This window comes from Glandiceps talaboti, chromosome 1, assembly GCF_964340395.1.
Source record: "Glandiceps talaboti chromosome 1, keGlaTala1.1, whole genome shotgun sequence".
In the NCBI taxonomy this organism is placed as follows: Eukaryota; Metazoa; Hemichordata; class Enteropneusta; family Spengelidae; genus Glandiceps; species Glandiceps talaboti.
In genome coordinates this window covers 25,057,197-25,201,375 of record NC_135549.1, presented here as the reverse complement: position 1 = coordinate 25,201,375, position 144,179 = coordinate 25,057,197, and the positions used below count along the sequence as shown (strand labels likewise).

The following is a 144,179-nucleotide window of genomic DNA, read 5'->3' as shown; positions in this document are numbered from 1 at the left end:
TAATCATTTAGACCCTCCCGAAAGCCTCACGCAAGTTCCGGAGCCTACCTTCAATCCTTACTTGTACTTGGGTATTGCGATATCCAAACTAACCCCAACACATGGGAATATTCATAGCTAATATTGCAACATTCACAGTGTTATTAGTTTGAAGTGTTTCAAATTCAATTTTGCATGTGAAAGAAATGCTCGAAATTAAAGGTTTGACGTAAATGTTGTAAGTTTTTGTATTGAATATTTAACTAATTGTGTTACAAATTTATGTTTTATCTTGTCACTTATCGGCCACCGTATATTATGAATATTTACAGCTCAAAGCATTCGGTTCTCGTCACTATGACATGTCAGAGTCTGACGCCAGTGGATTTTACGACGCCATTGAACGAGTTGAGACAAATATCGCCTGGATGAACAGAAACAAAGACAGTATGAAGGAATGGCTCCTTGATGTCACGGCTACCATGACAACCAGTGCCAAAGAGACCAAGGCTGATATTCCAAGACCAGACGTCAGTTCACCTCGTCGCTTTGACAACGGAGCTCTCATTCAAGATGGGAAATTTGGAGGGGAGAAGGTATCGAGAACATCTGAAGCCATTTATCAGTTGATAGGCCACTATCATGGATAGTTTGTCACTGATAATGTTGAACCATAGAGATGAAGATGTTGTAACCCCTCAACTTTTTTTATTTCTTTTTACCTTACCAAATACTGCACAAGTGTTATGATTTTTTTACATTGCAATGTAAAACCGCAAAGAATAAATGAATTGGTTGACAGTAAAGCTTTCAATAAATAAAATTAAAATTTGTTTTCCCCTTATGTCTAAGAGTGTGTATAACTGTAAATATAAAATTATTCACATAACAATAAGTTGTGGAGGACATGATGGTTCGAAATTTGATTTTAATTTTGGGTCAGAACAATTATTTCATGCAAATATCAAGAGACGATATGTCTTGAAAAAAAATCTTTTCGATATATTCATGGCTGCTATGGAATTTTGACTTAATTTCTTGGCAATATATATTTATTTACTCCCCCGTTTTTACCCTAATATTCCAAATTGAAGACCTACTTTACATATCAAATGTGTGACCATGTCTTGAATACTTCTTCATTTCGACATCCCTGGAAACATTTCCACTAATTTCCAGACCACTTTGAGCAGCAGATATTGAGTTTATGTTCCTGCCTAAAAATCACATCTGTGTAGACATAATTTGCATATCAACATAATCTTAGTAGCCACCCCCAGACACATCCTCATCAAATTTTAGACCAATGAATAAGTAATTATTCAGTTAAAGTTTTTAATCAATATTTTTCAGACTCAATTTGCATAATACTTATCTGATCATTCTTCCTTGAACAATCAGACACTAATAGTTATCAATTCCCCACCTACTGTCAGGGTACATGGACCAGTAGTTTTTTTATTTTAGGTAGTTTACACACACACACACACACACACACACACTACAGACAGCACAGACACAAGTAGGGCTAACACTTTATCATGCACACAGCACTACTGAACCTTAGTTAAAGTTCGCTTGTGCAAAAATTGTTACTGAGAATCTAGAGAAGATGGTGAAATACAAAATCATCCATATTTTCAGAAACAAAAATACAAATACTGTCTTTTTATATTTTATTTCCATGAATGAAAGAATCTCAATATTTCCATCACAATATTCCTCTAGCTTCATGCAATAAATCTTTTAATCCATAAAATAATAAAATAATACCAAATCATTAATATAAGTCTCCTCATAATGATTTCCATGAAGTCATTAATTTACAAATATTCTACACAAATTTCCTTAATACGACATCGTTGTTTTTCCCCTGTGCCAACTCATTTCACAAATTAAACCATCTCCCACACAATTATTTTAAAATGGTTAAACAATGATAGTTTTCTATCTGCAAAATAAATCAAGCCATGCATAGGAATTGGCTTTTTTAAAGTATGTATCTTCATTGCCGTTACACTTGCTAGTTCTGACTGCTTGACCTTTGACCCACACTTGCCCGTTCTGACTTTTCGACCTTTGACCTCAGTGCCTTGTTACTTGTCACCTGACATACTGTTCATATCATTATCATGCATGATAGGTAAAATCCCACTACCAAATAAGAACCAGTCACTACCAGCTGATGTAAATATATATCTCCAAATATTGTACTTGAAGAATTGTAATACATCACTTCAATGTAAGTCTTGCTGTCTGGTTAGCCATTCCTTATTGATGTTTAGAAGTCTCTCCCTGTCCAGCCAGCATTTTAGCATGACAATCTCACTACACTTGATTGTAATCCTCCAAATCTAGACATTGTTAACTGCATTTCTTCCCAAACAGCAACAATTCCTGTCTAGTCAGGCATTATTTCAATGGCTGTATATACACGTATCTCTATATCAGTCCTTCGCAATGATATTTCAGTACCATTTCCTAAATATCCAGTCACAACCACTATGTGTTCCCCTTTTGTTTCAAGTCAGTATGGTAAAATGACTTATTGTTCTAAAGTTTGAAGTCCTTGTTGAAGTAACTGCAGCATAATGGGATATATGTTGGCAAACTCTTTGCCTTGTCTTGCCCTCACTGATTGCACATATGCTTCCAGAGTACCCCTAAAAAATATGTAAATATATGTTTATGGTAAGAATAGATAAACTGAGAAATAATGAAATTATCTCAAAGTGAGTGAAAACATAGCAACTGCCTGGAGTACCCATAGTCTTGTTACCCAGCCTCTTGATGTTGAGGGCATAACTCCCCAGCAGAGTCTGGGAAAATACAATGTCGCCTATTGTAAGGAGCAAAATGGTCACTGACGAGATCTGGGAGAGTCACTGACTGGACAAAAATGATTCTGTTTTTTTCATCAACTCTGTATATATTTTACAGAAATCATGGTATAAACATTTTGAAACCCATCTTTGTCAAGAGCTAAATCAAAATACTCTTGGCAAGAGTTGCGACCATATGTTATGGGTCAGCTCACGTGTGGCCGGCCATCTTGTTACAATCATCGACATTGTATTATCCGAGACTCTGCTGGGGGGTTATGCCCTAAACGACTGGGTAACCGAGACTAGAGTACCCCATGCACATGTCTTGGGGTACCATTATTAGACTATTTATTCGAAAAACTCCAAAATACTAACAAACATATAACTATCCATTAATGGAACAATAATGCTCATTGTAAACAGGTATGTGATAATATTGTTAGCACTTCACTGTGATGTAAATGCAAATCACTGGTACATATATGTATGTATGTAATAATTACAGTTATTAAATTCTCTTTTATAGACATTATGTAAATATGTCCTATTCAAATTCACGGAAATAACATTTCAAGCATAACTTTTCAAGGCATATTTTCAGAAACATTATTTTCCTTAATAAGCACTTCACATCACCATTTTGATTGGATTTCTATGGCCAAAGCTATATTCACCATTAGTGTCGATATCTACCAACCCTGACCTGAGCAAAAACACTGTATGCAGATACTTTACCATATGTAGTAAAAAGCTTTACATTCTAATTAGTTTTTGGAAAAAACATCTCTTCACAATTTGAAAAGTTTGATTTCAGTTCTGAATGTTACTCACCTTATCAATGTAAGTCTTTCCTTTTCCGATGTGTGATCATCTAACCATTGTGAGTATCTACTGGCTGACCAATCAGCAACCTGCAAGATTATAATCAATTGGTAAATGGCAGCCTACTGAGCACAACAGAAAAATATTGAAACACAAAAATCATTTTTGATAATATTTTGGCAGACCAAAAATATCTTTCAGTCAAAAATCATAAAAATACATGTACTTAATATTAAATCCTCACAAAGAATAGTTGACTAACATGACCTTCGTGTGATCCTGAAGTACTATGTCATGTGTCTTTTTTTGCATAAATTTACATCAAATTGTAAACATGTCACCCAAAAGAATACCTCTTCAATACCTCTTCCAAGAACAAAGATTATATATATATATATATTGGTTTTTGAAGCATGTTAAGAGAATGGAGAGATTTGAAATTCTTGTTTGGATTCAATGCATTCCTGTTTGCATGCCTCAAGGAATGTCTAGATGTGTGTCATGCCATAGTTAGTGGAGGGTCTATGGTCACACAGATGTCATGAAAGTGATGAATTAGTCTACTTTATAGTGGACATAACTTCATAAGTAATCAAATGCTACTAGTGACAGGGATGTTTGTAGAGTTGCATGAATAAAATGTATTGAACACATAGAGCAATTCTTGGTACCTGTAATAGAATTTAACCATCTAGATGTGTCATAAACATAATGACTATTTGATTTTTAGGTCGACACTAAAACTTCCACTCCATGCACTACACATAAATTACAATAGGGGTGCGTGACAAGAAATCAACCTTCTTGTTCTAATTTGACCCTCTAGCATAAGGTAAAATGCTATTGCAGGTACTGAGAATTGTACATCACTAGCAAATGTTGGTGCTCCCACAAATTGCAAGGATCATAATTTGTACATTGTATGAGTAATCAGAATATATGTATGCCCACTGTCTCTATGTACTTGTAAACAGAACACAAGTAATTTCTAATATGAAAGAAATATAAAAAATTGAAATCTCTTGAAAAAAAATATACTAAAGTTTGGGTCATTTTTGTACTCAAATCTAAACTATGAGCCTTGAACTGAATCCTACCTGATGAGGTGATTTGAACTCTGGAGGTGCCTTTGCAAATAGGAAATGTAATACAGTACTGTATGGTATGATTTCACCAAGGGCTGAACTGCTTACTATGTGCTCTGCTGTTTGGAATAGTAAAGGTCTGAAAGATCTCAATAGTTTGTAATGACGTCCTAAGTCTGTGATTCTCCTACAGAAAGGAGCTACTGCTAACTCCATCTGAAAGTAGAAACAAAATTTACTGATTAGAAAGTGATACCAGTTATAAGCATTATGTGTGATGACAAATGAAAATTTCTACTCACACTCATAGAGTCAAAAAGACTTGGAAACTAGTCTCATTTTTTTGGTGACGTCTTCTTTTGCCATTAACATTTATTAACATAATTGAATTTCCAAAGTAGAATATATTTTATACCTTGTGGTCTAGAATTTTGAACAATTTACATTGTACAAAGTGGAATGTAATAATTTGATATAAAAAATAATATTTTTTGTATGACTAACAGACAGGAAAATGTCTGTAAGTTGAAATTTTTAAACAACTCAGTCTGTTAATTTGAAGCTTGACTCACCTGTGCAAAGTCAGCAGCTAACTTCATCTTACCTCCTTCACCTAATGGTCTCAGTAGACTTGCATGCCGTACAAACAATTCAACAGTACGACAGGCTAAAGGCAGAACACTATTATGAAAAGATGAAATCAATATGTCAAAAAACTTCCCTTTGTACATTTGGTCATTGCTTATATGATGATGCAGCTGAAAAGGAGTTGGTTATGATCTGCACATGTGTCAGTGTATGTGTGTGTCAGAGTGTGCGTGTGTATGTGTGTTTGTATGCGTGCATGTGTGCATGTGTGATTGTGTATGTATGGGTGCGTGCATGCAGGCGTGTGTATGTGTGTGCATGTGCGTGTGTGTGTGCATGTGAGTGTGTGTATGTATGTGTGTGCACGTGCATGTGTGTGTGTGTGTGTGTGTGTGAGGTATGAGGGGTCTATAGAAACAACATATTTTACCTGTCCATGGTGAACTCTCGACATTTGAACTGTGTTAAATAATCTGACTGTACTCTGGCTATAAAACCCTGCAATTCTTTCATATAAAGTGAACATGGTGATTCAGGTGATTGTTCCCCTGCTTCCTTTGGCGGCCTGTCAAGTACAAAAAAATAATAAAAACAGTTATAAACATGAAAACACCCCCCCCCCCCCCAACATCATAACATATAATTGTGAAAAGGGCATGCCAAATAAAATGATTGATGATATATATGCCAAATAATATTGTCTCCAGGATAGTAGATACTTAAATTGTTATTCCCAATACTTCTCTTCATTCAGCCAAGGATTACATGAGTGACTTAAGAGGGCTCTGTCACTACGAGTTGTGATAGCTGATTTGAAAAATTTCCCAGAGAACCTTCACCATGCATTGTATGTGAGTATAATAGCTTCAATGGAGTCAGACTTACCCAGAGAAATCTTCACCATGCATTGTAAGTATAATAGCTTCAATGGAGTCAGCAACCGATGACAGAAGTGGTTTGATAGCATTGGTCATTAACTGAACTACGCACTGCAAAATATACAATGTTTAATATGTACTGAACTACGCACTGTAAAATATACAATGTTCATAATGTACTGAACTACGCACTGCAAAATATACAATGTTCATAATGTACTGAACTACGCACTGCAAAATATACAATGTTCATAATGTACTGAACTACGCACTGCAAAATATACATTTATTTTTATCATTACGATTAAACATCCCTGATACTACTGAATGTAAGCTCAATAAAACTATTCTTGTTTATAACCGAAAGTGTGATTTTACTATGTACATATAGGTATGTCATGAAAATCACAGTTATCACCTGGGTCAGATATAAAAAATAATGCTGCCTAGTTTACTAATATAAATACAATACCACCTAGGTTTGTCATATATATATCATATTGCCACCCAGGTCAGGCATTAAATTCACATTACAATTTTCCACCTGGTTCACTCATAAAAATCATAATTATGTCATCTGGATCATTCATAAACGTCAGAATACAAACCCTAATGGATTACTGTAGCATTTGTGTGTGTTTGTGTGTATTTCTCTGCATAACAGAAAATCGCTGGGAGCAATTCCCAGCACAACAAAAATTTTTTTTAAAAAGTCAGTACAACCTAAGTTTCTCATAAAAATTACAATGCCACCTAAGACACTCACAAATCCACCTAGGCTACTAATAAAAAATCACAGTAAAATGTAATTTCACAAAGGTATATCACTATTCAAAATTTCACTCTATCAGTAGACAGTCACAACAGTAGTGGATATGTTAGGAGGACAAGCAGCTCACCTGTAATGAATTCTGAATAGCCTCTACAGCTTGGTCTGGGAAAGTGCTAAGTCCAGTGGTGACTTTAGTGACGGCACCATGTACATAGTACAAACTATTTACAACAGCAGCATTCTTTGTTTGTCCATTGGTAGGTGGTCCTATCACCTGACTTGCTTCACCATTAGTTGACAACAACTGTTCACACTTGACAGTGTAGAGTTGTACAGTCTTGGCAACATTCTTGGCGATGGTTATACTTAGGCCTGTATCCACACTAGATACATTCAGTTCACTGTAACACAGGACGGTAGCAATCAAGTTATGTTACAAGTTGAAAATTCAATATTCAATCATTTGTTCGTTCGTTCACCGTCACCTTGGTTCTTCACCAACTGGACTTTTTGCCAGATCAGCGTTTCAATTCCAGATTCTCATATTAGTATTATCTTATCAGTGGACAAATATATCATATATAGAGTCATTCTTTTGTTCTGAACAAACTTTTATAGCTCTGCCAGAGAACTTTTTTTTTTGCATCAAAATATTAAAACTAATCTTGGGGGCCTAAGTTTGATAACCTTACTAAAAGGGTAATTCTGGTAGAACTTACACACCATCTTGGATGTGGGATATTGGGGAAAATGACTTGCAAATTCAACTTTTATCTGATCAACATAATACCATCCCTAACACAAACAAAAGATAGTTATGTCTGTTATCTATAACACAGGAGAGAAACTGACATTCCTTTGACTCACCTGGCAATAGTTTTCACTATGTTGTCAATTTCTTCATCTGAGGGAGGATTTGAAGCTCCAGAAAAGACCAGATTTATAGGATCAAACAACCTTGACAATGACCTTGATAGGTAGGCATTCTCAAATGCTGATAATGACTCTTTCAATGCCTGCTCTGGACTAAAATAGAAATGAGGCATATTAAGTATTAGGAGAGTTGGTCTTACAAGTAAAATATAAGTGAATAAGTATGGCATGCTATAGGTATTTGTTCCTTTGGATTGGGATGTTATCCATGTGATTCATATGCATAAATATGTATCACATTGTGATGGCTGTACTCAGTGTTTTTAAGGTTGGGGAACCCCGGTAACAGAAATTAGGGAATATGGTAAAACAGGTACAGTTTCCAATACATTGTACCATAATGATAATTTTGGTGGGGGTATCCCGATAAAATGACAGGGGAAGTCAGGTAGATTTTATGTGCTTACTACCCTTAACAAAAACACTGGTAGGGAACCCTGGTAAAATGACAGAGGAGGTCAGGTAGATTTTACCTGCTTACCCCCCTTAACAAAAACACTGGTAGGGAACCCCGATAAAATGACAGGGGAAGTCAGGTAGATTTTATGTGCTTACTACCCTTAACAAAAACACTGGTACTCCTTGTGTCTTGTTTAATATCATTTGATCTTCCTGTTTTATTTCTGTGTGAGTTAATGTGGCTGTATTGTCCCTTACTGACTGGTATATTGTACTGTCCCATTCCTTACACTACTGGACTGTTGTGTTGCCCTGGTGTGTCTACTGTACCTTTACTGTGACATGTTGTATCACCCTGACTGACAAAACTTAAAATTGAATTTTACCATTTACATTTACATTTGCTCATACATTAATGTATGATTGTGTGCATGTGGGTGGATAGAGTGATGGACACCAAAAATATCTTACTTGGTGCCTTTGACTTGTTTTTCAGTATTTGTAAATAGATCCCCTTCAGTCAAAGATGTGTTAGGTACGGGTGACTCTGCCATTCCCTGTGACTTCATATCTGTACTGTACTGCTGAAGTCGTCTCCATAAATCATTGTACAACCTTAGTAACTTGGGATATTCTCCTTCAAAAGCTTGCTTCACAAAAGTAGACGCTGTGTCACAGACATAAATAAACATAAAACTTGTTGAATGTCCCAAGTACATGTATATATACCAATATCTGATATCTAAAATCTCTTACATCAAATGAGAGGAATTGTGAAAATTTAAACACCCCCCCCCCTCTCATTGCAGAAGTCTGAAAACCTGTGTGAAAATACTACCTGTAAACCATCTTACATTTTAGAGAATAAAAATCTCTTTATGATGGTATTCTCTTCCCATTATTCTGAATTGAGAAGTGAATTGTGCTTCTCACTGTGTCCTCTAATGATAGCCAAATTTTGGTGTCAGTCAAAATGAGAAAAACTGGGAGTCATAGTAAGAGATAGAGAACACCAAATTTTGGTACGTCACTGGAAATTGTGTGCATCAGTGGTCATCAAATTGGCTTAGAGGGCACACTGGTGCTTCTTGAATTTTCAAACTGACTGCATATCAAAACAAGTACTGCAGGACAGTTAAAACCAAGCAGCTTATTCACTATTTATTGCATCTTTCTTTTGAAGTTTAAAAGTTTTGTGAATACCAACATTCAACATTGCCCAGATTGTTAGTTGTCATTTTCTATTCATAATGCCACCCCCTTTTTTTTAAAGATTAAAACAAGTCCCAGTGTTCACATTAAGCTTGTCAATGAATTTCCTGTTTAATGAACAGCTTCACTATCTATGACAATATTGATATTTCTTACAACAGTAGAATTTCACTGAACATACAAGTATTGTGTTAGTAATATATGGACATTCTACTCACAGTTTGCTGCTATTGTGAATTCCTTAGTTAGAATGTGTGTCACAGAATCCCAAAATGTCTGCATTATGCCTGGATGTCCTTCCTGTGGGAAGAAAAGATAAATACTCATATTAATCTATTTCGAAAATATACCAATATCACATTGATAATGAGTGTGAGTATTCAGTGCCCATGGAAGTAAATAACAATAATCAAGGAAAAATGACTCTCAGTTAGGGGGGTGGGGGGGGGGATATCAATTTCCTAGCAATCAAATACATTTGGTGTTATTTTGGATCTTAGATGCAGTAATAGAACACAAATGAAATGAAGTACTCTGTTGTTGACATTCAAAAAAATTGTATTTCCATCAATGATACACTCAAATGCCACAATGTGTACCACTCTCACCTTGATTAAAGCATCAATGAAACAGATATGTGTGACAGGATCTCTTTTCTTGGCTAGGACTTTTTGCAGATGTTGTACCTAGTGAAGAAGTGATAAAGGTTACATGTATTATATATGTTATTGTGTGCGAGACAATTTTTAATACCCAATTCATAGGATTTCCATTTTGTTGGTTATATAATATACCATCACTGGGTAATGTTCTCAATAAGTATACTTTCTTGCGTACAGTTGACATCTTATGTCTTATTACAAAAGTATAACATAATAAATATATTTTAGGATCTAACCGACAAACAACACTAATATTAATATTTTATATATTTATTTTATTATTATTTATTTCATATTGTTTTAATATTTTATTTTATATTAATATTTTAGGATCTAATTTCACCAGACTTCATGCTCCAGTACTTTTTGTTTTAAAAATCTCTTTGTATTTTTTATTTATTAAAGTGTGTAGAATTGCCTAGTGATAAAATCAAATCAGCACCCCGGCCAATGAACAAATGGTACATACTACTGTACTGTTACACCTGTGTACTCTCAGATATTCAGGCACTAAACAAGTATACACAGTACCACTTTTTTAATGTATTCGAGAAAAATAACAATAAAATCGTGAAAATCATGAAGTCTTGCAAGAAATAGTGGGTGCGGAAACTGACATCAACTTAAAAAGACAATATAAAACTATTCTTCCAATCTGTAATGGCTGTACATCTGATAGGAAGAAATAAACAACACACAGACCATTTAGACAACACAGACCATTTGGAAAACAATGGAAAACGGGAACTAGACACCCACACATGAAAAAAAATACAATAAAATAAATAAAAAATTTACCTACCCCACCTATTTTAAAATTGAATGTAATTGGAGCCACACAATTTTTTTTTCCGCCTTAGACAACATAACTACTGTACAATCGCTATTTTACATACCTGCCCACAAGCTGAATAGATTTCATCCATCAGTTTTTCCATATTGGTCCACAGAGTAGCTCTAAATGCTGCAGTGTTACCAACAGCAGGTATGGCAGCTCTGCCAGGACCACCTTTATTTTGACCCTGATTTTGTGAAATGATTCTTACATCTAAGGACTCAATTACATTCAGTTCCAATGTCCTCTTAATGTTGTCTACCACTCTTCGGACGACCTCGGTCAAGCATCCCAGGTTATGGAAAACTTGTAACGATGTAGCAACCTGTGTTTGGTTCTGTAATGAATGGGTTGTCATGCAGATATGATTAACATCAAAGCATTGATCAAAACTGCTATACATGCTTCAATCACCCTTACAAGGTGATTGGAGGTATACATACGATGCCACAAAGTAAAAAAAAAAATCACTATTTCTCCAACAAATCAATGTGAAATGGAAATGTTATTAATCTGTAGGCTGATGCATTCAGCCATGACATCAGATATGATTTTCGTAATTACCAACTTTTTCAACAGCTCTGTCAGACAACTGTATTTATCAGTTAAAATTTTAAAACATAATCCAACATATGTCTTAACATTTCCCTTACCTGAGTTTCCATTCCTTGTTCCAGCATCTTCTCTGCCTGGCCTTCCACATCTTTCCTGGCTTTCTCAATAAATTTGGAATCTTGTTCAATAGCTTCAATACCTTTCAAATCAACACCTTGGTACAGGTAATCTGAGTAGCATTGAAAGTCAAAGACATTTTATACCGTTCAAGTTTTTGTAATGAAATACATACATACATACATACATACATACATACATACATACATACATACATACATACATACATACATACATACATACATACATGTATTAACATAGAAAAGAAATTAATACTTGACTCCATTTTTATATAGTAGTAATAGTAAACGTACTTTATTGGAATCAAGATTTTCAAGCAACTACATAGCTTTCATCCAAATTACTCAGACGTCATCAGTGTAATGATGTTATGCCATTTGGTCATGTGACCTCCTAGTGGAATCACCAAACAGTTGACTATTATAAATAGGTGGGAGATGGTATCCACAGTCACGGCTGAGGGATGGCTAGTGTTCTCTAATTTCAATGTATTTTCCTATTTTCCTAACCAAGCAGCATAACATCATACATTATGCTGATGATTATAAGTGATTCGGGCGAAAGTTGTTTAGTCATTTCAAAAACTATATTCCAATAAGGTAACTTCGCTATTACTAATGTATCAACATGATACCTAGTTTCACATACGAAACATTAGTTGATATGAGCTTTGTAACTTACGCATGGTGTTAATACTCAGAAAACAGTTGTATAACTATATTAACATTCACAATTAACTTGAGAGAATTAGAACACTGACCTAATTCATTCAAACTCTGAGCAGCCTTTGTGATTTCCCTTGCACCACCTTGAAGCTGTACATCAAGTCTTTTACTCAGATACAATATACGAATGATACGTCTCAGTAAGTCACAGGCTTCCTGTAACAATACATTAAGACATATATGAGAACAAAATCTGTACTGCAAAACATCAGTCAATCTGTATTGTGTGCATTCTATACCCATTATGGTACTTGAAATGTTTTCAAAAGGATAGTTAATACTAGTGTAGCTGGTTCCCCCCTACTTTGACTTTGTAATGTTAAAAGTAATTCCTAGAATGTGTAGCTTCATTGGAAAAGATGAAATACAGCTTCATGTCACGTGATATTATTTATTATAAATATACATTGTAGTTGAATAGTACTGTACAATCACAATTATACTTGTCAAACTTAATCACAATTATACTTGTCAAACTAGCTTTCATATAAAGCTAACTTCAAACTGACTACTATGTAAGGACTAAAATTACACTAAATGTAACAATGTCATATATTTATAGTATGCAGACCACTTATTATATACATTGTGATTATGAATGAAGTGTTCTTTCAACATAAAACTTAGTGTTTATAATGGAGCACAGAAGTCAGTGAATCAAAAAGAGTGACTGGATAAACTCTGTAACATAGTGTTTATAATGGAGCATAGACAGTCAGTGGATAGAGGACTAGTGACAAGATAAACTCTGTACCTACCTGTAGCCTTCGTAACTGAGCTGTTCTTGCAACTATCTTATTGTATGGCTCCAAAACTTTTCCTTTTATCCTAGAAACATTGACAAAAATACAGACAGAGGTTGCTCAGTTACTCACATAGTTCAAGTGAGGCAATTGATGAGGTTTCATACATTTTGTATGTGCAACAAAATTTAGTTAAAGGTTTATTATATAAAATATTTGGCACATTTAGAAATTGTGTGCTAATTACACTGATCATTTGAATCACTTGTTGAAACTGTTTAAATATTATAAATTAATAGATTATGTCCTTGAACTAGAATTTATTAAAAGTTTCGTGGCATCACTAGAATTTTTTTTCTCGATTGAATTCTTTTCACTTTTTTTTTTCTTATACATGCATGAATTTGATAAAGAGTACAATAAGACTGATCTAGATACCTTTCTACAGCACCTTGAAGGGATTGTATTCTAGTTTGCATCATTTGTAACACTCCTTCCAAAGTCTCAATACCAGTGGCTTGTGATAAGAGATCTTCATGTCTTGCTACTACCTACAATATCAAAGAAATCACGACTCATGTGTTTACTATGTATGTACATTTGAACATTGTTTTCCCTTCAGGTATTCTATTTTACTGCCCTCACAGTCACTGGTTCAAATTGTATCTCAATGTATACCTCTCTCCAATGCAACAAATGAGAAAGTGCATTTACATGCACCAACTTTTCAATTCAAACATCTGATGTTCAAGTTCATTTGAAAACTTTTTTGACACAGTTTAGGAATGGAAATTCACAAATGTATATAAACAACCATCACTGAAAGATAGTTTTTTTTCCACATCTGCCTCAGCTGATGTTCAGGAAATTCTACCTTTATTTAGTTACTTATGACCTAAAAGTACAAAATTTACATTTCACATTTTGTAAAAAAGTTAAAATATGTGACTAACCTGGGAATGTAGTTCTTGATCCAAAAGTGTAATACCTTCTACAAGTTTGGACAATTGTTGAGATATAGCCATGCTCTGCATGACTTGGTTGGTGTGTTCATCAACATCAAAGTCATTTTGAAGGAATTCATCAAACACTTCTGTAAAAACAGTCAAAATCACATAACTCTTTACCGCTATACTACACTTTGGTATTATTAGGTTCATCAGTGTGTTTTGTAAAATGAAAGACAAGAAATTCATGTTTTGTCAGTATTTTAATTTCAGGCATTTTTAGCTGCCGACAAATGACAGGCGCCGATAGAGAGTGGCTTGGGGAAATAGCCAATCATAGGATGCGATGCACAGATCTTACTCTTCCCCATAGGACAGTGGCTTTTAGCATGTGTGATGTTCTTCTAAGCTAAAGCCAGTACATGAATATTTAACACGGAAGTAGATTTCAAAGTATGATCTCATAGCTCAAATTGAAGTGGCTAAATGGGCCGACATTCCCATTCTAAACATAACATTTTCAATACAATTTTTGGAATTTTTGTGTTACAACTGAGGTGAAAAGTAAAATAAAGGTAGGAATGCAGACATTGAAGACCAGTTTTCAACGTGGCCCTGTGGTTGCATTTGTCAGATTTATTGGGCCTTTTATTGAAAATGTGCGCTAATCCCAGGATCTAGAATGAACACTGAATTCATCATTACCTATTACTGATTCTACTGATAAGCTTGTCACTAGCCACTAATACTTCAAAATGGCTAGTCATAAGTACTTAATGTTTGATATCAGTCAATTCTATATGATAATGTCAATGATAAGTGTCAAGTGGCACTTTTACTAGCAGCATTGGCTAGCAGTATTTGTACCAGTTTTTATATTACTGATAGCCTCTACATTTTATTTTTTCGCATCCCTCCATGACTAAAAAAAAGAGAGGAAAAATGCAAAAATACATTGTAAAAAATGATGAAAATTATTGTGAAAAAATTACAGGTAAAATTATTGCAGCTACAATTTTAACAAATCAATTTTCTCTATTGTATTTTTTATTTCATTTTAACTAAGAAATTTGAACTATACTTCATCGCAGCCCCTCAATAGGGACCATGGTTTCATCAAACTGTTAAAAAATAAAATACTTTTGCCATTATGATTTAGTATCAGTAAATTTGAATGGATAAATAATTACAAATATAAAATGGAAATTAATAGGTATTCACCAGAAGACACTGTTTATCAATTTTTATATATTTCATATCTTTAAAAAATACAACATTTTATTATTAAATTATTGCATCACTTTCGGAGTGGTGTCTGTACTTCAATAAATGAATATGTATGTGTGTATTTGTTAGTAAGTTAGTGCATGGAGGTAGAAACACATGCCCTTCCTACCTCCATTGCTTGTGCCAACATAACGGAGAAAAAGCTATCTAGGATGGACAAATTAATACTTGTCCATGAATATGTAAGGTGATAGTCCTGCTTACAGACGGTGTACGAGTCTATATTACTGACTTGACTAACAAATGTCAGAATCGAGTCCCGGATTACTCCGTATGCAAGCAGGACTAGGAAGGTGATTGAGTGAACAACGCGACGATGAGGCATAAGGGCCACGTATGCATGTCATCTCTCAATCGTTGTCAGTAAATATTTGATTGGCAAAATGGTTTTATGACTCTATTTACAAACAGAAAAGTACTCATAGATAAAACTTTACATACAAACTCTGAAGACCTTGAATATTTCATTACTTACCATCTTCCTGCAGTCGTTTCAGCAACTTAGGGTCCATGTTGGCAATTTATATATCCCGTAATACACAGACCGTGGGTTCGCACAAACTTGTGTTTAGCATATTATTTATAATTCAATTCATTTATAAAATTTATGCAACTTAATTTCATATTTATTCTAAAGTAAAGATATTACTGCTTTATAATATTTCTTTAGTTACATATTGATATAGTTATCTGTAATTGAATGACGGTTTGAAAATGAAAACCTATTTTGTTTGTTGGTTCGTTTATTTATCTACACTGTCCTCACCTCAGGACCAGGACAACCCTCAGCGTGTACGCATGATGAGGCTGTATGTTATGTTTTCTATCGAAATTTCCACGTTCTTTAGTACCCAAACGCCACATTCATAAGTGGATATGTCGACGCTTTAACATTTTGTGTATCAGATCAAATATTAAGGTGCTTTTTAAAATTTGACATCGATCCATCCACATGATTGAGCAACGACAGGACAGCGATGTTACTGATCAGTCTGATGATCAAGAACCCGACGAGAACACGGTGACTTCATCACCGTTGAACACTTGCTGTGATGGAGATCTCTCGCAACGTCCTAGAGTGTCGATTCAAGAACTATTTAAGCAAAAGAAGCCCTTGAAAATATGTGCTCCAATGGTTCGATATTCAAAGTGAGTCGCTTTCTTCCCCATTCATACTATAGCTAGCTGCATATCACGTGCACTGTGCAGTTTGTCTAAGAATGTTTTCAACACAAATAAACGCTGTGTAATCACTGGTAAAGCTCTTTGTCGGTTGGTGGAATATATTTTGTGGATAACATTGTTTGTCTTTGTCTAGTCCGGCTGTCAGATGGAGTGAGTCTGACCATGGATGTACATGTATTAGTTAGACTAATACATCCATGGTCTGACAAATGCTAATATTAAGAGAATGTAGGGACATTGCACTCAGAATCAAGTTCCGCAATCACTCTGTCTGTACACAGGACTAGGTGAAACCCTGAAAATAATGAACACCCCAAGTGGTTTTCAAAGTGTCCATGGTATCAATGTGATAGGCCTGTAGCCTGTATTGGCCAAAACTTTTCCTATAATTGAAATCATTACTGCTTTCTTTTTCAGGTTAGCATTCAGAACATTAGTCAGAAAGTAAGTACATAGTATTTTCTTGTTTCATTTTTAACCAAGTAATTTTTACTTAGGTAAGATGAAAGCAAAATTATTAAGTGAAATGTACTTCAGTTTAAAGTTATTCTAAAATTCCTAATCAGTTTTATAATAAATTCTATCTTTGATAAAAAAAATTCCTGAGAAATAAACTTACACCAAGAATGTAATTATTTGTTTTGCAAGTAATATACATGTACTACCATTTTACTGTGTTTTGTGTGTGCTTACAACCTAGCATTCATATTTGATTGGTGTCAAAATGGAAATTTAATGTTGCATGATGTGTAATTGGTAACAATAACTTTTCTGGGTTTCTTAGGCATAAAGCATAAACCCTCCACCTCCACTGGGTGGAGGGTCTATGCATAAAGAAAATTCAGCAAAGATATCTTTTTTGTTCCCCTTTAAAATGAAATGGATATGAGGTACATGAGTGTGAATATTGTAATATTGCAGGTATGGTTGTGATATTGCCTGTACTCCTATGATTATGTCAGACTCATTTGTTAAATCAGTGAAAGCCAGAGATAATGAATTTACATCACACTCAGGTAAGTCAAAAGTTATCCTGTCTTACATTTTAGGAGAAAGATACAGAATTAACTCTGTTGATAGAGATCATGACACCTAAAACTAAGAATGAAGTGTACCAGTAAATCTTCTTTTTTTTAGTTTCCAACAAAGAACATCATGTATATTATTACAGTGTAGGAAGTTGTCGGTAATTTGCAGGTGATAAATAGTTAGTCCAATGCAGGTGAACTTGGTAAATACCTGCATTCAGTAGGTGACATTTTAAATCTACTGGCATTTGAAAGGTGAAAATTCAAATTTACCTGCATTTGACAGACAAATTTTGAAGCCCCACTGACATATTGATTATTTTCATGATAGTGGGGAGTCATTTTATTATAACATTGTCATTCAACAACATTTATTGATGATTATTTTTATTCCACAGATAAACATGGCATTTGTCAAAATGGATGTTGATAAAAAGTAAAAGTTTGATATTATTTTGATTTGCTCCCAAGTTTTACATTTTAGGAGCATTTTGCTCCCAAAATTTAAAATTTGGGACCAAATTGATGCTAAAAAATCTTATTCAAAGAATTATCTTCTTAGGCTGTATCAGTGAAATTTCTTTGACTTCTTTGAAACAAGAAATCCTAATTGTCTTTCATGATATATTATCAAAATATGTCATGTCATCATATCATATCACATCCTTGCAAATACCAATTTATACAAACTTCTCCTTTCTAATAATCCAGCAGTATTGTTTGTGCCCAAATCATATATCTACATATATTTACATACATCTGCACATATTTACATATATTTGCATACATTTATTTTCTAATCCTCATGAGAGTCTAACTTAAAGACTATTCATTACTAATTATATTCATGCTATGATAATTTTATCTTTTCTGTTTTGTCATTTTAGGGGATAGTCCATTAATTGTCCAATTTGCTGCCCACAATGCCAAGGATTTAGCAGATGCCACTGAACTTATTGCTCCGTAAGTACAATCCTTCTCCAGTTCTCACTGCTGAAATATATCAAAACCTTTTTTTCAGTGTATTAATGTGAACAAAGAAGACTGTCCAATATGTATGTTGATAGTATAGGACAAAGTTGTTTGTACATGATGTGAATCGGTTGATGGTAAACTCATGCAAACCAGGAAAACTGAATAGAGTTAGTTAAAAAAAATCTTTTGTTGCGTGCATTTCCTCATGTTATGTCCATTATTTTACAGATATGCAGATGGTATAGATTTGAATTGTGGATGTCCACAACGGTAAAGTACATTTAAAATTGACTTTAGCCTTGAACTTGCATCATCGTAAACTACACCCTCTTTTATGGCACCATCCAAGACACACCATTATTTATTCACAGTGTTGCAGAAGAAATAACAGCTCTGCTAGTATGCGAGAATGTAAACTTGTAAAAGTATAAAATCAACTTTTTTCCCCATGTTTTTAGTGTGTAAAGATAACCTGGAACCAGGAACCCACTTTGTCTTGTTCTACTGCCTACTATCGGGTTCTGAATGCCAATAGTTGCACTGAATCAATCCTTCCTGTTCTGTTCTGTGTTAGAATTCACAAAATGAAATGCCCAAGGAATCAATTCGAGCTCTAAGCAAACTAGTCTGTGTAAGGTATTCTATCATGTCAGTGCGCCCTCACGCATTGGTCAGCCCTTTTCATGGTTATCGCAGTTCACAGTTCAGATTAACACGATGTACCAGTATCTTAGTCTGTACGTTGTCAATAGAATTGCTGAATTATTACTGAAGTATATTAAATAGTTTTCAAAGTAAGGAATGATATACTGAATCAATTCTTGTTATCATTATGTTGAAAAGATACCCAGTGTGAACATTACATAGCAAAGCCAAATTTGCAAAAATCGAGGATAGATGAAAATATTATTGAATTGAACAAGTAACAAATTAGACTGTAAGATACGTCATGTCAAGTTCCGCCCTCACTGGCCTCCTGTCCGATGTGTGAGGGCGCCCCGTCACGGCATAATTTAGTTACAGACTAGTACAGTAACATCAATTATCATTTGTACATTTATTCCATAGGTGGGCCATGGCTGAGGGCTATGGAGCTCATCTAATCAAACATCCTGAACTAGTCAAAGATATGATACAACAAACAAGGAGCAGGGTACAGGATGAAGACTTTTCAGTCTCAATTAAAATCAGACTTAGGTACAATCTCAGGTAAGTTTTAATCAGGTGCTCAAGTAGATTGTATGATTTATCATAGTGGACATGCTGTAAATCACTCAATAGACGTTTATTAGTTTATTTACTCAAACTGAGACCTCCATAAGGCTGTGCTTCATACAGCAATTTGAATTTGAAGTTTGAATATCTCATATCTGCCTATAGACTAACAATTGGCCATTGCAGACTGCAAACAGGAAATTGAGAATACAGCGTCCTCGCTCTAATTGGGGGTATTGTCACCTCATAATACCGTTTACTTGGTATTCTGTAGCAGTGTAAATCAGGGATGTTTTTCGTATTGTTCAGACATCGAAAGCAGCAGAGCTCTATGATTAACTGAGTAACCTATACCATGTATACCCCTAAGGTACACACCGACAGGAAGTAGAGCACCACCATGGCAAATTTTGGAAAGACCTATTGCACCCTTTATACCCCGAGTATACCCTGGTTATGTGTTGGTGATTTAAGAAAGTTCATGTTATGTTGATGTTACCAGTTAAAAACCTTTATTGTAAAATGTATGTATCACAAGAATTACACCATTTAAGTATCTTTGATAAAGACTATTGACATTTACAGTACTGAGTTTGGAGTGTAGTAGCTATCAGGTTAAGATGGCACAAGCTGTGTTTCTGAGCTTTCTTGCACACATGAGAATACTTACATAAAACTTCTCTGTTCTATCATAGGGATACGGTAGATCTTTGTCAGCAAGCTGAACATGCTGGTGTATCTTGGATAACAGTTCATGGTAGAACAACTGATCAGAGAACAGAACCGGCAAACTATGATGATATCAAAGTAATCAAAGAGAGTCTCTCCATTCCAGTCATTGCTAATGGTGATATCAAATCACTTCAAGATGTTGACAAGGTGTGTGAGATGACTGGAGTCAATGGTAAGTGTCAACATAACACCATTGTTTTTAAAATGTGACGTGAAGCTTCTTTTTATAGTATATTTGTAGGAGTCTTTTAGTTTTGTGTTGTCTGTGATTTTACTTTATCTTAACATATGATTGTTTTTCAGCTTTGGTATAATTGTAGAATGTTTGTATGAGAGATACTATTGATAAAAATTGTCACTCTAATGATAAAATACTTCCATCATAACTTCAACTTCAAATTGGTATTGGAGCTCGAGCAACTCTTACCATTAGCAATTTCATTGCACCTAAGTGCCATGTTGAATTCAAAGCTAATCAGAATAACTTTATAACACAGTCGTTTAATTAATATATTTTGATATTGATAGTGCAGTTGTAGGCTGTCAGTGTTATCATTAGCTGATGTCACATGTGAAACTTCAGTTATCGTCCTCTGTGTCATGTTTTCAAGTTTTAGATATTTAGTGTCACAGCACATGACCAAGTGTTGTACAAATTTTTATGGTAAATTATATACTGGTCAAATCGTCAGCATATAGTTATCTCTCTGTTTGGTTACCATATTGACCATTTTCACAATTCTCATCTCTTAAGGTGTAATGGCTGCTAGGGCACTTCTCAAAAATCCTGCAATGTATGCTGGGTATGAAAAGACACCAATGGAATGTGTTCAAGATTGGGTAAGAATATGTTATGGCATGCTCCTCCAAAAAACAACAGCAAGAACAACAACAACAACAACAATAACAACCTTACTTACTTCTAGAGTTTCAATTTACATAACAGTTGTTTTGTGTAGCATGCAGCAGGCAAACACTATAGTTACCGTATCTATGAAATTATTATGTGTTCAAAGTTATTTAGCCAGTCAGTAATGTCATAAGATGTAGAACAGTCTCTCAGCAGCAGTGCATGTGTATATGCGCCAGATAAGTTCCATACTTTGACAGAGGCATGGTGTAAGATATAACTATATTTCAGACATCTGCACTTAGTTCAAACCAAAGGTAGTAATCAGGAATAAACATGTTTTTCTATGTTGTTTACAGGTGGACATAGCAATGCAGTTAGAAACTCCAACTGTATGTTTCCATCGTCACCTTATACAAATGAGAGACCACATATCAAGTAAAGCAAACAAACGTATCTTTAATAACCTGACAACTACAACAGCCATTCTAGACTATCTCCAGGAGAACAACGGCATAATGTACAATCCATCTCGATATCAGCTGACCAGTCACTGTGGCAGCTGGGATAAAAACTAGCCTCACAACCAGTGTACCCACTAATGATAGCCAATTTTTGTTATCGTGGGTCAGTATGATAAAAACTGGCATTTCTTGTGAGTCACCACATGGTAAGAGATAGGGGAACACCAAAGTTTGGTGCATCACTACAAATTGTGTGTACATCAGTGTCACATCAATTTGACTTAGAGGGCACACTTCATCACAACTATGAAATGATTGACAGCTGGAATACTTTTAACAGAAATGGGGGAGGGGCCTGTCTGATGTATGCCAACATAATATGCAAACTCTTAGTAGTTTGCTGAACTTGCTTCTCAATTTGGAATGAACAATACTTCGCAGTCAATGTCTACTTTGACAGGACTGATTGAACAGGCTGTTTAAAAAAAACCAGATTATCTATCACGCACAAGATCATGCACCACTCAGCCGCAATAATTTGTGACTTGTTCTGACGATGAAATCTCTGATGAAGTTTTGATAATCGATTCTGAATATACTTATCATGAAATTTTGGTATGCGTATGCCATGGAAAGCTGTTTTAAATTTCTTTAAATTGTGTAATGTCATCCAAACTGCACAAAATTACAATGTGATTTAGAATTCATCGTGACAGTATGTTGTACTTTTATGTACTGTAAATTGTACATGATGTCAATCAAATTTTGATTGTTTTTTATAATGTCATGCAGATTATTCAGAATGTAATGCATCTTCAATGCATGTGATGTCACAAAAAGTTGCAAGGCACATGGTATGATTTTAACCACTTTTTGTATGTTTTATATGGATGTATGTGAACACTGAATCCCATCCTTCCAGGCATTAATTGTCTTTCTATCAATGAGTATTTGTATTTGCACACACACAAAAATACTACAAGTTGGGCTACCATCCTAACCATTGTTAGTCTTCTTCATTGCACCCACGTTCATGAACTGAACAGCAAAACAACACATGCATTCAGCCCTATGCACTTCATTCTTGTTGTACAGAGAGCATAGCAACTGAGATTTCCATTGTCAGAATGAATATCAGCACTATGGAATGTATAAATTGTCAGTATACTTGCACAAATTCTTTTTAAAATGATGTATACTCATTACTTTACCTACTGTCCATGAAGAGAGTAGCGATCTACATGGCTAACCATTATCAAGTTTCTACCTCAATTTAATACCCAACTTGCATGAAATGTTTTCGTCTTGTATGTTAGTTTCAATGTGAACAGCGCCCTCTATCAGGGCAGTGTCAAAGACATGCATAACACTAGTAACAGATCATTGGGTATGTTGAGAAATCCCAGGGAAATTCAACAGCATCTCAGTGTAGAAGGTACCATTGATTTTAAAACAGAACCTCTAAACTATTTTAATCTGACGACACTCTTTAAGGTGATACTATTTAGTCATTCAATAAAAATCTGTAAATTGACACCAAGAAATATGAGCTTTCACAAGTTTTAGATTAGGAATCTTTCTACCTCTATTTCGAAGTAATTTAAATGTATACCAAAGGGAACATTTTAATGTTTGTTGGCCAAGATGATGGTCTACTTCAGGCTAATGCTTTCTGATGTCTGTATTTATGTTATTTTATAGCAAGTCAAATTGTCACAAGCAATTCAAGATCACTTCAGATTCAGATTCAGAAGATGAAAACCAAGATGTCAGTCGGTCTGTTCAACAAAACCTTTTAAGGTTTTCTTTTATTATAATAAAAGATATAAAATAACATTTCATTATGTTTCATCTCACTTTCTATCCAACCAGACAAAAGAGAAACAGAAATAAAACACAGGATTTGTTTTGCCTACACTGATCTCAGAGTTTTCATATGAATTGAAAATCCTAAATAACAGATGGGGAATTTTTTATGTATATTGCTTGCAGCCAGAGGGCTGGCCTAACTGAAGTATACTGTCTTAGGCAAACTTTACCTAATTCCAAAAGTTTCCAGGTAATGAGAACAGGGAAGTGTATGCTATACATACACAAGTGTTACTGGTATAACAGTACAAATACTACTGTCATTGTGTTCAACAGTTGGTCATTTGGTCTTAGGATAATTATAAATGCCCATGATTTGCATAACAATTGTACTATGAAAGAAAATATTTTGCCACTTTTGAAGTTCCAGAAAACATATTTCATCAGATACCTCCTTCAAATAATTTGAGATTTAAAAACAAACCAAAAAGGGTCCTACTGTTAGTATAGTACTAAATATAAATGCACAAACTTTGGTTGAAAATAAATAGGACCAATCACACACAAAAAAAATTTAAACATGTTTTATGGTAACTAGTACACAAAAAGAACTTACTAAAAGTATAACATTTGCAAAGAACATTAATGATTATCCGAGTTGTACACCATGATTATGGTGTACACCAGTGTTCTCCAAGGATGTATTCACAAAGAGTGTTCAGAGACCGTTAACATTTGCAGCTCACAAGTCGGCAGCAAGGAAGGTAGAATCTTGGGTCGTGTGGCAGTTTTCATACTAATTTTACACACAGTGAAGATGCCTAAGAGTGTGATTTTCATTATACTCTGTTCAGAGAGAACACTACACATGTACATCAAGTAGAATGAATGTAAACAAGAAAAGGATTGGTCTGAAAGTTGGACTATACATATATTCTAGGCAGTTTCAAAATGTTTATCACAGTCTTCAATGATAAGCGTTACATAGCAGCTCCTCTAAGTGGGGGTGATACAAGAATGACTCCATCTCCTCTTACAAATAACATAGGAATGTTTCGTTTGGTTGACTGTGAAGGAAACAGAAGTATATGTTATTTGCCAAATACTGTTCCATATCTTGCTGCGAGAGGTAATTTTTTCTGGTATAACGGAGAGCCGGAGGCGAGCCGTTATACCAGAAAAATTACCTCGAGCAGCAAGATGTGGAACAGTATTTGGCAAATAACATACTTATACGTCACCTGCGACTATGAATTCATTTTTGAATGTCTAAAAATGCTGTTTCATGTTAAAATAAAATCACTTCCGCGTTATACTGTTGAGCGTAGTATCATGCACCTCTCTGATAACTGCAATGCGGTTGTTTACATGTCAGCCTTAACTTTATCGTCCAATCAGAGTGCGCGTTTGCTCAGTAGTATGGCGTAATGTTTACTATTTGCATATCACTCAGCGATATATTGAAACTTATAACCATCAGCTGAAAAATGAGTGCGTCTTTGTTTTGCGTACTGTATTCCATTAAATGTACATAAATGTTCGTGATATGTTTTGTTGTTCTAGTTAAGCAAAAATTACACCCTCTGTGGTGGTAATTTTCATATCCTTCATAAATTTAGGAATTCATGTTTACGATCGCGTGACGACCGTGCGTTCGCCGTCACTGGACTTCACGGTTGTGTGTGGAATTTTTGACTATTTCCCTGTGACATGAAAAGTACAGTTCAAAGACTTGTTACAATGTATACAACGGTGATATTTTGTTCGATTGACAACAAATTTGGCATTGGAAATGCTGGTTATAGCTCGATCTCTAGTTGTCTGCTAGATTTGTTTACAAGGGGACGTGCAGTGATCACGTGATACAACAAGCAAAAATATGGCTGTTGGTGAAAAATACGCCTGTGTATCTGCAGGGCTCTCGACCAATCAGAATGCGAGATTGGTGACAGGTGACGTATAAGTACATATATGACATGCAAATAAGTGCAACTACAGTCTTCACATGTTATATATTTTGGGTACTTTACTACTAGTACAGTTGGTTTGCAAAGGGACATTAAACTTTGTGAAGGAAAAGCAGTATGTTTACATTATTTCCCTTATTTTATTCCATGATTTTGGTAAAAAAAATCCTAGGTATAATGATAGGGGATTCACATAAGTTTTTACATGTAATTATCACCCTGGCCGAAAATAACTTGGGAGCATCTCTTAAACAAGTTTTATGCAATATATTGTTACAACAGGATGTCTTTCAAGTTACTTGTGAACACAAAAAGGAAAGTTGTTCAAATCATTCATATTTACTCTGACTGTCTGATTGGACGAAGTGTATATCTTTGGGTTCACATAGCTAGTCTTGCTGTATGTGTAAGTATACACAAAATTAAGAAAATTTTCATACCCTGTATATTTCTTCATATGTTTCTTCATCAATTTCTACCGTTGTTACTGTTTCTTCAACATCACCAAGAATCATGTTCAAATGTTGATCATACGCCTGTCAAGAGCAAGAATAGTAGTTTCCAATAATGAGCTGTGACAGCGCCCTCTAGTGGGCAAGGGCTCAGTGCTTTTGTTTTAACACTTTTTTTTTTTTTACAATATTGCTCATATATATCAGCAAAGGAAATATAACCAGCTGATAATACTGGATAAAAGCTATTTACACTAATGATTCCTCAGTAAAACAATATTGTTTTTGTATATGATTTACTTACATGAAGTTTTCCCCTAAGTTCCCTGTCATTTCTCATTTTTACATAAATTCTTTCATCTAAACTCAGCCTGACCAAGTCCAATGGTTCTTCTACAGCATTGGAGGGGACCTGTGAGAACAGTAAAAGAATATTTATTATTTTCAACATAAAAGACATGACAAACGTTAAGAAAAAGACACACACTGATTCTGGTTGTGACTTGCGATATCTCATCACAAAGACAGACAAACCCATCACAATGTTCTTCATTATTTTAACTTTGGTGTCTTAAAATTCATAATTTTTGTACCACCTCTTAAAGGAAATTTCAATTGAATGTAGTCTTCCTTTTGGAGGTGTAACCCTATTTTAAATCTTAGTCTTGCTGCTAGACCCCTTGGGCTATGGTGCTCACTGTGAAGGTGACCAATGGTCCCTAATGAGGGCAATAGCCTGAATGGTTGCCCTCGATCTCGATTGCACCTTTCAGTCTAGCATCTAGACCACCCTTTTTATACCTTGATGGCCAATAGTTTTCCCATTGATGGTCAAAGTAAAAGTTACACCATATGGTCATTTGTGAGCCAAGAGTCAATTCATTGATTTCTTAGCTCAAAATAATTGTTGAATAAATCATTCTCAAAGCATTGTCCAGGACTGCTTAGATACTCCTTCCCTTTGCAGTTACTTACAGTGGATGTTTTATGAATGTTCTACAACAGTTAACTGCCAAGTTATTTTGAACCAAAATATCTATGCATTGACTCTCTAGCTAACAAGTGGTTGCAATTACAACCCATTCAATAAACTGTCCAAAATGATTCCCTCCTCACAATATTGACATTTCATGTTTTTAAACTTGTATCTGGGACATATAATATATGTCATTATAAAATATAATCTCACATTGTATGGACAAAATATATAATATCGTGACGGTGTTTTGTTGAAACAGATATCATAAACACATTAACTAATTAGTTTTGAATAATAATTATAAATGCACCACCCCTTTATGATTTAGCACCCTACACAGTATGATTGTATCATTTGTTGCAAACTTCATCCTTTTACCAGTCCACGCACATGTGACAATGTTGACGGTGTTTTGTCTGTCATGAATTTCAAATGATGGTCAATAAAATATATGCTACACATTAGATAATAACAGGGTTGTTTTTAACTTGTTGAATTGCTAGCTACTACTAGTATCCGGAATATCGCAGCGTTAGCGTAACTAAATGAAACAACACACATGACTCAAGTACATTTTTATACGTACCTGTTCCGAATCATCCGCCATTTTGAATTAAATCTCGTTTGGAAAACCACTCTGTCGCGAGACTACACGAGATTTACGTAAGCATGTAAACATGCGCACATGTAACACAGCTGATGACTGCTGAAGTTATGTAAGGCAGGCAAGAAGTGTGACAGAAGTGGTATGAAAGCTGAGCTGTGTATGAATATGGCAAAACGTAAAGCTAGCAAGTCTTCGACAGAGACAACTCCTGCACCAAAAAAGACGAAGAGAGAACGAGACTCCACATCACGATCTGCCAAGCAAGGTAAGTAACTAGTGTAGTATTAGTAAGAGAGGTCACGGGGTGGGTTATACTTCCATGCTTATACGCGTACCCCTGGGCTGCAGGCTGGGCTAGGTCCTGCTTGTAAATGGTGTACCGAACGCGGGGTAGGACCAACTCGGCCCATTGCCAACTCGTCCCATCGCCAACTCGGCCCACGTTATTGCCAACTCGGCCCATTCACATGCCAACTCGGCCCATTTACATGCCAACTCGGCCCATTCACATGCCAACTCGGCCCATTTACATGCCAACTCGGCCCACGCACGTCATGACGAAAATGTTTGTGTCATTTAAAGCCAAGGTCTTGAGTCGATGACGTGATAATATCAAATACTAGTAATATTCATATAATCAGAGAAAAAATCCTTTGCTCCAGGCACCGACATCGGTATACTACTACTACTTGTAAAGACACTATGGATTGACATACTAGTACATATACAATGTAGATCGCATGAATTTACTGAAGGGGTTGAGGAACACAGGACTTATATCGATCAAATGAAACAGGAAAACATTAATTCTGTGTTCACTATACACGATGCATGCCATTTCCTAGTCGCGCTTGCATACAGTTTGTCGTCCCTTCGGTGTTGAGGGTACAGTAACGTAGACCCATTCACCGTCGGCAGGACGACCACTGATATTAACGCGATTTGACTCGCCCCTTTTTTCAACTCTCCCTAATCATGGATGTATTATCTTACTAATACATCCATGCTCACCCGAACATCACTATGAGAGATCGAAATTTACATGATTTTTCGCTGGTGGTGCTCCTGAGATATGTGACTGATCACAACTGCTTACGGGTTTGGAGGCGTGGTTCCGGGGTAGTCTAGTTCCATGCCCCCTTTCTGCCGGGGATAGGCGTGTCGCGCTGTTTACAGGATGTGGTACATGTGTGTCATGAAATCTTTTATGAATTGACTGTAAGATACCATTGACCTTCCGAAATGTACTACACCGTGAGAAATGAATGTGAAGCAAAATTTGTACACGAGTTTTCCTGAATGGGACCACTTTCTCCTGATGCCAGAATTTGTGTGCTTTAAAAAATAGTGAGATTAAATTTTAGAATACGGCTTGTGTATCTGTGGTTTTTCCTCATCAGATGCAGTCAGAAACAAATTTGAAAGACGGGATTGGCATTAAATATGTATAATAAAAGACTTTGATGAATTTACCTTTGGTACATCTCCTATGTTGCCATCGCTGACACACATCGCATTCGAAGGCCTGTTGCTGTTGGGTGACTTCTTGATAACATTTGATGCAGGGGTACTCCGGAGTGATGACACGTCTTTTGCTTCTGTTTCTCGTATTCATGGTTTCTGATCTGGTTGTTCTCTTGTCGAAATATTCGATACAAGTGTACGAAGAGTGTAGTTTGCGGTGATTATTTATATGTTTTCTACTGTCACGTGTCACTTTCGTTTAATTTGATTGGGGAATAAATTATTATTGTTTGCTTACAACAAATTAGATGAACTATAAAGAAGCTTCAAAGTTTTATACGGACACACATTGGTGACAAACTAGCGGCACGTATGATGTATTACCGCACTCAAATAGTTTAATTGTTGTGTAAATCACGTCGGTCATATACCATTACCCGACAACTTCACAGACTACAAGACAATGGTATTGTGGTAAACAAAGTAACAAATACTTTGTAAATGAGGTGTCTCTACAAGACACTAGTGATAAGAAATCCGACACTCACCAGTTATGGACAACCGAGGCTGGTTCGATCCAATCATCGTCATTTCATTTTTCCTTTCAAACTCCCATCATAACTTTTATTACATAATTTATTCACATCGATAGTATTATAGTTCATAGTGTACAATGTGGGGCTACCTGGGATTATGCTTTTTTAATTTTTTTTTGAACATAGCTGTATGCAGTGAATTATACTTCCATGATCAATGTATCCGAAGATGCGTAACTACTTTTTAATGTGATGATAGTGGAAGCATGGAAAGTATCACAATACAACTGAACATGTAAATATATAATACAATACATGTAAATGAATTATGTAGGTTTCGGCCTTAGAATTGCAGCAATTTTGAATTTGTCTTCAACAATAAAAAGGTAAATAAATTATCGGGATAACTTTACATTCTGACTTATACACCCTATATTCTAGAGCAATGTTATGGCAACAAGTTCGTTTTGCTTCAAGGCTATTTAGATTATCATTTTTTTCAGTTACATATGAAACATCGCAAGCAATGTCGGTATCAACGTAACTCTATCAAAGCATACGATAGTGTGCAATAATTACTAGTATACACTGCTCGGTTTGCGTTTGATGGTTTCGTTGATCGCCAGTTATCACAAAGTGGTCGCGGTATATTTGATAGTGATGGTTATATTGTTTCAAAGGACCCCCTTACGTGTTACACTTTCACACATCGTAGAGAACCTAGCTGTAACAATGTAGTCATTAACGCCCTCGTCGCAAATAATCGCCGATGTGTCTGTCGTATATGCCACACATGGAAGCAAGGTCACTTAACAGTGACCGTGATAGAAGGTTGAAGTTGAAGATTTGCAGTACTAGTGCATTCCTATCTCAGGCTTACCATTCTCCCTCCAGAATAATTGCCTTTACTTAGTCTTACGGTTTGTCCTCATGCATACAGATGACTCGACCGAAGCCTGTCAATCATCCGTAGATTAGTCGGCACACCGGACAGTTCGTTTGCCTTTTGACACCATTTGCAAATGGTCAAAGTTATTCACTTGACACTTTAAAGAAAAAATAAATTAACTTTACCACCAATGTTATATGAATAGTTATAAACCTTTATTTATTTTCTACGAGATAAAAGCATATTGAAATGTCTCCATCAAACAAACCGAAACAACATAATTCCAAAATAATCTGACACACTACGCTTGATCGTTTCTCATTCAACATGTAGCTACCCGATACGGGGGTCTGCTATAACAGCCTACGCGTGTCGATCGTTGCTAACTTTTAATAGTTCCAACAAACCATGGAAGTAAAAGCGCCTTGTACTTCCATGGACAGGCCAAGTTTCACGAAATACTTTAATTTCAACAGTCGTCTTCCCAACGATTAAATAAAAAAAGATCAACCCATTTTAGAGTGCATGTCGTGTCGAAGTGGGCGATACGTTAGTAATAAACGCAATCGTTTATTTCAAAGTGTTTCGGTTTTGAAGTTACAATCACGTCGAGTTGTACATCTTGACTACTTAGTATTTACGAATTGACGAATAGGGGACAAAATATCTATAGTCAAGTTGGCAGAGAGTGGGCCGAGTTGGCAGAGAGTGGGCCGAGTTGGTGGGCCGAGTTGACAGAGAGTGGGCCGAGTTGGTGGGCCGAGTTGGCAGACGGTGGGCCGAGTTGGTGGGCCGAGTTGGTAGACGGTGGGCCGAGTTGGTGGGCCGAGTTGGAAATGGGCCGAGTTGGACGTGCACCCCGAACGCGATACTGATATTCCCTCACGGGACAAAGTCAGAATCGAGTCACGACTAACTCCGTCTGCAAGCAGGACTAGGGTGAGACCTGGCCATAGTGACTATGAAATCTGTATTTGTGAAATTGTGCAGTGGTACAACATAACACGAACATTTTTGGACAGATCGAGTCAAATTAGAATGTAACAAATGCGAAAGATAGTGACGTGCATAAACCACGCAAGTACGTGTACTTGCATCTCGCCCCTCTGGAGAAATAGTGAATAAAACATTCTCTATGAATCATAACGAAGTAATGACAATTGATCTATATCCTACTAGACTTGCTGTTGTTTTGAATGGCAACAGTTTCACGTCCGGACACTTCTTCAGACTGACTGGTGATCTATGGTATGGATGTATTTATTAGTGATTGATACATATACATCCTCAATAAATACATGTACAGCCACTGTAAGTGTAAGCAATATATTTAATGTACATGTATATACCTTCACTGGACTCTTCTTTAATACATTGTATATTATAAACACAGTCATACATAATATTTTACCCCATTTTCTTTCTTATATACAAAGAGGCAAATAGAAAAATTGGGAAACAAGTCATAAATGGTAAAGAAAAAACGAAGACAGCGAAAGAGGTGAGAAAAACTACAGCAAAGAAAAACACAAGGACAAGGTTAAAAAAGGAATCTGACAAGGAGGGTGAGTCAGAAATTAAAGATATTGTCGCTAGTCAGAAGAAATTATGTGGAAGTGGTGATGCTAGCAAAGATGACATTGACGGAAAATGTGATTTTGCTGAGCTTCCATTTACACCAAGGTCTCCACTTTCTCAAAAAACAAAAAGGAAGGCGAGAAGGATTAAAGGTCAATGTGAAAATAAGAAAGGTGACACAACTTTGCAAAACACCAAAGCTAAAGCAAGGAAAGTCAAAGACAATTCAGTAGATGAGAGTACAGTTGAGCAGAAAAATATACACTGCAGTAGTCGAAGGAAAACATCCCGTAAGAAAGTAAAAGAAGAAGAACAGGGAGATCAAGAAGGGAGTTCCCATGATGCAACTGAAAATACAAAGGGAAAGGCAAATTCTTATCATCCTGAAGTACATGTGGATAAGATTGCTAAGGTGGACAATATCTCCATGACAACAGTGAAAAGCGAGCTCTCTGAAGATGATTCTTCTGACAGTGAGTCTGAATGGGAGGAAGTTGAAGGTTAGTAACAGACTGCTGTGTGTAAAGATGTCTTCACATGAATTAAGAACAGTATAACTATTAACTTTCTGAGTGTCTGATGGCTTAGAAGAAATAGTAGAAATCTAACCTACAGAATGAGTAATTGCATGAAAAGTAGAAGATCCTGTTATGTCCAACTCTTTAGATCACAATGATATAATTGAGATATATAAACATAACACACTTTTATATGATTTTCTTAGAATTGCTCACCACACAAGATAGTCCTATGAAATCTCAGGTTCCAAAAGAAGCCGTGGAGATCACAGTGGATTTGCCAGGAGTCTTGAGAATGAAACGAAAAAGGTATCAATTTAGTTATATAATCGTAAAATTATGATGATAATGGAAACCAAAGAATGCAAAATTATATGGCATTTCGATATTTAGCATGACTGAACCTGTGCTCAGTCTGAACACAGACAAGGAAGACATTATTTCTTACTTGTCTGTAGTCGGAATGAAATATGTGTTTGTGTGGCTCACAGAAACAACTTAAAAAAAGTCACGTCTTAGTATTTGGTTGGGACACTACTTTGGGTGATTCTGACTGGGATCAGTCACAATTATTACACTGATGAGACAAATTATTTCAACAAGTATTATAATCAATCTGTTTATTTTACTCAAATGATATGGAATCAGATATAATCAGTATTTTGAAATAAAAAAACTTTAAAATTCAAGGCCAAAAATGTTATTTGTTTGTATTCTCTTTTTTTTTTCATTTTATGCATGATAAATATATTATAACAAACTTTTACCAGAAACCTGATTTTTTTTTACCATTATCTACCCTACGATCACAAATGTTTTCAGGAGTTGGTAAAGCCTCCAGTGAGTGATTTATTATAATTTCCCATTTTGTACTTCTAGAAAGAAGCAGGAGTTTGATATGATAGCATACTTCCAACGTCAGCTTAATAGATATAATAAAGAACAGAGAATTGAGATGCACAAGGTAAGATATTATAGATATTTTTCAAATTTCTTCATTTATTCACCAAAAGTTAAGTTGATTGACAGATATGCATGTTTTAATTCTCATTACCTGAAATTTCATTTTTTTATTGAGGTGCATGACAGAAATAATGCTCTTTTGATTTCTCAGTCAACTCCATGACTTCCTCTACATTCACTTCACATGCACTTCACATGTATCACACATACATCATTATAAGAGTGTGTGGGAATAGGTCAATCTTCTTGTTTGCTATTGACACTCTAGCATGAGGTAAAATACTATTCCAGGTACCTGGAATTGATTGCTGTAGTAACTATAGTATCATATTCATTTTTTCTGACCACAGTCCCTCTATCACATGATAGAGAGACTGTGCTCTGATATATTCCTCTATTTACTGCACATTTACTACAAACACAGACCCTAGAACACACCATGGCACATAAGAGTAGAACTTATAAAAATGTATTTTCTATAAATCACAATTTTTCCTTTGCAGGCTCATCTTGTGTGTCTTCTTGCTAGTGGTTTCCATAGCAACAGTCTTTGTAATAATGCTACTCTCCAAGCACTGGCATTGTCAATTATTCCAACTGAATATCTGAAGAAAACTTTAAGACAGTATGATGCAGCTTTACTTCTTAGAATAGTGAAATGGTAAGAATTTGGGAAAATCTACCACATTTTGGTGTGTCCACAGCTTGTTTTGAAACTTATGTATGGATTGGAGTTGAATGACACAGACCACATATATTTGCACACATATGAATTAATAGACTCATCATACTGGACATGCATGCAGAGTTTGACAAACCTTTGCCCAAACATATCAAAAAGTGTTCAGAGATTCGGTTCTAAATTACTGGGACACTTAATTTTTCTTCTCATTATATGGTCATTAATGGTGGGAGAATTTAGTATAGACAAAAAAAAAAGGTTTTTAATTCAGCCTCATTGAGAGCAAGTTCTTTTCCTTTTATACCAAACTCGTTTTATATCTCCTTAAGTTCTGGCCTTTGCAGAAAGTGTGCATGCTCTGTACTGATGTCCATTTATACAATAAACTCATGAGAAGTTACCATAAATAATACAAACATTCTTGTTTGGCAGTTGGATACAAGCAGTGGTACATGTATACATCTTTTGATTAATGCTCTCTTGGAGATATGATACGGTATTATAGATTTCTATTTGGTGTGTTAATACAGGTTTAAGTCAGTCTTTGACATTGATGGAGAAGTTCAAGAGGAAAAGAATGCCAAATTGGATGACACTTTAGTGAAAAGATTTGATGAGAGAAAAGTTGCCTCTGAAAAAGAGCTAGTGTATGTAAGTATACATCTATGGAAATTTACCAAATTTGCAGCCTTTTTGTAAAAAGGATCAGATTGGTTTGAGTTCTGGTAAATCTTTGGTTGGCAGATCTATTCAAGTAACATTGCGATGTAATGATTCATTGCCAGCATAATGTATCTGTAAAATTTGATTTATGTCACAGTTTCTAACTGGTAATGGTGAAGTCCAGTGTAATTTCTATATCATAATATCTTATTAGTCATACTAAGCATCTAATTTCCAAAGTTAGTATAGATGGTTTTTTATAAGAACTTGTATGGTTTCTTAAAATAATTAAGCCTTATTCTGCGATAGGTCAGATCAGATATGTAATTGGTCTATTATAACAAATAGACTTGGGCAATGTACAAAGAATATAACATGAATTGTATGATTGTTTAGATATCCTAAATTAGATTTCTATGATGTGCAAAAACAAAACTGAAAAAAAGTACTGCTTTTATTTTTTACAGATTTTTGTGATTTTACTACGAGTTCTACAACTTGATTGCAGACTTGTTATCTCACTTCAACCTATGCCGTACAAGACTACTGTGACACAGGTGAAAAAAAAATTATATCTAACTCTTATGTGAGAATTATATTGGCCTCTTGGTTCTGACCAGAGGAACTATGTATTAAAGATATTTCAAATCATAAAATGGATACACATACGTCTTGCATGTCTTTTTGAGGCAAGGATATCACTTGGAACCATAGGAAAATGCATGTAGAATCACTATAAGTTATCAACTTTTGAAGCGATTATTATCTCTTAAGCAAGTGGTGAAAACATTAAGCTTAGTTATGTCAGTATATGATTATTTCCATATTATGTTCTATAGTAATTATTTTAACTGTCAGTAACTGATAACATTATCAGTTAATCGTTTTGTTACATTGATATGTGACTTAAAAGTGGTAAAAAGTGACATTTTATGTTTTGATGTTACAGGGTAAAGGACCAGCTAAAAGACAAATGTCTAAAAAGAAGAAGACTGTAGACAGTGGAGGTGAGATATCTCCAACATCTAAACCTAAGAAAACCAATAACAAGAAGAATGTTAGCAAGGACAAAGCTAGTACAACAAAGAAGAAGGCAGAAGATGAGCCATGCACTAGCAAACAATCACAGATGGCAGCTGAAAATGAAACTCCTGTGATGAAAAGAACTTTGAGAGCCAAGAATGACAGAAAACGAACATGTGCATTAAAAGCTACTCCAATTATTGATGTTGATAGTGAGGATGAGTTTCTGTCTGATGAAGATGAATATATTGCTAGTTCACCTACTAGCAGTGATGTGTCTGAAGATGAAGAAAGTATCCAGACGAGAACTCCTAAACAAAAGACTCCTAAGCAAAAAGTGTTGACTACTAAAAGGTCAAAGAGTAAAGGTCAAAGTTCACAGGCAAGAAAGAAACAATCACTAAACATTGATGAAGTGGAAGTTCTGTCTGATAGCGATTTCGAAGACGATGTCATTGTGATGGCAACAGGTCCTAGAAAAAGTGCAGAGAAGAAATCAAAGAAGCATTCAAAGAAAATGATTTCTTCAGATTCTGATCAAAGTGTTGAGATATTGAAGACAAAGAATGTTAAAGAATTTAAGAAAGGTAGGTATCATAAAGACCATAGAAGACCACTCACTAAACCAACTTTTTTGGAATATTGAAATGATTATCAGTGGGCTCTTGATGATTGATATGTATAGGGTTCAAGATGCCATGTTACATTGTAATTCTGTAAAGAGTTTGGCTCCTTTAGGTATTAGAGTAAGAAGTACCACTATTCACTTTTGAAGGGATAGCACTGATGACATCACTTATATTTCCACTTAAAATTTCAATCTCCGATTCTCGCATTAGTGTAATCTAATCAGTGGTGCTATAAGGATTTCCTGGGATCATTCTTTTGTTCAAGACCAGCTTGAACCTGTTCTATAGTACAGCCAGACAACTTTGCCTGTGACTTTTTCAACAGTTTTTTAAGATATCTCTCCTTGTCTTTTATCCTGTTTTACTCATTTCTGTTTTTCACTCCCAGATTCTAATCCTAATCCTAAGTGAGCCTCTAATCAATTAATCTAAATCATGTTATTTTCATTCCCACACATCAGGTTGTGATTACTGGGTGGAAGTGTACCTGGCCACTGATGAGAAGTGGGTGTGTGTAGACTGTGTTAGATCATCTGTCAATCATCCTGAACTTTGTGAGAAAATGGCAACCCAGCCTGTCAGCTATGTACTAGCATTCAGTAATGGTAAGGGTACATATACATACATATTCAATAAAATCTACAAGTCAAATGAGGTCATAAGGTAAAAAGTGATGCTGTTAAAAAACTATATTGTTTTGCTTTGTCAGTTGTGAGGTTCATTGTGATGCATTGTCAGTACACAACATGATGAACAAGGGTCATTTCACAGTCTCTCTATCACCATGGTCATTTCTAGAAAACCTACAAGCTGTTGACAGTTATATTGATATGTTGTTAGATGTTTATTGAGTTCCGCTTGTCATTTTACTTCTCTTGGCTGAAATAATTGCTACATAACAGCCCTTGTGGTAATACTAATTATCCATCTAGTTTCGTCGTAGCCAGACAATGAGTGTATATTAGTGCATTTATTATATTAGGTAATATCATGTTACAACTCATGGTAATATTTTAGTCCAATATAAATTTGTTGATACATGTCAATCCCATAGAAATTGATCAATTGTGGAACACAACAAAGACTGGTACACAATATTGTATGATGTGCGTTATGCATATGAGCAATCATTTCTCCAGAAAGTTGTATTTAAGCAGAGAGAGTTTGATATATTTTCTCCAGTACATTAAATGCAGATATTGTATACTTATTACTTTATCATATGTTAACTGTGTATAGACAACTGTGTTAAAGACGTAACATGTCGGTATGCATCGAAGTGGATGTCACACACCAGAAAACAACGTGTGGACCAAGAATGGTGGGAAGAGACGTTATCACCATATCAACCAAGAGATACAGAGAAAAATGAGAATGAGGATCTGGCTTTACAAGGTAGGGTAGTTGGTACAGGGCAGTCTTCTATCCACAACCATAGATTTCTAATGCATAGAATAATGTAAATTTTGTAGATTAATTTCCAATAGGTTATAAACCCAAGAGGGCTGAGAGGGTAGCCCTGTTGGACACAGAGGATTACCCTACAAGGCCAAAAGGGCTTTCCCCAAGTAGATTACCCTATAGGGCCAAGAGGGTTGTCCTATGGGACACCAAGAGGATTACCATATAGACTTAAGAGGGCTGTTGCCCTGTTTAACACCAAGAGGGTTGCCCTATTGGACACAGAGAGGATTACTCTACAGGGACAAGAGGGTTGTCGTATTGGATTCCAATAGGTTTATCCTGTAGAATCGATACGGTTGACTTATTGGTTTCCAGTAGGGTTAATGTTGTCCTATTGGGAAATTGTCAAAAGTGTCTTATATAGGGTCACCCTTTATATCTGCCCTATAAGATTATTCTAAGGTTTGATGATGATTTTTTTTGTAACTGGATTATCTACTTTAACATTGCACACATTGACATACAACTTATACACTGTTACCTTTTAAAGAAAACTATTTCAATAATGAAAAAAATCAAGTTGATATAATAATAAATCATTTACTAATTGTATATTTTTTGTCTTTCAGCAAAACTACAGCAACAGCCTTTACCAACCAGTATTGGTGAATTCAAGAACCATCCTTTGTAAGTAAACAATATTTAATGAAAGTTTTCTAATTAATTTTTTTTAATGTCACACCAACAAGTAGTCATGCAGTATTGTCAAATAGCATGTTGTATAACTTGTAAGGTATGCTGTAACTAGAAGCCATTAGGATTGGCCATCCCATTTCAAAGTCGATGAGGTTGGAGCAAGACGACATATCTATAGGTCTGTATTGACAAAATTCCTAACAGTTAACAGCAGTGTGTAAGGTAAGCCTTGACAGAACGCCCTCACACATCGGTTAACCTCTTTCATAGAACAGGCTGGTGAGGATGGAGCAACACAACAGTCTAAGATGACAGCAGTTACATTTCTATTGATGTTCATTATTTTTATCACATTTATTTGTTGTTCTATAAAGAATAATCATTTGTACAACTCAGTAAAAGAAAGGGGCAAAAGTACCAAGTTATGAAACCATGCAAACGAAAACACTGCCATAACAGACACAAACATCTAGAAACTATTTATATCAAAGATGGAGCTCCTGATGGCAGGTGTTACAAAGGTCTTGTACAAAAAAAACATTGTGTCAGACACACAGCCATATATACAGTTTCATCCATATGGTTAATATTATTATGAAGAAGTCTCTTATTTCTGAAAATCACATGGTTGATGATACAGTTTCTAATATTGGGGTAAAATCTGTTATTTTTCCATCAGATATGCCTTGACCAGACATTTATTGAAGTTTGAGGCATTCTATCCAGAAAAGTCAGCCATATTGGGTTATTGCAGAGGTGAACCAGTGTTTTCCAGGCAGTGTGTGCACACGGTAAGTGAACTAAAATAAGAAAATATTCCAATAAAAAGATAAGAATATGTTTATATCTAAGTGTTTCTGGTCATATAAATATTCAAAACGAACTGTTTAGTGTATATAGTGTGTAAGATGTGTCCTGTTGTTCAGCACTATCTAGTGAGTACTTGCTGATGGCGTGGCATGAATGTCGTATCTTACAGACTTTGACAAAAACATGGACACATTTATCTTTGTCAACAGGGAAATCATGTTCTGTATATCAAAACAGATAACATTGTATTGTATAGCACATAGTACAACAAATATCAAAGTTTGTGATCAAATTATAAAAATAATTGAAATACGTAATATTTGAAAGAAACAATGATGACAAGTGCAAAAATAACAGTTGGGCATAATAATAATTTGTAGCCATTTGTTTCGGGAATTTTTAGTTGATTTGATATTGTTTCCGTAAATCAAACATCAGTGCTTCATGATAACTTGAATTGGCGACTAATTAAATGTCTCATGAAATTTCTCTTAAGTTTGGATAAAATTCTTACAAAGTGACATTAAGTTAAAATTGTCTAGTTCACATAATGTGATCTCTTAGTTTGAGTTAATGTCATTGATGTGTATTCTCTCCTTAGCTGCATACTAGAGAAACTTGGCTGAAAGAGGGTCGAGTTGTAAGAATTGGTGAGGAGCCATATAAAATGGTGAAAGCAAGGCCCAAACCAAATAGGGTAGGTTTTCAATTTGAAATTATACAGCCAGTCATTTTGTGCAGTAAAATTGAGGGTGGTTTTGTTTCAAACTGTGATTAATAAGTTACAAATGAAGAACCTGGTCCAATATTTGTAAGCATGTTGTAATGTTTCTATGTACCAAGTAATGCAAGATGGTAATATTTCATACGGCTTAACTGTCACTTGGTATATTTGATAATGCTAGTTCAAGTTCACGGTCTGATTTTATTTTATGATAGTTTTTCCAGAGGACTGATGCAAATAATAATTTTACATGTTGCATAGTGGTAGATAGATATGTTACCATCCAACTGTGGATTTTCTCAAAAAAGCATTGATTGTCTTGGTATGAAATGAGATTCATCATTTCTAACCAACCAACACATTGTGAAGAGTTTTTGTGATAAGAAACAAAAATGAAAAAAATGGCCTTATCAGCAGTCCAAATATGGTCAACAGATTTATCAGCAGTCCAAATATGGTCAACAGACTCCTCAGCAGTCCAAATATGGTCAACAGCTTTATCAGCAGTCCAAATATGGTCAACAGATTTATCACAAGAAATACAAATGATCTGTAGCCATGAGTTTGGACTGTAAGATACATCGTGTTGCTCCGCCCTCATCGGCCTCCTGTGGTTGACAAATGTGTGAGGGCCCCTGCCACGGCATACCTTACAGCCTAGCATGAGCTTTTACCTAATATAAAATCATAACATGTGGAAGTACTAGTATTCTTGTAATGCTTCATTGTTGCCACTTTGACTAAAAACATGTCAAATCAAAGAGAAAACTCACAATCTAATTATAATAGTAATTTTATTCAAATTTAGAATTACAAGGACATGGAAAGCAAAGCGGAACCTAAAGTAGCAGTGTATGGTAGATGGCAGACAGAAGAATACATTCCACCACCAGCTGTTGATGGCAAGGTGCCGAGAAATGAACATGGCAATGTAGAATTATTTTTACCCACAATGCTACCTAAGGGAACCGTACATCTACAAAGTAAGTTTTCATGCTTTTAGAGTAATTTGTCAAGCTGTAAAGTAAAACACACAACACACATACACACACACAACAGCCAGCTTGCCATGCTGTATGACCCCGGGTACATGATTCTGCATCAACCGTGTGTATGTAGTTAAAAGATTCCCCATGAATTGTGTTTAGTTTATACTGTCTGCTGTGATGTATAAAAGTCATCTTGTTCTCTTGAACTCTGTTTAGAGTCGTCATGGAGAAGTAACAGAGAGAAAGTAACAGACAGCTTTCATACTAAGTGCATACTAAACTGAATGCTCAGTTTTCTTTTGTCTGTATTTTAGATTTTAATGTCCTCAACTCACTAGTCAGCAAAATGAAATACTGTAACATAAAGGGTACCTTGTCATTCAGATTAAAGACCCTGATAACACTAGTCTAAGAGTATTCAATGATTGTATAATCAAAATGCATTGCTGGTTAAATTCATAAAATATTAACAAGAATGTCTACTAATGTAGTATATATTTCCAGCTCAGATGAAAAAGACAATGTTGTAATGATATTTAACACCCAGTGTGATTTCACTGTATTGTGCAAGATGTTGTCATGTACATTATCGTTTTGAACACATCATAGTTTAAACATCACTACTTCACTTACAGTTCCTGGACTGAACCGAGTCGCCAGGAAATTGGACATAGATTGCGCTCCAGCAATGGTTGGTTGGGACTTCCATGGTGGATTCTCACATCCTTTGTAAGTCCTGAAGTAGTTATACTTCCTTTAGATCATCTGCCTTTACAACCATGGCTGATATTATTTACCCTGACTTGAATGATAGGTTTTAGGGAAATTGTCCAAATGTAATTACATAGACCATGAAAGGTAATGCCAAGGTCTAGATATGACCATTTACTAGACTAGTTCCGCTTAACTATTTCAATGTTTCACATCAGATAACAATTGTGTGTTTCTTTTGTATTCATTTTATATATTTTTATCATGTTTCTTCGAATTTTTAGCTTATTTTTTTTGTTATCTGGTGAAATAAATTTCATTCATTCCGATTCTTTCAAATGAAATGTATACATTTTCTTAAAATGAAAAAAAGAATGTATATGTATGTCTTTTAAAATATATGTATTTCAATGTGTTGGATTATATTTTTTGAAAATACAGATACGATGGTTTTGTAGTTTGTGAAGAATTTCAAGAAACTCTAGTTGATGCCTGGCAACAAGATCAACAAGAAATGGAGAGGAAAGCCAGAGAGGTATGTTGAGATGTCAATTGTTTGATTGTAGAGGACAACTATGTTGAAGTACAGCTAGCAATGAATTTGTAACTCATACAATATGTTAACCTTTTGCCATGATTGTAAGCACTTCTTTTCCATACATTTCGATGTAACTTTTGTTCACAAGCAAAAACAAATTTGCAGATTATGTTTTATTTTGTACTCAGAAAATTATGTTTATTGGCAACAAAAGTGCATTTTTCATCAGATGTTATTGTTATTATGGTTATTCTAAGAGTTCGCTTTTCCTTTTAAAGAAATTTGATGATTTAATTAAGTTAGGATTATGCTTGTTTTTAGAGCAAAAGTCACTACAGATATTACTTGAACATTTCCATTATCATTCCCTTCCAGAAACGAGAAAAGAGGGTGTACAAAAATTGGAAACTGTTGATAAAAGGACTTCTTATCAAAGAAAGACTGAAGAAACGATTTGCTACAGAGGACAGCAGCCCAACAACAGTAAACACAGACTCAGGGGATGTATCTATGGATATGAAAATGTCCTGGCCAACAAACAAACAGACTAAAAAAAGAAAGAGGAAAGAAGCCACTTCATCAAAAGATTTATTCCCTTTTGAGAAGTTGTGATTGGTAAAATGGTATTACTAAAAAGGATAGCAATAGTGGAACTTGTAACATGATAACAATTCTCGGTACCCCAAATAGAATATTACTGCTTAGGCGCATCATATAAATAATGAACATTCGATTCCTTGGTTGACACCATAACTTTGGCTCCACGCACCTCACATGCATTACTATAGGCACATGTGAGACTTCGTCAGTTGACCTTGTTCTTTTTGACCCTCTAGCATGAGATAAAATGCTATTGCAGGTACCGAGAATTGTTGACACTAACACTTTGTTTCAGTAAACATCTTTTGTGTACAGCCAGACTACCTCTACAAGCAGATAGCCAATATGATAATAATTGTCTGCGCCATCTCGTTTCCAATCCTTGTGTAGCCAAAAGATTAAACTGACGAGTTCTGTACAGTGTTGTTGATTCACCACCAGGATGTCTTCTACAACTAAACACTGTGTTGATACAGTGTATACTATAGGTGTCCTTTGAAGACCTGAGACTTGGCTGTACAAGAGGAAATACATGCATTTGTGATCCTGTCGACTCGTAATAGTCTAACTTGTAGACCCTCAGACAATTCTGCTAACTTTAAAAGTGACTACACTTCATGTATCACCAAAGGTGCTGTCAAGGGCTGGCTACCAGAGGTACGTCGGTATTGTCATCATTGGCTTTTGTCCAGCGACCTTTTGAGTGCAGATCCAAGGTCTTACCCACAAGACTAATCAGGTTAATGTGATAAAATATTGTATTATAAGCATTATACAAAGCAATGAATTTCTCAACATGTGATATTTCCAATGGCCATATGCTACACTCACAAATACTTACCTGTATATTTTTTTAAAAAGATAGTAGACAAGATTAAAAAGTCACTGCCAGTGAATAACTAACGATAAAGAAGACACTGCCATATATATATATATATATATATATATATATATATATATATATATATATATATATATATATATATATATATATATATATATACTATAGATACTTACAATGAATGAATGATGGAATGTTTTAGTAAGGTTTGTACTAATTAAAGTGGTAAAACAAATAGTTGCATTATTGAGTGGTTGATTGAAGTAAGTGGAAATAACGCAAACTATGAGTTTGGAAATTACTAGACCATACAGGAGGTGTGTACTGACCACATCGCACACACCATACTATTATTGATGCACTACATTCAAAATATTGAGGAATGGAGAACCTATATCATGGAATAAGTACTGTACACAGGTTCATCAACCCCACGTTTGTCAGGGATTTATCCAAATCATGAAAAAATTAATATCAATTGATATTCATTTCGAGAAATTAATGCCGGGTATCTAAATACTTGATCGAATCATTCCCACATTCAAAAAGCAACCATCATATACCCTATAGATGATGTAAGGTATATATGCCATCCATCAATAAGTCACTTGGAAGCTCCATCGAGTCTTAAGGCCTACACAATCACCCTTTTCGGCGAAGCACGTCGTTGATTTCCTAAGCAACTGATTACCATACCGTATATGCTTGGAAGTGTTACGGTATGCATAACTTCAATGTTGAGGGCATAGCATTTATGCAGATACTAGTAAATGTGAAGTTGCGTTTACGGTTTTTTTCAATGGAGTGATGTCGAAAGTCGAATTCACATTGCAAACACATAAGAAAAACGAAATGCATGGCCTTCATTACTCGGCAGACAAAGTATAGTTTAAATGGTCACTGTTGGTTGGTAGAGTCATGTAATACTTCCATGGTACAAACATGAAATAGAAACCCATCCCCAAGCAAAAACGGCAAACTTAACTATAATGTGATTTGAATAGTATTAGTAAGATTAATTTCAATCGATATCTGAGCTGGGAAAAATACTAAGTCTGTCCGTGTGGGTTAATAAAATTACATGACTGTCACACATTTTTCGTTTAATATACTTATTATTACTATTGCCAGGGACAAATCGAAATATTTCTTTCTGGTTGATCGCACTGATGTGTTGAAGTTAACGCTTGGATATACCTCAGACCCCTTCTTTAGTGGTCTGCGGCTATACATACAATAATGGTATCATCCATAGACAATCAAATCCATCCTCCACTGTCTATGATCAATCGTACAATTTCGGCATGTACAGGAGTACTGATGTATATTGACAGTCTGTTGAAATTAATGGCACCAAAGCAGCCTGGTATTTATCAGCTCTAGGTATATAGGTACTTTGATCAGCTTGACTTCAGCTCAGACCATTACGCTAGTGGCCTGAGACTTCAGACAACCATTATGTGCTTATCCGAGGCTTGATCAACTGTCAACGGTTTCGATTCGCGCCTAAACTAGACTTGTATGTCTCAACATATTATACATGCTATCCTAAAAAAAGTATTTGGATTTTAACCCAAACGATAGCTATTGGAAAATGCTAACTAATCCAAAGCCGTTTTATTTCTGATAAACTTGAATATATTATTAGAATGATTTTGGAACATATACATATAGTTGTAGAACACATACACACACACACACACATATATATATTTATATATATATAAATGTGTGTGTGTGTGTGTGTGTGTATATATATATATATATATATATATATATATATATATATATATATATATATATATATATATATATATATATATATATTATTGTTAATGTAAACCGATACTTCACACAGTTTATACTGTACTTTATTCTGCAATGTAAACCTATAAATAGAAGAATACTCGTATAGACACTGGCGTACAAGCAGTGAGGTATGGTAGTTCTCTTTTTGGAGGATGTGGTGGCCCTGAAAAGGGCCGTTTGGTTTGTGTATGCTTGGCACACGATTTACTTGGATTTAGCTTGGGACTTCTTGGGCAAGAGTACTGCCTGGATGTTTGGCAATACACCACCCTGGGCAATGGTGACACCTCCGAGAAGTTTGTTCAATTCTTCGTCATTACGGACAGCCAACTGCAAGTGACGGGGGATGATTCTTGTCTTCTTGTTGTCACGGGCGGCGTTTCCTGCCAACTCAAGGATTTCAGCTGCCAAGTATTCGAGAACGGCAGCCAAGTAGACTGGGGCACCAGCACCAACACGCTGGGCATAGTTGCCCTTGCGCAGGAAACGGTGCACACGGCCGACTGGGAACTGCAGACCAGCACGGCTGGAACGGCTCTTTGCCTTACCCTTTGCTTTGCCTCCTTTACCACGTCCAGACATTTTTGTTTATTGCTTGATATGTGATTCAAACAGATGAAGTTTTACCGCCAAACCGTCCCTATTTATAGCCTTCATCAGGATTCAAATTATCGTCAACTTTGGCCAATCAAGATAAATAATAGTACTAAAAATCTGCATACCGTCCAATGACGGTGAGACTTTTCCAAACAAAGGTAAATCCTTTAACAATAACGGAAAGCCTATCCATTGTTACCTTATGCTTACTTCCACGGTTGACAAACTTCCCGCTCTATGCCTCTAGGATCATTCATTTGCATGTCTTAAGCTATAAATACAGGGTTATTCGAGAGTGTAAGTTATATCGAACAACTTACTTAGACGTTCAATATGCCTCCCAAAACAAGTGGTAAAGCAGCCAAGAAAGCCGGTAAGGCCAAAGCCGCCCGTGGTGGCGACAAGAAGAGAAAGAGAAAAAGAAAGGAAAGCTATGGCATCTACATCTACAAAGTCATGAAGCAAGTTCACCCAGACACTGGTATCTCCTCCAAGGCCATGTCTATCATGAACAGCTTCGTCAATGACATCTTCGAGCGTATTGCCTCTGAAGCTTCCCGTCTTGCCCACTACAACAAGAGATCCACCATCACCAGCAGAGAAATCCAGACTGCTGTACGTCTCTTGCTGCCCGGTGAGCTTGCCAAGCACGCCGTCAGTGAGGGCACCAAAGCCGTCACCAAATACACCAGCTCCAAGTAAATCGTATGCCCAGCATACCCAAACCAAACGGCCCTTTTCAGGGCCACTACATCCTCCAAAAAGAGAACTACCTCCAACCAAACCAAACCTAACCTAACCAATCACATAAAAATATTTTCAATTACACCGCTTACATCAAAGATCCCCACTCACACGGGATAGAATATACATAAATAATGTACTCAAACACAAACCTTAGAAAAATGTACAAAGAAGATAACCAAATATCCCAGTTGTAACACATGGATTATAGATACACTTGAGTATTTAGATATACTATACATGGGTGAAATTGCCATGAGAGTACCTGTGATATTATGACATACCCTGGTGTTATGACCCATGCTCATTTGCAGTCGGGACAATGTACATGTACATATAATAAGAATTAAAGTACACTTGGTCTAAAGAAAACTGAACAGGTGTCCATGTATGTAAGGTTTCGAAATTGACGAAGTTTAAAATAACCACAAGAAATGCCCGTATCTGGCTGGATATTCTCTACATTTTATACAAAGTGAGCATTGAGGACTTCCACTCTCAGTTTGACGTTCAACCTGCCACTTTCGGCAAAGTGAACGTTGAGCACTTTTACGCGCACTTTGTCAATTTCGGGACCTTTACATACCGCAGGTGTCTGAATAGCTCAAAAATATACTTGGTCAAAACTCAGACCCCCAAACAATTTTTTTTGTCGTTTGAGGCCTAAAAAACTGGAGAAGTGTTTGAATATTCGGTGTCGAAGAAAATGGACAGCGGAGGGAAAATCATGGTCCTATCTTAAAACAATATCCTCCAGTATTCATTCCTTCGTCAATGTCGACACTATAGGGAAACAAAAAAAGTTTGTTTACTAGGATAATTGTGTATTGTCAATAGGGTGTCTTGATGCATTGACGATGGTTTGCTATCTATTGTCTGTCCAAGCGGCCAGCTGTATTCTCTTTTATAGGTATCAACATTATTCCCACTCGATTCGCGCCTTCTTTGCCTTTTTTAGCACATATCGGTTAGGATAAATGCCAATATTCGTTTACAGAAACTTAGATCACTGATCTGAGATAGAAATTAATTAAAAATATGGACAATATGAAACCTGAATTGGGAAAAACGGGGTAAAGTATTAACAGTTGGTAACACAAGACTAAGCTTTGTGGTATATCTTTAGTCGTGTCCTTTGATCCTAATTATTGCACTGCTGAGGCAACATACAGGGATAGAGTAGAAAACATAGGAAAATGCCGATTTGCCCCAATAAAATATGGACAGCAGTGACGTACTTCTTTTTGATATCATGCTTCCTTGTCTGGGTGATGATGAACTATAATTTCAAAATAGGACATAGTGTGTCAAATAATATCTGTTGCACAATTACCGTTGCTGGCATTCGAGCGACGGTTTTATCACAGATCACGATGTAGCTATATAGACGGCTTAGCCAGTGTAGCTTCTCTTTTTGTGTGAAAATCTTGGAAGTGTGACCATATTGCAATGAATGAAGGAACTGAGGACAATTAATTTCTTACATATGTCAAATTACACACTTCGTTTTGTATTTGATTCCATCCCTATAATACTCTCCATGCTTATAGAAACACCAAAAAGTGTAGGTCCAATGATGGGTTATACTTCCATAGTCCAATGACTTGGAAAACCTTGAATTGTTATAGAGTATAGTTGTAATAGGTTACCGTATGGGGTAGAAGGTCGTGACATGTATATGGGGGTAGGATATACATTTGTAGTCTATATCTTTATAGCTAAAATGATGTTAGCTCGGTGTTTCACTCATGGAACATTACGTTTTTGACACAGAGCTAAACATATTGCAACTCTAGACCTAAAGTGGTCTGAGGTCGAGACTAACAATAACACAGTGGGATCCTTTCACATTGAATACCTGATAAGCATTGCAATTCGTTCACACTACAGGCTTCTAATGAAAACATGCACTTGATGATTTTCCCATTGTGCATGGCACTATGTAATTGTTTCTTTTGTATTAGAAGTTACCTGAGGGTGTGTATTAAATGTTATGTTGTATGAGTGAAACACCAAGCCTACACAATTTTGTATAATGGTCCTACCTTGGAATTTTCACTCTAACGTTTGACATCCTTTAGCCTATCTACCTGTAGACTTGAACGACTATCGCTGCTACACTATTCCGCTATCCTAACTGACATTTTGATTTTTAGAATTTTCGCTATCGTTAAAGTCGTTCAAGTACAAGACGTCCTTATATAGTTTAGCAACAACGCCATAGGATGGGTACCCCATTCTCGCGCACCAGAGCTGTAATTTCTTCTAGACGGTGCCGTAAAAGACGCTGTGGTTTACGACGATGGGGTTTCCTAAAAATTCAATAACAAAAAGATAAGGCTGAAAAAAAAATAGTTGGTTGACTGATGCGCATGCAAGTTCAATATTAAAGCTTGACAGATACGGTCACGAAATAGAAGATTTACAAGATGAATCAGCCTCAACTTTCAAGACAGCTATATGTTGGTCTTTAATATATACTTTAATGCGGCTAACTGTCATAAAATTATACACCACTGACAAATCTACAAAAACATTATTATAATGCACTGAACATTAACGAAAAAGAAAAAAAAACACTGCTAAAGCCTAAGATAAAACATTACGTGGTTCCGATTACGCTCAATTTAGAATAAGTGGGGTAGATAGATTTTTTATTTTATTCACGTATATATTTTTTTCATATGTGAGTGTCTAGTTATGTTTTCCATTGTTTTCCATATGGTCTCTGTGTTGGAAGAACAGTTCAATATTGTCTTTTTAAGTTGATGTCAGTTTCCGCATCCACTATTTCTTGCGAGACTTCACAATTTTATTTTTTTCTCGAATGTGTGAACAAAAGTTGAGGATTGGCGTGAAAAGCTAGGTGGGGTCGGGCGCGTTACTTGTTAGTGGGTCGAGTAACCGGAACCAAACAATTTTTTTTATTACTAATATTAGGCCTAACTTGTTTTATCGTTATAACCACAAACAAGGAACTTTTGTCAATGTTTGTGTTATAACACAATACATTCAGTTTAAAAGTATTTACAGACGGATCCTTCACATGTCGTTTTGCCTCAAAATGACAAAAATAGCATTTTCAACTTTTTCAGATATTCTTACCTACCTGTAGACTTGAGCGACTATCACTACTACCTCAGACCACTAAGTGGTGTGAGCTACTACGCTATTCCGCTATCCTGACTGACAATGATTGTTTGAATTTGCGCTGTCCCGGTTAGCAAACATTCGTTTCCATTGTTTTCCATATGTCTCTGTGTTGTTCATTTCTTCCTATCAGATGTACAACCATTTGAGATTGGAAGAACAGTTTATTTTGTCTTTTCATGTTGATGTCAGTTTCCGGCCGCATCCACCAATTCTCTTGAAACTAAACAATATTTGCGATTTTATTTACTTTTTCTCGAATACATTAAAAAACTTTGGGATCGGCAGTGAAAAGCTATGGCCGGGGTCAGGTAACCGGAACCAAATAATTTTTTTTTTAGGCCTAACCTTTCATCATACATGACCAGTATTACCATGGAAGTATAACCCACAGGTGAGTGGGTTATGTGGGTTATACTTCCATGCATTGATCCTCTATAACTTTGACAATTGTAGATATCAGTTGTTGTTTTCTCGGGGGGGGGGGCATTTGGTCGTCTTTTGTCGTTTATTTTACACTAGTTCCACTCGTAATTGTTAAAGTTTTCCTTACAAAAGTAAGCAATTGGTACAGTCTTGTGATGGGGTCGTTCCATAAGAAGGTTGTATCATGGAAGTATAACCAACGTGTATATACTAGTAAGGTACATGGATGTATTATGGGGAGACTCCAGGATAGATTAGCTCAGACCATAGACCCTCCACGGTGGAGGGTCTATGCTCAGACTCTGACCACTAACGTGGTCTGAAGCTCAGTCCACTTCTTTATAGTGGTCTAAGGTATCAGGAACATTTTTAGACAGAGCTTCGTGCAAAAGTGGGATCCTGCTACATAAAAAAGGCGTGATAGTTAGCTCACAACATGTGCTTATTGGCGGAAATATAGACTGAAGTTGCCAATGGGCATTTAGTTCTTTTGTAAAGTAAAAAAGGCGGGAAACCGTGAAATTGACAGGACGAGTAATGCTTAATCGGATCAGGGGCTATTGTAACTATTGTTTATGTGCTTTACGACTTTCAAAGCCTTTTGATTGATACTTACTTAAGGTGCAGATAATTCATTCACTAAACCTTAAGTATCAATCAAAAGGCTTTGAAAGTCGTAAAGCACATACACATGCAGTTTGTTATCACGTTCGTATTCACGCTATATAAAGACACGCATTTGTTCAGTTCGGTATCAGTTATTGTAACTTTTAACAGTAAACATGTCTGGACGTGGTAAAGGAGGCAAAGGTCTAGGAAAGGGAGGCGCCAAGCGTCATCGTAAAGTTCTTCGTGATAACATCCAGGGTATCACCAAGCCCGCTATCCGTCGTTTGGCCCGTCGTGGTGGTGTCAAGCGTATCTCTGGTCTCATCTACGAGGAAACCCGTGGTGTACTGAAGGTATTCTTGGAGAACGTCATCCGTGATGCCGTCACCTACACCGAGCACGCCAAGAGAAAGACCGTCACCGCCATGGATGTCGTCTACGCTCTGAAACGCCAAGGACGTACTCTGTACGGATTTGGTGGTTAGATTTTCTAAGTACAAAACCCAAACCAAACGGCCCTTTTCAGGGCCACCACATCCTCCAAAAGGAGAACTACCATACCACTTTTTCCTTTCAGCAGAAGTCCAGTAACAGACAAACTAGCAAGCATTAAATCATTGTTAATGTTGATAGCACCATGGAAGTTATAACTTACACTCCCATGATACCACCAACACCTGCAGATAATTCATTCACTAAACCTTGATAAAACGTTAAAAAGGAAAGGGGAAGATAATCCCCCTTGACGGGTACCCACACGCACCGTAACTGGTTTGCTCAATCATAGACCCTAGACCGGGTCTATGGCTCAATCTTATAGCTAGCGGCCCATTCAATCTGTACTGTAATATGCCTGTACCAATATATCAACATCATCCAGCAATTGCAATGTTGAGGAATCTCATCCATTGCTTTACAAAATTTAGTAAGTTCATATAGACATAACTGTAGACATTGTCAACGAAAATTATACTGTCACATATTTTAAACCAGCTCTCGAACATTTATTTATAAATGTCTAAATGAACAAGGGTCGGATACCTCGGTGCCGGGCCTCAGTGTCACCATATCTCTGGTAGGGTTTCGAGTATGTTTGGTTCTTGAACAAGAGATAATTGTCTATGTTTTACATTGAGGGCGCTATTACAAGTATTTGCCATTTCACATTTGATCCATTATGATATTATTTAATGTAGTCGAATAAAATCGACTATATAACATTTAACTCGCTCGCTGGTTGTAGTTGTGTGTGTAATTAATAGACTTCGCGGTAAAAACCACAGACCATGTGTAATGTTGCCTCGACTGAGGATTTAACCGGCGGCCGGATGAGATGTCGGATAATTTCATACATCTGTATGATTTTTTAACAAAAGTCTAGTAATATAACATTAAAAAAAATATAGATTGATTCAAGTGCCTGTGGTTGCTACGAATAATGATATTCTCCATACACTGTGACTGTGCATGCTCGATTGATACTAGAGACGAGGAACAAAGAGGGCGATATGACCGTAATTTGCATGTCTTGATTCGATCAGGGAATCACCTCTCCGGTTGGCTTTAAGGGCAAACCAGCTGAGCAAGTACACATTTTGTCACGAACTCATAATCACTTTTTTTTTTTCATCTGGACCATAACAAAAGCCCCATTTATATTTATAAGGTCTGCTTGACGTTCACCAGAGGAGAACTTTGTTGCGATAACAATATTTATAACATCTATGTGCCTGTTTTGAAAATATACATGCACCATTCAACAAGGCATCTTCTTCTATTCCCTCCCAGCACGACTAAACATTCCAATACAATTAACTCAGTCATAATCCATATCCGTTATTATATATGGTACTTTATTTGCTCTAAGAATTTTCAACAGATTTTTTTCTTTTGTATTCTTTTTAAAAGTAAGTGTCTTTGACAAAAAAAAACAATGTTTTCTTTTCTCTTCTACTTTGAGTGACACACAGCAACTCCGATAGACTGGCATGTTTATCTCTATGCCAGAGTCAGGGAACAAAAGTGGTTGAAACGAAAATAGATGGTGGGACGATAGTTATGGTGTGGGTTTTTTCCCCGGATACATTTTTTACTAGAAAATAACAGTCTGGTGGATGTGTGAATGTGCATATGTATATGAAATTTTGGCAGGTCATTTCTACCCAAGGGGTAAATCTGACTGAAGATATATGCAGTTTCACACATCTGAGACTACCAAACTATTTTTTTTCATAGTGCTGACTTTTTAAAAACTAACTTCTCCATGGCCTCAATATACTTGTCTAGAAATTCTTCAATCATACACAATACATGCATATTTTTACTTTTTAAATTTTTTTTTACAGTTTACATTATGGAGAAATGGAGTGAGCTGCACAACTTTACAAGTCACATTCTAATTGGTCAAACTATGTAATGACAAACAGCCAATTAGAACCTAACTTGCTGGGGAATTGAATTCACCATGGTAACACATCTGTGGGAGGGGGAGTAGGGGGGGGGGGGAGGGTAGAGGGTAAAGAAACAAAGTGAAAAAGTAACTGAATATTTCAATATATAGAGACTAAAATTGTCTAAAAAATATTCACTGTATCAGACTAAAAAAAACATCTGTATGTTGATTGATCTGTTGTATTGTTCTCAAAATCTGTAGATAAAAAATAAATACCTATATGGCATGAATAAAACGTACAACAGACACACTATCTCTGGTAAAATAACAGTTGTTGAAAAGCATTGCACTGTAGCTGCTATTGAAGACGGGCAAAACTATTCAAACGTCTTTGACAGGAATCAAATCAGAATCAGGAATTCTCAACATCCCATTCCAATCATTTTAAAGTACCCTTTTTTAACAAAATCAGAATCTGGGCAGCTGATCAATCAAATATTTGAGATTTGATTACTTGATTGTATTATTTAAATTAAAAATCCAGGTGCACACAACTTTTTTTTTTTTGGGGGGGGGGGGGGCAAGAGCTTTTGTAATACATGTATATCTATTCGTAATCTATCACAGTATCTCAATATTGTGTATTAAAATATACTCATCAGTGAAATGATTGTATTGAAATGATTGTTGACCACAGACAGAAAAAACAACCCATACAAAATACACCAACTATTACTACTGGGTGTATAGTATATACCGTAGTATGATTTTTTTTGGTCATATTGTTGGTCTGTTGTACAATCATTTGATTCTCTTCTCAAATGTCTTGAAATTAGGGCAGAAACACATTCCACAACACACAACAATTTGGTGTAGTAGTTCAGTTCAGTAGTTTAGTCTTACATAGTAACACAACTGCCCCAGTTTATAGCTTTAGTCGTGAGCTGGTAACATTTTGACTGAGAGAGTTGTTGTTGTATACACTTCTTTTAAAATTGCCATATGGATGACAAATGGGTATTTATTTTGGATCGCTAATTGATAAAACAACTTTACTATTTTTCTCTACTTGAAAAAAAACACATGTAAAATACCAAATCCTTTTTTTGTAACTCAAAAATGTGTAAAATATTTGTTAACTGTGCATACACACAATATTAAACTTTTCACACTTTCATCATCTTTTAGCAATTTATTGAGTTACACAAACAAGGACATACTATATGTTATTTCACATTGCTTTTTTTCAAGTAGAAAAACATAGTGAAGTTGTTGTATCAATTAAAAATCCAAAATAAATACCCAATGCTCATCCATATGGCAACTTTGACCACCCTTTACAGAAGGGTCGAACAATGATGAATCGTTCCGATGATGACATACATACTATTAGACTTCTGTAAGATTCTTCATTGATGGCACCCCTGCTAACTATAAGCTACCAGAGTAACTAACAAGTAATTTAAGCTGCACTAACTGCAACTGAAACATTTTAAAAAAAAACTGTTTTGTTAAATATACTGATTTACCTATAATACTGTATACTCAGAAGTATTGAATCAACTGTGGGGTAAACACATATGTGCATTAAACAGTACACACATGGTACACCACACCACACTGATATTTGATCTGTATACTAAAATCAGCAACCCCAGTGTGATCACAATTTCAACCTATTGAAATTGTGATCGTGAATTGTGAGATTTTGAAATTATGATTTTGTACTACTTTATGGATAAAATCAACCTCTAGTTAACACATGCAATGTTTGATTATTGATATTTTAACAATTTTCAGTGAATGTATAATTGGGTGTCTGATCAAAAAAAAATATTTCAGTTACAGCCAGTGTGTTTTTTAGAGGCGTGTACATAACAACAAATCTCTCAAGTCTGTCTAATAACAGTCAGCGTACTTGTAAAACTTCATACTACTAACCTAAAATCTTGCTGCACCTTTCTTCACTAATTGTGTCACTATAATAAAACATCAATTTGTTTCTATCTCTTTCAATGGGTGGATGGATGGCTAATTATCGGAAAAATAAACGAGGTTTGCAGTTTTACACTTTTGTGAATTGCACGGACAGCTCTATCAACACACATGCTTTGAAAATAACGTGTCGCAAATAAATAAGAAAGCAGGACAGATTTTGAAAAAAGAATTCTGTTTTTGTTTTGTTTTGACAATCCATTTTCCATGAAACTCATTTTTGAAACATTTTAAGTTTCACAGCTAACAGTCGACAACGATCCCAAACACTGGTATTACAAATAAATACTACACTTTAAAAACTATCTCTCTCTTTCTCTCTGTCTTCCTGGGAATTGCTTGTTCTACTTTAGAAATTACAAAATAATAATTTGAAGATTTTTTGAAAAACAAAAAAGTAATAATATAATACAAAAACAAATGAATATCATTCTTAATAGCATTTAAGTGAGTGAGTGAGTGAGTGAGTGAATTCAAATAAATTTTCAGCTCTTAAAAACTAATTTTGGCATCTGACATCATTTGTGCATCAAATTTAAATTAAGACGTGACAAAAAAAAAGATCTCAAAAGAATGGTTGTTGGATATGGATATAAAGAAACCAGTGGTTGCTTATTTTCTAATTGTACACGGAATCAAACTGTTATGATATGGACCCACAGAGTCATTTAATTCATTGGAACTTGTTATGTAGTGAGTTCATTATTGTTAAGGCAAGACAGTGTCATTGTTGTCAGTTCAGATTACTGACTGTATTATTCCAAAAAACAGCATGTTATGAAAGCTGTTTTTGTTTTGAAACATGGACAACACTGCAGGTCGGATGTGTCCACTGTATTGTAGGAGTATGATACAGGATTTGGCAATATAGTACGTACGATATGGTTCACATTTTTACCAAGAAATACATATCCATGTTGCTGGCACACAAAATCTTGATTTATCATGCTGAAAGCCCCAATAGCTGTAATGTTAATTAAGCTAATTTTTTGTTCATCTCTAAAAACCGTTAATAAATACACAAAACTTTTTACTGGAAACAGCTCGATCCTTCAAATTCGCTGAATTACCTCTCTACGAAACATTGATTGTTACTGTATACACTAGGCTTGACATCCATGTGTAAAACAGTACAAACAAACAATCGGGACCATTAACTTGTTGGGTCAACGAATTACAAATTATTGGCTCTGATATGGGTTTCATCATAAAGCAATCACGCATGCCCAATCAAGTAGAACATAATTAAGTGGAAAAAATTATAAATTTTTTTGAAAAACAACAACAAACTTTAAGTTACAGCTATTGGGATTTTCAATGCTTCGCTTCGTGCAATCTTCCTGGTAAGCTCTGTTTTGTTGTCCCTGATGTGAGCAACAACATTAGATTTTGCTCCTGCTTTTACACCAGCATACTGAGTTGGCATCTAATGTATGCGTCACTTTATGTTATGTATAAGTTTACGGTTTTGAAGTACAAGAAATGGATGGAAAAATATAGAATCTACTGGCAAGCCCCAGGGGATGCATAAACATTACAAAAAAAGTTATTTTTGTAATGATAGTTGGCAGTTGATAAATTTTCATCATTTTTTTTTTCTCTATAAGTTTGACCATCATGACTACGAAAAAAAACACGAACACGACAGTACACCAAGACGGCTAAACTACATAGTAATGAGAAATAAGTTTTGTTTTTCCTCTTGTTAAAACAGTATTGCTAACTTTTTTTCTGTCAATTTTAATGGTAAGACTGACTTTGAGTTCAATATAAGACTCCTCTAATTTTTTTTTTGTACTTTGTATTTGTTTAAACAACAACAGATTTTTAAGTATCTTGGGCATGGTGGCATTTCCAGAGCTAGGAAATACTGTGACACACGGCATGAAATAATGGAGTAAATATATCATTTTGTTGTTTCTGTGTTCTGCTATGACAACAAGGTGGGTAAACACTGGGCTTATGACACAACAAAGTGTTGGAGGACGTGAAACAAAAATAAAAACAAAACAACGAAAACAGAAAAAAAATCAGAGAACACACGCAATGGCAGTTTCAACGTGACCAATAACATAATACACAAATTTCCACGGTACGTGTTGACAAATATTTAACACTGACACATACAGCTACATTCTAAAAACTAAGTAGCTATCAGCATGGCCACCAAAATCTGCATCCATTCCAACAGACTCCCTATCATTGTGGCCACTGAATCTGTATATATTATCCACAGACTGGCAATCATCCTGGCCACTAAATCTGTATACTACACTACAGACTGGCATCTGAAGGTACTGCGCACACTGTCTTCATACAGCGTCTCTGTCCTAGCTACTAGCTACAGCTATTGACTGCAGACTACAAACATGACTATTTGTAAGTACATCATGCAACAGCGTACATAAGTCTTGATTGTTCCACACACACTATTGTCTCCTTTCTCTTCACTCCACTTGCTCCTTATGTACTTCTTGGCTCTCTTCTTCCTCCATCTCCTCTTCATCTATCACACAATTGTCTTCCGACAAAATCTCATCCTCTTCCACATCCCTCGCGTCATTTGGTGATCCAACAGCACGTTCCATTTTCACCCTTGATCCACCATCCGACCTAAAGAACCCAGAAAAGTGATGTTGTGTTACTTGGGCAACAAAGATTGGAAACTATAGTGTGTGTGTGTGTGTGTGTGTGTGTGTGTGTGTGTGTGTGTGTGCATGTGCATATGCGTGTATTTGTTAATATGTGTTCACAAATGTGCTTTTTTAGTTTGATTGGGGGAAGGGAGGACATGCGAGAGAACTTTGTTCTTCGTAATTCAAAAAAACATAGTTTGTGATTGTTAAACACTTCCATGATTGTTGCTAAGTCGATTCAAACTCAAGAGTCTTGATTATTAAAATACATCATCTTTGAATAAATGTACACTTTGGAGTAGAGTAGAGTGGAGAACACACTTTCTTCAGCAGAAAACTATCAATGAAATCTTAAAGACCCATGAGTTTGTAAAAGTGGAAATGAACACAGCCTAGATGCAGACTAGAGCTTGGCTTATTGATGAGTTCTATATCTGTCTCTACAACCTTCCAAAATGTCTGTCTGCTCGAGGACAAAAGTTCTGTTTGCAGTATTTCTATTGAAGCATGAGCAAGTGACTTTTTATAGACATTTGACTTCAATATACTTACATATTCAATGGTTCTTCCTCCACGTCAGAATGATGGCCTCCATCGGTATTTTCACAACTGACAATATGAACATTACTGGCATTCACAGCAGCATTGCTTAGCAGTGGCAGATTGCTTTCTGCAAGGGCAGCCTGTAAACCAAAATAAAAATGGACAGTGACTACAAGTACAGCTATCTTGGTTGACATAGTAACACTTAGATATTATTCCCCAAACATTTTTCTTCATTCAACCACATGAAAATATGAGTGATCAAAGGGGGCTTTGTCACTATTTTCGCTAGACGAGTAGTGACAACCCTTAGGTCATAAGTATTTTCTGGCTGAATGAAGAAAAATGTTGGAGAATAACATAATTATACCAGTGGCAGTAATATCAAAGAAAAATTGGGGAAAGTAATGACAATTTTGAACGTTTTGACTCATATTTCGAACACAGCAGAACCAGTGACATAGAAATGCGTTGTTGTTACATAGACGTACGTTCTCATGATGTAGAGCGACCAGGGTATATATTCCATATTTTTTGTTCAACTTGGCTGGTGCATGGTAATAATAAATGATATAGTAATAGATGACTGCAAGACTGAACTTATCTATATACATGGTGCAACAAAGCTGTGGGGTAGTGTAACTTTTCTAGACAAAGCTATACACCCTGGTGTATACTGACAGGCATCTAGCCATTCCAAATACATACATTGATATATATTTTTTTAAAAATTCAAATGGTCTGATTCTTGTCATTAAACCTTGATAAATGTGTTAGGAGGGAGCTATGAACACTTTCCTAATGAACAACTGACATGTGGCATACTAAAAGAATGTGTTGCCTTACCTGTATACTGGCATTGAGGTTCTGTCCATAACTATGCAGTGAAGACGGACTGTTTTCTGGTTTGACAGGGGTGCCAGGCCTACAATAAAAATACTTGTATTAGATAACAGAATACATACTGACAAGAATACAACTGTACCATGGTTTTTGATTTTGTGGTATTGGTTTGAGATTTTGATGGTATTCTGATAAATCTCTTGTCAAGATATGATATATACTGTACATTACAGAGAAAATATACACCAATGGTGACATATGTAGTAAGTACTATAGTATTAAAGCAAGGAAACGGCAGGGCCTGGGGCTAGGGATGTGTTGATGTGGCACATGAAAAGTTGTGTGAATCATGAGAAACAGCAGTGTTGCCAATAAACTGATATGAAGTGTTTGCTGTTGTGGTATTGACTAGAGATATTACTGGTATGCTCATAAACCACTTGCCAAGACATGATATGGAATTCTGTCATATTTTTTTCCTAAACTACTGTCCAGTCTCTGGCATATTATTTTGATCACAATTTCTGTCTTTTACCACTTTTTAAAGTTATCCCATCCCATGGCGTGTGCGCGTGCGCACGCACACACACACACACACACACACACACTGGTTTAGCGTTCACAAAAATGACAATGTGCGATCTTGAACACATCGCCACTTCTGCATAGTACCTGAAAAAAAACCCACTTACCCACTGATTTTCTGTGGTCGTCTTTTCTGGTATTCCATCTCATCCACTGTCCATACGGCTCCCTTCACATTTTCTACCCTAACAAAACACTTGTGAAGACTGAGGTTGTGCCGTACTGCATTCTGGAAAAAGTCACAAATACTTAATGTCAGTGATACTCTCACGCATGACATTGACTGGAGTCAGTTCGGGAACTGTCCACCCTAGTCCTTTAGATATCTTCAATCTTTTAACCCAACATTACATGGTTTGTACAAGATAATAAAATTATTGCTAAACTCTGGTATTTTGTGAATAAAACTTCAAATAACTGTCTCTACAGTCTACGTATTAGGGGTCTTCAAGAAAACATTTCAAAAAAGAATAAAGAAAAAGTAAAAAAAACTACTGATGCTCAAGATATCTTGTTGGATTTCCTTACCACACCAATATTTCAGCCAAGCATTTGCAATGAAGCTAGCACAAACTATTATGTTAAGTGCTTAGAAAATCAAACTAGCAGATATACTTGAAATTCAGTCCTTGGGGACAGACCTTCCCACAAAACCATCTAACTTTTATACACAAGTTTTCTTCTTCCACTTTTGATTAAGATTCAAGAAACAGAAATGTTTCGAAGAAATCACTTGTCCTTCTTCAGTGTCTAACTGGAAGAGAACTTGTGGATGAATCTTAGTGCTTCCATGATGAATGTACATAGTATCATCTAACTTTAGTTTCAATAAGGAATGAAACTTTAAAACTAGCATTATTACTTCAAATCAAACTTTGAACTGGAAATCTAAACTAATTTCAATCCATATTTCCTGACAGTATTTATTTGTTTGCTATTTACCTTCCATGTGGCTGCGTTTCGCCTGAAATAGGCAAACGTTCTGGTAAACCAGTTGTATATTTCGTTCAAGGTTAACTGTCTATCTGGAGATTCGATGATGGATTGCCTTATCAAGGCGGCATAAGTAAATGGCGGCCGGACGTCAGCAGTCTTATAAAACTCACAATTGCGCTGGATTTCTGCTTTCAGACAAGAAATTGCAAGAAAGACTAATTTAATATCACGTATACTAAAATAGTAGTTTCATCCAACATAAACAAAATCTAACATCAGTGGCAATCCAGGTTTATGCTTCATTTCTAGAGAGAGAGTTATAAATATATTTGGCTGTAAATGAGTTCAAAAACAGCTTGAATCTTGCACTTAGTTTCACATCTCACCTTTCTGAAGAAGGCTGATTTTGAATCGTACATATAAATTACATTGACACTTACCAGACCCTAATGACAAATTATATTTTTCCGACAGTCGTCTTCTTATTGGTCCAACGGTAACATTGGGGGGTGGTGTGTTAAGAGGAGGACTGTTTTGTTGCATGGAGGCTTGTACTGGAGTGGGAGCCGGTGGAACGTGTATGTGTTGTACTTGTGACGTGGGAGTTGCTGTTTGAGTGACAGCTGTCGACTTCACAAGACTTACTGGCACCTGGAGGAGGAAATAACACACCGAATGTTTACAGTGACCTCTAGATTCGTTTGGTACCTTTACCATGACATCATCATTTTATGTGTACCTTACAAATGACCTTATTATTTTTCTGTGCCTTTGTGATGACTGAACACTTTCATTTGCACCTTTACAATGACATAAAACTTGAATGACTACCTTTTAAACAATCTCATAATTTTCTGTGTAACATTGAAAAGACCACAGTCATTATCATTTCAATACAGTAGCAGAAAAACAAAGGATTGTATAGTTTGGCCACTAGGAGTGCTGTTCCTAGGCAGCTTTGGGTCCAGCAGTGGAAGCTATCATGGTCCTCCTTTTGAGGAAATTATACTTTAACCTAGTTTCATGGCAAAAGCTGGTGGCATTCTCAACCAGTCGAAAAGAACTCTCCTGACATTGTTTCTGATCAAGCACATTTTTTTTTACTTTCATATATTAATTTAGCCCTCATCTGGGACGCCCTCTTGTGACACTTTTTTGCCATTGACTGTAAAATGAATAATTGGAATGTGGCATATATCTGACTGTAGTACTTACTACTTCTGGTTGTTTTGGTTCTGCTGGCTTCATGTGAAGATGGGCCATCATGGCAGCAAGGCGTTCTCTTTCCTTTTGAAGTTGAATCTCTAACTGTTGGACAACATTCATCTGGACTCTGGCTTGGGCAGTACTGCGGTCGTCAAGTGAATGTTCTGAACTTAAGTGTCTAAAAACAAATTAGAGAAGGAAAACGACATGTCAGTATTGTACGTAATAGGTACCGACTCTTTATATAGGAATGTCAAAACTTGAAAATATGTGTGTTTTCAAATTGTTACATTTTCAGTGGTTTACATGACTCAGGTTATAAATATTTCTGCTTTCACCTGTTCACATGGTCTCCATTTTTGAAAACAATCCACACTCAGCAGCGTTTTTAAGTGTGTTCTGTCGTCTCTATGAAAACGGTAGGTAGGGTGCACACACAACAAAGTTGTTGTGTTTTCATTGGAAATGGGATCGCGTAAACAGAGAATTAGTGTTACTGTGCATCTATTTTTAGATATACTTTCACAACGAATCAATGTTAGCAGAAAAGACACTGACCAACATGAAGAACAACACTATAGAGAAACACAACACAATACAATACACAAGTTTTGAATCTGTGTACTTACAGTACAATACAATACAATACAATACAATACAATACAATACAATACAGAAGTTTGGAATCTGTGGACTTACAATACAATACAATATAATACAATACACAAGTTTTGAATCTGTGTACTTACAGTACAATACAATACAATACAATACAATACAATACATACGTTTGGAATCTGTGGACTTACAATACAATACAATATAATACAATACACAAGTTTGGAATCTGTGTACTTACAGTACAATACAATACAATACAATACAATACAATACATAAGTTTGGAATCTGTGGACTTACAGTACAATACAATATAATACAATACAATACAATACATAAGTTTGGAATCTGTGGACTTACAATACAATACAATATAATACAATACACAAGTTTGGAATCTGTGTACTTACAGTACAATACAATACAATACAATACAATACATAAGTTTGGAATCTGTGGACTTACAATACAATACAATATAATACAATACACAAGTTTGGAATCTGTGGACTTACAATGCAATACAATGCAATACAATGCAATACAATACAATACAATACAATATACACAAGTTTGGAATCTGTGAACTTACTTGAGGAAAGCTTGAAAGTCTTCACACATGGTTTCACAACCTGGCCATTTACACATACCATGGTAGTACAGAGGATGTGTGTTAGGATTGGCTGCACTCTCTTCTGTTGGAATACTGCAATAGAAGTAAACCATGTCATTGCCAATGTCACTTTTTAGAAATAAGTTATGATTTGAAATATTTCAAGTTACAGTAATCTATACACGTATTTACCACTTGGCTGGCAAGTGAGTTTGTACAATACTACATTGTACATGTCACATTGACATATTTAACTTCTCTCCAACTTTTCTATGAAATGAGCTGGACTACATTTGTCTCCAGTCAACAGAAACAGCTAAGAATAGCTAAATAACAAGCATTGTGATTCAGTATGTTTTCATTCACCGTTTTGTCAGTCCTAGATGAGTAATGAACAAAGGTCTGAATTCTGAATCAACTGAGATGGCAGTGGAGTAAGCCCTCAAACATCCCCTAGCTCATAAAAGACACACTTTCCCTAAATTTGTGAACTATCAACTTACAGAATACCAGCAGGAGTGATTTGTACCCCAGCTGGCAGCAGGCCAGGATGAATGATGGCGCCCTCTGGCAGACCATTGACCATTGGACGACCAGCAGCTGCTGCTGCTGCTGCTACAGTCAATGCATTGACTCCATTTGCACTCTTGGAATTCTCATCAATTCCAGACACTTCTTTCCATAACTGCTGAATTTCCGCTTGTGACATGCCTATGAGAAATGAGCAAAGGGTCACAATTGTTGCCAAGACGTAGGTTTCATGGAGACCTCAATACAGCAGACACACATTTCAAGACATGGTACTTAGAGAGGGATGAGGTTTGTCTTCCCTTTTTATACATACCTACCGGTACTATTCATGGTGGCAACCATGATAGGTTTAGTTTTTTAGAAAAGACAAAAGATTATATAGTTTGGCCCATTGGGGTGCTGTTCCACAGCAGCTTTTGATCAAAAGTGTGGACTAAAATTGTTCTGCAATTGTGGTGTACTTCGTAAACCATCCTTTCTCAACATTTCATGGCAATGTTATAATAATTTTGTTGCTTCCGTTTTGGTATGGCATTGTCCATGATTTATGCACTGTATGAACCCACCTAAGCTTCTGGTAGGTACGGCAATGTCTGTGGCGTTATACACTGCATGAACTCACCTTGTGGTATGTGAGGCATTGCAATTCCCTGGCCTTGTTGAAGAAGCATTCTCTGCTGCTGAGCTTGTAACTGCTGCATAATTTGATGCTGCAATGCTATCGACTGCAACTGTTGTTGTTGCTGCTTGCTGCCCTTCTCCCCACCACCAACGCTGGCTGCCTGCTGTTGTTGTTGTTGTTGGTGTTGCTGCTGTTGCTGCTGTTGTTGTTGTTGTTGCTGCTGCTGTAATAACTGTAGTTGCATCTGTTCTTGTATTTGGTGTTGCATTTTTTGTTGGTGCAGTGTCTGAGAGACAAACATAACAGCATGCAATCTTTTTGATTTTTCAGAATTTTTGAGCATCTTACCTTTCACTCTATCAAAAGGGTACATGTGGCTATTTCTACTTTGCCAACAAACACTGATTGAATAGTTTGCATTTTGTTTTAGCTAGAAGCCTGAAATGCTCGGTTATGGATCAGTTTTGCATGATGAATGGCGCCATTATGAATTGCATGCTGTTAGTTGGATCTCTAACAAAATGTAGGGAAATGTAACAAGGAACAAATGCTCTTTGACAAACAAACAAACAAACAAACACACAAACAAACCAATGACATCATACTAGCACATACTTTGTTAGTTTGTGACATAATGTGACCTTTATATATATATATATATATATATATATATATATATATATATATTAATTTTTCAATTAGTTTCTACTTAATTAATAAGGAAGCTTGCACACAACTTAAAACTCTGCACCAGTTGTAACTGGGGTATTAATTTCATCAATTTTAATAATACAATATTTTCACTGCACATTGTTAAAATCCCAATTACTAGACAGCGTATGTGTCTATTTTATCTATAAATAGTATAGTGATAAGTTGAAATCATGATTTTGGGTGTGAACCCCTAAAAAATCAATTGATTGAGTACATTGCACAGGAACTGCTACACAAATGTGTTTACCTACAGGTGATTCGATACTGTACGATATTTTGATTAAGTCAAAAAATTTTCAAAAAAAAAGATCCAGTTACAGCTGGTACAGCTTGAATGATATGTATACTATGGACGGTTACTGGGCTCATCCTCAGCTAGAAGGCTCCCCTAACCTCCTTTGTAGCACATGTTATCTCAAACTGGATTCCTTTCACAAAGTTTGGGGTTTTTTTGCAAGAAATATTGGAATATACTTTCAAAACAACAATGCCAAATCAGTGCTTTTGCTAAGGTTGGGTAATACCCGGTAACAGAAAGAATGGAATCATGTTATAATTGACGTAGTTTCTTATACATTGTACAAATAATTTTTTGGTAGGAACTATGTTGGTAGAGTGACACGGGGTACCCAAGGTAGATTAGATCTATTCAGAGGGGCACAAGCTGAGTTTATATCTTGTTGGGATATAATTTCTTTTTTTTTGCACATCAAAAGTTACTTACACTTACAGTATTCTACTTACTGATGTATAGTTAAAGTGACCATATAGATGAGGATTTGGTATTTATTTTTAATTTTTAATTTAAAAAAAAACAATTTTATCATGGCTTCCTACTTGAAAAATCACTGTGAAACAATGTATACAAATTCCTTGTTTGTAACTCAATAAATTGCGACAGATTAATAATTGTTTAAAATGTTTGTTATCGTACGTACAATAACAAACATTTTAAACATGTTCTAGCTTTTCTTTTTACAATGCAATGAGTTACAAACATATATTTGGGCACTGTTGTTTTTTCCATTGATTTTTCAAATAGGAAGCCAAGCTAAAATTGTTTCCTCATCCATATCGCATATGGCCACTTTATCCATCACTTGCAATTAACTGAACTAAAGCCTGATACTACGATATAACTTAAAAACGATCCGATGACAATAATTAATCATACGTATCAAAAATTGTACAAGAACTCGTTTACTATGCAATCACCAGTTCTAAGAATACCAGAACACAAATTGTAGTGTCATAGAAGGCAGACATGGACATTTATAAATATTATAATTAGAATAGCAAATTAATATTTTTTGTTAGTACTTTCATGTCAGCAAAAAAGTTTAAAAACTCAGCTTGTGCCACTTTAAGTACCCTTAGCGAAAACACTGCAAAATAGATAATTTAGTAGTATTATATTAACTGACAGGTAAATGCACTCTTGCCTGTCTTGGATATGGTTATTTAGGAGTCAATTATGAAATGAAAATGAGTGTTTGCAGTTGAGTACAAAATGCAGCTGAAATGGTCCCTTACCTGTTGCTGTATTATAGCCTGTTGTTGAGTCTGTAAGAGTTGTTGTAACTGTTGAGGTGTTAACACCTGCTGTTGAAGTAACTGTTGCATCTGTTGGTATGTTAACTGTTGGGGTATGATGATGGTTTGTTGTGCTTGTTGCTGCTGTAGTTGCTGGAGCTGTTTTTCTGTTGCTGTTGGCCCTGTTGATTTGGTTGGTGTTTTCGGACCTGCGTTCATTAACACCTGCTGCATTACCTGCCATGAAACATTACGGAACATTGACATATTAGTATGATCAGCTTGCTGTAGTTGGACTGTGAGGGCACTGTTGAGAAGTATTTCCCTGCACTCCAGAGTATGAGTAGCCAACTCAAGTATGTATGCATACACTTTTTGCAACAGATGGAGTTCATTTGCACAAATAAGTAAAATGGAAGACTTTGTTTTGCACTAATCATACGCCGTCTTCTTTGTGAGAGTAAAATCCAAAATGACTTTTCATTGAAGTGCCTTGGATAAATATGAACATAAATTAATATATGTATACATGTATGAGTAACCCATTTCTGCAAAAACAAAATTTAATCCACTGAAAAAGTGAATTTTAAGTAATGAGATCATTATGGATCTAATCCAAGAATAAACAATCCTGGTTTAGCTGTAATTTACTAATTAAAACAAAAATAACATAAACTGGGAACTTAGTCTTAGGTACCTCACATATTATCTATTTTTCAGACTATTTGTAATTTTTCCACAAACAACCACAGCCATACAAAAACATGGAAAACTTAAACAAGCATCACCACTTCATGTGGCTGCTGCTGAACACTGTCTCAAAATACTGGGTTCAATGTACAGCTAGTATGTCGGAAACTGGGTCCAGACAACAACAGTCTAAAAGAAATGATGCCACTAGTCTAGTAGTAGTACTATCCTTCATCGAATCTCTAGATCTCTCTGCTGATTTGATACCACGTTAGTATCTAGACTATGGCACCATGTATAGATCGAAACAGTCGATCATAGTCATACATTTAAATAACACAGACTTCAAGTTTAAACTAATGGAACCAAGGAAATAAAGTACACGTCTGAGAAGGCGTTAAACATTTGTTGCAAATCCCCACAACACCTTGTTATATACATTTTGTATCTATATCTGGCATCGGATCCCCTTGTAAAAACAACCAAAGGCATAAATATTCACTGAAACTGATATTAGCTTGTTTACACGTACTTTGTATATTGTGTCTACTGAGTATATCATGTCCTTTTTATAGGGTGAGATCAATAGTTTAATGTAGAATATAATATGGTGATTCTTTTAGTTTGTGGATGGGTTGAACTAGCTTTGTTCTCATCTGACAAAAACAATTTTACGTTTAATGCAATCTGTTATGTAGCCTGAGATTAATAGTTCACTTAAATACAAATATTTCTAAAACACAACAAAACAACACATCATCAAATTGAGAAATTAATGGAAGGCTTTTCATTACAGTAAATACATGGCAATAAAAATACATTGATAGAGGTGTCAATAAAGAGCATTTTTCTCACTGTATACTGGCTTTGTATTCATAGTACTACAAAGTAACATACTACTACATACTGATTTGAAATTGATTGTGCTGTCTGAAACAACTTATGGATTCTGGCCAATTAAGTTAGAAGGGGGTGGGGGGTTGGGGGGTCTGGGGCCTAACTACATAACAAGAATTTAGTCTATTTTTTTATCAATCAGCTCATTTCCTTTAAGAGTTGAAAGATTGTTGTTGTTTTCGCTCCACATGACTATAAGCGACAGCAATGTGGATCAACAAACATAGGTCTACACTTTTAGTCTGTTATTTCCTAGATAAATACACACATCTAGAGAACAGTTATCACAATAAACCATTTTGGCATTGGGGGACTTTAGATGTACATGTACACGCAAACACAAATATATACAATAAAATAAATAACAGCTCATTTCCAATGTAGTCAGGATTGAATTCTCCCTCATTTTACTGTATGTATAATTTCATATCAAAGTTATGTCAAAGGAAAGTCTCAACCATGACATACTATATTAATTTACATAATTAATTAATTAATTTGCATAATTAATACATTGCGATCATGATGCAGTCTTTCACTTCATTAATATTTATCATGTCATACAAACATGCATTGATTGCTAGTTTTACCATTAGTCTAAATGTAAGCTGACAAGATGATTTTCATGTACAAGGGACATTGTGTTCAATATCTCTATCATGACATGAAAACCCAGTCTCAGTTATTCAGACTCGACTCTCGTTGCCACTGGGAGCTCTGCCTTCGAGACCTCCCCAAGGAAAACCCAACTACCCCCCCCCCCCCCCCCCCCCCCCGCCGAAAGCCATACAGTACATTTCTTTCAAATTCAAATCATAGAAAATGGGCTTATGAGGCCTTTTTTGTTGTAACTATTAGATGTATCAGTCACTTGTGAAGTGATATCCTGTTGCAAAGGTGTCTAAATCATCCTGCCTGAAATGTTGGATGCAAAATATTCCTGCTCCCAGTGATATATCTGGGAGGGGGAGATGGAATATAGTTTTCCCAGACTCTCATCTGGGGGGTCACAGTTTGCTTTGTTCTTAGTCACTGCAACTAACCAGTACACGATGCAAAAGCCAAGTTGAAAAAAAAAATATGACATATATACTCTGGTCGTTCTACGTAATGACAACTCGTGTCTACGTCACTGGTTCTGCTATGTGTGAACTAAAAGTCAAAATGTTCAAAATTGCCATTACTTTCCCAGATTTGTCTTTGATATTACTGGCGCTGGTATCATTGTTATTTGCCAATATTTTTCTTCATTCAATTTCAATACTCATGAAAATACTCACAAAATACTCGTGACCTAAGGGTTCTCACTACTCGTCTAGCAACTCGTGGTGACAAAGGCCCCTTAGGTCACTCGTATTTTCCTTGGCCGAACGACGAAAAATATTATCCAAAATATTCCCTAGTAATCAACAAATTGAACATCACATCTACTTTGGTCCTAGTCTGGAGGCCAACGTGGTATGGAATCAAAGAGATCATGACAAAAGAGGTCTTGAGATTCGATGAAGAATAATAGCACTAGAATACTTTGGACCAAAACCAGCTTCTTGACAAATTCTCTTTTTCAAAAACTTTTCTCTCTCTCATAAATACAGGAGTTTGATCACATACTGCTTTTTTTTTTTCTTTCAATTTTTAAGTTATACCTTTGATGGCAATTAACCCATACTAGTACTGTACATCATAAAACATTTCCACTTTGTGAACATGTACACTTGTCATCATCCCCATCACAAATAATACATCCTGTGGTGTGAAACATAAAACCACTCTATCCCGTCAACTGATACATGGCAATTCACTCCTCCTTTACGTAACATGCTTAAAACCGATTAAAATAAGGAATCTCAGACTTTTTTTGTGTGCAATTAATTACAGTTTGCATCACCACCCTATTAATTTTATCTATTCATAGAGGAAATGATATGATATTTAGAGCCTTTAAATAGTGTATCACTGTTTCGATGATTGCTGGCCGAGAATCAAATCATCTGATTCACTGTGTTGAGCACGCTACATCCATTTCACACACCCGGTAATTACTGGTCCAGTCTTGATGTGAAAATGATGGGACTATACCATATATCATAGTACATGGGTGGAAGGATTGACATGATCATGCAAATAAGAATTCCTGCCTCTGTACCATTTACCTATCCCCCTATATTATACATGTGTAGGTCCAGTGTCACCATAAGAACAATGGGCTAAACTATAGTGCAGGGGTGAAAAGGATAGTGGCCAGCTGAAGTTAAAGCTGTGAAGTTCATACTACTGTAGTAGTCTTCCCGAGCATGGAAGCCATTGCGGATGGGGGTTTTGAATTTGTTATTTCCCCGGGAATTAGGGAAATCAAAATTTAAAATCCCCCAGGCTAAGTCCTCCCCTATGCCATTTAGCCATTTCCTTGTATTAGGATCAACACAACAACAATAGGATTATACCATTACCCTCCAAACTAAAAGCTGTACACCCCTTAGAGTACACAATTCATACCTGATTCAAAACAAGAACAATTGGACTAAACCATTATAGAATGATGATGACAGGATTGAAGTGGCCTTGCACATGAAAATCTACCTTTTAATACAAATGGCTGCATCTATAATAAACCATTCATCCCCCACCTTCATACAATGGCTGCATCTGTAAACCATTCACTTCACCTCCCAATCATACAAGGACCATAAAAAGGGTTCAAGTGGCTATATATGCAACTCAACTTCCATGGTCTGAATTGATGTGTACTAACTATAAACACAATGACAAGTGTGAATGACTGGCCCACCCATATTGTGCATTGTGGAATGTAAACATTCATCAGTTTGTGTTGACATAGGTACATTTCATATTTCTCACCATCATATTGTCAACACTTGCCAGCAACTAGGTAAACAGTCAAAGGTAATGAACACAATATATTCACAGTCAATGTGTACATATGGCAGATGAACATTTTGAGTAGCTTTTTTTTTTCTCTCACTACTACAAAGGCACACAAATACTAGCATGCAGCAAACAAGTTATCTGTTACGAAAATCTGTCATTTTTTTCATCGTAAATATTTTAAATAAAAAAATGCAATTTATTGAGGATGGATGCGAGTTATTTTGAGCAACATTAACAATAAAATAACACACTTGAGATGCATAGGATAGGAAAAGTCCATACAAATAAATATGTAAATGCTGTGCATATATGATATAAACTATTTTTGGATAGATGCCATCTCGTATAATTTACACAGAAAATTACTCAAAAATTAGGTTCTGATAATATCAATTTTATCTAGTTTGAGCTTCGAATGAACTCCTGGTATTAAATTAACTGATTTCATACAAAAGTGCTTTGTGTTTGTGTCAAATGATGCAAACAGGTGAACAGTAGAGAATATTTAGAAAATTAGTTAGGTGTCTCACAGGGTTATGGTTCTCGCTACTCGGCGTTCTGTGGAGTCGTTTCAATCGCTTCACTTGGCATTGCAAGCAAGTGTCAAGGAAGACTTCTATCGCTTCTTTGGTGACATTGGCGTACGTTTCCTGTGCCAGTCGTTTCATTTTATTGATTCCCCCATGACCAGTGGTGATATGCAAGTCACTCAGCACATCAAACAGGTCTTCATCAGCTACATAATAGTAGAGTTTGTCGGTGTGTTTCTCTCGGTGTTTGACGAGCACTTCTATACCATTCATGTTGAATACTTCAAATCTGAAAGTAATCCAATTGATATGATAACATGGGCAAGTGTGTGACATCATCAAATGCCACAATTCTGACTGGCTTCTTGAGTAACAATTCAACCAATCACACTATCTGTTCTTTTGACAGTTTTAATATTACTCTCATTCCAAAAAAACACACCACAGTACTGATTGGCTTTCCACACTTGTCAGCCCACACGATTAATGGCAATTTCTAGCCAATAACTAATAAACATCATCTAATATTTAAAGACTTCAAAAATGTCTCTATTCAAACAGTGTCAGGTGAACAAAAAGGCACAACAATTTAAAATTAATGTAAGTACAAAAAAAAAGTCAAAAACATCACATATTAACAATATTTCCATTACTACAAAAGAATCAAAAATCAATATGAGATGTACATTTTTAGGAAACGATCAGAATACACAATTTCAGGCTCTTGAAATATAATATACATATATTTATCAACTGACTTATTTAGTGCCATTTTTAGACACTGCATATTCTATCACCTGATACCTTGTGCAACACACGAGACTTGTTTTTTTCCCCTTTTATCTGGGTTAATAATTGGCTATTTGAAACCCAAGTATTAATTCCAAACAAAATGCTCCTTTTTTCTTCTTCTACACAATCATTAGTAAAGACCGAGAGAGAGAGAGAGTCAAATAAACACTAACCTTCTCAGCAGATTGTACTCTCTCGGAGTCTTGGTCATTTCCTTCGTCTTGGCCGCCTTGATTTCCTCGATACACTTTCTATAGTACATTTTGGATAAGTGCACCACATTGGGTCTTTTTTCACCTCTCTTCTCCCACAAAAGATTCAGAAACCCCTCTGACATGGTGCTCGACTTGGGGAGTGTGGAACCTCCCTGAACTGACCTCTCCCAGTGAAATAAAAGACTGGGGCTTGTTCCAATGAATAATACAGGGTTCAATGTTTACACTGAAGTACTGTCAATGTTTACACATTGTAACTTGTATACAATCCATGGCTGGGACATCAAATACTCAAGGCCAGTACAATGTTTACATTTCATGGTTGCACCTACCAAATATGGTCATATGTAAACGTGGGGGGTGCTTGGGCTGATTGGAATACTTTCTGTGTGTTTAGATTTTTATGGACCAGACAATATGGCAGTACTTTTTAAGTCATCAGATCTACATTATATGTGTACATTGCTACATTTGTAGTTTGTTTTCATTTCATGTATGGCTCTTCATACTTGTATAGGTCATATTAGATGTCACAATATTGGCAACATATTGCTCATGGAGTCATGTCTTTTGTTCTGCAATAACATCAAATGCCAACTTTTGTTATTCCACTAAAAGCATCTTTTCATTAAGTTCACTCAATCAGCAAACAATGCATTCCACAATTCACTGACATTCAATCTTATGTACAAATATATTTTCAAGTCAAAATATAATAAGAAACAAATGACATTGCTTCTCATGACATTGTCAAATTTCTTTTTCTATTTTGATTGCAGAGAAAATAATTGTCTTTTATTTACCTTCTGATGTAACGATCAATTGCATCTAGTCAAATTGGCTGTTTTATGTTCCTACATTATATTTACAGTTTTTGTCAGACTTAAATAATAATATGCAAATGTTAATAATTACATCTCCATATTACTTAATTTACTGTTGGAGGTGCCAATCACACCATAGTCAGGGTGATAAAGTTATATGTGATGGAGAAGGCCTTGTGATGAAGAAGCTCAAGCTGCAACTTCAAGAAAGTGACTGTTTTGAAAGGAACTTGATTGTGCACGCATAACTTGATGATTTGTCCTGTTGATGAATGTCCTCTTTATTTTCACTGTATTGTAACATCAAGGCTCAAAATCTGCTACAGTGCAGTAGCTCGGGTCATATACATGTAGAATACTTAAACATTGTATCCAGACTACTAAATTTAGAAAGTTGTAGTTTGTTTAGACAAATGGGAGTCAATAGAGAACCAATGCGTAGAGCTGAAACAGTAATACATTGTACTTGCATGCTAAATCAGACTACCCAACATGGCAAGCATAGAGTAAAATTCGAGCCCTGAATATGATTTACATGCAAGTTAAAATGGAGTACATGTACTTGTGTACAATATCTTATGAGTTTAGTTGCATACTATAAATCATTTATGATTTTGTCAATCTGTATTGATGATGCGTCTCTAGAGTCAGCTCTTTTTTTTTTCCCAAACCAATCTAATATTCAAAAGAAAATTGACAATATTTACATTTGAGGCAAAGTATGAATACAAAGGGCATTTTGTTTACTTTTGTTGAATTTTTCATGAAATAAGTATTGTTTGGCTATCAACAGAATGTAATTGTAAAGATGTGAGTAGATGGTGAAGGGGGGTGGGAACTGAAAGTCATTAAGCTTCAGTTTACATGTCTTTGTCTATCTCTGTTTCATGTGTAAGAGGATACTACCGTAGTAAATTTTAATGTCAGTTTGAGTTGGGTTTTGTTGTCATTGTCAACTCCTCTGTTTCAAATTCAAGCACGAGCGGATATAGTTGGAGCAAATTTAACGCCATTTAGGTTTGCTTCGTGTCTGTATCTATCTCTTTGTTTCAAGTGTACATGAATATTGCTGAAGAAAATTTCAAGTCACATTTTGTGTCATTGTCAATTCCTCTATTTCAAAGTCAAGCATGAATGGATATTGTGGAAGAAAAATTAATGCCATTTAGGGTTGCTTTGCATCTTTGTCTATTAAACTCTTTATAATTGAAATTGTTTCTAAGTGTGAGTGGATATTGTTGGAGAATTCAAAGTCAGTTTGAGTTGGTTTCGTTTTGTGTAACGAGTTTACCACAAACTACAGCTTTATAGTCCTTCGCTTAACTCCTGGCTATTACTATCTACTACACACTTTGACGTTAAAAAAGAACTATGAAAAAAAAGACACCATATAGATTGTTCACAGACTTAAAAAGTAAACATAGTTCAGTCTAGATCTATATACCTGTCATCTCTACGATGATTGCAGTGTTCGTATAAACATATCTAGGAACTAAAATAAAATTTACAGAACCAAAAAATACAACATTGGCAATGCATTGACGTGGATATTTCAACCTTGAGTACATAAGATAAACATTGAACTGCAGGTGCACTGAACATCTTGTTCCTGGATCAACAGATTAATAATTAACTTGACTCTTTAGAACAACAATTACACAAATTGGAAAATTTGGTTCTCTGGCATATACACTGTGCAATAAAAATTCAATTACATAGATTGATGGGGTAATTGACATTTTACTGGTGTTCACCGTCATTGAAGTGTGTAGTCTATTGTCTTCTCTCTAATTGCTGCTACTTCTTGCAAAGATTAATGGTGATAGAGACAATCTGCTGGGGGAAATTTACACTTCACACCACACACAAAAAAATATATCATTCAAGTTTATCGATGCAAGACATTGTAATGAGAATATTCAACCAGAATATTTAATGTCAAATGAGAAGCAAAATTATTCACGATTCTGGGTCAAATGTGTTTACTTGTCCCACTTACTTACAAAATTGCTTTCTCTCTCCGCTAATACATGTAATTACAGTAAATGCGTCACTCCATGTAATTCTGAAATTTACACAATGAAAAAGCCATCCTGACAGTCTTGCCAAACACATTCTGGAACATGTTACTGTTATTAAAATAAATAGCGGAAAAAAAAGAACAAGTGACAATGCAGGAAGCAAATTATTTCTGAGTTCCCAGCAAATGTTGACAAAATGTAGAAAGAGAAGTTGTTTTTACCACCAACTGATCAGTGGTTCTTATCTAAACTGTTGATGTTACAAACATAAACAATATTCTAAATATTATATTCCTGTTTTTCTTATCTCAGTTTCTTTTTAAAGAAACAACAATTTGTACCCAGTTTGATAAGAGGGGGCCCTTAAAATGTGCATTCCTATAAGTATAAACTCCTTCTTTCGCTCTAAACAGCATTCATGGAATTCATTTACAGTTGATTCACCGTTGACATTTAAATACAACAATTTCATTTGTTACATTACAGCCTTTTCTGAGCATGAGGGCTTAGTATAAATTTGCATAAATTTAAATATCGTTAACATATTCATGCCATGCTAATTAACAAACTGGTATTGCTGGCTACTTTAAAATTGAATAAAGGTTACTGTAGTTATACATAGTGAATGTAGATCAGAATTTCATTTTGTACCAGAAACTTTTTTTTACGGGGTGGGGGGAGGGAGGGAGGGGCAAGAGGGTTGAAATAGTGGTGGTGGTGGGGGGTCCTTGGAAGGGACTATATTTTGTAGAGGCTCACAAATTTATCCCCACCTATTTGTTGAATGTACATTAATCATGGGAGTTAATGTATCATAACTGTTTGTTAAGTTTCTTATTTTCAGTTATTTCATACGAATAGCTCATATACTTTGTCTGCCAATTAATACAACCCTACATTTCAACTAACAGAACACAAGAGTAGTTGAATTCTTACATTCACTTTTCATCCTTTAAAATAAAATAGACAAATGATATTAGCTACTGAAGGTGTAATGTACTCAAATATCAGTAAATCCTCGTCTTTAATTAGGAGCATGATGTGTTTTCATGAAACTGTACAGAGTAATTCTTAGATTGATATTTTTAACACTATGCCATATTTTAAGACTTTACTCCATCAGATTGTTTTAGAAATTAGATTAATGCGTTTTGGCTTTTTTTCTCACTTGACGAGTGTCATTACTGTAATGTGACACATTGTTTTTATTTTAGGTGTTAGCATTTTTTGTTGCGTCTTCGCATTCAAGTGCACTTTTATTTTGTGCATGTTGTGGTGTTTGTTTTGTACAATTTTATTGTTGGAGCCTGCTAATGGCACTAGTCCCATAGGTCATCCTTGGAAATAAATAAATAAATAAATAAATAAAAAAATAAAATAAAATGCAATATTACGACAACAAAAATAAAACCAATGACACTTTGATGTTCCCTATAAAAAATTCATCATCTATGGAATACCTGTCTCCATTTGATATTCCTTGGAAGTCCACCTAGTGCTGTCTGCCTGACTTGCTAATTCCATGTCTTTTTGACCTCTGGATCAGTAAACATTTTGCATGTGAAATTTCAACACTGAGAAAGTATGACAGTGAATAATCGCCCGGCTACTAGCTAATTCATCTCAATAGATTTTTCAATTAAACATGAGACCTGTACAGTGATGGGGGCATGCTTATTTTATTCTTCAGGGAGACAATGAGACACAGCACCTGAATACGATGAAGTCGCTAAGAACCTGTCTCTTGCAATGTAAACTTGTTCATATTAGTTAATGGTGAAATTGACGTCATTTCAGTTTCGGACTCTATCATTTTGGTAGAGGTAGGTTCAGGATGAGGAGGCGGTGATGGATCAGATGATTAAGACTGATATGAGCTGACATCAAAGGGATCCGGGAAAGTACCGTCCAACGAAAGTGAAAGTGTTTAGTTACTCACAAACACAAATTACTGAGATACTATTTTAATTAAGAGATTACCATGAATGCAAGAGGTGCAGAAAAATAAGCATTTTCATTTTTTTTTTACTTTTATCATCTTTACAGGATACACAAGTTTGCATGAAACAATACATGTCAGTGAACTCAGGAAAACAACATTCCTCTATCAAGATTTCAAATTGGGCTATGCAGAGGGGAGGGGGAAAAGAGAAGACTAGTTTTTTTTATCTGAAAGTTACGTCTAAGGACCTTGATACATCCTCAGAATGTCATGTGGAAGATTTGGTTCAAAACTACATACAGTCCAATTTTTGAATGATCATCATTGTCAAAACTCCCTGAATTGCATAGAATTCATGGAAACAAAATATACAGTATTAAAATTACCTACCTAAATAGTCTACTCCTACTGCAACTCCCCCCCCCCCCCCCTTCCGACCACAACTTGCCTCCCCTCTATCAAAATGGTTTCATCATTGCTGATGTCATAGGTTTGGTCACTATTGTGTTTTTATCTCTCTGATGCACGCATCTTAGCTGTGTTACGATACTTTCAACTCAATACCTTGTAAAGATGAGTTATTTATAAGATAGCACAAACTGATCAGATATCTCACAAAACAAAACATCACTTGGCCACTTCACAATTGACATCGCAATAAGTGCACTTTTTTTTTTTTTTACAGTGACCTACATTTGTACTTTCTGAGTGTCATTAGTTGCCATGGTCACCCCTTGTGACATACATTGGTACACAACATATTTACGAGGATGGTGATATCTCTTGTGATACATACATGTGTATGATGTCATTCTGTAAAAATTTAAGGCACGAGTAGGAAAATTGATATATTCTCATCACGGTCGCTCTTTGAAAGCCCTTTTTTATGAAGTTCACAATATTATAAATAAATCCTTGAAAAAAACTGAGCGTTGCTTCAATTTTCTCCTGGAGTCTTGATTTTCTCCGTTTAGCCTAAAAACCTATATCTGACCCTATTCTTGCTTGGCATATATATATACTTTGGAAATGTTACACGTATGTAAATTTAAAATTTGAAAAGCTAACTTTTGCTATTTTTTTCTCATGACAGCACAATGTTGGTTAAAATTATATGTAAATAAATTCGCTATGATTTTAACAATTCAGTTTTCGATTCCAAATAATTTGGTACATTATATGGATGACCGAGAATTATGAGACAGTTTGCGCCAAGATTGCCCCCTTTTCTTGTACCTCGGGCTCTAGAAGAACTGTACAAATTAAAACTTAAAAGACCACGTTCCAATCCCAGGTTCTCACATTAGTGCTATCTTATCATAGGTTTAAAGGCCCATCATTCAATCCCAGGTTCTATGCACTATCTTACCATAGGTTTAAAGGCCCATCATTCAATCCCAGGTTCTGTGCACTATCTTACCATAGGTTTAAAGGCCCATGATTCAATTCCAAGTTCTCACATTACTGCTATCTTATCAGTGGAGCCATACAGACTAAATTGGATGACTGTTATATTCCTGACCAAATCTTATATAACCTAGAAGCTATTTATGGTTTTGAGTCTCTTCTCACCGGGTGACGAAACATTGAAGCCACAGATGAGATAAAATCTACACTAAATTTTTTTTTTATAGCTTTGAATGACAACTGGTTTTTTTTTTTCACACCTAAAGTTTAATCCACTATTCAAACAGGGCCATTAACACTGAAAGTGTAAATGTCGATCTCATCATTTCTCATCACATTATAAAAACTGACTCTGTCATAGAGTACAATTTAATCAGCTGACATCAAATATTTCTCTTCATTTTTACATTCCTCTTTTCCGAGAAATTATTATATAAACCCACAGAATGTGCTCAATTAATTACGATAATTGACTTAGGGGATGAGTTCTGAAATGCCATAACTCATTAAGCCTGAAATCCATATACATGTACGCAAACTCCCCTGGCATACACCCTAATTTGTTGTTATCTTCAAAACGAATGCATTTTACATGACCATATTGTGTATGTAGATGTCCGCACAAAAGAAATTTGAAGTCCAAATTACTCAAAGCCTTTCACCAATCAACCAATAAATATTATAAAGAGTATATTTGAAATTATAATATAAAACATTCATGCGGCACTTCAAAGTCTACATTTAAGACATGAAAAGAATACAATGCTGCTTACTCCTCAGAGATTTCTCAATGCTTCACAGATCAGAATAACCAAATGACAACACAACAGAAAAGAACCATTCATCTTCCCTTGTTTGGCTATTTCATACAGTTTTTTTTTTGGACTATTTTATTTGAAGAGTCATAAAAAAAGTCACCACAATGAAGTGTATACAGTGAAAAGCTGTGAGCGTACAATATTGGTTACGGTTCAGCACACCGACAATATCCATAAAAGTGTACTATATATTTTCAAAAGGTTATTGTACACTTACGATATTACTCACAAACTAGTCCAGTGTTTTTAAAGCAAAGTTACGCCATCCCTTCAATATATTGTAACACTGTTTGCTTGTTAGTTTGTAGTGCTCATAAGTACAGCAAGCCATATTTTGTCAGGTCTTAGTTACTTTTAAAATTCACTAATATTATTTTCAGTAAATGTACATGTACAACGAATGAACAATACTACTATGGAATATGTAAGTTATTGTAACTCTCATTGTGTTTATGTAACTGTATTAGCATTTGTCCTTTTGTAGCCTGGAACCACTGGAACCACTGGAACCACATCCATCTCACGACACTCAAGTCTTCTCCATCATTGCAGAGAATGGCCTCTAAGTGTTGTCACTTGGAGAGACTCTCAACATTGCTTCTCCATGAAAAGAACCCCCAAATAGATCAATAGAGAGTTGTCTATTACACATCTGTATTGTTCAATTTGTTGTGGGTTTTTTTTTGTCCAACTTCCTACTGACAGTGTGCCCTTAAGTCAATTTGACGGACAACTGCATGACGCACACAATTTGTAGTGACGCACCCAGATTTGGTTATTTTCTCTCTGACTATCTCATGTGGTGAGTCTAGCAATCCCAGTTTTATCATTTTGACTCATAACACCAAACATTTGGGCTACACGTTTCATTAGACGAGAGGGCACACATGTGACATGGGTTTGTCAGATAAAAGTTTGCTAATGAGCAAAACCCTGACGAAGTACATGGGCAGTATGACTGAGTGAGGGTCCAGGAAAACCCTACATCATATCAATGCATCTGGTAGATGAAGACAATGATAATTTTTTTTTTTAAACAAATTATACATCTATGAGTACTGTCTTTTTTCATTCACCTAAGTGTAATTTGAAGGTAAGCTATAACTTCTATCATATGTTCAATTGGATTTCTTATTTCTGAAAGCATAGCTGGATCCAATTGTTTATACCCGGGTATGGTACAGAAATGTTTTGCATGACTGAAAGTCTCGGTCAGTGAGAATATGAATGCATATTTTTTGACATCAATACGCAGACAATACTGCATACTGTATATCAAGAAATGTGTTCATGATGGATATTGTAAGAAAACATATGCATGATGCATTTTTATGTATCAGTACTTTTGGCGTTCTATATTATATGTAAATAAACAAAGTTGTCATTTTCAACAAAAATGTACCATTTACAACGTACATCATGTACATTCATCATCAAGTCCTTTCATTCCTTTGTAACAGATAAACCTCCCTATTGAAATCTACATATTTTAATTACCAACATTAAAGAGAAATGGAAAACTTGACTAATGAGTCACTCTCACTCAATACTTGTGATCACATTCATTGGTGCAATGTCAAGGTTACGAATGACTTACAATTGAATAATTAAATGACACCAAAGTTAACACAGACATGTATCGCCATGGTTACAGTGGATGCGATGTTGTGGAGAGCAACGACAAATAATGAAAGCTTCATCTCACCTGTTGTTGCTGTTGAAGTTGTTGAGCCATATCTGTGTGGTTGTTGTCATGGTTTGGTGACCGTACAGTACCATTGGAACTTGGGTGACTGGCATTACTTACAATGGCAGTGGCTTGGCTGACGGTGGTCGCTGCGGAGTCACTCATAGGGATTGCAAATGTGGAAAAAGCTTCACAAAAGCAACAATATCTACATAACCAAAAACAAAACAGAAGCCAAAAGTCAGCATGGCTGGCATGCAAATATAAATTCGCTATGGTTACATTTAACCTTTGATATTTCCAATTCACTGGTGTGCTACGCATTCACACACAAAAAAAAACCACACCACTTCCACTCAGTTTGTTACTTGATTAAAATACACTGTCTGTCTGTGTGTGCAATGAATAAAGGTAATTTTACCGGGTTTGTGTTACATTCACTTTTTTTGTATATTGAAAATGAGAGTAAATTGACAACACATAAAAACAGTAAGTTTTAGCATAATGGAAATTTCTGGCTTCTATATGTTTGCAATTGTTGTCAAGACACTGTTATTCAAACTCATTAAAGGCATCACTACCTTACACTCATCATGTGATGGCAACTGCTAATATTCTTTTATATCAAAATCTAACTAAGTTCATTCATATTCATAAACAATGATATTTGATACTCCCTTGCTAAATAAAAACAGGAAACTGAAGCTGTAAATTCGGTGGCATTTCACCCTCAAAGTCAAAACAATGATATAGCATATTTTTGACCTCTTTCTCTCGTTTTGTTGTATAGATATATGTACATAAACTTAGAAGAAAAAAAAGAAAATTTGTTGCTTTTGTTCAATTATTACCAGAAAGTTGTTATCAACTGTATTCAACGTAAAAACATAACATACATTGTATGTAATTCAGTTATAATAATGTAAAAACTGTCAAATTTTCCTGAGAGATCAATAAAAGTATTTTGTATAAATTTGTGTTATGTACAGTAAACAAAGTCCATTTTGATTTTTCACCTGGAATTCAAACACCATAGCAACAAACAACATATATATTATATATATATTGATATTTTTCAAATATTTACTGAGTGCATTTATTTTATGTATTTGATGATATATCTGTAAACAGCAGTCAAGTCAGCTTGTGTTCATGAAACTTGTGTAAAGCATCACCATTGACGTCATCCCAGTTCTTGTGACCCTGCTTTTTGTTCATGCTCCTTTATTCCTGTATTCAAAGACTGTCTAAATTCTTAAAGGCCAGGGTTCCAATCCCATGTTCTCACATTAGTGTTCTCATATCAGTGGAGCCATAACTTAAGTAAGGATTACATAGGATCATTTTTGTGACTTTTATTTTACAGGACCAATGTTTTTCATAGCTGTGGATGTGTACGCTGCGGGGTTTCGACATGTTTTCTCCCCTTCACTACGGTTCTTCCCTATATCAAAAAGCGAGACTGCGAACAGATTTCATTTGTAGGGATTTTGGGAATAAAAATCACCCATACCCTTGCTAATGACTATATAAATTACAGAAATGAACTTTAAAATCACTAAATTCAACCTACATTTTGTCTAATCTGTCAATTCTTGTTGTGTCTTAATGTTTGCTCAGGCCGCAAAATGGACAGCGACAAGTCATCCAAACAGATTAATATTGCACATACGCACAACCTTGTATGTTAAAAGCAGCTGTCATATTGTACGTTTTGTGGCTCAAGCAAACGCAAGACAAGAATTGACAGAATAGACAAGACATCTATAGGTTGAATTTAATGATCCAAAGTTGCTTTCTGTACTTTTTATAGTCATTAGCAAGGGTATGGGTGGTTTGTTTTTTTCCCGAAAATCCGTGCGAATGAAATCTGTTCACAGTCTCGCTGTTAGAGATATGGAAGAACCATAGCAGAGGGGAGAAGACGTATCAAAACCCTGAAGCGTATACATTCAGAGTTACGTGTTTTATTTTATAGCTCTGCCATATAACTGTATTCCACACCTAAATCTTTCTAAGAGGGCCTTCAATGAGTAAGAATAGAAATAAACAAAGACTGATGGAGCAGAACAGCTGCTTGTCACATCAACAAATTATTTAGTCTGAGTCAGTACCAAACTTGACTCAATCCTGTCTTGTTCAATGCCAGGTAGCTAGATTAAATCAATCGTAACTATAAAAACTGAAAATTTAAAAGATGTGGGATAAGCTATATAATTGAGTTGGTGCCCATTTCCACCTCATTACCAGGCAGATTCAGTTTGTGATTTGCTCTCCTTGTAAATGCACACCACTATTTTCAATGATTTAAAACATGCAATATAACAGTATTAATGATGGAAAATACCTATTTCACTATGTTACTCCTGAGCACATTAATACTTGAAGCTGTATAATGTTGACCAATTGTAATAGTGATCCAATATTTACACACATTATTGTTGGTTCAGGCTGAGTCTCATCATCAAATTTCTACTGTTTGCGACAAGTCTTGAAAGTCACGTTTTTATCACAACCACACTCTTACTCCTACCACTTAAAGCTATTCCAACTATAACCTCGTATAAACAAATACATATTTAGATTTCTGTAAAAATAAATGTCTTTTTATTTTGCTTTCCCTGTATGATAAAGGCTGCTGGCGTACCGTATCCTCTTACAGTGGCGGCCCTTTATACTTGCTACCTCCCAACGTAAGTAAACAGACACATATGAATAAACACAGGCTTCTATGTCAATAAATATAATGCTGTCAATTTACTGACAAACAGCCTGCCCCAGTAATGATGCTTGCTGAGTGTAAACAACTTGCTATGAGGGGCCACACTGGGGAAACCATTTTACACAAAACAAAAAATTTGTTACACATAGCTTTAATTATAACATAACTCCTTCCATTTTACTATACATGTTGTCTTCTTTGTTCTGCCTTTGTATGATGACAATTTATCATATTTTTCCCCATGTGAGCGAAAAAAGGCGAAAATCTCAACAGCATTCTGACTCTGAAAATCATTTGATCTTGGAAGACAGGTTCTTGTCTCATCACAAATAACAGTATTACAAATCAGTAAACATAATTATTAAACTTTTAAAAAAAAAGTTCTCTCCAGCCCTCTAAGGAAAGCAGTTTCAACAACATAGAAAAGGGGTGCGGACATAATGTTACTTTTGACATAATGTTGTACTGTTGAGCAGCTTTTGCATTGTTTTAGATGAGATTTTCCTCCTGGATATTAAAGTCATGAAATGAAATCCAAGACAGAACTATTAATAGATTTTCAATCCGGTATTAAAAGTGCACCCTTTGTAAAAACTTCACTGACTTTTCAACATGTCCTGATGAGAGCTTTTGTTAAGAACAGTGGATAAAATGGACCAAAGTTTCCACATAAAATTTCCAAGTTGCTGTTTAACAGTTGATAACTATACTTAAATTTGACCAAATTTCTCCCCACAAATTGTCCCATGGTTATAAAACAGATGATAAATTAAGAATTGCATCTGGTATTAAGTATCCCATCTTGCCACAATGACGTTGTCTAAATGTGTTTAAAATATAAGAAAATAGCATAAAAACATACGAATATCATATTGCCATATATATTTACCTATGATGGAGCCTCTGCAAGTATAAACTAACGTGTATACATTGCATTGCTGTATGTAGTAGTGTAGAGGTGGTATAAACAAATCTCCAGTACAGGACACAACTTGACCAGCCACAATACATATTTTATATCTTATTTGAATTCCTGCACTCTTTCTTAATTTCACCATTTTTTTTTCCTGTCAATAACCTGTACAACATTACAGTAAATTATTCATCAAAATTTTATCATCACTAATTATTTATTTTCATAGTTATTCAAAGACACTGAAATATTTTATTGATTGATACCATCAATATTAATATTCGATAGACCATAACTAAATACAATACATTGATACCATAGCAAAGTGAATGACATATTTCCTTTATTGATAACAGCCAACTCCTGTTAATGTATATTTTGTACACTGTACACTGTGTGTGCCCATTGATAAAAAATTCAATGAAAAATATTTTCGATGTGGGTTAGCTGGCTTTCTTGGGATTCACCACATACTGTTTGTTTTTAATAATGTTGGTTTTTATATAGCACTTTCCCACTCTGTGCACAAAGCGCTTTATAATTATTACCCCTGACTCGAATCTATATCGGCATAACGGCCCTTTACACTTCCTGAACTCTCTGGGGAGCATACAATCCATTGCAGTCTTTATAAACACATAGGATTAAAGCGTTCACATAGCAACCTCTATCCTACCAGGTCCCCAATTATACAGCTGGGTTGACTGAGGCACAATCGTGGTTCAAATCTTACCCAAGGACTTTAGCCAATCAGAAACAAACGGCAGCAACGGGGCTTGAACCTGCAACCTGCAGATTCCAAGCTGGCCACACTAACCATTCACCCATCATGACTCCCCATACATGTTGCATAGTCTAGATCTACCAGTGGTACAGAAATTATAGAATCATCTCTTTACCACCAACTCTTTGATGAGAAATCTTGACATTCAATGCCATGGGTAGCACTAGACTACACATTACAGTAAAGTATATAGGAGTGAGTCACCACATGAAACAGAATAGGGGAAACACCAGTGCATCATGAGAAACTGTAGCCTCATATTAAGTCAATGTCAAGTGGGGATTTTGACTATCATCTCTACTCTAAGCTAAAAGCATTTCCCTAGAAGCAAGGTCAGAATGCAGGTGCAAATTCTTATTGGGTTTTAAATTTTGAGGCAATAGTGTCGCCATTACATTAGAACTAACTGGGAGGGTTGAGCTAATTTTACGTTAAATACACAATCATTAGGGATGTGCCAGGCATAGGGGAGATACGAGCCAATATCCCCAGACATGTACAATTTGACTCTGGCCTACAGAAAATGATGTATCTAGTACGTCAGCACATCACCTTGGATTTGACAATGATTATAATATTTCAAAGTATTACATAACAGATATATGACATAATACAACATGTTAATATATAATAATATACAATGCATAAATTTGACATAACATATTTCACGGAACATCTCCATTTATAGAGTGTGATATGGATTACAGTTTGAGGTTTAGGTTTTCCCACTCTTGTTTCGATTACAATTTTAACGCAATTGACTTTTGAGGTCGACATGTTATTTCACTTATTGTACACATGCAGACAAATACAGAAACATACACTTGACTTTCTAACGTTTTTTAAGCAGAATGTACGCAGCCCTCAAACACACTTGTACATGTATATGCTCTTTACTACATTTCATTGAGTCTTGACATCTCACCCTCCTCCAAGTATATCCAGGAATTGCATCGCAAATTGCCAATTTATCTCCACACCGAATAATACTGCTCATAAAGTGAAATTTAAAGACCATGTATTTTATGGAAATTAATTCCATCAGGTGATTCTAATTTAACGTATTTCCACGACTGAGTTGATCATCTCAAAAATGTCACAGTATTCTAGTACAATACAGATATAGAACAAGTGTACACAGACCAGGACAGCCAATGTGGGTCATACTCTAAATACTATAAAACCTGTGTATAGTAACTATGCCATGACGTACACGTACTATATGTAATTGCTGAGACCATTCATTACAAACAACATATTCTGTCTGCCTGTGTGTAGTGTGATCACTGTGTTCATTAGCATACAATTGCAGACTATGAGATCACCAAAGTCTGATCAATGACTCACTTTGAGTCTAATAAAAAAAACTTCATGTATTTCGATCTGATGATGTACAGTGCAGAGTATGCTGGATGACAGTGTAGTATGTCAATGTACTACCATGTACTTCCATGTCTGTCGTACACTGTAAAAGTAATGTATGCATACATCTTGTAAGCGTCCTGATGAACAGTACTGTAATATCAATTATTATATCTTTGCTTGAAAATAATTCCAAGTATCAAAATTGACCTACAAAATAATGCTAATGAAACCCCAAAATCCAACGGATCTATAAACCCCAATGTTTGCATCCCACCCATAGTCACTACATGATGTAGCCATAGTGATGACCTATATTGCAGGGAGGATCAGTGAAAATCCACCAGTGTGAAGGGCTTGATATAGACTAGTACTAGTACTAGAGTGGCTAGGCTAACTTAGAGGACTTATAATAAGATCACACTTTTTATGCAAGACCAATCTTTCTATATTTCTGCCAGATTTTTTTTCATACCCAAATTTTAATCCCAAGCTGAAATCCCTCAGACTAACCATTTATAAAGTAGATGTTTCCTGTCATAAAACTTACTAAGTTTTGTGGGGACTCACAATATTACAATACAATGTATTGATGAACAAGTCTACAGGTCTGTTGGCGAGACATAACTCCATTATATTATTGAAAGTACAATCTTCGTTTGTTTTTGTTTTTTTTAATCGTTTATCCTTATGTTTGCTCCAACACTTTTCCGTTGTTAGATTATTTAGAGTTAGTGGAATATGATGGAGTAAGCTGCACCTGTTCTCAAGTACTACAGGGTTTTCCCCTAGGCTGTTATAGACTAGTTGGTTCCACCCATATTCATTTCTTGAGAACGATGACCTCAATTATCATAATAATACATAGTTTTGTTACGCAAATCATTTGGATTCTATGGTTACTTACATTTGTACTGGGGAGAATACTCCACAAATGGGACTAAATTTTGTTGCTTTTACAAAAAAAAACCCCAAATTTTTATAACTTTGTTGTTTGTACACAAGTTAGAGTTGAAAGGTGTGGAACTTTCAGCAGACCTGTATGACAAATCACTTTAATATTACAGTTATTAGTCATCGTTTTTTTCACCAAAAATAATTTAAATGCCTCGAAAACCTACCGAACATCTGTCTGCTTTGGCTAGCAGCTACATTTTTTTGTTGTTGCTTCTGTCACTGTGTTACATGTACTTCTGTGTGTAAAACTAGCTGATATGATGGAGACGTCATAGGAACAGTTGAGAAGCTATTTTCTGGCGATATATCATCTTTCTTTGTGTTGATAACTGGATATTCTTTCATAAATTTTTACGTCTGAATATTGGATATCTAAGATTTATCAACCTTATCTTTTAACATGTAGCAATAATTGATGAGAGCTTTATACGTATGTCACTTGCATTTATTGAAATGAGAGACAATAATTTGTTAGAGCATGGCATAGAGGATTATGGGGGTGGGGGGAGGGGGTGGGTCATTTTTATAACTTTTCTGAATAGTTTTTCTATGCATGCTACTCTAGTTGACTAGAAAACATACCCATCAATGTATCATTCACCAAATATTTCATATTTCAGAAATCCACATGGTTTTGTGTGTGAGGAGCTCGAAACAGAGCTATAACTAACACGCAATTTTTATTTTTGATCAAATTGAAACACTTCATTTCAACAGATGAAAACGACCAGGTGGGTTTTTATTTTCAGCAACCTGATGAAAACATTCACTTATTTTTCTCCGATGAAAGCATCGTTCACATTAATCAACATATCTTAGTACAATAATTCTGTAATTGCCACTTGCTACAAATCAAGCAAGTGAAATTTCTGTTTGGATAGTTAACATTTTTTTTTACGTGCAAGTTTGCAGGGTATCACCACCACTAGTAAGTAGTAATTCACATTACAATACAGACCCTGTAAACTGACACTTTAGTCCCTTAGATCAAGGTTCAAGAGTTCTGAAAGAGACAGTTCATAACTTCAAAATTTGCTTCAGGCTATCTTACATTTTGTGATTTCACACACAGAGTGTCTTCCATCATTTCCACTTTAATACCAAAGCTAATTATTAATCACCGTAACAAGAATTCTAAAACTCCGTTCAGAAATAATGTATGATTCAATAATTTTTAGTCAGTTCCATAGAATATATTAGTTTAATTAATGAATTCACCAGTTATAATCTGAGTGAGAGGCAGTGTTTTTTGCTATTAAAGGGTGGAAAGTACATGCACGTACTACATTTGTAAAATTTACCCGAGTTCCCATGTCATTTTACCTGGGTTGCCAAACAGAAATACCATAGACTATATGAGGAAATACTGCCATGTTTACCCCTTTCTCTATGTCTGTTACAGGGGAATCCCCAACACTGGACAGGTCACAGCCAACCTACAGGCTACAGCCAATACTCATAGTAAAGAAGCAAGCATCTACAAATCCCACTATACAACTACATGAATAAATGTATAAAACAAATGAAAAAAAAAAGAAGCCCATATGGTCAGGCCAGTCAAACTTTTAAAACCCATACAGCATGATGTTAGTCTCTCTAAAATCAAATACATGTGCTAAAAATAAAAGTACCTATTTTCAAAATGGACCTGTTAACTCAGGTTTTAATTCTTTTTTCATATTTTTTCTCCCCACCCCATAACTAAAATTCAATACTCAATACTGAATTGAAAGAATGAATAGTATCTAAACTAGACTAGATAACACTACTTGAATGGCTCTATTCTGAATAATTTTTCCTTTAATTTCCACAACATATTGAGAGCGCTGGCTTCTTGCATGTGATCCGGTTTTTATCACTTGCATCATTTGCATATGAAAGCTGCACTTGTGATGAGAATGGAACACTATTATAGACAATATTCCTCATTCAAAAGCTTAATTATGCACTATTTGAATACATGTATGTAATTCACTTGATGAAGAGATAATGCCTCGCTGGTAAATCAGGCGTCAATGCTCTATTCTTTCAGTGAATAATTCATCAATTTTTTTTTCATTCTCAAAATGATGACAGTCAGCGGAATAAATTAAAAGGTAGAGTCCTTGTCATTTTAGAAATTAACATATTCAGTGGATTCAATCACACATTGTATCTCAAAAAAACACCAAAGGTTGACAATGAGATTTTTCACTTTTAGTGGATTGTAAAAATGCAGCACATATTGGTAAACAGGACCTCACTATATCGTGGTATAAATTGGTCAAGTTGTTAAAATTATTTTGATGTTCTGTTGTCATATTTAAGTGGTGGTCGTCTCAAAAAAAAAATGTTTCACATCAATCTGATGTATACTTTTAAAAGTATGACTTATTGTTACTGTTCTTTCATTCATCTTAAAGTGAGTGCCAACATCTCCTTGGTGTCAAACCTGCTGATGTGACGGTGATGAGGATCTGACAGAAATGGGGGTGGGTAAGGTGACACACAAGGCCTGACAGATATGGGGGTTGAGGTTTACACATTCAAAATGTTACCATTCAATGAGCTTTTCCATGGTAACAAAAGAATTATATTGTTGTGGATATACCCCAATTTTTAGACTTACAGCCTTTTATGATTGCAATTTCAAGTGTCAAATGATGACCTAGAATTATTTTCCGGGATAAAATTAAATCTACGAAATACTTGTCTGCAGAGTTTGGTTACTTGGCAATCATACACTAGTTTACATGTAAAGAGGACAAGCTCAACAAATTGAATTAAATCACTGCACAAACCAAAGATAGTTATTAAATTATTTTCATTTACAGGTGTAGTTATCAAAAAATAAAAAAAATTAATTTCTAATTTTTCTTCATACAAAAAAATAGTGTCCAGGCTGTTATTGAAATATAAGTCTGGCTGGTCTAAATATTTTTTTTTTTTAGATTAACTAGAACAAATTTAAATCAAGAGAAATTTAGACTTATCGATACAAAATCAGAATTAGTTTTCTATTTGTTATGTTTAAAACAAGAAGCAATGATTGGATGTAAAAGTTACTGAACACGTGTGTCATTATCGGTGTCAGTTTGTTACTAGTGTCACTGCTTACTAGGCATTTTGTTCCAATAAAATCTCTCCTTTTTTGGGGACAAACCCCTAAAATATTGGTCTACTCCTTTCACTTCATTGCATTGTCCACAGGGCATTTCACCATTCCCTGGATATTAGTTACATAAATTCTTTAGTGAAAGTGCCATGACCTACATCCACAGATACAGAAAAAATCAAGAAAGAAAAAAAGAGAAAAACAAAATGTTTGCATATTATGTGGTATCATCACCTCTGCCAGCACACAGAAATTGTTCTTTTTTTTTAAATAGAAATTTTAACACAGCCGTCTATTCACTACTGGTACAAAAAAAACACTTTCCTCAAAAAATATTTTGTATTATTTTTAGAGGATAAAACAGATGAAGGAAATATTAGGTAATCCATCTAATTATTGTGTCCCATCTGCCACTTGGCTAGTTTCTGACAACAATATACACTGCCACTCAACTAATGTCAGACGTGCTGCTCTGAACAAAGTACATGGAGAATGCAAATACACCACCAAAGAAAAAAAGGCTGAAAAGTAAATATAGTTAGCACTTTTCCATGAATTAATCCCAGAAAAAAAGAAAAGAATAAATGGATGAAAAAAGTTGTAATTTTTTTAGCTCCAAAATATCTACTGTCATTTTCTGGTGCATATCCTTGTGTTATATATACCCATAGTTTGGGGCATGGACCTGATTGCTGGATTACTGTAAACTAAAAAGAAGTTTTGAATTTTCTTATTCTCTCTCTCTTTGTTGTATTCTCATGCAATGTCCAATGAGATTCACTTCCCAGCCCTGCACCAGTGAAGTCACAAATATATTTTTATGTCATTTACTTAGCAATCCTTATTATTCAATTGCCTGTGACCTGAGCTCAATTTTGCACCCAGGGAGCTTTATTGGCATCAAATGAACACTGTTAGCAGTAACTGAAGCAGACAAAACAATAACAAGTTCCTGATTAATGCAAAAATGGCCGCTTCTTAAGTTGTATGTGCACATCTGGAATGTACATAGTCCACTGTGTAAACAACCACACAACAAAAATAAAACAACAAAGCTTTTGACGGATAAGCACAGCCAGTCTGTCACAATTTGAATGAAAACTCTCATCAAGAAAAGCTGCAAGGGAAATTTTCGATACTTTAGAGACAAAGGGAGAGGTCAGACATGGCTTCACCAGAACAGCTGAGCTTTGTTGATTCTTCTGTTAGTGGTAAATTTATAGCCTCAAGTACTCTGACGGCTTTTAATGGCCCAGTTGCCCAAATAAACAATAACACAGCACAAAAATCTTTACATTCTCTGCCTTCTACGGAGTAGATCGCCTCTATTTTACAAACAAAACGGGTATTTCTATCTGTAGGTCGTGTTCGCGGCCCATAAGACGCGACCATGTGCCTCAAAAGTACCATTTCCCGTGCAATTTGTACTCTCATTACGTATGCAGCATTGTTTATAGAAAATGACAGCCCTTTGAACGGGCAAAAATAACAACAGCCCCGTTTCTTTGTCCGATGAACGCCTAAAAAACTCTTTTAAAACATCCCTCAATTTCCTTGAAAAGTTCCTCAGACATTTTTCTACTAGCCATTCTGCTCTAAGAAGCCCTTAACGAAGCCATAAAGTTGGGAATGTATTCTGTTTCTCGTTCTTCTGACATGTCATTACCTATGCAAATTATTTATTCACGAAGCAAATCTATTGCATGCCACAAATAACAACAAAAATACATAATAAAAATCGCCCAATATTTATGATCGGCTGCACATTAAAACTCAAAGTGCTACGAAAGATATTTAGGAGGATATTTACCGTAAATCTTGCCAATGCTGAGTATTTAGAAGCAGACCAGAAGGAGAAAAATTCTGTTGATTTTCTCTGCCCAGCAGCGCACATGCATCAGCCTTGTGTACAGCAAAATCATCGGCTCACTTCAATAAATAACAAATATATTCATCCGCGATTGTTTACTTAAATGCAAAAAATGCATTTCGTCTTTATCTATACATTTTCTCTGTATTCACATATACAATTACAGGTGAAAAATACGCAGAGTATTATTTTATGATTCCTTCTAGGTGTCTAAGTCCGTATCTCACTATTTCCCAGAGAACTATTTGATTTGTGCGTAAACTACTTTGTTATTTCAAGATGTCATTCGACTACACCGTGACGTCAGCTTACACCTGCTGAGTAAACAAGTGTTGAAACAAAAGAAACGGTGAAGTTTAACGTTTTGTCGACTCCGGTTCTTCGTTTAGGGTCTCAGAAATCCTCTAGTAATCATACTAGTTTGTCACTTCGACGTCTTGCTATACTGTTGTCCGAAAATTTGTTGTGTAAATATGGAGATGATAAATACAGACATCCAATCACAGACCTTGTTACTTCCAGACTGAAGATTTGCTTATAAGCAGAGGACACTGATTTTTTTACTTTAAGCTACCGTTTTCGACAAATGAAATATATAAATGTTCTCATTAAATCTATTTCTTTGCATGTATTATTGGGTAGAAAGAATTTTATATCATGAATTTAAATCTTGAAAGTCATATTGAATCAAACAGTTTGTCAAAGCGTACTAGCAATTATTTCGAACTTTGGACTTGCATTGGAAAAATTAACTTTCCTCTAGTCATCAGCTGTCGTGCGTGCGACCACAGCTACACATTTTCGCAGACGGAGCACTAATTCACATCATGTTCTGTAATTTTATCGCTATTGGATACCAAACTCTCAACATTTTTGGATGAATTTGGTAAATGTGATTAATTTTACGGTAAGCGTCTTTTCCAAAACAGTGAGTATATCAAATCTGGTTGCGCTGTGTGACTAACAAGTTGAAGATATCGTCTGCAACTAACTGACCAAGGCAAATAGTAATATATTGGCCATGTTTTAGTTGTTTAGCGATGATTCGGATTGCATCAGCCTTTTTCTGCATTTACTTTGAAACATTTCATGGGCTTCTTCTTAGCCAACACACAGTGTAAGCGATATTTCACCATCACTGACAGTCGCTCGTGGAAGGTATACATCCTGAAGATGCCCATTACAGAATCTTCTTGACACGTAATGGGCGTGTACTTATAAACCCTGTATACATGGTATAGTATCGGGTGTACATGGAAATGCGTTCTTCTTCAATTTCAAATACTTACATTTACCAGTCATGTACACAAGTACCCGAAATGGTGCTTCAGACTGTAATTTCTTTTATTCCTAAACTGTAAGAACATGGTTTTATAGAACTCCTGAACCCTTTCAAGCCTTTGTAGCCATCATGGATATCTGGTGCATTTTGCCGTGATTTTGTAGGAGGGCCCAGCAAAAAAAAACCAAAAACGGTGGAAATTGAATTCAGGAAAACCTTATTTAAAATAGTTGAAAACAAGCACTTATTTCTAGAAGTATTACGAAATGGTCCTAGCCATTCTATCACATCGAGATATGTGTCAATAATTATGAAAGAAATGGAAATATGAGAATGAAAAAAAATGTTATTTAATATTATTATTACCCTCCAAATATGTTGCAGGAATATTCTCCAACCGGATTATTATTATAATTGTGTGTATCAGATATGTAATATATCCTTTTAAAGATCAGAATATAGAATATGAAAAACTAGACCAGTATGTCAAGATTGTTTGGAATTTCAAACCAGAACTTTATACCACTTCTTTAAACTCCCTTCCAACTTAAAAAGAATTAAATATTCATTTGAGATCATCGTTTTGCTTTACCCCAAACATCAGGAGATTGTCGCACATGAAAATAAAGGATTACGTCAAATTGTCCAAACTTCTCTTCCGTCAGTTGTGAGAGAGGAAGTTGAAATCTACCAATGATCTGTAGACATTTTATAGGAGTTTGTCTCCCAAACAGTATAGCAACCCAAGCAAATTTGACATGATATCATCATCCCCTGTTACTAACATAGAAGGGTTCTGAAATCTCAACGAAAATACTTTTAATTCCATAATCATGTGATAATACCTAACAACACATTGGTCTACATTTTTAGAAATCTGTATTACATTTACAAGATATTTGTACCATTTGTGTAAAGTACTGCTAAGTTATTGTGCTCGCTTCAGCAGCACATAAAATTACTGCTGATATAGACGACTATCAAAGAAAGGCCATCTTTGAATGTCGCAGGTCACAGACATTCACTGATTTGAATGTTGATATTTTTTTTCTGTTACATTTTAATGTTTCCCAACAAACTGAAATTGATGGTACCAGCAGATGTAGGCAACCTTTAATCTTATGCATGTGTAGTCTAGATCTACACATGGTATCAAATAATCTGTAAAGAGAGATCTTGAACTTCGATGCTATGGATAGCATGTTTAAGTTCAATCACTTTTGGCAGTATTTTTTTTACAAAAGTTAATTTAGCCAAACTTATCGGCCTTCAAATATGTTTACTGATTAAAAAAGATCTCTGCTGGTCTCTCACCTTGACATCTTTGATAAAAATGTATACTTATATTATCAGTTTACATTTGATTGTGACTTTTGTTAAATATTCGCATAACTTGCTTTAGGCTGAAATACATGATTTAGCTGGGTATATTGTAAAGACTGTATAACCATTGAAAGTAGCACAGAGAGGAATTCACTCACTGGTAAAACTGTCAAACTTATTCTCATTAAACTATATACCCTGTCAAATATCTTGGTGCATAGGCTAGATTTCACATACTCACAATTACAACACTCCCTCACTCTATTAAAACAGAACCAATGTGAAAATTTACCATGCTATCCCTGTAATGCATCTTTGAAGTAATTTGTATATTTTCACGTACGGTAAATTTAAATTGAAAGTTCAGGGCTCTGCCAGCATATGTGCTCAGAGTCTGTAAGATACGACATATCTGCTGCATCTCTAAAAGATGGCCAAATGGGGTCATCAGGACATGACCTATCTTAGTCTGATGATGATTGATAATGTTGTACATAGTGAGTTGAACAATACGTCCAGCTTTCCATCTGAAACTACAAGAAGCACTTGGAAAGTAAATTTTGAGTATTTACCAGATTTCCTTTCAATCCCACATTGTCAATAAGATTTTAGATTAGGCTATCGCTAGCATCCTGAAAAACTCAATCTAATATCTTATAATATATATATATATATATATATATATATATATATATATATATATATATATATATATATATATATATAGTTCATTAGAAACACAAAAAAGAGGAATCTCATCAATTTGAGTGTACAAGTGTGTGTTCAGATATAGTTTAGTAAATTTGCTGAGATGATCTTGACTATGTCCTCTCAACACACTACAAATTCAATACTTTACTTTAATAAAGCATCAGCCAAAATTTTAACTGGGTTTTAAATCTATCCACTGTGGGAGATGACGCAAGTACAGTATAGCGTACCAACTTGATATGAATATTAATGTGAATCGGCATCAATAGACAAGATCAGCCAATCACCAAGGGAAGCATTTTCTGATTGATATGATTTACTTTGTGGTATCTAAGCCACTTAGTATTAAAGTGTGTTGAGTTGTTGCTAATTAAAATAGTAATGGTATTTTTGGTTTGAATTTTGAACATTTTGCTAGGCTTGTGTTTTAGAGTACACAGTGAAGATCAACCCAGCAAAGGTTATATCTCGTTGTTAAGATACAATATATAACAAACATTGTAATGAAATATGAATAATTGTTTTTTAGTTTTTTTTAAAACTGCATTTTGTTATTATATGATTACAGGACTTTGGTATGCAGGACTGTACAAGTAGTTCTTGTACAAGTACCTGTAGCTGTTCTGATGATAGAGAATGCCATGAACGTGCCTCTGGAGTTGTGAAACAGGTCCATCAGAAATTAAGGAAGAAATACAAGGAGGGTAAGCAGGGGTAATTGTTTCTAAGACATGTACATGTATATCTAGCTAGACAAGTGATATGATTGATACTGGTATCTCACTTCATAGATATATTTGTTACAACACCTGATTTGGTATAACGAGTCATTTTCCCAGAAATTTAGAATAACTCACACACTCTGTTTCTAAACAGTGATCTATAATTGCACTTCCACAGGATACAGTGTGAAAAATCAGCTCTCGTCTTTGCAGTTTTATGTGTTATATCTTGTTCAATTTCCATAGAAACGATAGTGTATTACAATCAATTTCAAATAATTTTGTTCCATTTCAACCTACAAGTGTTACCTGAGGGTTAGAGTAAGGTAAAGACAGCAACAAAAACTGTCTGTTTAAATACAGTAATAACATTTTACAAAGTTCTACTCAAACACATAAAATAAGAATTAAAAACAGCTTGGGGCTTTTCAAATTGACAGTGTTTGCATTGTGGAGATTGTCAAAAATTGTTTTTGTTTATTCACAATAAGTTAGTGTATATGATTGCTAACAAATATGTGATTCTGATACAAGATTACTGGTTTGCAGCTTTTAGTGATCAATATACACAGACAAGCAATATTACAACCTGCACAAGCTGTAACTGGGGTATTTCTTTTTGATCAGACAACCAACAATATATTCACTGAAAATTTATTAAATGCCAATAATCAGACATTGTACATGTCAATTCGAGGTTCACTGTATCTATGAATAGTATAGTAATAAGTTGAAATCATAATTCTCTTGGGGCTCTGATATTTTGGGTGTGGACCTGAAAATCAATTTTGATTGGATATATTGCACCATTCTGTACTACACAACTTTTGCCCACAGTGTTTTGATTTACTATTGTTCAGGGTGTACAAAATTACAAGGAAGTCATTCTAGCCAACAAAACAGTTTCTAAAAAATGTTCCAGTCACAGCTACAGCTAGTGCAGCTTTCTCAAATACATACCTCTGTTGTCAATGGGAAATTTTGTCAACTCTTCCAGAATAACAGTAAAAAAAGGTGTATTTGATTGTCATCTGTGATTTGTCAACCCAATGTTGTACAAGCTGAACTCTTTTACTTCAGGAGAAATGAACCCACTGGTTTCCCAGTCTGTTGATAGGGTCCTGTTTCTGCAGTTCAGATACTTCCCTCAACTGTTATTTGATTTCCTGGATGTATTGATTGTCCATTTTTGTCATTTGTTGTCAAGGGTATCAAGAAAACAAACAAATTTTTATCCATTTCATCATAGCTCTAAATGGTTGCTCAGTCTAACAGTCATTCAGAACATTCCTTTTTCCTTTCAAAGTTTGCTTTAGCTTTTGTTGCAGTAACTTCTATTGTGTGTGTTTGTTTCAGCTGAAGGCAATTTTGATAAGGTATGGCATGAGCATTGTGAAGATGAAGGTACTTTGGAAGAGTATGCCTGTGCTATGCAACATCTAGCAGTCCAACACTGGGCTAAACAACCTGAAGATCGTATTGAATGGTGCAGACAAATATGTTCCGAATTTTTCATGCAAGGAGGACTCAAGAAAGCCCTTGATAAGGATGAACGCACGAGACTGTTTTTGCTCAAAGGAGCTCAACAAGAGAATTGTAAAAAATCATCACATTCAAATGGTAGTGTACAGCTAAATGGAGCTGTAGGAGAGGAGGAACACATGTATACATATGTATACAATACAATGTAAGTTACATTTCATACCAAAATAAAAGAGACATGCATCAACCTAGAAAAATAATGTTTTCATGAAAAGTCTGATAAGGCATAGCCCACCTGTAGTCTTGAAAGACTAACGCTGCAACCCTATGTCAGCTGTCCTAACTGAAACTATCCTGTGTATTTGTAAAATTTCGCTCATCTGTTCGTCCTTCTTTACAAGTGAAAATTCAAAAAATCAAAATGGCAGTTAGGATAGCTGAAGTAGTGTTACTCTTTCAAGACTACAGGTAAGCTAAGTAAAGCAGAGGTTTCTAACTCATTGCTACTTTGGAAGTACAGTGTAGACTGAAACACTTGTCGTCGTTATGGGCACTCCTAAATCACTTCTTTTAAAGACACAACTGTGTAGTGAAGCATTAAAGGAAGTAAGTGCTTAGAATAATGAATATTTTAGTCTACCTGTAAAGCACTGAATACATTATCATTGATGTTCGATTATCACTAGTAAATGTTTAAGGACATTGCCCTGGAGGCTGGAGTTCAGTGACTCATACATCCCCACCACATCCTGTAAAGTAAAAGAACTTACTTAACCCTAGAATAGAAATTCTCTTAAAAAATAGCTATTATTATATATTTTATGGCACACTGAGGTTTATTCTTCCAAAGTCAGTATGTTACTGAAACATATCTAGAATGATAAAGCTGCACTGGCTACCATTGAAATGTGTTTTTGACAATGTTTTGTTACATGTAATGTCTGAAACATAATATCGTACACCCTGAACAGTAATGAATCACCTGTCAGTAAACAGTAGCAGTACACATACACATGTAATATGGTGCAGTATATCCAATCAAATTAATTTTTGGGTCCACTCCCAGAAATCAGCGCCCCTATTTCAACTTATTACTCTACTACTTATAGATAAAATAGACCACTAATTGGCATATACAATGCCCAATTATTGTATTTTAACAATTTTCAGTGAATATATTGATGGCTGTCTGATTGAAAAAATTAATACTCCAGCTATAGGTAGTGCAGCTTTATTTAATGATATGATAAATATCTATGTATGACTTCTGATTGTTGGCAGTACTTATCAAAGTAGGTGCTACAAAAAGGTCCTTTATATGACATTTAAAGCCACCAGTGTGAGAATTAATTGCTTTCAAAAACATCAAAGAAAAAAAGCTTTGTTTCTTGTGGAATTGTGGGACTGTTTTTGCTTCATTGCACCTTAGTCCAGATCACATGTCAAAGAGAACCATGGTGTGTGTAATACACAACTGCCAGAGTTGATTAGTCTTGATGCTACCCACGGTATCCAATCATCTCTTTACCACCAAGTAAAAGAAAGATCTTGTTGAGATTTTAATGCCACAGATAGCACTACTGAGAATACAGTTGGTCAAAAGTATCTTAATTCATTTCTAAAAAAACAAAGGAGAACTGTAAAACACTTCCTTGCAATGTAATGTAAGGGTTATTTTGTGAACATTGAGTAATATGGCTTTCATATATGTTGATGGAATTACAGTAGAAACTGTGCTTTGGGTAAAACAATATTGACATGAAATTTCATATGTGTCATAAGATTAAGATATGATATAGTTTTCATCATTAATTTATAGATCAATGTTTCTTTTATTAGTGCTGCCACTATTATCAAATGTAAATTTATTAATATTTCATAAATACTACTGAAAACATATGTTAGAAGGTGACTGTTTTCAGCACAGTATTATGTAGAAGGGCACCACCACTGGTAGCAATATGAGATAAGATTATCTCTCATAGGAGTCAGAATATGCTAAATAGTGGCATATAATATTATTACTGCCTAGGTGCATCATAAAAATAATGAACATTCGATTTCTTGGTTGGCATCGTAACTTCTGCTTCATCGCATCACATGCATTACTATAAGTTGGTCTTTTTATTCTATTTTGACCCTCTAGCATGAGGGTAAATGCTATTGCAGGTACCGGGAATTGATAGATTGAATATCTAATGCGTAAAAGTGAGAATTTATATAAATGGTGATCTTTTGTGCTAAATATAACTGTTGGTAATGTCTCTCAGTAGGGCTTATGAATTGATGATTTACTTTCAACTGTATGTGTAATGCCACGTAAAGTGTGTTCATTTATATCCACGATATAAATCATTGTTCAACACAATTTGAAGAATGCATGCTATATAAACTGTTAGTGTTACAGTTGGATTTCCTTACATGATTAGTTTATAATATCATACTTTAAAAAGTGATTTGAGCAATAGGAAATTTATTTACTTATTTTTTTTTGCTTTCAGATCCTTGCCTTTTACAGGCAAAATAAGATTACTTGATGTTGGTAGCTGTTATAATCCATTCTTGAAATTTGATGAATTTCTTGCCATTGGTATTGACATATCACCAGCAGTTGATGTAAGTATGTTACTATTGTTAGTCATCTGTGGTGTTTTAGTTGTAAATGAGTACCAAAGTCGGCTTGAACCTTTGATTCGTTTTTTTTACTCCTCCGCAAGCTTTTTTCAAAACGATTGAATTGAATACTACAGCCCCTTTCAAGTTACTGTTCACTGGCTGTGTTTGAAACGACCATGCAGGAAACTATTAAGAAACTGCATATTCTACACTAAGATAACAAGATTGCAGTTTCTCGCTACATTGTGTCTATTGTGGGATACTGCAACTTTACACACACATGGGTGCCAGTGTGTTAATGTCTGGATTTGATGTCTACATGGCGGCAAGTTAGTTCATGTCATTCAATCTTGCTATCTTGAAGTGTAGCATGTGCATTAGACTGGCACCAGTGTTGTTTACAATTTTATTATGTTATTGAACTTTTGAGATTTTTTTCGGAAATAGCCGAGAGATATTTCATATGTTGTAGTAGAAATAAACATCCTTTTAGTAACACTCATATATTTGTTTATAAAGTGGATGTACATTAAACTTTGCAATCCAGGAAAGAGTTATGTTGACCAAGGTTATCTAGAGGAAGTGCTAAAGATTTGACAGTATGTATGCACCCAAAAGTAAGGGACACAGAACCAAAACCTGGATTTTAAAATTTACTTTAGTATGTAAAGTACACACATTCAATCAAATTTATAAGAGAATCAAGAATTTTTTTCTCTTCATTTTTGTACAACGAATATTGGCATCAAAGTGTGGGAAAAAACATAGAAAATAGGTTCAAACTGCCATTATCCTGTAGTAATGAAATATACTGAAAAACTAAATTTTCATAATTATTATTATATCATATCAATTTTATACTTATCGTTGTATCTGTTGTTCCTATTTATTAATAGTAAATTTGTATCAGATCATGTGTTCTGAGCACTGGTAGCTAAAAATTGAATTGTAATGATAATATGTAAATCTAGTTTTATCCTTTTTATTTCCTCTCTGCAGACGGTTTACAAATGTGACTTTCTCAATCTTCAAATGAACCCACCTTTACAACTAGCTCCAGACACTGTGAATACCTTTCTTCGGAACTTGCAAAACCCAGTGGATTGTCTTCCGAGGGAATGTTTTCACGTTGTTGTGTTTTCGTTACTGCTTTCTTACTTTCCATCACCCTATCAACGATGGATATGCTGCCAGAAGGCGCAACAGTTGCTACAGATGAATGGATTACTTTTGATCATCACTCCGGACTCGTCGCATCAAAACAAACATGCCAATATGATGAAGAGTTGGAGAAGTGCCATAGAATGCCTGGGGTTCAAACGATGGAAATACATCAAGTACATGCATATGCACTTCCTAGCTTTTCGGAAAGTCAGCAATGAACCGTGTTCCCTGATGACAAGTGATTGTAACCCTGATATGTTATATATACCACAGGATTTCAACGATACTGCTGAAGAATGTATTTTTTCGGATGTATTCACAGGCCAGTCCGATTCAGATGACCAGTCCACCCGTGATGCCTTCACTGAACTGCCTAATGTAGATGAAGACGATGCATTGCAGTGGGACTAAATGATGCAGTGCAGTCGGACTAAACGATGCAGTGCAGTCGGACTAAATGATGCAGTGTAGTGGGACTAAGTGATGCATTGCAATGGGACTGAATTTAACACACGGCATCATAAACCAGCTTTTTAGCATTCAAATATGATTTGAATTTTAGTTTTACTTTATAAGAGATACATGTAAAGACAATTTATTTTTCTCACAACATACTGTCAACAAAGATAGTGTCTTGATGAACTACATTTGTGATAGTTACATTCTTGTATTTTGGTATTACAAGAATTATATATAGTTGTCAGAACCTTTGCAGTATCACGTGATGCCTGAATTTAACAAAATACATGTAGTCTTCACAATGGGTGAGGAAATACAAAACCCACCCTCTTACCATTACACCCCATACCCGTACCTATTTCCTACAAATTTTGCATTGCACAGGCCTATTCAAGAAGTTCGAATGAATAGTGAAAAGTTAACTGGTACGGCAAAAAAAAAAAATGTTTTGTTTCTTGTCCTAGGGAAAGAGCAAAACTAATGAAAAGACATGTTTAGCCCTTGAATACTGCTCCACATAGTCATAGTCTAGAGACTAACAATTGGGTTTGAATCTGAAGATCTCTCTTTACCCCGTCTAGCTGAATGAGAAATCATGAACCCATAATTGTTCACGCAAATGAGTAAAGCCCCAAACTGTTAAAATGATGTAAACAGTGTATAGGTAGCATTCGGATATGACAAACATACCATATTTGGACATATCTTACTAGCCCCAATAAACACTTAACTTATAATGTCTTTGTTTATCAATCACAGACTTCTATTCAATAGTAAGGCGTATTATTGGGCAAAATTGATAAACAAAGACATGGCTGTGTGGGTGGCTTTGTTTGAATTTGAAAATGTCATCTAGCTAACTCATTGAGCGAGAGTGGAGTAAAGAGATCTGCAGATTCACACTCAATGGGCTAGTCTCTAGACTGTGGAGTAAAGAGATCATTCTGCAGATTCACACTGAATGGGCTAGTCTCTAGACTGTGGAGTAAAGAGATCTTAAGATCACACTCAATGGCTATAGTCTCTAGACTGTGGAGTAAAGATATCTTCAGATTCACACTCAATGGGCTAGTCTCTAGGCTGTGGAGTAAAGAGATCTTCAGATTCACACTCAATGGGCTTGTCTCTAGGCTGTGGAGTAAAGAGATCTCCAGATTCACACTCAATTGGCTAGTGTCTAGGCTATGGAGTAAAGAGATCTTCAGATTCACACTCAATGGGCTTGTCTCTAGGCTGTGGAGTAAAGAGATCTTCAGATTCACACTCAATGGGCTTGTCTCTAGGCTGTGGAGTAAAGAGATCTCCAGATTCACACTCAATGGGCTTGTCTCTAGGCTATGGAGTAAAGAGATCTTCAGATTCACACTCGATGGGCTTGTCTCTAGGCTGTGGAGTAAAGAGATCTCCAGATTCACACTCAATGGGCTAGTCTCTAGGCTGTGGAGTAAAGAGATCTTCAGATTCACACTCGGTGGGCGTGTCTCTAGGCTGTGGAATAAAGAGATCTCCAGATTCACACTCAATGGGCTAGTCTGTAGACCGTGGAGTAAAGAGATCTCCAGATTCACACTCAATGGGCTTGTCTCTAGACTGTGGAGGAAAGAGATCTTCAGATTCACACTCAATGGCTATAGTCTCCAGGCTATATATTGTACAGGATTACAGACAGGAAAGGTATCACAGATAAACTATCAATCAGAAGTATTATTTTGACTCTCTACTGCCATGTCTCCAATGACAAGAGATTATAATACAATTTGCCTGCCCAGAGACTGTTGGAAATACATCACAGTTATTAGAATTATTGGGATCGCTTCTGTGATTTTAGAATTTCATGGCCTTTTAAAAAATGGTAAAAACTTGGTCCAAATAACATGGGTGTATTTACTCGCACCATTTCATCTTGTGACCTTTGAGTGAGCAGTGCCAATTATTTACTACTTATAAATAAAACTTATAAAAAATATATAAACTGCAGGTGCACTATATTGCGATATTGGATACAAACTGAATACATGTTCGTTATGCCAAAGTAATTGAAGTTTTAGCAAAATTTCCATTGTCAAATAATTATTAAATATTTTAGGAGGTAATTTCAGAACTATAAATTTGATGATGTAGGCATGCATTGTCATCACATTATAATACCCTGGAAAGGTGGTGCCATAGTTTCAGTCTCAACCAGTGTAATTTTAGCCAGCCTTTTGACAGAGTGGGACTTAGTGTCTCGAGACTTTCATTTTTCCGGGTCATCATAAATTTTTTTAGGACATTATAAAAAAAGCACCAATGGCATTGTAGCACAACTGAACAGTTTTTAAAAAATATTTACCCACATGCTGAGCCATGTTGGATATTTGCTGAATGATTAATATGCAGTTGCCTATCCAACCCTGTTGTTATCTTTGAAATATACGCAATCATTTAGCTGTTGCTATAGGTGTGGTATGTTGCTTAACATATTTGCATACAATTTTAGTATGGGTCATCTATGACCCATCACTTCCAAAATTGTGAGTCAGGTCCAAAAAATGACCCCAAAAAAACCTCTGGCTGCAACACTGACTATTCAATTTTTAGTTGGCAAGTGAAATATTCACAGGGTGCTGGCTGTATACTGTAAATTCAATGTCACTAGTGCTTTAGATTACCAAATGCCGTGCAATCCTGTTGATGGGACAAGGTGTAGACATGTACTACTAGTATGGAAAGAAATTTCAGACAAATCTTAATTTTGCTTTATGTAAAGCATCATTCAGTACTTCTCCAAAACATATTTTATCAGAGTTGCAACTTGCAGATATACAGATATATCCTAGATTAGTATAGATTATAGAATTCACAGTAAATTTTTGCATTGTGAAAAGTATTTAGTACCCCTTCCCTTACAGAAATGGTCTTATAGTATTCCTATAGGATTCCTATATGACCTATAATATTCCTATAGGATTCCTACAGGACTGATCATTCCTTTAGGACTATCCTAATTCCTATAAGAATTGTGAAGTATTCCTTTAAGAAAGGGGCCAAAATCCTATAAGATCTTATATGAATAATCTTTTAGGAATGCTTTTGGAACTTTCCGCAAGGGTTTAAAACCAAGTTATTGGCATTTGAAGTTGCATTAGTGGGGGAAAGAAATTTTAGACAAATCTGAAACAAATTTATCATTTCATTTGTAAAACTGAAATTGAAAATCCAGGATTCCTGGTGTACTTGCTGGTAGCATTGTATTCAGGTTTGCCTGGAAGTAAAGTGATGAAGCTACCAATACTAGACATTTATGTAACATGGATAGTCATTTCTCATTTCCTAAATATGACCATTCTTATCTAGAGACCTGTGCCTTGGTGACACCCTGAAAAGTAGACTTTCCATATCTAGCTAGGGAGACTTTACCTTATTATGACCTGGCAGGCTGTACTGTAAATGAAAATACATGTACACACAAAAGTGTTATAACTTTGTTTCAGCATTGTCTTGTAACTTACGACTGGTAATCGAGCCTTTGGTTTACTAGGAGAGGCACAAACTAAATCTATTGTTCTTCAGTGTGGTAGATTACACAAGTGGGTGATAACGGTTCCTCTGTTGTGCAATTCTTATCACTCTGTGAACAAGTTAGTGTAAACATTGGAAGTGCTAAAACAGTACACTGCAACACAGACAAGTGTGTGTTAGTTATCTGTGATTGCAAGTTCATTGTGTAGGGTCTATGGTGGAACTCTGTCAGTAAACCTCTGGGACACCTCCCTACTGAGACTATAATTAAACATAGAATTAAACAAAAGTCCATTCAATGGCTTATTACTGTTGTATCAACATGTTGAGACAATAGTTTTAGTTTGTGTCTATCCTTAGTAAACTGAAGGCTCATATTACCAAAGTAATAAATGAGCAGAGTACTTCTTTTTTACAACCAAAGTAAGGAAGGAGTCTATTATTTCAGTATCTTTTGGCAGAGGAAATGTTAAACAAAAAACAAACAAAAATTTTTTTCAAAGGGGAAAAAGGAAAAAAAACGTATGAAATTAGAAAAGTTTTGTATCTTAAATACAAATGCCAATATATGGATACTACATTGACTCATTTATCAATTGTAAGAATGTATATCGTATAAAAAGAAACAAGATAATCACAAAGCTATAGTTTGTATGTCTTCAATGTGAGTTTATTTTTTTTATTGTTAAAATTTGTTGTTTGACAGCATTATTCTTATGTACTACATGGAACAACTCAAATAAACTTTTATAATGAAAAAAAACCTTTTGAGTGTCTGGCCATGAATGAAGTAGAGGGCATTCTGTAGTGCTTGCACACCTCTATACGCTAGTCATGCTATTCAAAAACCAGTGAAGGGCGCCCTCAACAGTTCATGCTCAATTTCTCATTCTAGTACAATGTAATACCATTTCTTCACTAAAATTCAGATCCAGAATGAGATTGCCATCAAAATGTTATAAATTTTCCCTCACCTCAAATGCAATCTTTCCACAATGTTTTATGTAAATCCATGCAAGGTTTTTACTGGATATCCTGCTAATAAACAAACGGGTGATAACATACCCTCAGTTCAACTCCTGTTAGAAAAAATGAAACTTACGAATACAAACTTTCATTTTCACCATGTAAAGAACGATTTTAAGAATACAAATGCCAATGAAAACATGAATGTGATTTTATGCATGAAAATGTGACCTGCCATCATAGGTTTTAGCTTCTTGTATGTTTTTTTGTTGCATAAGTTATTTTTATGTCTGTCAAATAAAAACAATGAATATGTACTCTGCGCTGATTTCGCAATCGAGCACAGGCCCTGCGTGTTGGGAGTCAGTTGTGAGTAGCTGAGAGCATGAAAGTAGGAAGACCCTACCGAGAGAGCTAGTCGAGAGCGAGTATAAAACTGATATTATTAATTATTATGAATAGCGCCCCCAATGTTACATTGGCATGAACCAGGAAGTGAAAGGCATTCATTCCACTTTCAAGATGGCCGTCAACACGAAGAGAAACATGATCTTGCAATAATATTTGGCATTGCTTGGTATGAAGTCAACGGCAACACAAGTGAGTATGGTTGATTGACACCTTGATCAATACAGAAATTGCACGTCAACAAAAAACAATGTAATTGACGCCATGTTTCCGATCGCTACCCCACCCATACATTTTGGTCGATGACTGTGATTGGCCTTTGTCGATTTATTGCTTTGCAAATTGACTCAATAGTCGAGTCATCGACGTCAATATTAACACGCAGTTATATTTCCAAATGATTTCGATCATTCTCGACAGTCAGTGTATTAAAATCGCACGTTAAAATCATATAGATTGCTTCATGCGTACATAAAGCACCAGCATGTACACTACCATTACAACTTTTGAATACAGATCACGTTGAGCAAGGAACTGTGCAAACGTAACATTATGTACAGCATGTATATAGCATCTGTTCCATAAACTTTTATAAAATACTGAAATTGTCAGTGGATAAGAAATGTCCATTTACAGGACCATCCTAATCTCCTTTGGGTAGTATAACTAGAACATATTCCACAGTAGTCCTGCTTGCAGACGGTGCACTCGTGAATGAACGACTTACTTCGTATGCAAACAAGACTAATCCCATAGAGACAAAGATTTCACGACTTATTATGGGGTAACAGTACATGTAGTTAGACAGCAACATTGCACAGACTCAAAGTTTTCGCCATTAAATCCTCTTTATGGACATTTTCTAGGAAGAACATGAAACTCTAAACTTTGTAATAGATTTGTATCTTTTGTGCAGCTGATACGTCCCCATTCATTCAACCATTACAATGGTACTAGTGTAAAGTGATATTATTCAACCAAGGTGATATCGTCTTGGCAGAAGAGGCCTTATCATTAAAAGTAGAAGATGAGGAATAACAAACTTGTTATGAATGTTTTCTAGATAAATGAAGAAAAAATATTGAAGAATAGTATAATAATTAGCCAAATAATTGTCTTTGAACAGAAAATATGGATGTATATAAACCCAGTCATTCCAAGTCACAACAACCAGTGTCATCACCACTGGTCTTGCAATGCTTGAAATATGTATCAAAACGTTCCAGATTGCCCCAATGACTGTATTCTGTGATTTTGCATAAATTATGATTGAGTATCGAGGTATAATTATGTTATTCCTCAATATTTTCTTCATTCAGTCGAAAATACTTCCGACCTATTAAGGGTTTGTCTCATCTAGTAACTGGTAGTGGCAAGGCTCCTTAGGTCACTCATATTTTCCTTTGCTGAACAAAGAAAAATATTGAGGACTAACATCTAATTATTCTCCAATATTTTTCTTCATTCAACCAGAAAATACGAGTGGCCTGAGGGGCCTTGCCACTACTAGTTACTAGATGAGTAGTGACAAAGCCATAGCTGATATTACCTGTACAAATTTAATTTTAAGACAAAAACAGGGAATGTAATATTAATAACAGTTCTAAACATTTTGAAGTGTCTTGTATCTTGAGCACTGCAGAATCAGTTAATGTGAGTTACATGTATGTACATGTGTTGTCATGATATCGATGAGCTGGGTATAAATCCTGTATTACTTGTTTGAATGTGTACAACTTGGTTTGTGCATTGTATTATGTATGTCATTCATCCCTCTGTACAGCATACCAGGTTTTACACATTACATTGTGGTTGACTAAAATTCTGGTATTGAACAAATTGATCAATAATATACACCATGCATAGCTGAAGTGTGGTCCCAGCTAAAGGTCTAATTCCAACCCCTTTCTTGCTTTTATACAGGTGGTGCACATACGTGAATGTTATGCCAGTCAACACTGCAGCTACTTTGTTTAAAGTTGTATGTCATAGTGAAGTTCATCGTGTTAAAGTTCATCAGAATTATCTATAGAAGAGCACAACCTAAATCACCTCCATGTTCTCAATCAAGTACTTTATAAGTCACTGTCTTCAAGTACCTTACAACAGAATGTTAGACTTGCAGAGACAATGTAATGTACGATACATCGGCTACCTGAGTAGCTTGATTCTCTTAGTCGCTATTTGTACCGGACTCTATCACCGATGGCTGCACAGTCAAGACACAACTATACTCATACTCACTATGTGTGGCTTATTTCTATTTGCCCTGTGTTGTATATTTTATTACTATTTTGGGCTCGAGAACGTCAGCACCTGTTTCTTTCATCTTTGGTGCGGGTGTCTGCTTGGAATGATCATTTATACTGAAGATGAGAAATATAAAACCGAAACCAATGAGACGTTAATGAATGTGCTCCTGATGAGCAGTTTAGGAATGAAGTGTCTTTGGTCACTGACCGAGAGACTGTGCGGACTTGTTACGTATCGATCAACATTGTTAACAAACATGGAAACGTTTGAGCTTATAGGATTTGCTGTCGCAAGTGTCGTATTAGAAGAAGATTTGGCAGCTGTCTGGCTTTTGGTGATTGCGTTTGCATTTACAATCATAGCTTTGCGACTACGTGTACTGCTCGCAATACCAACTCTCATAGTAGCTTATGTGATAACGGCAGTATACTGGTTTCCTGCTATTAATCTGAAGCCCAATTCGTTCGCAGTCAGCTGTTTTGCCGGAAGATTGGTCGTAGACACTGTTTTAGATACCTATTTCTGTGGACTATCACTCTTAGAACGTTGGCAGTGTTATTTGTACAATAGTAGAATTTTCAGCATTTTATCCATTTTTGTGATCATTGGATTTGAAATTGCATTTTTTGTCTTTGCTGGTCAGGTAACTGTAAGTCATGAAGAGTGGTATTTTTCAATCCCTTTCTTCATCCTGTTCGGTTTATTGTGGCTATGCTTCCACTCTGCTCAAATCTTCACCTGGTGGACGTTCCTCGGTAAAATCCACGAATGTGTGACGTTCTTTGATGCCATGACTGAAGAAGCTAAAAGCATGAGCAGGATCATGGCATCGAAGGGACTACGATATTTCTGTCTGATTTCACAGCGTTTTATCTGTTTCTCGTTTGCCACAACTTTAATGCTGACTGCCGTATCGTGGCAGAAGGACAATGCCAACTTTCTCAGTATGTTCTTGATCGTATTACCTATCGAATGTATGCAGTTAGGACTACTTTATGAACTTGGTAAATCGTTAGGAGGAACCTGTGTCGGTTATGCTCTGGTAGCACCTTCCAATTTCTGTAGGTAAGTAGTTTGTGCTAATCAGAAATTTTGAGGATCAAGTCATGTGATCTCTGTTGCCACTCTCCTTTTAAAACTCTTATGAACAATTTATGTTAATGAGATTGTCATTGTATGTTTGCATTCCTGTTAATCACATGCTAAACATGAATTCTTGAGTAGGATAACCATAATGAATCTTTCAGTCTTGGTATCAATTAGACTATAAGATACATCATCCCATTCTGTCCTCACTGGCCTCCTCTCCTCTTGGAGGGGTTGACCAATGTGTGAGGGCGACCTGTCCTGGCGTACCTTACAGACTTTAGTTATCAATGTGAGGGACTATGATTGCTGTACATCTCTGTTTAGATCTACATCTACATCTACATCTACATCTACATCCTTTAGAGCTAATATGGCTTTCTAAAATTTTGAATCAAATGCTTTGTTATCATTTGTCACCAAGTCATTCTTCACATTCATCATACTAAAATAGTAAATTAAGCTAATTTGCATATACACATTGTCTAAACTTCACATTGATATACATACAACTATTTGAAATGACTTTCCCATGTTAAATGTGTACATTTATTTCAAAATGACAGTTTAGTAATGCTTCTCCCTGACTCAAGGCATGAGGAAAATGACTACAAATTGATGAATGTGATGTGATGTATGTATCTCCCCCCCCCCCCCCCCCCCCCAATTGTTTCTGGTCAGCACATCACTTAAATACTCTCGTGTCAGTCTCTTTTTATTTTTCGTGTTTGTCTAGACCATGCAGTCTGCAGATCCAGGGGAAAACACAAAAATAACCCTCCCTACTTCAGGGAAGACAACTACAGAGCCAATCATGAACAAGCAAATGACATCTGACCCACATACACACTTGCTCTAAAGTACTAAATAAAACGAACAATGTAAACTGTCATAAATAGTAGATTTAGTGACATCATTGTAGATAATAATTTTTTTTTTAAAATCACATCCCCCCCCCCCCCCACTTTAGACAAATTGTCCTGACCAGAAACACTTGGGGGGGGGGGGGGGGGGGGCATTAGATGGGGCATTCTGACATTTGTCACCTAGCCATTAGAGGAGAGAGGCACCAGTTACAACCAAACACTGGATATCCAGACAGTGTTTGACAGAATGTCATAGCACTAACTAACACTTGGTGTAAATAATGTCCGCAATCTTTACTAAGACGATGCATGATGATCAGTTCCGTTAAAATACATATATCTGCATATAATACAGGTTAGATGGTGAAGCAGTGATACTTCCAGCCAACGCAATCCAGGAACACAGTGCCAGGTCCACAGAGATTCTCAACACAATGCAGAGGTTCTTTCTTTATCACATGATTGACATCTACAGCTGTGACTACTCCACCAGTGGCTTGACCGTGGAAACCGTGGAAACAAAACTGAAAAGTTTGTTTGAAAAAGAAACAAAAGATGGCCCACGTTACGATTCTTACGTAATATACTATAGTGGACATGTACAGCCTAACGGAGACTGGGCATTAGCAGGTGAAGTTATGATAGATATTTAGGTGTCATTCACTCACTATTTTTCGTCATTCAGCCAAGGAAAATACGAGAGACCTAAGGGGGCTTTGTCATTACCAATTACTAAGATGAGTAGTGACAAACCATTACGTTCCCTGTTTTCTCTTGAAATTAAATTGGCGCATGTATTATCTGATGTCATTCCCCACTATTTTGTCACTTTGTCACTATGAGTCACCAGAATGAGTAATGACAAAACCCTTTGGTCGTGAGGATTTTCTGGCTAAATGAAGACAAATATTGGAGAATAACATAATTATACCAGTGCCAGTAATTTCACAGAAAAATTGGAGAAAGTAATAGCAATTTTGAATGTTTTGACTCATATTTTGAACACAGCAGAAACCAGTGATGTAGACACGCGTTGTTGTGACATAGACATGCGTTGTTATGATGTAAAATGAGCATGATATAAATGCCATATTTTTTGTTCAACTTGGCTTATTATGCTTGGTATAATTGTAAAAGTCAAACCTGGTCATAATTTACACAGAGAAAATTTAGAGTTCAGCCATGATTATTAAAGTACATTTTGTACATTCATAGGAAATGTATAAATAATTCATTCTTTGTAACAATACTTGTAGTAGCCAACAAGATGTAGCTTTTAAAAAGTCAAGTTCTTGAAAGTCGCAAGTTCCAAAACAAATCATAGAATTGTTTGACTGATTGAGAAGGCTACAAACTACAAACACTGGTAAAATAGTGATTGTTTCAATGAAGGCAATAGGACACAAAAGTCTGTAATGTATCTCACTTCTGGTCCAAAAGGTTCTTTCCAACAGCACCTCTAGTGGCCAAAGTGTGCAATCTTTTTTTTTTTATAATTAAACGATCGCTTGTAATGTAGTTTATTTCGTTCCGTTATTTCCAGGTGATGCTACACTCAAGTTTGATACCCTTGTAGAATGGTGGCGTGAAGCATGTGGAGAATCAGGATCCCGACTCATTCTCATAATGGATACAAAACATTCACTTCCATGGGTTAAACAAGTACGTAGAAACGGAGATGACTTTATCGCCATACAATCCTGCATCATAGAGAAAACAGACGATGCTGAAAGTGGAACTCCTGTCAATATCGGTGATTTCACCAAAGAATGGGTTGACTATAACTGTTCAAAAGAAACAGACGTCAATTGGAATGAACAAGGTCGTACAGTACGGGCCACGTATGGCGTTTCCAAAACTTGGACAGATTTCACTTTTCATTCACCGACAGAACAGGACATTGAGTCGCATTGGCAGAACAGTTTCCCGTCCATCACCAGACCCTTTATAATCATTCTCAGTATACCTGGTAATACTAACATCTTCGGATGCTGTGACTCTTGCATTCGGTGCGTGAAAAGGTGTAAAATGAAATGGTTGTCGCCCCTGGTGATTGACACAGGTCATGGTTTTAAACTGGTGAGGTCATAGTTCATTGTTTCTATGTATTTAAATGGTGTGTGGATTGTTTTCGCTTCAATGATGATTTGTCATGTCATTTTGTTGAAAAACAGTAGTGTCAAAGTTCAAGGGTAGATGTCAAAGTTCAAGGCCTTTGGTGAACTAAAGTAAATTTTTAGGTACCAAATTCATCAGTGTATACATTAGACTGTAAGATACGTCGTGTTGCTCCATCCTCACCAGCCTCTGTTGGAGGAGTTGACCGATGTGTGAGGGCGCCCCGTCATTCATGCATACCTTACAGACTATATGCATACATAGGCATTTTGTAGAGGTAAACTGTTTTTTGAAAAACTTATAAAGTGTGTCTTAATAACCAAGACCTTGTCAGTTTTTTTATAACAAACTTTGTATAGAATGTTAAATGCCAGAACTTGTCAACTTTGTCTCAGATCTGTCTTGAGACCTAAGTCTTTGAAAGTCAGAATTGTTAAATTTTCAACTCAACTTTGTAATGTGTTTGTGTGTGGAGATTTTGTAGTTTGAATGATGCATGCAAACAGTAACAGTACTTATTGAAGTATCAACCCTCTCTCTCTCTGTGATACAATAGTTTGATGAAAGATATTATGTATATATTGCTACAGTCAGGGAAAGGGGATGTTCTCGTATGATAGAAGCTCATCTGTGCACACGTTCAGTCTAAGTTCATGAATTTAACTTCGTACAGCACCAAAATGTTCAATTAGCTCACCAAAGCTTTCGCCAGGTATCCGCCATGGCATCGACACATGCGTGACTTCAGACAGTTGTCTCAAATTCTCGTACAGATGTTCTTGTTTTGTAGTGTGATACTAACTTTGTGACTAAACACTCAAATAATATGAAAACCATCAAATAAACATGCTCATTGAGTGTTTTTGCTAAGGCATGGTGAACCCGGGTAACAGACACCAAGAAAGGGGTAAAAAATGTCAGTGTTTCCCCATAGAGTCTATGGTAATTTTGTTCGGGACCCCAGGTAAAATGACATGGGCACCCCGGTAGATTTTACCTACTTACCACCCTGAGCAAGAACACTGCTCATTGTGTATACAGCTCAACTGCTGATAACATGATTTTTTAAAGATCTAAGTATAAAATTTGCATACTTTAATTTCTAAAAAAGTGTTGAGCATTCTGGAATATATTTTTGTTGTTTACTTCATGTTGCCCAAGTTACAGTATTCAATTAAAAGAAGCACTGTGAACAGATTTGACAGCTAGACTACATATTTCTGTTCAAATTATTGTCATTGACAACAGAATTATAGAAAACAGTTTTAACAGTTTGTAGTGAAATTTGATAAAATGCTTGCTTTATAAAAATGACATTTCTGATGATAATACATTTTCCAAGACAAAAGGCATGCTGTAGAAAGTGAATCACTTCATTTGTTATTGATATTAGGTTCTATCAAAAGAAATGGTAGATACATGAGGTTTTTTTGATAGAAACTTGTCATAACTAGCCTTTGTATGGTGCCGAGTGACGGACTGCAATAACTCTTGTGTTATAGTTGTCGTACTATCCACATCAAGTCATCATGGTTTGAAATTTCTGGTTTAGTTAGTCACATCCCAAAAGTTGTTACCAGGATATCTGTTCAATTTACATAATTACATGTAAATTACAATGTAAATTATTCAGACTTTCATTTCTGTTACCTCCTGTATACATTACATTTGCATATGTTCATTTACATAATGACTCATTTGAATAATCAGTCTGATGACTCGTGTAATCAGTTCCTAACTGTGATTATACGCTTCTTGGGTAAATGATTTTCAAATCGTAATAACGACTTGCCAGGGAAAGCAGTACAAGTGTGTGGATGTGACAGCTAACAGAGTAACGCAACTTAACAGCATTGTAAACAGGCTATGCCAAAAGCGAAAAGAGTACAAACTTATGGTAAATCATACAGCTTAACTTGTCAATAATTCACAAAACAGCCAGAAATTAAGTGTATACTCTTTGCAACTGTGGTTAATGGAAATCAGACGACAAGGTAAAGATGGAAGTATATATTTATGTCTGTCTATTTCTACCTAGTATATGTGGTTTTTCAACAAAAACGAGTTTAAGTTTGAGGCTGCATTTCTCAAATTTTCATTTTTGCCATATTAATGATATAAATGTTGTGGTAGACCCAGTGAGGTCATTTTGTGTAGGTGTGAGAAGAGATTTTGAGAGGAAATGTGTTGGTATACTGACCAAGCTGTGAACCATGAGTTGACAGATGACACGTAGAGATGAAAGGTGAATTACAGAATGACTGGAGGAAGTGTGAAATTCAGTTTAGATAAATAATCCGTGAACGTGATCTTTTATAGGAGTCCCCTATTTTGTAAAAATGATAGTTTATGCATACGCAATAGTAGGGAAATAATTTTATAAAGAATAGAGTGTGCTAAGCATAGCCTAGGGTCAAAAGTCAGGACCAATCCAAAACTTGAATTGTCAGCCTTCATGGCTGACCAATCAGGTATCAATAATGGCCTTTCACTGATTTTAGTAATAATGGAACCTGTTTTTTTATTTGTGTGACAGAGCTTTACAGAGTAACTAAAATATGTTTCGTTTGTATTTTTCCTTTCTCCTTTAACAGAATATTGTTAAGAAAATATGTTCTACATTTCAAAACATCAGTATTCTCCTGAAGTAATCTCATTTGCATACACATATGCAAATAACTTCTAAATATGGTAATATGCTAATTCTTTTCAATTTTTGAAACCTGAATGTTGATGAGCAATACATGCTAACATTTTGTAGAGGATTGAGTGTCTGTGTTTGGAAAGATTGATTATTTTGAGTACATTTTAACAAGACTTAGTGACAAGAAAGGTTGACAAATGTAAACAAAATGTGTTTGTTTATTTGTATTTTAATGGGCAAAAGACAAAATACGTACAGATAATAAAGGGGCTTATAATCCAGAGGGACATGTGTAGTCATTGTCAAACAATAACTTAGCATTATTTCAGCATTAAGATCTTATCACAAGAAGTCAACATTTTATTTTACCATTACCACATTCCAGAGTGAGACAACCAAATAATATTTGTAGTAAATGCTATCTTTATTTTTAGATATTTATTTTAAAAGTGTTTGAATGTGAAAAAGTGAAACTTAAAAAAAAAACATTTTCAGTGTTTTAGTGTAAACAAATCGTTTTTGCGATTTGATGATGTGAACACTATGTCACAGTGATGTCAGACACCTTTATGCTCATGCTTTAAAATGGCACAAGCTGAGTTTATTATTGTCTCGGTTACCCAGCCTCTCACCGTTGGTACTCTGCCTATGAGACCACCCCAAACGAGCGTATGGGGAAATTAGATTTCAATTTGCCTGTGCAGGAGGTAGCCTCTGGAGCAGTGCATCATGGGGCATACTTCATGTCCAACATTGCAGGCTGAATGAGTTGGGTACCTTCGCTGCAGATTATCACTTCTCAAGCGACTGATATACATATTTATTACAACAAAAAAGGCCTCATAAGCCAATTTTTTTTATGCTTGGAAGAAATGTACAGTGTGACTTATGTAGCAGGGTAGTTGCAGGGTAATTGCCACCTTTCCGTGATCACCCACAGATCATGCGACCCTGTGATTTTATGCACACAGAACGTTTGTGCTTTCATTTAAGTATGTAACAATGTTATCAGTATTGCGCTGCCAGTGAAAATGCCATTAGTATGTACATGTACTGACATGTACTGATGCAAGTAATCATGAGTACATATGTAGTAATGTGGATTTCCTTTAATTTTAATTTATATATATTTATTTTTCATTGAATAGATTATGTACCTATGGATATATTTGTATATTATGCCCGAATACTATATTTGAGTTCTCCGTTATAGCAATTGCATGTATATTATTACATATGTACCAGAGATTACTTGCACTGTTGCACACACATACTAGTGGTATTTGCACTGCACTGCAGTACCAAATTACTAAGTATTGCATACTTGCATGCAAATGATATGCAAATGAGGACACAATCATTCTACACAAAAGCGCATGATCTTATAGTATCATTTTTTATGGAAATCTGTTGTTTTGCATAAACATATGTAATAACAGAACCCTGTGTCGCATGAGTGCAAGTGTGGAGAACTCGGAGTATTTATATTCGTGCTTGCAGTGAGATTAGTGCCAGCACTGGTGCAAATACCTCAAGTACACCAAACTTACACTCGCACGTCATGCGGTTCTGTCATAGAATTCTTCGTTTAGTAGAATACTTCATGTACTTTGCCATATTTACCTTTAAGCAATACTCCCAGAAATCATTTAAACCCAGCTTATGCCCATTTGATTTCTTATGTGTTTTTTTAAAAACAGTTTTCTGTACTATTCACATAATTTATTTAATGCCTAATTTGTCTAAACTATTATTATTCAGTGGTCATTACTTTTTATGGAACAAGGCTGTACATGTATATATTCACAGGAACTACATAAAATTATTTTACGTTTTGGATAAGGTATATGCTGTAACTAACATTTTGAATGTTTGTTTGCCAAAAGAGAGGTGACAAACTTCAGGTTAATGTCACCTATGAAGTTGAAACACAGGTCATGGTTGACAAAAACAAACAAAGTCAAATATCACACTTTTGTCTTATGTCATGGGTAAAAACATTACAACCCATAACACCAAAGTAAAGCGTTTTCTGTATGTACGACGATCGCTTATAGCATTCATATCAAGTGTAAACGTATACTGTTTCATTTGCTAATTCACCACATTAGAACAGCCATATGCTAGGCTTGTAAATAAACCAATTGAAACAGTATACTTTTACACTTGATGTGAATGCTACAAACGAGTGAAGCACATAGAGAAAGTGCTTAACTTCAGTGTTACTCTTTGTAAAATGAACAAGAATCATCACATCAATACTGAAAATTTTACATTCTTTGAGTTTGTCAATAAATATATAATAATATTATTATAGTTACAAATCACCACAATAACAACAAGAATGAAGTGCAGATACTTTTGATGTAATAAATTTGATGAAACATGACTTTGAACTTCAGATTCATTGAATCATGCCCCCCCCCCCCCCCTCCCCTCCCAACTGTATTCCAACCCCTCATTTACTTGTAACAGCTCAGACATCTTAAGTGGACTGAGGTACCAGTATCCATCCAAGGAGGTGAATGGCTGAATACCCATAGATAGCATAAAACATATATGTATAAAGCACGATCATCATCCATACAACGGCGCCGTAACTATAACACAGTCACCACCACCAACAACATATAACTCAACACAACACAAAACCCACAGAATACTTGTCAAGCAAGCATTATATATTTGTATATTGTGTGAGGATCGCAAAAGCGTGAAACTCCGATTTATGACGAGACCTAATTTCTTGCATTATTAATCTCTCTCTCTCTCTCTCTCTCTCTCTCTCTCTCTCTCTCTCTCTCTCTCTCTCTCTCTCTCTCTCTCTCTCTCTCTCTCTCTCTCTCTCTAAATGCTACTATATATATACATATCAACATATCTGTGGCGAGAGTAACATAATTAAACAATATAAGTTAATTATCAAGATTCTGTAAAATTTCTAAATTTTGGTTAATAAATCCAGGCATTTCATCGATATGGACCGACGCCAAGGAACGGTTTGGTGCTTATAAAACTAGACACTTTTTCTTCTTTGTCAGCAGGTGGTATTCTATCTCCAGACCATGGCCTGTAAATACAAAATAGAAAGGAAATTAATTGCAAAAATGTTGACATTATTCCTCAGTATTGTTCTGTTCAGCCGAGGAAATTACAAGTCACATAAGGGGTCATGTCATTACGAGTCAAGTACTATCCTTTTTACAAATATTTGCAAGAAAAATATTGAAGATTTTAAGATTACTTGCACAAAGTTGATGGTGATTCTGAACATTTTTACTAAGGTTTTAGCACAGCAAAACCAACTATATGGAAGCTCTTTGCCGTGACAGAGATCGACCAGGTCCAAGGAATAAATCCCACAGTCTTTGTTCGAACGCTTACAACTTATCTTAAAGCATGATGTAAGACTGCGTTATACACTGTATAACGGGTCTTTATATCATATATTGTGACATAAACCATGTTTATTTTCATAATGTTGTGATGTGATCAGTGATTATTTCTTTAAAATTGCACTTTGTATTACACCTTTTGGTAAAATGCACTCAAAAAATGAAATGTTGTTGACATATGCTAACGATTTCGTTGCAATGTTAATTGTATATCATTTAGTACAAGGGAAGATCGCAACATGTACAGTGGATCTCTCTCTCTCTCTCTCTCTCTCTCTCTATCTCTCTCTCTCTCTCACACTCTCTTTCTCTCTCTCACTCTCTTTCTCTCTCTCTCTCTCTCTCCCTCTCCCCCTCCCTCCCTCCCTCTCTCTCTCTCCCTCTCTCTCTCCCCCTCCCTTCCCCTCTCTCTCTCTCTCTCTCTCTCTCTCTCTCTCTCTCTCTCTCTCTCTCTCTCTCTCTCTCTCTCTCTCTCTCTCTCTCTCTCTCTCTCTCTCTCTCTCTCTCTCTCTGAATATTGACATTTTGACGAATACTTCATTTACAGCAAAAATAATGTTGATTTCACTTACTTGACATACATACGTGGAGCATATTTGACGTTGACTTTCTCCATCACCTTTCATAGAGGAAAGAAAACAATGTATTGTTATTCTCCAGTCAAGTTACTTTTGGATTCTATTTTAGGTCGTCTATAAATGTTACATTATTTCACAATGAACTCTTGCATAATTATTAGGCCTAAAAAATTGTTTGGTTCCGGTTACCCGACCCCACCTAGTTTTTCATTCGAGAAAAAATAAATAAAATCGCGAAAATCGTGAAGTCTCGCGATAAATAGTAGATGTGGAAACTGACATTAACTTAAAAAGACAATATAAAAGTGTTCTTCCAATCTGTAATGACTGTACATCTGATGGGAAGAAACCAATAACACGCAGACCATATGGAAAGCAACATAAAACATAACTACATGAACCAGACACTACCTACCCCACCTATTCTAAAATTGGGCGCAATCGATCGGAACCACACAATATTTCTTAATAAGCCTGAAATACCGATATTTCCTTACCCTTATAGAGGTAAGGGACGAAGCGTTCTTCGAAATACCCCTATCTTGATTCCGGTTGAACGTAGAATAGGAAAGCTGAGTTGGTGACGTGGTAACGGCAGACATTGGTCGTCTACTAGATCTGCTAGTATTCAATGTATACACAGATTTTGTAGAGCTGGATGAGTCATATGTGCTATCTGTGAAAATAAAATGTGGAAATTATAGACCCCTGAAGTGAGTGATAAAACTAGGAAATATATATCTCATGTATAGAAGGTAGGAAGCGAATTGGTAACGAAATGCGAGTTGGTATTAAATTTTCTTTTAAAGCTTTGGAGAATATAGGGCTAACGCTCCCGGTAGGCAAATTTCCGAAAAACCAAAGTTCTTAAGAGCTCGCTAATAAACTTTGCCATAATTATGATAGCTTGTTGCTTGCCGGTCTTTTTTATATAAAAAAGAAATTTTGGGAACCCCGTCTTGTATCAGTAAAAGTGTCAGTTTTTTATTCCCCAGTATTCGGTGACCATATGGTTGCTAAAATGGCTTCATCTTGATATCATTTCGATCTCTTTTCAAAAATTTGTACCGTGACTCTTCTTTTGTTCTCCTCGATGAACAAAATAACAGCTAACATTTGAAGAGTTTTATTTTCGGGTCGCTATATATGCTACGATATGCTAAGTTTCCCAATATACTGTACATAGCATGATTTGCATCGTCGTAAACCACAGCCCCTTTTACGGCACCGTCCAAAACGCACCAGGTCAATAGGTTATTTCGCAGTGTCGTGGAAGAAATAACAGCCCTGGTGTGGGAGAAAGCATGATTTGTTATATACGAAGATTGGAATATTGTATAATGACTTTAGTCGACACACACACACACACACACTTACCTGTAGGAGTCCATAGTCTGACAGGGGGTGCCGACCTCGCACGTCGGACTTGCCGTACAGCATGTCCATAAGCTATCCTTCTTTCTGTCGCCGACACAGTTTCTGTAAATTGAGAAGCAGTTCCAGCACGAAATGCTCGAATAGTCTGACCTCCATCTTTGTGTGATTTAGTACACGGATTAAAAGTACTAGCTGTGGCCTTAATTTTAAGACCTGCGGGTACTCTTTTAGAATCGATCGGTCCTATATGAAAAAAGAGAAATATGTATATACGAAATATCATTATACTAATTACACATCGGCACATATGTAATAGATATTTCAATGCCAGACAATAGTTTTTCCTTTCTAACAGGACTAAGGCAACAAAACAAAACATGTTTGTTTCCGATAACATGACTTCAGAAACTAGGGTAGGTAGGTTGGACTTTTATTTTATTTCATTTCAAACATTATTTCGATCCCAAAACAAGATACTCATCTGTCACAATACTTCCGTGAAAGTTTGATGTGGTGTAAATGAAGGCAATTATAAGTGAAGTAGACGATCACGTCATGAAGACCGTACTGTTATAGTCTAAAAAGATCTGGTTTCTCTTTGGAATACGCTTATGGTACGTTGCACATTAATTCATTCAATTTAGGCAAAATGTAACTGTATTCATTCAATTTTGCTATCTTGAATTGTAGCCTGCCTAGTTTCTTACTGATTTCTGCGTTGTTGTATCACATCAAACAGAACCAGTGACAATTTCCTACAACGGGGGGTGGGGGGGGGGGGGGTGGGGGGTGGGGGTGGGAGTGGGGGGGGGGCTGTATGTGACAAACTGTGTATAGTATCGCAATACATCATGTATGTCTGTGATTGCTGTAATCACGATAATAACACGTGGTCTGACGTTTATAGACATTTATCATATTTATCGCAGAAAAAAACACTATATGCGTAGTTCTTCTTTATTGTATTACAAGTGAAGAAAATCCTCACCTTTATCGGTCCATGTTGACTTGGCAGTGTTGGGTCTCTGTGTACACGCTATGAGATTCCTAAACTTTGACGGCAGTAGAATCAAATGGTAGTGGCATACGGTATGGGGTACGTTTAAAGAGTATAGGAATCTGTAAGGATAGGATATTGGATGGTTTACATTGATGGGTATGTTATGTTACATTGCAAAGGTTAGTGGATTTGGACGTTAATTTTCTACTATTGTTCACATTAAAGAATAATGCGCTGTATCATATGCTAGTTGATATTTGAAAGATTTCATCATCATCATCATCATCATCATCATCATCATCATCGTCACGATCAACAACAACAACAACAACAACAACAACAACAACAACAAAACCCACAACAATGACCGCAAAACAATAATGCCTGTCTTATGTCACAAGCTTCCCCTCCACACTCTATGAGCCAATCAGTCAATCAATCATGCAGCTAATCATAGACCCTCCACCAAGAGGGTCTATGAGCTAATCATCAGGCGGAATCAACACTTTCACACCTGAATTTACAGATCAAAAGTGGAAGAAGAGAACTTGTGTATGAAACTTGGATCTTAGTGCTTCCATGGTGAACATACATAATATTAGAATTGTAACATGCTTGTAGAAATCAGTATTGCCAAAGAAACACAGTAAACATCCTAGGAATCCTGTAACATAAAAATATAACCACGACTGAAACTTGTTCTGTTGTATATTAAGCAATCTGAACAGACATACGGTAAAGATATACATGAAACTTTGACGGCTTTGCTTACCTATCATAAAAGTCTAGAATACGGGGATGATTGAAGTCGGTGACGTCTAAGAAGTTCTGTGCGTCTGATTTAAGCAAGGCTGCCTTTGCGGATAGAAAAGAGAGGATATGGTGAAGTAAGTGTGTGTGTGTGTGTGTGTGTGTGTGTGTGTGTGTGTGTGTGTGTGTGTGTGTGCGCGCGCGTGCGAGGTGATGTCAGACTCACTCTTGATTTCTAGAGCGTGTACGTACATTAGAATGTCGAGTGGTGTAAATGCAGCTATGGTGCATACATATGGTAACATATACTAGTTAGTATGATTGACCGAAAATGAACTGCTTACAAGTTTGTTTCATTGAAGTTTACATCAACACTTTATTGCCGAAATCAATAGCTACAACTCCGCGAAGAGTTTTACAGCTGTTCAGTTCTGAGAATGGTTAAAATGCTGAATTGTTTCTCTCCATTGTTTTATAATCACAGAGGCAAAAATAACAACGTTCTGGTATTTATTTGCACCTTCATATCTTATGGTAGTCTGACTGATTGGTTCACATACCTTTATATGGTCTGTGTTGGGTTTCGATTCTTTTCCTCCCAGATAGATGGAAAGTTCATCAACCTACATGTATTATTAATACAAAATTAGAAATGTTTGCGTAATTACCATGCTCTCACATTACAGAACGGAGCCGGAGGGTACTGGCTTTAATAGCACCATCCTTTCTAGTAACAGGTAGAGAACTAGAATATGAATATTTTGTAAATATTGTATGCATTTTAGTCTTTCCAATTTCAGAGTGTCTGTAAATGGGGTAATCCTGTAGTCATCTCAAATAAATAAATGACTATATCTAAGCAGAAGATACAATAATTATTCTAGCATTGTCAAAGAACTGTTCGTAATGTCGCCATGTAGTTGGAAAGCGAAATCTGTTCGGCGCTGAGAGAGAATTGGGGTTGGGGTACGTAGTTCAATTCAATCACAACACACTGAACTGAACTGAGCTATCACATTTCCTGCGCAACTGCAGTTTCTCATATATTGTATTTGTTCCAAGTTGATATTTTCCTAAACATGTTATTTTCTCATCAAATGACGTATACCCCCCCCCTCTCATGGATATAATGTCACCCCGTCCGTCACAGAAAAAAAAATTAAAATAGATTTTGAAATGTGACAATAAATATCAGATTGGTAAAACATCAAGCACACATACTGAACAACACACAATATCAAACCCTAACTAATCGCAATTCTGCCGAGTACGAGTGCTTGGGGATGCTAGTATTCTCATTCCATCGCTCGATCGTCTTCCATCTCACATAATCAACCCGCAAACTTCGACATTCTGAGTCTGTGAAGAAGGGAGAATTTCGAAATGTTTTGTTCTGTAAATGCGTAGCCTGTCTAGATATTTCATGTGTCTATGATAAAGAGTATATGGCCTTTATGACAATTTTAGACATAACCACAGACAAATAAGTCTTACTTGTCTGTGACATAACGTAATGGATTCCAGAATTCTACATCAACTACTTACCAATGGTTTATCGATGGCTCCTCTTAGAACAAGAGCACATACGTTGTTCGAATCCAAAGTGAGGGCAAGCTGTAAATCGTCAAGTGCCTGTTTTCTTTCTCCCATAGTATTTTGTACCATTGCGCGAATACAGTAAACGTTCTAAACCATACAAATAATGCAACTATCAAGATTATTATAATCAAAATTATTCTCGTCATTTTTCTTATTCATGTAATTGTACGTGTAATTTGCATCTCAGTTTTCTGTCAACTATTGCATCGTGTACGGATCATGACTGTCGGACAAATTGACTATGACGAATTAAAGGGGACAGTCCCCATGTTACTGGGAAATGCTGTAAGTGGACGTTTTACGTTTTGAACGTGACGTGAATTTATGTTATCGGACAAAAATATAAATATAATGGTTTACATATCAATAGAAAATATGTATTCCCCAGAGCGTTGAGGAAGTAAAGGGCCGTTGTGCCACTATAGGTCCATGCCAGGGGTAATAATTGTAAAGTGCTTTGATCACAGAGTGGGAAAGTGCTATATAAAAACCAATATTATTACTATGATTATAATATATTTGTAAAACAATTTGCATATAATATATGCATGCCTTCAACATTGAAGCAGACTCTTCCATGTTTTGATGTAGTCACCACAACACACACAGTGTCAGCCATTTCTTTCCTCATAAAAGCATTGCTATTATAACTTTATGGAAACTGCTAAAGTTCAAGGATAGCAAATCGATATCACATTTGAAGCATCGCAGGAACATGTGAAGCATGGCGGCATGTCATGTGTAGCGGCAACGACGGTGCTTTCTCTGATCTTGATGTGTATAGTGCAGTGGTGAGAAAATCATTATATATATATATATATATATATATATATATATATATATATATATATATATATATATATATATATATATATATATATATATATATATATATAACTCGGTGAGTATCAATCTGCTAAGACAGTGCTCTATACCGCAGTGGCAGAGCGTAATAGTTATATATATATATATATATATATATATATATATATTACGCTCTGCCACTGCGGTAAAGAGCACTGTCTTAGCAGATTGATACTCACCAAGTTATATATATATATATATATATATATATATATATATATATATATATATATATATATATATATATATATATATATATATATATATGTATATTCGTTATACTACAGTCAACAAATGTAAATAATCTTTACTCACTGGATTTTTGCTGTCGAGGACTACAGCCTTTTCTGCATCTTTCAGTGCATTTTTAAAATCGGCAGCTATGGCAACAAAATGGAAAGTGAATCACGATGTGGTGAATACTGCTATCACAACTTCTACCACAACATCCCTATCAACTACAGACACTGTAACAGTTGCTCGTACGGTTACCAAGTAACTCTACCACTATCACTTCTCGTATAATATTAACCCCAAAAACTTACCGTGTTTGATGTGAGCAAATGCTCTCTTGGCATACAGTGGGGTATGGAGACATGAATTGGTGGTACACTTGCCAAATGCACACCCACTCTATAAAAGAAATCGAGACAAAATACAAATTCATGTGAGTAAATATGAATATATTATATATAACCAATACATTTGTGATACAATACTTTTGGTGATATTTCTCACGAGCCCATGTATGTTGAGAAGCTAGAGGTCATCTCTTGAAAGTTACTATTTACCAATCTAAACCGTCTCATTTTCAAAAAAAAGGGTAGGAAACGATAAACTGAATGTATCCGTTGTCCCCTTTTCAGTATGTTTCTGTAACTGCTGAAACCGACATCTTGTGTTTAGCATATTACAATGTTGCATACACAGGGCAATCGTTGGACAGTGTTTTTTTTCTTGGTTTATTTTGTTGGGGGGAGAGTGATGTTAGAAAGTTGTAATACAGAAGACACACCTACCTTCGGAATAGAAATTGCAACAATGGCATGGTTATAGTGTTTGAGGGCGCCTTCATGGTCATTGAGTCGTTGTAATGCTAGACCCAGGTGGTAATGTGTCTCGTACATCTAATGAGTGAAATTAATGAAACGTTAACGAACGTACGTAAGGACGTGCTTATTAGTTCAGAAATTCATTGGTTCTCTAAATTGCTTCTTTCGTTTCTTTTTGTTTTCTAATTCATCCATCTATTCAATAATTCATCCATACACTATTATTCACGAATCCATTCATCCGTTCCAAGTCAGTTTTAAATTAAGCTACCATTCCCTTCATCAATGAACATTGTACTATGTACATGGCATTATTCTCGACATAACGGCATGTGGCGCGAAGCAACATGTTTGAGAATTAACATATTATCTGTTGTCATCCCCTACTTTACATGTTAGTGAATCAACAGGTGGTTTTAGTTTAAATCTCTCGTAATGTTGTCGATAAGTGTTTGGGCGAGGACTTTAAAGAAATCCTTAATCAGCACAACGTGCAACTCTATAAATTTACAGGTTTTGGAAGTTAGTTTCTCATGGTAAAATATTATTATGTTAATCCTACTTCGATAAAATATGGAATCATGTCTCACATTTTGTTATTATATCCACAATACGTATTAATTATATTCAGGTATGACATTTTGATATAATTTTTGTGTCGTCAAAAATTTTGAAAACGACAAGTTCTCCGTTATGAATATCTTTTACATCGACCTGAATTCAAAATGGCGTCTCATTTGAATACTGTGCTATCTACGTCATCGTGGTACCAGTATTCAATGTAGATTTTAAAAGAGTCTGAAAACCTGCAAGGAAATGTCAACACATTGTTCGTCCAGACTGTATGTAGATATATGTCTGTTTGTACTATAACGTGTATTTTGTCAAGGTAAAAATGCCAGAGAAAGGAACAAATAATGTGCCATTATGTATCTAAACACATTAGTATCCTCAAATTATCTAACTCTTCCCCAAACTGTATACATATAAATATAGTATGTACAAAGAGATAGAGGTTTCTTCTTTACTTACCAAAAGACTGTACCAAGATGGCGGCGTCCAATCACCAGGAAATCTCCTTCTAGACAAAACTTTGAGGAGGGTTGTATAATTGATAATTACCTGGGAAGAACATTGCAACGAGAGAAATTCACACTTGATTATTTTATATTATTAAAAAAAAACAGCCAAAGAAACTTTAATAAATCGGTATCAGAACACGTACACAAAGATCCAATGTGGTCAATGTGTACTTGGTATACACTTAGCCAGGAACGTATAAACAAACCCTTTGTTTATACGTCCCCGATTTAGCGAAGTCAAATAGTTTACGTCATTTCTTTTTATCTGAACTTTTTTATCTAAACATTTAAAGGTATACGACAAATGAACATGTCTATCCAGTAGGAACATCCGGGTACCATTGTTGCGATTGATTTCGAGTCATAGGAGAAGTGACTTTTCAGCTAATGTACATCGGTGAAATGAAAGGCTTGTACAACACTAAATCTGTGGCTTAAATTTCGTTTAGATTATTTCCAAAATATCGACGTCGTCAGCAGTGTAGCGACATTCTTTTCACGTCTTATTTATCATTAGCATTTGTAACTGTCAAAGTCACGGTATCACATGTTCGTTTTCTGAGCGTTCTGTGAGACTCAGTCCGGAAAATGTGGATATAATACACAGGTGTAAATTTCACATCAGGCCATTTGAAATATGTCAAGCTTAAGATAGCATGTATGTATGTATGTATGTATGTATGTATGTATGTATGTATGTATGTATGTATGTATGTATGTATGTATGTATGTATGTATGTATGTATGTAGGCATATGTATGTATATGTATGTATGTATGTATGTATGTATGTATGTATGTATGTATGTATGTATGTATGTATGTATGTATGTATGTATGTTTTTCTTTTCAGTCAACATTGCTGTTCAATCTGTCTGTCATGCCTTTCTTTTTTACTTTAAAGTCTTTAAAATCTGACCTGAATACATTTCTGTACGGAAAAGCTTGGAAGTGTTTTTATATTGAACGGAATTAAGATGTAATTGACTGATCTGTACATGAGAGGCATTCAATCTAACACCAATTACACTTTGGAAAGGGTAAGTAGACCTGAGTCAACAGCTGTTGCCTTGGATACCTTGTCACTAATGGTGATTGAAGGATAGAATTTGCTTTTAATGATTGATCGCGTTTATGAGTCACCGTTCATATTTGTATTATATACCCAAGTATTGATTAGCTTGTTAATTCCATCTCTTTTTACAATAATGAGATAGTCAAGGGTGATATTGCACGAATATAGCATTGTTAATGTACATGTGTAATATTTATATAAGTGTAATCTTTATGTCTGCGGCTACAAAAGAAACATGGAAACAGGAGGGGATGGCGTGGGATGTGTGTGTGTGCGTGTGTGTGTGGGGGAGGGGGTTGCAAACAACTGATCACATTCTTCAACTTCTTGTAATTAAGTTTAATACAGTTATGGACATTGTTACTATTAGCAAACCAAACCCGATTTTAACACGTCCATTCCTTTTAAGAACATTACAAAATGTACCACTCAAAAAAAGTCAGTTATCTATCGTTCACGATATGGGAAGTCGGCTCATCAGTCAACACTTCATGCTCTAAGATATATTATTATACTGCGACGATGACCCCTGGTTTCATTAGCGATAACTCCAGTGATGTTTGCCTCGTTCGTTTGTCGATGCCATGGAGATAGTGATTACGTTTCCACGGGTAAATGGATTCATGTGAAATAATTAACGACATGTACGTGCTTAAAATAATATATGATGTTAACATGAAAGGTTGTAAATGTATTGACAATAATTGTATTATCCACGGTATTGAAGCTCAGCTTGTTATCATAATTGATAGAGAAAAGGTTTAATACTGCTTGCATAACTTAGATTTGTTGATCACGTGAACCGATGACGTCATATTTAGTTGACGGGTTGTTTTTCATAGAGCTTGATCGCAAGTTTTTTTTTTTTTTTTTTTTTTTAAAGATAAATTCATTATATACAAAATGGCTTCCTTTATCAAAATGTTTTCACTGTGGTGTTTTACAAGCAATTTGCAAGTTGATTGAAAGCCAGCGTTGTGATGCAATGACTCTTACAAATTAAATGGAAATCACGCAGTGATCTCAAACATTATAAATAAGAATATGTATACACACAGAGACTGACACACACACACACGCACGCATGCACGCACGCACGCACGCAAGCAACGGCGATTTTTTTGCATAGTAGGCTAGAGTCGTATTCAGCGGATTGAAAATTGTGGGTCTTGTCAGAGTCCCTCTTACTTTCGTGATGAGAAACTAATCGGCCATATCAATGTTTATGTAATCTAATAGTCTCAACTACTTACATGCAATTATTTAAATGTGAATGAAAAAAACAAAACATTATCACAAACGCTGACACTATATACACCGATCGACATGAAACGCTAGCTTTAAAAAAGACGTAAACTTGTAGTGTTTTGTTACAGTAGTTTATGTTTTTCTACGACGTTTAGTCTTCGAAGATGATGATGCAGTACTTACAATCAATTACTCTAATGCACAAACTGTCCCAAGGGCATACATAGTCCATGGCGTATCAACGACGGTTCATATATAACGTATTTATTGTGTGACGTTTCTCCATATTTTTTTTTTAAATATAGAATTGGGCTTCTGTAGGAAACGATGAACAGTAAAATGTTGATTCAGTTTCAGGTTGTTTCTGTATTTGTTTCCATCGCGAAGCAGTTTTTAAAGACTGTATTGAGACTTACTGTGGGTAATTATATACATACTCAATCGATATAATATAGTCGTGGTCCGAGTCGCTACTGACTCTACATACTCGGAATTGTTTCGCTTGATTTTGGTTTCTCATGGCGATGACGCTTTTTTGATTGACTTCTTTGTAACCTTCGAAACATGCCCATCGATGGAGTTCAACACCGGGGTAGTTTTTAAAACACGTTTCCTATGTCTCCTACATCTGTATTGGTATGTTAGTGATGGAGCACGTATCACTGTCATTTTGGACTGCATATATATAGCAACTTACAATTCACAGCCATGTTTGGATACGTTCGAAAAACTGCAAGACTTAAAAAGAATTTAATTATTCTTACCTGTCCCCACCGCTTTGACCGTTCATTTTTCATCGCTTCCTTCAGTGCAGTCTGTGCTTGTGCTTGTATTGCAAGTACCTGTACCAGCGATATATTACCTATCACATGAACCGCCATGGTCGGTTTTCTTTCTCTTGTATCTCTGTTCGGCGTAGTCGGCAATAGCAACGGTTGCATTTTTTTAATTTTAATCTATGAAATGGAGATGAATTCTATGCTCCAGTGGTTCCTCTTCAATTTGCATTACGTCACATGATGTCCAGTCAAGCAAATCCTAACTCCTCGGATGAGAGCTCGAATTAGACGATGATTGATTTCAGCAACGATGCAAAACAAACGTCTGCCGCGCCGTGGTCGTGCAGTATACGCAGCCTTCGAACTGTAACCCAATAACAAGTACTCGACGTCGATGACTTGACGATTGAGTCGGCGGCAACTTATGTGTAGCGGTGTGTTTTCACTAACCCATAGAAAATGAATAGAAACAGTAGCTTTTGTTCTCCAGTCTAGTGTTAACAGTTTATTTGTATTATATTCAACTCTAGCAGAAAGACATCTTATACTCATACGTCAAACTGTATATTGGATTACATTTACAAGGTGTAGCGGTTATCGACTGTTTCCTGACGAGTATTGTGTTTTGGTCTGTTCCACATGAAAGGTGCACATTAACGTCAATTAGGTCACCTTTGACAGACCAACAAAGTTTAATGACCTCTCATGTATGAAGATATGAAAGAAGATAATAAAGATGGAGACCAATTTCGTTCGTTCACATTACAAGAATTACATCACAGGTTGTATCTGTATTCATATACATACATCAGTCAGTAAATCACTTATGGCAGTAGTGACGGCAGGTTGCGGGCGCCCTTCAACAGCACACGTCACGTTGGTAATAGCTTTCATTTCATGGATTGTGTCTCGGGAGGAAGAGCACAAAAAACACCAGACGTGACATAGGAGACATAGGTAATTTGTTTCTTTATAATAATTATTTAAAATAATTAGTAAAAGTACAGTATAGATACGGAAATATACCCCCCTCTCTCTCTCTCTCTCTCTCTCTCTCTCTCTCTCTCTCTCTCTCTCTCTCTCTCTCTCTCTCTCTCTCTCTCTCTCTCTCTCTCTCTCTCTCTCTCTCTCTCTCTCTCTCTCTCTCTCTCTCTCTCTCTCTCTCTCTCTCTCTCTCTCTCTCTCTCTCTCCTATCATTAATATTTCTTCACGTTACTCTCGATCAAAACAATGAACGGACCATAGTCTGTTGGGGACACTTCGTCAAGAAATTCCACCTTCTCAGTCTACTTGAATGCCAACATTTTAAATTTTAAAGAAAGTCATGGATAAGACTTCACGCTGCTTGTCTCGTCATGTGGTGTCCACACGCTATTCCTGGTAGGATGAAGGTTACCCACAGATGTGTGTTTATAAAATAGTTTCTTCCAGATAGTGGTTAGTAACAGGACAAGTAAGACAATCGCTATAACAACACCAATGGCTATCAAAAGGCTGCAAGATTAAATTTATGAAAAAAAATATATTCACAATTCGATATTTATGCGTAAATTAATCACATTAAGAACACCAGTAAACTTTTCATGTACCCAGCTATATCTTTTCTGTACTATTGATTGATTGATTGATTGATTGATTGATTGATTGATTGATTGATTGATTGCGTATTTCAGTTGAAGGATTATCTGTCATTCCACAGGGGATGACGAAACAAATATACAGAGACAGAGTCTGCTTATATCTTTTTTTTGTGCTAGGGGCATTTGTTATTGTTCGCAAATTTAGTAATATTGCTACAAGGAGTTGAAATTCACACTTTTTAAAAGGTTTTACACAATGTGCATTGTTTAAATGTTTGGTATAACTATAGTTCTAGGATGATGCATACTTTAAAAGTGGCATATAATAACACAATGCAGTTAGTCTTTGACCTAAGGGACCGGACAGAATTTACGGCAGGGGGGGGGCCTGGGGAGAAATTATCTCTGACTTGGTTTTTTTCCTGGCCCCCCCATCCACTGTGACCAAAATTTCACAGCCCCCCCTTTCAAAAGTATAAAAATTTCATGCCCCCCCCCCCAAAAAAAAAAAGAAAGAAAAAAAGTGCACAATATCCTGTCCCCTACAATAACTAAAAAGAGTACAAATTTTTTTGTTACTGTAGTAGACTGTCGACAGTCGCTCGCGCCTTTTTCCCCCTACGTTTTATCTAAACTCCGATCCGGCGCAACACTAGTCTAATCGCAAACTGATATCGAGGGCCGAAGGCCCGAGTCACAGTGATCGAGGGCCGAAGGCCCGAGCGACTCGCTTGGGCCTTCACAATTCGGCCCTCGAAATCAGTTTGCGATTATACTAGTGTTGCGCCGGACCGGAGTTTAGATAAAACGTAGGAAAAAAAGGCGCGAGCGACTGTCGACAGTCTGTTACTGTAGCACAACTGTAATATTTCTTTTGGTACTACTATTATGTTACTATTTCAGCCCAAACAACTTAGTAGTTGTAGAGGAAGTTTTTTAGAAAACAAAACAAAATAAAACATTTTGACCATACATGTAATCATACACATGTGGTATAATCTTGTTTATTTCCCAACTAGACACCATAAGTAGTCATCACTTAATACCAAGGCATTTGATGTGGTGGTTTTAACTGTCATTCGCTGATACATACACAGAAACACAGACACAGAGTAAACACACATTCACATGCGTGATTTGTGAAAAACTGTAGTGGGGACATTTGTGGGGAGTATCTAAGGACATCACATCACCTACATAGTGTATTCAAATATCTATTTATACTCATAACACAATAACTATCTAATGTCAGACATTTGTGATGTCATGAAGTGCTAGCAAACTAAGGATTTTATGCACACTGAGGTCTGACAAATATAGCTTTCACTTTCCTACACCAAATGCATTACCAATACATATGTAAATGTAAGACATTTGTGACTTCATGAAAGTGCAAAAAAATTCAGAATGTTGTGGAATACTTAGATGTAATCAATATGCTTTCAGTTCCAAAACCATACATATTTAAACCTATAGTGTCAGGCATTTGTGACTTCATGAAACATTGGCTTGGTTTAGTGAAAGCCAAACAAAATGATGTTTCTCATATAAGTGACATTGCAAGAAGATTCCCACAGAATGAAGTTGTTGTTAGCGAACGACACAGGAAGACAAGGAGAAAGAAGGAAAATAAAAGAAAAGTAAGAAGATGGAAAGAGAAAAGAACAATTAGTCAAGCAAAAAGACTGTTGTTAACTGTTTTTAGTGAGCAACTTGTGGATAAGGTTGTAGGAAAATACGGTCAGAAGGCAACTACCAAAGTTAGTGCAAAGTCACTGATGAAAAAAACACTTAACACCACGCAGACATCTAAATGCTTTACAATATTTAGTACAGATAGATGCATTTGATGATGCTGAGGAGGGAAATAGTTTAATTTCACTGGTTTTAGATAGAAAGAAAGACAAGTCTTGCCTCACATCTTCAGACTCTAGTGAGTCTGAGAGTGAAACTCAAGAATAGTGTCAAGGAAAGAAATAAAACACCTATCTAAATTAATCTGGCCAGACGTTTTTGTATTGACATTTTTCACCAAAAGGTCACTTTTTCATCACATAAATTACAGGTCATATGCTAGTATATTACCATATATATATATATGTATCCTTGATGGTAATTACACACTGAACCTGTTTCCACAGTGCTAAAATGTATGTATGTATGTATGTATGTATGTATGTATGTATGTATGTATATATACATATGTGTGTGTGTAAGTGTGTGTGTGTGAACAACTTGGAGTATATAAGAGTAATTCAGGGTGTATCAAATTAATCTTGAGTAGTGTTTTTATGCTTCACTAAATATGTACATACAAACGTACACACTTCCATTTTAATACATAAATGAAAGTGTAGACATTCAATATTAAAGGCGATATCAAGTGCTATCTCATGCAATGCTAACTTTTCTAACATATTCATTTTTTTCAATGACAAAATATTTCGCGGCCCCCCCCTTTCAAACCATGAGAATTTTCATGGCCCCCCCTTCAAGCCTCCCAATTTTTTCATGGCCCCCCCAATTTCTCCCCAGGCCCCCCCTCTGCCGTAAATTCTGTCCGGTCCCTAAGAGGTGCAGTCAGCATTAGTAATATCTGTGTATCCAGTGATATTTTGAATTTTACATCCCTCCACCGAAAGCTGCTGTATACATTTAACAGACATGTTCTAGAAAGTAACAATACTCTAATTCGAATCTGCATTGACTCGGATGCTTACTTTCTTTCAAACTTTTGGAATAAAAATTAAAGGATTGTCATGTACAGTACAAGATAGTTGCTTGTTTAAAATTTATTCTGTTTTGGCTGTAAAAAAAAAAATTATGGACGTTTGGATGGCCTGAAACAAAGAAATAATAATATTTCAACAAGGTTTAACTTTACGACGTATAACTATGACCTATATGCCGTGCCATTAGTCTGTAATTTGTACTAAATATTATTGAGGTCGTTGACTAGACATAATTCCAGAGATTATTCCGTCTTCACTTCACTAAACAACTTAACCAATTTTTATATCTTAATTTCATTCATTTTCGTTGTTTAATAGTTAATGCCTTGTTTGCCATTTCCCTTCTTTAACAATTTAGTTTTTCATAGTGGACAATTAAATCGAGTGACTTACTATATCCACCAATCTAGGCCCTGCGATGGACCACAACATTGATCCGAACAACAATACTCCTCATTATCACATCTATAAAACAAATAATACAATAATAATTTATGACAGACAATGTGAAATGTAACGAGCCGTTGAACTCTCAATCTGCGCTGATCCCCATTCCTCATAGTTTCGGTTACCCAGCCTCTCGCCGGTGGGGCTCTGCCGACGAGACCGTCTTGGTGGTCTCGTAGAAGAGCCCCCAGCCATCTGGGGAACCGATACTCAGTACATTCCTCATCAAAATACTATCAGATTCTGTGATTAGAACTGACACTAGGTGGCGGTATAACAGACGTTGGCTTGACGTGTGTGATGTTGATAACCCTGAATGTCATGTATGTCTGCATTAATATTAGAAAATACAGGGTTGTAGCCGATGTTACATTTTGTGATTTTTTTTTGTGTTCAGATAAAATCTGATGTCACAGTATGAAGTCATAATTTGATACATAATAGACAGTGTCGAGCAACCGAGGATATGTTACTATCTTGACTATAGGGTCAATTAGTCCATCCTGGTTTGTCTGACTGTCTGTCTGTCTGTCTGTCTGTCTGTCTGTCTGTCTGTCTGTCTGTCTGTCTGTCTGTCTGTCTGTCTGTTTTGCAAACAGCCCACCACCTTGAATTAGCTATAATATCAATGGCCATAGCTATTGACAACCCTCTAACTTTGAATAAATGAGCGCGCAGTGGACAATACTTGATGATAATTCGTGCATATGCGCCAATATAAACAAATGATTTTGTCAATATAAACAATGTAATCAAAGTGAAAGTGTATTACTACAATGTCAGTAATGGTAACTGGATTCCAAGGACAATTAAACGAAACGCATGGCTTGATCGTATTGCAGACTTGTTTGTTACAATTTCCATGATGCATAAATTTCACTTATAGAAAGATCAACGCGACCTGTTACTTCTAATCACAACATATTTCCTAATAACGCAGAATTAGTTTATACATGTATATTGTGCTAGGCTGTGTCTTGGTTGTGGGGAGAAGGAAGGGGGGGGGGAGGGCATAAACGGAACGTATGACATTTTCAATGCATATGTATGCAGATACATTCGTCATTTTGAAATCAGTATGATAAACGGACTAGGTTTACGCCGATGCCCGGATGCAAACTTTCCAATACTACGTGAATACAGTAATACGTACGTAAAAGAATGATGGTATTCCTCGCCATTGGGACCCAGGTGCATATAGAGACAGGAAAATCCAAGTACCTTAAATTAATCATCACAACAACAAACAAATATGACAGTATGAAAAACAAGATCTCATTAATTATGCTAATGAATAATTAATATTCATAGGAGCTAGATCAATTTATCTCATCAATTCTTGAGATTATCATAAAAAAAGGTGTATGTCAAGTTTCATTATAATCATTGCAGTCGTTTTTCGATATACAGGGAGATAGACAGACACAGAGAGAGAGAGAGAGAGAGAGAGAGAGAGAGAGAGAGAGAGAGAGAGAGAGAGAGAGAGAGAGAGAGAGAGAGAGAGAGAGAGAGAGAGAGAGAGACATACAGAGAGAAGAGAGAGGAGAAATAGAGAGACAGACAGTAACAGAGAGACAGCGAGAGAGACAGAGACAGAGAAGAGACAGACAGACAGGCAGAGATAGAGACTGAGACAGACAGACAGACAGACAGACAGATAGACATACATACATACAGAGAGACAGACAGACAGATAGACAGGTAGACAGACAGACAGACAGACAGACAGACAGACAGACAGATGGATAGACAGACAGACAGATAGACAGACTAACAGAACTAACCATATCACTATCTGGGATATGAAAATGTCAACCACAACTAAGTACAAAATTACATTTAAATTTTACAAATCAAAGCTACAACTAATGTAGTTGATTTAACAGTATATCGATGACTATTTGTAATTTCAATTGCAATAGCATGATAGCTATATTGCTTTAATTCATGAATGAATCTCTATGGCTGTGATTGAATCACACACATTGTTTCTGTTTACTTTCTGTAGAGCTAGCTCTTCCATGACTGAATGACACATTTTGGGTTAATGATAAGTTTAATTTATTAACTTCTGGAAACTGAAGTCTTAAATATGTGTGAATTTTAATCATAATGCGATGTGATGTGATGAGGGGCACTTTGCCGCGATTATATGGATTATATATGAACTTAACCACGTCAAAACATTGATATGACGGCTATATCAAAACATGTCAAATTCTATCCACAGCTGTCAATTCCTGGATTACTCTGCAACCAAGTTAAACAATTTGTGTTTACATTATATTGGCAAGTCAAGGTCAGTAATGCCATACACCAGCGACAATGTTGTTAGTCATTTCAACTATAACGTATCTATGTTTTTTTAATACCAATGCCTCTATACCTGCAACGTCACAGCGGCAAACTTTGACGTTGAACGTATATCTAGCTATTTGGTACTCAGTGTTTTTTTGCTAAATTAAAGGCAAGGAAACTCAGTTAACAGGAAGAAGTAAAACCGTTTCTCATACATTATACACGTGGCGGGAAAACTCGGTACAAAGAAAGGGAAACTCAGATTTTAACAACTTACTACCATTAATAAAAAAATACTGTGGTACAGTACTTACCTTTTGATGACCAACTGTGAAGATACTTACATCCTACAAGATTTTCAGTATTGCTGGAAAACATGGTCACTATTCAACCATGTACTCGCCATTATACTAAAAGTTTGAAGTTTGTGTTGACAAACATTTCGGTGAAACTACTGACAACACGAACGTTTCCTTAACCAAGTGTTATAATGAAATATTACGTAGAATTAATATAACAATACCTGTCTTATATGCAGCAGTAAACAAATCAACAGCGTGTATAACATTACTTCTGTCCTTCGTTCGTAGCAGTTACAAATTCAGTTACTTTACTGGTAGCTTGTGAACAGCAACATAGCCATCTTTGGTATACAACGACGTAGTTATTCAATGACGTCATCAGTTTTTGTTTCAACCGATGGTATTTGAATAACGAATTGACAGTTGATACTACATTACAGATTAATCGATCTCAAATAACAAATATGTTTGTTGGGATTGTCGGAGAATATCATTTGTACAGAGACTCTTGAATATTAAGATTTTATTAAGGATTGACTTATTAGTACAAAGTAATCACGTGACTAGACACTTATGATTATTCACAAAGCATCGTCCTCACTCACACCACTATGCTCGAGGTCAGGTTTTGTTGAGAGACGCCCCAAGTTCATGATTACTGGAATTCTGACATCCATGAGAAACAAGGTAAATAGCATTGTCTGTGGTTATCATAACCCCAGCAAATTATTGCAAAACGAACTTTAATATAAACAATTCCTTTCGCCATTCAGCTTAACCTGTGTCATAAAAGTGAGTGGCCCATGCCAAGTGCATCAATTTTGCAAACAGTCGTTTCGTCAAGTTGTGTCGTGAAACTATAGAGGGCGCTGTAACGATTCTCGTGCGCTCTTTTTAGCTGTGATCATGAGACAAGATAAGAAATGACAAGCTGATGATCGAGGATCTAGGAGCCGAGCTTCCAAAAAGCAAATTAATAAATTAACCAATGCGCCAGTTATACGAGCGATGAATCAATCAATCAACGAAAGAATCAACGAAGGAACGAACGAACTAACAAACAAACGGACGAACGAACGAACGAACGAACGAACGAATGAATGAATAGATAATCTTGGAATTCGTCAAACGGTTGAAATGGCGCCGAATTACTCGACTTATTGAGACATTATATTTAATTCATGCCACTGAAGGACTGGTAGAAACAGGACTACGAGTTGATCCATTAACCTCAAAGCCGAGCACAATGAATCGCGAAGTTTTTTCAACTTATTTAGCTCGTTCCCACTCTGTCTGTCTGTCTGTCTGTCTGTCTGTCTGTCTGTCTGTCTGTCTGTCTGTCTGTCTGTCTGTCTGTCTGTCTGTCTGTCTGTCTGTCTGTCTCACACAAACATACACACATTATATAATTTCAAGAGTTTGATTTTGACGAATTGAACACAATCGATTTTACTGTCTCTTCAAGTCACCACACTTAAACTCAATCTAATTTGCTAAATAATATATATGTGTTGTGATCACAAGACTCTCATAAAACTGACTACATAATTATATTTACGACGTTATCTATTTGTACAATCATGAAAGATGTAAATGACTCATGGTCACATACGTCACTGGTTGCATGTGCTCAGCGTGACTGCTAGAGTCCGTAACACTCCAATTTCAAGAATCTAGCAAAGACAAGTATAAATTTGTCCAATTGCCGAAGTGAAAGAAATATGGGTCTGAGACAGAATCACGATTTATTCATTAGAGAGTCTTTTTTCTTTTCGTTTTATAAATCCTAACAGTAAAATGTTGAAATTTCACTTTTCTCAATAATATAATTAAATCTAGGACCTAAAATGAAATGTCAACGTTATGACACCAAAAATATAAAATTAATAAAATATATAATCACCATGTCAAAATCCAAAATCGACAATCAACAGTCAGCTATCAATAATCCTGTGGTATCAAGCAATTAATTTGTGAACCAAAACACACGTAAGGCCTAGGGGTCATATTTTTGTTCTAGTGAAGGGATTCCTACAGAAGTATGTTCAATTAGAATACACAAAGTCTTAAATAACTAGAGTTATGAGAGATAGCGTCGTTGTTTTCCTCAATCAAGCTATGTGTCTATGCGTGAGTTATGTCAACTATGTAACTATTCATAACACCACTATTTTCATGAATGAAATGGTTGTCAAGGGGATTTTCATGAATGGAACATCTGTCCATAGTAGTTGTAACTTTACACTTTAGTAAAAATCATTTCAACAGGGTTGCTGTGACCCTCTTCCTGAGCATTAGTTATTAGTTATTAGCGACAATATCGGCTATTCGAAAGTACGAAGACAAGACTTCTATAGGTGACGACAAAAAGCAGCCCCAGAGCAAGAAGACATAGCCCCTCAAAGATATATTTGACATAACCAGTATCATAAATAGCTTGATATGTCATAGGTGTAGTAGGAGATGTGCTGATAAACCAAGAAATATGCTGTGCCCCAGTTTTCTTGGCCAGCAATATCTGCAGTGTAATGTTCAAGTTTCTTAATTTCCAAATCAATTAGATTATCAAAGACAAATCGAAACATGATAAAACCAACTCGGAGTAGAAAACAATGTAAATCCGATAGATTATCATCAAAATTGACGTTTTATTTTTTTAAACTCATCCATTTGAGTAAGATAAAACTCCAGAATGATTTCGGAGTACGACTTACATCAATCTTTATATCCCTATCCTTGCAGTCAATGTCTGTTTCCAGTTTTGTTCTAAAACTTACACATTAGGCAATTGAACCGTCATGGAAGTGTCAGTCAATGTTGACATCTTTAAATTAGGAAGAGATGCACCATACAAAGATATAACGATTAGGTACATTCAAATTATGGCTATAAACCACTTTATGACTTTGTCGGCATCTACATCCGAGAGTGTCAATATAATATTCATCCGAAAACAATACACATTCACATAGTACTTACACAGAAATGACATTTGTCAATTTTCTGCAACACTGAATCATAAAACTTGCGAATTTCTAAGCACTTTAGCTTTCAGAATACCAGTATGGCGCATAATTATTTGGGGATTGCACCAATTTAAAATCTTAGAATGCTGATTCAAAATTAGGGCACAAGCAAATGGTGGCAATCTTGGCTTTAACAGTGTAAGCGCTAGCGGTGAACAAATCAAACTAGATAAAACTGGACATGTTTGAAATTCAGCAGTTGACTTGTCCAGAAAATATTCCCCACCTCATTGTGTTCAAAAGTAATCAGGTAAGTAATTCAATATAGTAACAGATTGCACGAGAGCAGTTTCATTAGCACTTTGGTCGTTTGAAGGAAAGGGAGGATTAGCTAGATGAATTAACCTGAAGCTGTGAAAAACTCTTTGGAATTGGGAAATTCGCAATTGCATCAAATTTCTTTGGATCAGTTGATCTACAATTTGTAATCAAGATATGACCCAGACATTTAACCTATCTTTTCCCAAATGTAAATTTTTTTGGGGCCTAATTTCAACATTTGCATTAATTAATATACAAAGGATAGTGTCAACGTGTTCAAGATGCTCGTGAAATGTCTTGCTGATTATGAAAATTATGATTATCGTCCAAATATGTTATGCCGGTGTTCCAATATAAATGTCTTAAAATATAGTTCACAGTTCGCTGAAATGATGCACTAGAATTTCACAAATTTACCATCGTGGCTGACAAATGCTGTTTTATGTGAATTCTTTCAAAGATCGTCTAATGCAATTTGCTAGAACCCACTCGTCATATCGAGCGAAGAGAAGTATTTTGGAGATTGCCTTCCTATCACGTCATGTGAATCTGTCACACTTGGCAAAGGAAATATGATAAGGACAGTAAATTTATTTAATTCGCAATAATCGATTACAAATCGCCAGGCTCCTGAGATCTTTTAAACTAATAATACCAGCGTGCTAAATACCTTGATCTAAAAGATCAACGAGCTGGCTTCTAATTTCTTTGCATTTCTCCGGCAAAACTGTATAAGGTGCCCTTGGAATAATATGCACATTTGGCTCTAATTCAAGTCATACTTGATAATATCTCAATAACCTAGTGTATTTTATTTATCAACAAATGCCTATTTTACCTCTCCATAGTACTTCCTGTAAGTCAATAATATGGCTATCTGTCAAATCAGACCCTTGCCCAGTACAATCAAATAAGGAATTAAACTCTGTCTGTTCCTGTAAATCATGTAAAACCATCCCACCTGGGAGTGGCTGAGAGGTCCCCAAACATACATGTTTTCCTAGTATGACATCATGATCGGAAGAATTAATCAATCTAATTGGAACTGAATTAGAGTACTTTCTATAACTCTTGCAGTCTGAATCCCTAGATAATATAACGATGTTATATTAGGTGTCGTTCCCACAGTGCTATTTGGAAAAGAACGTACATTCACATCTAAGGGGTATTACTACTTATTTCTGAGATGGTCTCATGCTTGAATTACAACGGAGAAAACATTTCTGAGTTACAAACTTAACAACGGTTTTATGCTATTTCACGAAATCCATCCCAATAACGTCATCCCTACCCAAATCCTTAAATAAATGCACTGGAGTGTTGATTAGTTGATTTTAAAAATATACAGGAAGTCTAACAAGACCCAAAATAGGAATCTGCTGATTTTTGTTAAATTCATGCATTTGTGTTCAGAGTTTCTGATTTTTAATTTTCTCAATGGAGAATGTTGTAGGTTAGTTTTGTGGATGTAATAGAAATATCCACACCAGTATCTCAGAACAATCTAGTCGAATAAATTTATATGTTGCAGTTTCTGTATGTTTGGGACACACTGGAGATAGTGCTAGCCATGGACGGGTGGGGGTTCTGTCTGCCTAGTCCGATCTCAGCACTATATATCTACTGAAAAATAGTCACACTGTCCGTCTACAAGGTGCTTCAATACCTCTCACAAAGTCCATGCATTTACTATGTCCCATTATTTGTCAA

At 35.7% G+C, this 144,179-nt stretch overlaps 11 protein-coding genes and 1 pseudogene across 12 annotated transcripts in view; 8 read left to right on the top strand and 4 right to left on the bottom strand.

The window, feature by feature from the left end:
• LOC144434921 (aminopeptidase N-like) overlaps positions 1-629 on the top strand; it is a 15,205-nt gene extending 14,576 nt beyond the window's left edge. The window contains exon 17 of the mRNA XM_078123446.1: positions 312-629. Within this exon, the coding sequence (XP_077979572.1) occupies positions 312-629 (318 nt within the window). The remainder of the gene's footprint in view (positions 1-311) is intronic.
• Positions 630-1,717: 1,088 nt separating this feature from the next.
• Positions 1,718-15,905, bottom strand: LOC144436500 (conserved oligomeric Golgi complex subunit 5-like). The gene is made up of 18 exons (XM_078125309.1): positions 15,861-15,905; positions 14,105-14,244; positions 13,590-13,702; positions 13,167-13,236; positions 12,444-12,564; positions 11,644-11,774; positions 11,052-11,327; positions 10,102-10,179; positions 9,712-9,793; positions 8,753-8,948; positions 7,817-7,975; positions 7,077-7,350; positions 6,185-6,288; positions 5,730-5,864; positions 5,284-5,392; positions 4,724-4,927; positions 3,636-3,715; positions 1,718-2,642 (listed from the first exon to the last, which is right to left on the bottom strand). Exons 1-18 carry the CDS (start codon positions 15,895-15,897, stop codon positions 2,525-2,527), a joined length of 2,427 nt encoding a protein of 808 aa, XP_077981435.1. The 5' UTR covers positions 15,898-15,905; the 3' UTR covers positions 1,718-2,524.
• A 432-nt stretch (positions 15,906-16,337) lies between these two features.
• On the top strand, positions 16,338-22,049 carry LOC144434910 (tRNA-dihydrouridine(20a/20b) synthase [NAD(P)+]-like). The gene is made up of 9 exons (XM_078123435.1): positions 16,338-16,534; positions 16,988-17,014; positions 17,492-17,586; positions 18,486-18,561; positions 18,802-18,843; positions 19,642-19,782; positions 20,484-20,692; positions 21,275-21,360; positions 21,730-22,049. Exons 1-9 carry the CDS (start codon positions 16,338-16,340, stop codon positions 21,946-21,948), a joined length of 1,092 nt encoding a protein of 363 aa, XP_077979561.1. The 3' UTR covers positions 21,949-22,049.
• Positions 22,050-23,706: 1,657 nt separating this feature from the next.
• Positions 23,707-27,648, bottom strand: LOC144438919 (U6 snRNA-associated Sm-like protein LSm3). The gene is made up of 4 exons (XM_078128149.1): positions 27,628-27,648; positions 26,367-26,474; positions 26,051-26,146; positions 23,707-24,710 (listed from the first exon to the last, which is right to left on the bottom strand). The coding sequence occupies exons 1-4, from the start codon at positions 27,646-27,648 to the stop codon at positions 24,624-24,626; spliced, it is 312 nt and encodes a 103-aa protein (XP_077984275.1). The 3' UTR covers positions 23,707-24,623.
• Positions 27,649-27,767: 119 nt separating this feature from the next.
• Positions 27,768-32,502, top strand: LOC144434901 (uncharacterized). The gene is made up of 3 exons (XM_078123423.1): positions 27,768-27,913; positions 31,974-32,405; positions 32,477-32,502. The coding sequence occupies exons 1-3, from the start codon at positions 27,790-27,792 to the stop codon at positions 32,500-32,502; spliced, it is 582 nt and encodes a 193-aa protein (XP_077979549.1). The 5' UTR covers positions 27,768-27,789.
• Positions 32,489-43,841, top strand: LOC144436560 (DNA repair protein complementing XP-C cells-like). The gene is made up of 16 exons (XM_078125381.1): positions 32,489-32,615; positions 32,840-32,942; positions 33,513-33,597; positions 34,100-34,257; positions 34,809-34,929; positions 35,409-35,498; positions 35,891-36,551; positions 37,055-37,198; positions 37,833-37,988; positions 38,627-38,684; positions 39,373-39,484; positions 40,105-40,200; positions 41,036-41,210; positions 41,852-41,945; positions 42,369-42,462; positions 42,841-43,841. The coding sequence occupies exons 1-16, from the start codon at positions 32,543-32,545 to the stop codon at positions 43,075-43,077; spliced, it is 2,457 nt and encodes an 818-aa protein (XP_077981507.1). The 5' UTR covers positions 32,489-32,542; the 3' UTR covers positions 43,078-43,841.
• Positions 43,842-45,919: 2,078 nt separating this feature from the next.
• On the bottom strand, positions 45,920-46,297 carry LOC144453376 (histone H2A). The gene has a single exon (XM_078144656.1). It carries the CDS (start codon positions 46,295-46,297, stop codon positions 45,920-45,922), a length of 378 nt encoding a protein of 125 aa, XP_078000782.1.
• Positions 46,298-46,645: 348 nt separating this feature from the next.
• LOC144436794 (histone H2B, gonadal pseudogene) lies at positions 46,646-47,014 on the top strand (annotated as a pseudogene).
• A 4,400-nt stretch (positions 47,015-51,414) lies between these two features.
• On the top strand, positions 51,415-51,726 carry LOC144440603 (histone H4). The gene has a single exon (XM_078129992.1). The coding sequence runs from the start codon at positions 51,415-51,417 to the stop codon at positions 51,724-51,726; it is 312 nt and encodes a 103-aa protein (XP_077986118.1).
• A 1,353-nt stretch (positions 51,727-53,079) lies between these two features.
• LOC144452704 (forkhead box protein P1-like) lies at positions 53,080-93,470 on the bottom strand. Of its 2 annotated transcripts, none has more exons than XM_078143885.1 (13): positions 93,364-93,470; positions 81,740-81,929; positions 67,010-67,246; positions 64,763-65,048; positions 64,113-64,320; positions 63,589-63,702; positions 62,387-62,555; positions 61,612-61,822; positions 61,178-61,356; positions 60,343-60,464; positions 59,654-59,732; positions 58,817-58,947; positions 53,080-58,241 (listed from the first exon to the last, which is right to left on the bottom strand). In XM_078143885.1, exons 2-13 carry the CDS (start codon positions 81,884-81,886, stop codon positions 58,076-58,078), a joined length of 2,049 nt encoding a protein of 682 aa, XP_078000011.1. In that variant the 5' UTR covers positions 81,887-81,929; positions 93,364-93,470; the 3' UTR covers positions 53,080-58,075. The 2 variants fall into 2 exon arrangements, with proteins under 2 accessions (XP_078000011.1, XP_078000082.1); XM_078143956.1 differs by having other exon boundaries at positions 64,763-64,994.
• A 739-nt stretch (positions 93,471-94,209) lies between these two features.
• On the top strand, positions 94,210-107,346 carry LOC144438663 (S-adenosylmethionine sensor upstream of mTORC1-like). Its single transcript, XM_078127813.1, has 5 exons — positions 94,210-94,330; positions 97,308-97,443; positions 98,818-99,148; positions 101,445-101,559; positions 102,559-107,346. Exons 1-5 carry the CDS (start codon positions 94,301-94,303, stop codon positions 103,132-103,134), a joined length of 1,188 nt encoding a protein of 395 aa, XP_077983939.1. The 5' UTR covers positions 94,210-94,300; the 3' UTR covers positions 103,135-107,346.
• Positions 107,347-110,113: 2,767 nt separating this feature from the next.
• LOC144442752 (transmembrane protein 168-like) lies at positions 110,114-114,353 on the top strand. The gene is made up of 3 exons (XM_078132128.1): positions 110,114-111,375; positions 112,618-112,892; positions 113,806-114,353. The coding sequence occupies exons 1-3, from the start codon at positions 110,114-110,116 to the stop codon at positions 114,351-114,353; spliced, it is 2,085 nt and encodes a 694-aa protein (XP_077988254.1).
• Positions 114,354-144,179: the final 29,826 nt, after the last annotated feature.

What these genes read in the sequence shown, in the direction of transcription:
- LOC144436500 (XM_078125309.1), bottom strand. Translation starts at nt 15,897, where the DNA reads ATGGACCCTAAGTTGCTGAAACGACTGCAGGAAGATG. An exon ending in CTCAGTTACGAAGGCTACAG is followed by an intron (nt 12,565 to 13,166) that starts GTAGGTACAGAG and finishes GTATTGTTACAG; the next exon opens with GAAGCCTGTGACTTACTGAG. An exon ending in CGAGAGTTCACCATGGACAG is followed by an intron (nt 5,393 to 5,729) that starts GTAAAATATGTT and finishes TTTTCATAATAG; the next exon opens with TGTTCTGCCTTTAGCCTGTC.
- LOC144434910 (XM_078123435.1), top strand. Translation starts at nt 16,338, where the DNA reads ATGATTGAGCAACGACAGGACAGCGATGTTACTGATCAGTCTGATGAT. An exon ending in TGAATTTACATCACACTCAG is followed by an intron (nt 17,587 to 18,485) that starts GTAAGTCAAAAG and finishes TTGTCATTTTAG; the next exon opens with GGGATAGTCCATTAATTGTC. An exon ending in AGACTTAGGTACAATCTCAG is followed by an intron (nt 19,783 to 20,483) that starts GTAAGTTTTAAT and finishes GTTCTATCATAG; the next exon opens with GGATACGGTAGATCTTTGTC.
- LOC144438919 (XM_078128149.1), bottom strand. Translation starts at nt 27,648, where the DNA reads ATGGCGGATGATTCGGAACAG. An exon ending in TGGCGGATGATTCGGAACAG is followed by an intron (nt 26,475 to 27,627) that starts GTACGTATAAAA and finishes CTGTTCTCACAG; the next exon opens with GTCCCCTCCAATGCTGTAGA. An exon ending in AACTTAGGGGAAAACTTCAT is followed by an intron (nt 26,147 to 26,366) that starts GTAAGTAAATCA and finishes TGCTCTTGACAG; the next exon opens with GCGTATGATCAACATTTGAA.
- LOC144434901 (XM_078123423.1), top strand. Translation starts at nt 27,790, where the DNA reads ATGAAAGCTGAGCTGTGTATGAATATGGCAAAACGTAAAGCTAGCAAG. An exon ending in ATCACGATCTGCCAAGCAAG is followed by an intron (nt 27,914 to 31,973) that starts GTAAGTAACTAG and finishes TTATATACAAAG; the next exon opens with AGGCAAATAGAAAAATTGGG. An exon ending in TAGTCGAAGGAAAACATCCC is followed by an intron (nt 32,406 to 32,476) that starts GTAAGAAAGTAA and finishes GAAAATACAAAG; the next exon opens with GGAAAGGCAAATTCTTATCA.
- LOC144436560 (XM_078125381.1), top strand. Translation starts at nt 32,543, where the DNA reads ATGACAACAGTGAAAAGCGAGCTCTCTGAAGATGATTCTTCTGACAGT. An exon ending in GAATTCAAGAACCATCCTTT is followed by an intron (nt 38,685 to 39,372) that starts GTAAGTAAACAA and finishes TTTTTCCATCAG; the next exon opens with ATATGCCTTGACCAGACATT. An exon ending in GGTGGATTCTCACATCCTTT is followed by an intron (nt 41,946 to 42,368) that starts GTAAGTCCTGAA and finishes TTGAAAATACAG; the next exon opens with ATACGATGGTTTTGTAGTTT.
- LOC144453376 (XM_078144656.1), bottom strand. Translation starts at nt 46,297, where the DNA reads ATGTCTGGACGTGGTAAAGGAGGCAAAGCAAAGGGTAAGGCAAAGAGC.
- LOC144440603 (XM_078129992.1), top strand. Translation starts at nt 51,415, where the DNA reads ATGTCTGGACGTGGTAAAGGAGGCAAAGGTCTAGGAAAGGGAGGCGCC.
- LOC144452704 (XM_078143885.1), bottom strand. Translation starts at nt 81,886, where the DNA reads ATGAGTGACTCCGCAGCGACCACCGTCAGCCAAGCCACTGCCATTGTA. An exon ending in ATCACTCCTGCTGGTATTCT is followed by an intron (nt 63,703 to 64,112) that starts GTAAGTTGATAG and finishes CTTCTATTGCAG; the next exon opens with TATTCCAACAGAAGAGAGTG. An exon ending in GACTTTCAAGCTTTCCTCAA is followed by an intron (nt 62,556 to 63,588) that starts GTAAGTTCACAG and finishes ATTTGTTTTTAG; the next exon opens with ACACTTAAGTTCAGAACATT.
- LOC144438663 (XM_078127813.1), top strand. Translation starts at nt 94,301, where the DNA reads ATGAATTTGGTAAATGTGATTAATTTTACG. An exon ending in AAGGAAGAAATACAAGGAGG is followed by an intron (nt 97,444 to 98,817) that starts GTAAGCAGGGGT and finishes TGTTTGTTTCAG; the next exon opens with CTGAAGGCAATTTTGATAAG. An exon ending in ACATATCACCAGCAGTTGAT is followed by an intron (nt 101,560 to 102,558) that starts GTAAGTATGTTA and finishes TCCTCTCTGCAG; the next exon opens with ACGGTTTACAAATGTGACTT.
- LOC144442752 (XM_078132128.1), top strand. Translation starts at nt 110,114, where the DNA reads ATGTTCTCAATCAAGTACTTTATAAGTCACTGTCTTCAAGTACCTTAC. An exon ending in GCACCTTCCAATTTCTGTAG is followed by an intron (nt 111,376 to 112,617) that starts GTAAGTAGTTTG and finishes CATATAATACAG; the next exon opens with GTTAGATGGTGAAGCAGTGA. An exon ending in CGGAGACTGGGCATTAGCAG is followed by an intron (nt 112,893 to 113,805) that starts GTGAAGTTATGA and finishes CGTTATTTCCAG; the next exon opens with GTGATGCTACACTCAAGTTT.